We start from the raw sequence: 143,793 nt of genomic DNA, 5'->3' as shown, positions 1-143,793 counted from the left end.
CATTGCACTCCAGCCTGGGCAACTAGAGTGAAACTCCGTCTCAAAAAAAAAAAAAAGAAAGAAAGAAAGAAAAAGAAAAGAAGAAAAAAAGAGAAAATATTACTTCCATAATCGCAGGGGGTGTTCACCCCTGACGATACTGTTTTCTAATATCCAGGGAAGGATTGTATGATATTACTCCCAATGTCGCAGGGGTTGTACACCTTTTTGTGATATTGTGTCTAATATCCAAGCAAACAGAGGATGACATTAGTTCCAATATCGCACAGGGTGGACACCCCCCGGGATACTGTTCTGAATATCCCAACGGGGAGAGGATGATATTACTCCCCATATCGGAGGAAATGCACACCACCCCTGGGATTTAACGCCTGATATCCAGAGAGGAAAAGAATGATATGACTCCCAACACGGTAGGAAATATATACCCGCGCTGTGATAGTTTTCCAATATCTGGGGGCAGAGGACGATATTACTTCCAACATCGAAGAGTGTGTACACCCTCTCTGTGATCTTGTTGCTAACATCCAGGTTTGGGGAGGACGATATTACTCCCAATATCACAGGGGGAGTACACCCCCCGTGACCTTGTTCGTAATTTCCTGAGTGGAGAGGATGATATTACTCCCAATATCGCAGGGGTGTACACCCCACTGTGATGGATTTCTAAATACTCAGGGCGGGATAGGATAATATTACTCCCAATATCGCAGAAGGTGTACATCTCTGCTGTGATATTTTTCATAGTATCCAGGGAAAAAGAGGATGATACTTTCCAAATAGCCGGGGTTTTCCACGACGCCCGCGCCGTGATGTTTTTCCTAATATCCAGGTGGGCAAAGAATCATATGACTGCGAATATCGCAGGTGGTGTACAGCCCCCTTGTAATGTTGTTCCCAATATCCAGGGAAGGAGGGAACGATATAACTACCAATATCACATCAGCTGTACCACTGTGATTTCTTTTCTAAAACCCACTGTGATTTCTTTTCTAAAACCCGTGGCACAGAGGATGATAGTACTTTCAATATCACACAGGTGTACACACTTCACCCCGTGATATTGTTCCTAATAGCCAGAGGTCGAGTGTAGGGAAAAGAAAGAGAGATCAGACTGTCACTGTGTCTATGTAGAAAGGGAAGACATAAGAGACTCCATTTTGAAAAAGACCTGTACTTTAAACAATTGCTTTGCTGAGATGTTGTTAAATTGTAGCTTTGCCCCAGCCGCTTTGACCCAGCCACTTCGACCCAAGTTGGAGCTCACAAAAACATGTGTTGTATAAAATCAAGGTTTAAGGGATCTAGGGCTGTGCAGGACCTGCCTTGTTAACAAAATGTTTACAGGCAGTATACTTGGTAAAAGTCATCGCCATTCTCTAGTCTCAATAAACCAGGGGCACAATGCACTGTGGAAAGCTGCAGTGATCTCTGCCCTTGAAAGCGGGGTATTGTCCAAGGTTTCTCCCCATATGATAGTCTGAAATATTTCCTCAAGGGATGAGAAAGACCTGACTGTCCCTCAGCCTGACACCCGTAAAGGGTCTGTGCTGAGGTGGATTAGTGAAAGAGGAAAGTCTCTTGCAACTGAGATGGAGGAAGGCCACTGTCTCCTGCTTGCCCCTGGGAACTGAATGTCTCGGTGTAAAACCCGACTGTACATTTGTTCAACTCTGACATAGGAGAAAAGCTGCCCTGTGGTGAGAGGTGAGACATGTTGGCAGTAATGCTGCCTTGTTATTCTTTACTCCGCTGAGATGTTCAGTTGGAGAGAAACATAAATCTGGCCTACGTGCACGTCCAGGCATAGTACCTTCCCTTGAACTTAATCATGATATAGATTCTATTGCTCCCATGTCTTTTGCTGACCTTCTCTTTGTCATCACCCTGCTCTCCTACTACATTCCTTCTTGCAGAAATAATGAAAATAATAATCAATAAAAACTGAGGGAACTCAGAGGCTGGTGCCGGTGCAGGTCCTTGGTGTGCTGAGTGCCAGTCCCCTGGACCCACTGTTGTTTCTTTCTACTTTGTCTCTGTGTCTTATTTCTTTTCTCCGTCTCTCATGCCACCCGACTAGAAATACCCACAGGTGTGAAGGGGCAGGCCACCCCTTCATCTGCCACCCGACGCAGGTGCCTTTCTCTAGGGTGAAGGTACGCTAACAACGTGAGCATTGAGGACAGCCGATGAGAGATTCCTGAGTACGTCCACAGTCAGCCTTGCGGTAAGCTTGTGCCCTTGGAGGAATCCAGGGTAACAATGGGGCAAACTGAAAGTAAATATGCCTCTTATCTCAGCTTCATTAAAATTCTCTTAAGAAGAGGGGGAGTTAAAGCTTCTACAGAAAATCGAGTCAGGCTATTTCAAACAATAGAACAATTCTGCCCATGGTTTCCAGAATAGGGAACTTTAGATTTAAAAGATTGGGAAGAAATTGGCAAAGAACTAAAACAAGCAACTAGGGAAGGTCAAATCATCCCACTTACAGTATGGAATGATTGGGCCATTACTAAAGCAACTTTAGAACCATTTCAAAGAGAAGAAGACAGCATTTCAGTCTTTGATGCCCCTGAAAGCTGAGTAATAGATTGTGAAGAAGAGGCAGGAACAGAGTTAAAAAAGGAATGGAAAGTTCACGTTGTAAAAATGCAGTAGAGCCTGGAATGGCTCGGTCAACCCAAAATGTTGACTATAATCAATTACAGGAGGTAATATATCCTGAATCATCAAAACTGGGGGAAGGAGGTCCAGAATTATTTGGGCCATCAGAGTTTAAACCACGATGGCCACCAACTCCTTCTCCTGCGGTTCAGATGCCTGTGACATCACAATCTCAAAAGCCAATCCAGGCACAGTATCCGCAATAGCAGCCAGTAGAAAATAAAACCCAACCATCGGTAGTTTGTCAACACCAGCCGCCAGCCGAATGTCAGTATCCGCCATCTCCAGAGGTTCCGTATGGATCTCAGGCTGTGCGTCCTGTGCCAAATAGCAAGGCACTATAGCAACAACCCAGGGCGATGGCGTTTGATCCTACATTACCACCTAGTGGACAAGATAGTGCACTGCATGGGACCGTTGCTACAGCCAGAAAACGGGGAGATCTTGAGGCATGGCAGTATCCGGTAATGTTACAACCGATGCCGGTCGGGAAAGGGAGTCAAGCAGGAGCGTCTGTCCGAACTGAGGCTAGATATGAATCTTTCACCATGAAAATGTTAAAAGATATGAAAGAAGCAGAAAGAAAATGTTAAAAGATACGAAAGAACCACGTCTCCTTATATGAGAACATTATTAGATTCCATTGCTCGTGGAAATAGACTTAGTCCTTATGATTGGGAAATTTTGGCTAAATCTTCCCTTTCACCCTCTCAGTATCTACAGTTTAAAACCTGGTGGATTGATGGGGTACAAGAACAGGTACATAAAAATCATGCTATTAACCCTGTTGTTTATATAGATGCAGACCAATTGCTAGGAAGAGGTCCAAATTGGGGCACTATTAACCAACAATCAGTAATGGAAAATGAAGCTATTGAACAACTAAGGGCTATTTGCCTCAGGGCCTGGGAAAAGATTCAGGACCCAGGAATCTCCTGCCCTTCTTTTAGTTCAATCAGACAAAGCTCTAAGGAGCCATATCCAGACTTTGTGGCAAGGTTGCAAGATGCAGCTCCAAAATCCATTGCAGTTAATAACGTCCGAAAAGTTATTGTAGAAATAATGGCTTCTCAAAATGCAAATCCAGAATGTCAATCGGCCATAAAGCCATTAAGAGGAAAGGTTTCAGCAGGAATTGATGTAATTACAGAATAGGTGAAGGCCTGTGATGGGATTGGAGGAGCTATGCATAAAGCAATGCTATTGGCTCAAGCAATTACAGGGGCTGCTTTAGGAGGACAAGTTGAAACATTTGGGGGAAAATGTTATAATTGTGGTCAAATCGGTCATCTAAAAAAGAATTGCCCAGGCTTAAATAAACAGAGCAATAAAAAGGAGCCTCCTGGCCTGTGTCCAAGATGTGGAAAAGGAAATCATTGGGCTAAGGAATGTCGTTCTACATTTGATAAAATGGACAACCATTGTCAGGAAAAAGGAACAGGGGCCAGTCCCAGGCCCTGCAAAAAAGTGGGGCATTCCTGATTCAGCCATTTTTTCTTGAGGGTTTTCAGGGACAACAACCCCCACAGTAAATACCACCATTTCAGGAAATCGGCCAACTACAACAATACAACAGTTCTCCCCCGCCACAGCAGGCAGCGCTGCAGTAGATTTATGTTCTACACAAATGATTTCTTTACTCCTTGGAGAGCCCCCGCAAAAGATTCCTACAGGGGTATACGGCCCGCTGCCAGAAGGGACGGTAGGCCTTATTTTAGGACGATCAAGTCTAAATCCGAAGGGAGTTCAAATTCATACTGGGGTAATTGATTCAGATTATAAAGGGGAAATTCAGTTAGTGATCAGCTCTACTGTTCCCTGGAGTGCCAATCCAGGTGATAGAATTGCTTAATTACTGCTCTTGCCTTATAGTAAAATTGGGGATAGCAAAACAGAAAGAACAGGAGGGTTTGGAAGTACCAACCCTGCTGCGAAAGCTGTTTATTGGGCTAGTCAGGTCTCAGAGAATAGACTTGTGTGTGCAGTTACTATTCAGGGAAAGCAGTTTGAAGGATTAGTAGGTACTGGGGCTGATGTTTCTATCATTGCCTTAAATCAATGGCCAAAAAAAATTGGTCTAAACAAAAGCCTGTTGCAGGATTTGTTGGTGTGGGCACTGCCTCAGAAGTGTATCAAAGTGCCAAAATTTTACGTTGTCTAGGACCTGATAATCAAGAAAGTACAGTTCAGCCTATGATTACTTCTATTCCAATTAATTTATGGGGCTGAGACTTATTAGAACAGTGGTATGCAGAGATTACTATTCCAGTCTCCGTATACAGCCCCCTGAGTCAAAAAATCATGACACAAATGGGATATCTCCCTGGAAAAGGACTAGGGAAAAATGGAGAAGACATTAAAGTTCCGGTTGAGGCTAAGGGAAATCCAGAAAGAAAAGGACTAGGGTATCCTTTTTCGGGGTGGCCACTGTAGAGCCTCCAAAACTCATTCCATGAGCTTGGAAAACGGAAAAGCCTGTATATGTAAATCAGTGGCCACTACCAAAACAAAAGCTGCAGGCCTTACACTTATTGGCAAAGGAACAATTAGAAAAGGGACATATTGAGCCTTTATTTCCACCTTGGAATTCTCCTGTGTTTGCAAGTCAGAAAAAATCAGGCAGAGGGCGCATGCTAACCGATTTAAGAGCCGTTAATGCAAGAATTCAACCCATGGGGCCTCTCCAACCTGGGCTGCCCTCTCCAGCCGTGATCCCCAAAGATTGGCCTTTAATTATAATTGATCTGAAGGATTGCTTTTTTACCATTCCTCTGGCAAAACAGGATTTTGAAAAATTTGCTTTTATGATACCAGCCATAAATAATGAAGAACCAGCCACCAGATTTCAGTGGAAAGTGTTGCCTCAGGGAATGCTTAGTAGTCTAACTATGTGTCAGACTTTTGTAGCTCAAGTTCTTCAACCAGTTAGAGACAAGTTTTCAGACTCTTATATCATTCATTATCTTGATGATATTTTGTGTGCTGCAGAAACAAGAGACAAATTAATTGACTGTTACACATTTCTGCAGACACAGGTTGCAAACGCAGGCCTGACAATGGCATCTGATAAGATTCAGACCTCCACTCCTTTTCATTATTTGGGAATGCAGGTAGAGGAGAGAAAAATTAAACCACACAAAGTAGAAATAAGAAAAGACACATTAAGAACATTAAATGACTTTCAAAAATTGCTAGGAGATATTAATTGGATTCGGCCAACTCTAGGCATCCCTACTTATGCCAGATCAAATTTGTTCTCTATCTTCAGAGGGGATCCAGACTTGAATAGTAAAAGAACATTAACTCCAGAGGCAACTAAAGAAATTGAATTAGTTGAAGAAAAATTTCAGTCAGCACAAGTAAATAGAATACATCACTTAGCCCCAGTTCAACTTTTAATTTTTGCTACTGCACATTCTCCAACAGGCATTATTGTTCAAAATACAGATCTTGTGGAGTGGTCATTCCTTCCCCACAGTAAACTTCAGACTTTTACATTGTACTTAGATCAAATGGCTACATTAATTGGTCAGGCAAGACTACGAATAGTAAAATTGTGTGGAAATGACCCAGATAAAATCACTGTTCCTTTAAACAAGGAACAGGTTGGACAAGCTTTATCAATTCTGGTGCATGGCAGATTGGTCTTGCTGATTTTGTGGGAATTATTGATAATCATTACCCACAAGCAAAAATCTTCCAGTTTTTGAAATTGACTACTTGGATTTTACCTAAAATTACCAGACATAAACCTTTAGAAAATGCTCTCACAGTGTTTACTGAGGGTTCCAGCAATGGAAAAGTGGCTTACACTGGGCCAAAAGAATGAGTCATTGAAACTCAATATCACTCATCTCAAAGAGCAGAATTGATTGCTGTCATTTCAGTTTTACAAGATTTTAATCAGCCTATTAACATTGTTTCAGATTCTGCATATGTAGTACAGGCTACAAAGGATGTTGAGACAACCCTAATCAAATATAGGATGGATGATCAGTTAAATCAGCTCTTTAAATTGTTACAACAAACTGTGAGAAAAGAGAAATTTCCCATTTTATATTACTCATATTCGAGCACATACTAATTTCCCAGGGCCTTTAACTAAGGCCAATGAACAAGCTGATTTGCTAGTATCATCTGGCTTCATGGAAGCACAAGAACTTCATGCGCTGACTCATGTAAATGCAACAGCACTAAAAACAAATTTGATATCACACGGAAACAAGCAAAAAATATTGTACAACATTGTGCTCAGTGTCAAGTCTTACACCTGCCCACTCAAGAGGCAGGAGTTAATGCCAGAAGCTTATGTCCTGATGCATTATGACAAATGGATGTTACACATGCACCTTCATTTTGAAAATTGTCATTTGTCCATGTGACAGTTGATACTTATTCACATTTCATATGGGCAACCTGCCAGACAGGAGAAAGTACTTCCCATGTTAAAAGACATTTATTATCTTCTTTTGCAGTCATGGGAGTTCCAGAAAAAATTAAAACAGATAATGGGCCAGGATACTCTAGTAAAGGATTTCAAATATTCTTAAATCAGTGGAATATTACACATACCACAGGAATCCTTTCTAATTCCCAAGAACAGGCCATAATTGAAAGAACTAATAGAACACTCAAAGCTCAATTGGTTAAACAAAATAAAAAAAGGAAAAAGACAGTAATGAGTATAACACTACCCAGATGCAACTTAATCTAGCACTCTATACTTTAAATTTTTAAAATATATATAGAAATCAGACCACTACTTCTGCAGAACAACATTTGACTGGTAAAAAGAACAGCCCACATGAGGGAAAACTGACTTGGTGGAAACACAACAAACATAAAACATGGGAAATAGGTAAGGTGATAACATGGGGGAGAGGTTTTGCTTGTGTTTCAGCAGGAGAAAATCAGCTTCCTGTTTGGGTACCCGCTAGACATGTGAAGTTCTACAATGAACCCACCAGAGATGCAAAGGAAGGCGCCTCCCCAGACACAGAGAACCCGCAATCGAACATCATCAACTCGCAGGGTGAACAAAATGGTGATATCAGAAGAACAGATGAAGCTGCCATCCACCAAGAAGGCGGAGCCTCCGACCTGGCCCCAGCTAAAGAAGCTGGCACAGTTAGCTGAAAAAAGCCTGGAAAACACCAGGGTAACACAAACTCCAGAGAATATGCTGCTTGCAGCTTTCGTGATTGTATCAACGGTGGTAAGTCTCCCTATGTCTGCAGGAGCCGCTGCAGCTAACTATACTTATTGGGCCTATGTGCCTTTCCCAGCCTGAATTCGGGCAGTCACTTGGATAGATAATCCTATTGAAGTAGATGTTAATAACAGTGCATGGGTACAAGGCCCCACAGATGACCGTGGCCCTGCCCAACCTGAAGAAGAAGGAATGATGATAAACATTTCCACTGGGTACCATTATCCTCCTATTTGCCTGGGAAAAGCACCAGGATGCTTAATGCCTACAATCCAAAATTGATTGGTAGAAGTACCTACTGTCAGTGCCACCAGTAAATTTACTTATCATAGGATAAGTGGAATGTCACTTGAGTCACAAGTGAATAATTTACAGAATTCTTCCTATCAAAGATCCTTACAATTTAGGCCTAAAGGGAAACCATGTCCCAAGGAAATTCCAAAAGAATCAAAAGACCCAGAAGTCTTAGTTTGGGAAGAATGTGTGGCTGATACTGCAGTGGTACTACAAAACCATAAATTTGGAATTATTATAGACTGGGCCCCTCGAGGCCAATTATATTATGATTGTATGGGCCAGACTCACTCATGTTCACAGGCTCCATCTGTCTGGCCCACTAATCCAGCCTATGATAGTGATTTAACTAAAAAGCTAGACCAGGTTTATAGAAGGCTAGAATCACCCTATCATTGGAAAGGGGGTGAAAAGGGGATTTCATCACCCTGACCAAAGTTACTTAGTCCTGTTGTTGGTCCTGAACACCCAGAATTATGGAAGCTCACTGTGGCCTCATACCACATTAGAATTTGGTCTGGAAATCAACTTATGGGAAGAAGAAATCATAAGCCATATTATACTATTAACCTAAGTTCCAATCTGACAATTCCTTTGCAAAGTTGTGTAAAACCCCCTTCTATGCTGGTTGTAGGAAACATAGTTCTTAAACCAGATTCCCAAACTATAACCTGTGAAAATTGCAGGTTGTTTACTTGCATTGATTCAACTTTGGATTGGCAGCATCGTGTTCTGTTAGTAATGGCAAGAGAAGGCGTGTGGATCCCCGTGTCCACGGACCAACCGTGGGAGGCTTCTCCATCCGTACATATCATCACAGAAGTATTAAAAGGAGTCCTAACCAGATCTAAAAAATTCATTTTTACTTTAATTGCAGTGATTATGGGTCTTATTGCAGTCACAGCTACTGCTGCAGCTGCTGGAATTGCTTTACACTCCTCTGTTCAAACTGCAGAATATGTGAATAATTGGCAAAAGAATTCCTCAAAATTGTGGAATTCTTAGACTCAAATAGATCAAAAATTGGGAAATCCAATTAATGATCTTAGACAAACTGTTATCTGGATGGGAGATAGGCTCATGAGCTTGGAATATCTTTCTCAGTTACAGTGTGACTGGAATACATTAGATTTTTGTATTACACCTGGAGCCAAGAATGAATCTGAACATCACTGGGACATGGTTAGATGCCATCTACAAGGAAGAGAAGATAATCTAACCTTAGATGTTTCTAAATTGAAAGAACAAATTTTTGAAACATCAAAAGCCCAGTGAAATCTGGTGCCAGAATGGGAGGCAATGGTAAAATCTGTTAATAGCCTCACAAATCTTAACCCTGTCACTTGGGTTAAAACCACTGGAAATTCCACTATTGCAAATTTTGTATTAATCCTTGTATGTCTGTGTTCTCTATTGTTATTCTACCGGTGTATCCGGCAGCTCTGGAGAAACAGTGACCAGCGAGAATGGGCCATGATGACGATGGCGGTTTTGTCAAAATGAAAAGGGGGAAATGTAGGGAAAAGAAAGAGAGATCAGACTGTCACTGTGTCTGTGTAGAAACGGAGGACATAAGAGACTCCATTTTGAAAAAGACCTGAACTTTAAACAATGGCTTTGCTGAGATGTTGTTAATTTGTAGCTTTGCCCCAGCCACTTTGACCCAGCCACTTGGACCCAACCTGGAGCTCACAAAAACATGTGTTGTATAAAATCAAGGTTTACGGGATCTAGAGCTGTGCAGGATGTGCCTTGTTAACAAAATGTTTATAGGGAGTATACTTGGAAAAAGTCATTGCCATTCTCTAGTCTCAATAAACCAAGGTCACAATGCACTGTGGAAAGCCGCAGGGACCTCTGCCCTTGACAGCGGTGTGTTGTCCAAAGTTTCTCCCCATGTCATAGTCTGAAATATGGCCTCGTGGGATGAGAAAGGCCTGACTGTCCCCCAGCCTGACACCCGTAAAGGGTCTGTACTGAGGTGGATTAGTAAAAGAGGAAAGTCTCTTGCAGCTGAGATGGAGGAAGGCCACTGTCTCCTGCTTGCCCCTGGGAACTGAATGTCTCGGTGTAAAACCCGACTGTACACTTGTTCAACTCTGACATAGGAGAAAAGCTGCCCTGTGGCGGGAGGGGAGACATGCTTGCAGTAATGCTGCCTTGTTATTCTTTACTCCGCTGAGATGTTCAGGTGGAGAGAAACATAAATCAGGCCAACGTGCACGTCCAGGTGTAGTACCTTCCCTTGAACTTAATCATGATATAGATTCTTTTGCTCCCATGTCTTTTGTTGACCTTCTCCTTATTATCACCCTGCTCTCCTACTACATTCCTTTTTGCAGAAATAATGAGAATAATAATCAAAGAAAACTGAGGGAACTCAGAGGCCGGTGCCGGTGCAGGTCCTTGGTGTGCTGAGTGCCAGTCCCCTAGACCCACTGTTGTTTCTTTCTACTTTGTCTGTGTGCCTTATTTCTTTTCTCCGTCTCTCATCCCACGAGACTAGAAATACCCACAGGTGTGGAGGGGCAGGCCACCCCTTCAGCGAGAGCATGATATGACTCCTAATATCACGGGGGTTTGACACCAATATCCCAGGGGGTGGACACCCCCTGTGATGTTGTTCCTAATATCCAGGGGGAGAGAGGGTGATATTACTCCCAATATCGCAGGGGATATAAACCACCCCTGTGATATTACTCCTAATATCCAGGCGGAGAGAGGAAGATATTACTCCCAATATCGCAACAGGTGTACCAACCGCATGATTTGGTTTTGAACATCCGGGGGGCAGAGGATGATATTACTCCCCGTGTTGCAGGGAGTGTACCCACCCATGTGATACTCTTCCTGATATCCAGAGGGCGACAGGATGTTATTCCCAATATTGCAGGGGTTGCACACATCCCTGGGAAACTCTCCCTCATATCCAGAGGGAGAGAGGATGATATCACTCCCACTACCGCAGGGGGCGTACACGGCCCTGTGTTACTCTTCCTCATATCCAGAGGGAGAGAGGCTGATATCACTCCCAATATCGCAGGGGGTGTACACAACCCTGTGATATTGTTCCTCATATGCAGAGCGAAAGAGGATGATATGACTCTCAATATCGCAGAGGGTGTATGACCCTCCTGTCATATTGTTCTTAGTACCTTGGGAGGGAGAGGATAAGATTCCATTGAGTATCGCAGGGAATGTACACCCTTCCACTCTGATACCCTTCCTAATATCCAGGGGAAGAGAGGATAATTTTACTCCCAATATCGCAGAGGCAGTACACCCCCCCCCCCCGTGCTATTGTTCCTAATATGCAAGGGGGGAGAGGATGATACTTCTCCCAATATCGCAGGGCTGTTCACATCCCCAGTTACATTTTTCCTAATATCTAGGGGAGAGACAATTAGGTGACAGCAAATATCGCAGGGTGTGTCCATCCCTTCCTGATATTGTTCCTAATATCCGGGGGGAAGAGGATGATATCAAATATCAAAGGGGGTGTACAGGTCCCCCCACGATATTGTTCTTAATATTCATGAGGGGAGATGACGATACTACTCGAAATATTGTAGGGGATATTCACAGCCCCTGTGATATTGTTGCTAATATCCACGGGGGGAGAAAATAATACTACTTCTAATATCGCAGGTGGTGTACACCCCACCTGAAATATTGCGCCGAATATCCAAAGAGGGAGAGGATGGTATTCATACCAATATCAAAGTGTGTGTACACGCCCCTTGTGATATGGTTTGTAATATCCAGGGGGCGGGAGGACGATATTAGACCCAACATCACAGAGGGTGTACACTACCCCTGTGATATAGTCCCTGACTTCCAGAGGGGAGAGGATGATATCACTCCCCATATCTCAGAAGTTGTACAACCCCCGTGATATTGTTCGTCATATCCAGGGAGGCACAGGATGACATTACATCCAATTTCGCGACAGGCGTACATGCACACTGTGATAGTTTGCCTCATATCCAAGAAGGGAGAGGATGATATTACTCCCAAGAAAGCAGTGGGTGTACATTACCCCTGAGTTGTTGTCTCTAACATCCGGGGGCGGGGTGGAGAGGATAACATCCCCTCAACTTTGGCAGGTGGTTGGACGCCCCTTGTGGTATTGTTTTTAATATCCAGCGGGGAAGACAAGAATACTATTTTGGATAGTCCGATTCATCCACTCCACCTTTCCGGAACTCTGAGGCCGGTAGGCGGCATGTAGTTTCCATGTGATCCCCGATACCTGTGCCGTCTTCTGTTCCCCAAGTCAGCCACAAACGCAGGCCCGTTATCTGAGCCGATCCGTAAGGGCAGTCCAAATCTAGGAATGAGATCTCAAAGAAGCACACGGGCTAGTTCACGAGCTTTCTCAGTTCGTGTTGGAGAAGCCTCCACCCACCCAGAGTAGGTACACCCAAGAACAAGTAAATACTTGTTACCTCCACACTTTGGCATCTCTGTGAAGTCTACCTGGAGATCTTGAAAGGGGGCTGCTCCATCAGCTTGTATGCCGGACTCAATGGCTGGACCTTGCCTCGCCTTATGCTGTCGGCAGGTTACACACCACACGGCTGCGTCACCGTGTTGGCAAGGGCTGACAAATGCGCGATGTCGAAATACCGGCCTAACAACTTTTGCGGTGATTCCTGACCTAGATGGGTGGTTTCATGGAAAGCCAGTACAACTGTGGCTCCTAGCAGCTGTGGCACAGCTGCTCTCCCATCTGGTAACCCAGTCGATCCTTTCTCCATCACTTGTCCTTCCCTCTACCTGGAGAAAGTCTCTTTCTTCTTTAGAAGAAGTAGGTAGAAGATCAGGTGCCTGAGGGAGCAGAGGGGCTGTGACTGGTGCCCGGAAGGGGGCAGATGCTGCTTTTCCAGCCTCTGAGTCAGCGCGGGAATTCCCCAAACCCACCAAGGTGGAAGCTCGCAGGTGTCCTCTGCGATGCGTAACTGCCACCTTGTGGGGTTTCCATACTGCTTCTAATCATTGCAAGATTCCTTGTTGATATTTTCTGTCTTTTCCCCCAGAGTTCAATAGGCTCTTTTCTTTCTAGAATGCTCCATGCGCTTGAAGCGTTCAAAAGGCATACCGAGAATCAGTGTAAATGTTGACAGTCTTACCTTCAGGGAGTTCTGAGGCCCGAATTAAAGCAATGAGTTCAGCTTTCTGGGCTGAAGTGCCCTGGGGCAACGATCTGGCTTCAACCACAGTGTCCAGGGTTACCACTGCATACCCTGCACATCTCTCTCCTTGTGGCTTGATGAAGCTGCTCCCGTCCACTTACAGTTCCCGGTCTACTGATGCCCAAGGCTGGTCCTGGAGGTCAGGTCTGCTAGAGTCAACTGCGTCCAACACTTGTACACGATCATGCTCGACAGGGCTCTCTCTGATACCGGGAGCAAGGTGGCAGGGTTTAGGGTGTTCCAAACTTCAGTGGTGGGGATTTTCACAGAGCAAACTTTGGTACTTGGTGAGTCTAGCATTCATTAGCCAACAGTGTCCTTTAGTATTCATTAGAGTCAGCACAGCATGGGGGGCTTTTATGTGCAGGTTTTGCCCAGGAGTCAGCTTATTTGCTTCTTGTACTAGCAGGGCAGTTGCTGCCAAGGCCCTCAAACACGGGGGCCATCCTTTAGGAACCCCGTCTAGTTGTTGAGAGAGGTAGGCCACCAGCCTCGGCCAGGGCCCCACAGTTTGGGTGAAAACTCCAACTGCCATCTTTTCTCTCTCTGACGCATACAATGGAAAAGGCTTTGTCAGATCAGGTAGCCCCAGGGCTGGGGCTGCCATCAGTTTTTTCCTTTAACTCATGAAAGGCTTGCTGCTGTTGGGATCCCCATACGAGAGGTTCCTGGTCCCCCCCTTTGTGACCTCATACAAATGCTTGGCTCATACTGCAAAGCTTGGGATCCACAGTCTACAAAACCCCACAGCTCCTAAGAATTCTCTCACATGCCTTCCGCTCTTAGGCTCCGGTCGATTGCAAATCACCTGCTTTCTTTCTGCTCCCAGGCTGCGTTCCCCATGTCAGATAGTAAATCCCAAGGAACGTACCCGCTGTCGGCCGATCTGAGCCTTTTTCTTGGACACCTTATACCCACAGTCCTCCAGGTGCCGGAGCAGGGCATCTATTCCCTTGGCACACCCGACTGCCATAGGGTGTCCCAGCAAAAGGTCATCAACCTACTGGAGCAACAGGCAGCCTATGTTTCTGGTGGGAAACTTCTGGAGGTCTGGGGCCAACGCCTCCCCGAAGATGGTGGGGAAGTTCTTGAACCCTTGGGGAAGCCGGGTCCAAGTGTACTGAGTAGTGACACCTGACTCCGGATCTTCCCACTGAAAGGCAAACAGCTTCTGGCTCTCTGGGGCTAATCTGATATGAAAGAAAGCTTCTTTCAGGTCCAAGCAGGTGAACCAGCTTTCCTCAGCTGGCAGCAACCCCAACAATGTGTACGGGTTAGGTAGTGTTGGATGGAAAGTCATTGTAGCTTGATGAAGCAAGCGCAAATCCTGTACCGGCCTGTAGTCCTTGGTCCCTGGCTTGGGAACAGGCAGGAGGGGAGTGTTCCATGGGACTGAGAAGGAACTCGAATTCCAGAAGTTCTTAGGTGCTTGAGATGGACCTGGATACCTTGAAGAGCTTCTCCGGGGACCGGGTCCTGTTTTTGCCTAACCGGCTGGGCCCCAGGCTTCACTTCTATGAGTCTGGGGGCTTGGTTGATTGCCAACCCTGGAGGGTTGTCTTCCGCCCCTACTCTTGGCCACCGCTTAGCCAGAGCTGGTCTTCTCTCTTGGCCCAGCTCAGTTAAGAAAAGTCTCTATTCCTCCTCTCGGGGGACCGTAAGGGTCATAATGCTTCCCGTTCCGGGTCACTTTAGCAGCAAAGAGCCGTGCTCTGTCAAAGAGACAGTGGCTCTCAGCTGGCTAAGCAAGTCCCTTCCCAACAAGGGCAAGGGACAGTCAGGCGCGGACAAAAACTGATGAATCACTCTATGTCCTCCTACAGTGCAAGTCCGAGGCAAGCAGACAGCTTGCTTTGCTGAAACCCCCGTGGCTCCGATGATGTCAATAGTCTCTTTGGAGAAGGGGGCGACCGGGGCGGTTACTACCGAATGTTCAGCACCGGTATCTACAAGAAAATCAACGTCTCTACCCCCGACTGTCATTCTGTCCACAGGCTCTTTGGGGACCCTTGAGCCCGGTCTCCCTCAGTCCAAGAACACTTACTTCTGCCAGGTCGAGCTGGGCCCCTTCCTCCTTGTCCGGGGCCTCTTGCTCTGAGTCACCTTGTTTTCTTTTGAGCTGAAGGCATCTGTTCTTCCAATGTCCGATTTCTGTTCAATAAGCACACTGCTCACGCTGCCAACTCTGACAGCCAAGCTGAGTTTCTTTCCCAGGGCCCCCCTTCCCTTGCCTCTCTGGGGGGACCCCTCTGATTGCTGCAGCTAACAGGTCGGTGTTTCACCGGGCCTGACGTTCACTCTCTTTGTGGTTTTCCTTACAGCTTACTGCATCCCTGTTTACAAACAACTGTTTAGCTATTTCTAAGAATTGTGATGTATTCATCCCTGCAAAGCCAGCCTGTTTCTGCAGTTTTCTTCACATGTCTTCTGCGCTCTGACTGGCTCAAACGACGTGAATCGTGCGCTGATTTTCAGGGCTATGGGGATGAAAGCCAGTACACATACGGTAGGCCTCACACAGTCTCTGGTAGAATTGTGCTGGACTTTCTTCTTTTCCCTGAATAACCTCAGAGACCTTGATAACGTTTGTGGCCTTCTGAGCTCCCCTCTTGAATGCTTCCAAGAGAGCTTCCCTGTCTCGGTTTAGCCTTTGCATATCCTCTCTTTCATTTGGGTCCCACTGGGGGTCGGTTCCTGGTAACTGGGTCCTTCCGTACTCTTGGGGGTTTTGAGAATCAGCTGGTGCCTGTTCCTCTAGCCACTCAGTTGCTGCTTGGAGCACCCTCCGCCTTTCATCTCTGTGAAAGAGGAACATGAGCCACTGGTGGCGATCAGCCCAGGTGGGGTTGTGGGTCTGGAGAATAGTTTGGAGCAAATCAATTCCAGCCTGTGGCTTTTCGGGATAGGACGGGTTATTGTTTTTCCAGTGGAGAAGGTCGGCAGAGGTGAAGGGCTGGGAGAGAAAAACACGCCTGTCCACCACGTGACCATCCTCATCTCTCCCAGCATACCGCTGCCCTCTCAGGGGCATTTGGATCCCCGTTTTGGGTCATCAACCAGCTGCCACGGGAGGGGTTTCTCCCGAGTCTTCACTTCCTCTCTTGTCTACTCTGGATGGCCTAGGGATAGGCTTGTCTTGCGGAGGCGCAAGCACTGTGGGCTCAAGAGTGGGGAGCCTCTTTCCCTGGGAAGGGGAGGGCACCACTGGGATCACTGGTGCTATCTCCTGCAGTGGACCTTCTGATGTTGGGTCGAACAGAACTTGAGGAGTTGATTTCCGTGGGCGGGTGGAGCAGGATCCTTCCTTAGCTATCTGTCCCTTTGCTACTAGTATTGCTGCTGCCTGCCCTCTTAAGCCACTGTGGGGGTTCTAGCACCAGCCGTCACCAGGTGTCTATGTATGGGAACTGGTCTAGGTATCCTTTCCCAGTTCCCTTGTGCCACACCTGAGAAACAAGGGACCTGTCCAGGCTTCCTTCTGACGGCCGAGCCACTTCTAATGTCAGGCAATCTATTTCCCACAAAGCTCTAAGTTCCCCGGTGGTCTGGTGGTTAGGAATCGGCACGCTCACTGCCACGGCTCAGGTTCAATTCTCGGTCATCTTGAACCAAGAAGCGGAGCAGGACGAGCCGCGGACAAACCCCTCAGACACCAGATTCCAGGAGGACCATGTTCCTTTTAATCCTCTCCAGGAGACAGGAGACGCGTCTTAAGAGCGGAGCTCCCCCCGAAGGAAGACAGAGTTCCTGGCCCTTTTCTCAGGGCTTACAACTCTAAGAGGTTCCACCTGAAAGGGTCTTTCGTGGTGGATTCAGAGCACATGTGCTTCGAGTGGGGGTGGGGGAGGTTCATCTTTTCACCTCAGGCCGGCTCATCAGTGGCACCGGCTGGTCTTGCCACTGGCTTCATTCCTCTTGTTTTTCAACTTTTACTTCGTCCTCCTCTTCAGAGACAGGAGACGGAAAGACAAATGCCTTCTCTCCTCAGGGCGACAGGATGATATGACTCCCAATATCGCAGGGGGTGTACACCCCTCCTGTCATATTGTTCTTAATACCCTGGGAGGGAGAGGATAAGATTACATTGAATATCGCAGGGAATGTACACCCTCCCCCTCTCATAGCCTCCCTAATATCCAGGGGAAGAGACGATAATTTTCCTCCCTTTGGATATTAGGGACAATATCACCGGGGAGGTCTACACCTTCTGGATTCGTGGGATTCATACCGTCCACTCCCCGCCTGGAGATCAGCAACAGGATCACAGGAGGGATGTCCACCCAGTGCGATATTTTCCATCATGTCATCCTCTACCCCCTGACTATTAGGAGTCACATCCTAGAGGGGTGTACACTTTCTGCGATAATGGGAGTCATATCCTCTCCCCCACGGATATCGGGAACAGTTTTATTAATTATTAATATTAATAAATAATAAATATAATAGCAATTAATAGTAATCATCGATATTAATAACTACAGTGGAGACAGTAAAACTTCATGCGGATTAAAAATATTAATGATTACGATTAATAATTAATAGCAATATCAATATTAATAATAAAATAATGATATCCGTCATTAATGTTACTTAAATCCATCGTAAGTGATGTTGGTAATAAGACAATGATTAATAACATTAATAACTAAGATTATTAAAAATGACATTAATAGTAAGAATTAATTTTAATCATGCAGAATCCTATCTTTAAAATAATCATTAATGATTAATAAAGTTCTACTATTAATTAATATTACCATTGATAATTATTAATGGGGCTGATGTTTAATAATTCATAATATGATGACTCCTAATACCGCAGGGGGTGGACACCTACCTGTGATATTGTTCCTAATATCCAGGCATGGAGAGCATGACATTAGTTTTAATATCACAGTAGGTGTACAATCACCCTGGGACACTGATCCTAATATCCAGCGGGTGGAGTATGACGTGACTGCCAACACAGCAATGAATGTACAGCCACCCGGTGATATTGCTCCTAATATTCACGGGAGAAGCGTATGATATTACTCCCAATATCGCAGGGACTGTACACCTCTTCTGTGATATTGTTCCTAGTAACCCGAGGGGCAGAGGATGATAATAATTCCAGCACCGCAGGCTGTGTTCACCCACCCTGTGATATGGTTATTAATATCCTGAAAGGGAGGGGATGATATTTCTCCCGATAATAGACAGATATTACTCCCCATAATAGAGCAGGAGGTGGACACCCACCCTGTGATATTTTTCCTAATATTCAGAGACAGGGAAGTGGATATTATTCCCAATATCACAGGAAGTGTACACCCCCGTGCGAGATGGTCCTTCATGATAATCCAGGGCGGAGGGGGTGATATGACTACATATATCACAGAAAGTGTACACCCCCCAGGGATATTGTACCCATGATACTGGAGGGAAGAGGATGATATTACTTTAAATATCACAGAAGGTGGACACGCCCCACTAATATTGTTTCTAACTGCAACGCGGGAGAGGAGGATATGACACCCAATACCGCAGGGAGTAGAAACACCCCTATGATACCGTTCCTAATATTCAGAGAGCAAGAGGATGATATTCCTCCCAATAAAGACGGGTGTACACCCATCTGTGAAATAGTTCATAATTTCCAGAGGGGAGATAATATGACACACAATATGCTAAAGAGGCAGTGAGTCCACCGCGGCTCCTGGGAGCCAGGGGGGGACTAGGGGGCTGGCTCCCACTCCCCGCCTCGCGGGGGGTGCCTCACCCCCCTGCGAGGGGGCTCCTGGGAGCCAGGGGGGGACTAGGGGGCTGGCTCCCACTCCCCGCCTCGCGGGGGGTGCCTCACCCCCCTGCGAGGGGGCTCCTGGGAGCCAGGGGGGGACTAGGGGGCTGGCTCCCACTCCCCGCCTCGCGGGGGGTGCCTCACCCCCCTGCGAGGGGGCTCCTGGGAGCCAGGGGGGGACTAGGGGGCTGGCTCCCACTCCCCGCCTCGCGGGGGGTGCCTCACCCCCCTGCGAGGGGGCTCCTGGGAGCCAGGGGGGGACTAGGGGGCTGGCTCCCACTCCCCGCCTCGCGGGGGGTGCCTCACCCCCCTGCGAGGGGGCTCCTGGGAGCCAGGGGGGGACTAGGGGGCTGGCTCCCACTCCCCGCCTCGCGGGGGGTGCCTCACCCCCCTGCGAGGGGGCTCCTGGGAGCCAGGGGGGGACTAGGGGGCTGGCTCCCACTCCCCGCCTCGCGGGGGGTGCCTCACCCCCCTGCGAGGGGGCTCCTGGGAGCCAGGGGGGGACTAGGGGGCTGGCTCCCACTCCCCGCCTCGCGGGGGGTGCCTCACCCCCCTGCGAGGGGGCTCCTGGGAGCCAGGGGGGGACTAGGGGGCTGGCTCCCACTCCCCGCCTCGCGGGGGGTGCCTCACCCCCCTGCGAGGGGGCTCCTGGGAGCCAGGGGGGGACTAGGGGGCTGGCTCCCACTCCCCGCCTCGCGGGGGGTGCCTCACCCCCCTGCGAGGGGGCTCCTGGGAGCCAGGGGGGGACTAGGGGGCTGGCTCCCACTCCCCGCCTCGCGGGGGGTGCCTCACCCCCCTGCGAGGGGGCTCCTGGGAGCCAGGGGGGGACTAGGGGGCTGGCTCCCACTCCCCGCCTCGCGGGGGGTGCCTCACCCCCCTGCGAGGGGGCTCCTGGGAGCCAGGGGGGGACTAGGGGGCTGGCTCCCACTCCCCGCCTCGCGGGGGGTGCCTCACCCCCCTGCGAGGGGGCTCCTGGGAGCCAGGGGGGGACTAGGGGGCTGGCTCCCACTCCCCGCCTCGCGGGGGGTGCCTCACCCCCCTGCGAGGGGGCTCCTGGGAGCCAGGGGGGGACTAGGGGGCTGGCTCCCACTCCCCGCCTCGCGGGGGGTGCCTCACCCCCCTGCGAGGGGGCTCCTGGGAGCCAGGGGGGGACTAGGGGGCTGGCTCCCACTCCCCGCCTCGCGGGGGGTGCCTCACCCCCCTGCGAGGGGGCTCCTGGGAGCCAGGGGGGGACTAGGGGGCTGGCTCCCACTCCCCGCCTCGCGGGGGGTGCCTCACCCCCCTGCGAGGGGGCTCCTGGGAGCCAGGGGGGGACTAGGGGGCTGGCTCCCACTCCCCGCCTCGCGGGGGGTGCCTCACCCCCCTGCGAGGGGGCTCCTGGGAGCCAGGGGGGGACTAGGGGGCTGGCTCCCACTCCCCGCCTCGCGGGGGGTGCCTCACCCCCCTGCGAGGGGGCTCCTGGGAGCCAGGGGGGGACTAGGGGGCTGGCTCCCACTCCCCGCCTCGCGGGGGGTGCCTCACCCCCCTGCGAGGGGGCTCCTGGGAGCCAGGGGGGGACTAGGGGGCTGGCTCCCACTCCCCGCCTCGCGGGGGGTGCCTCACCCCCCTGCGAGGGGGCTCCTGGGAGCCAGGGGGGGACTAGGGGGCTGGCTCCCACTCCCCGCCTCGCGGGGGGTGCCTCACCCCCCTGCGAGGGGGCTCCTGGGAGCCAGGGGGGGACTAGGGGGCTGGCTCCCACTCCCCGCCTCGCGGGGGGTGCCTCACCCCCCTGCGAGGGGGCTCCTGGGAGCCAGGGGGGGACTAGGGGGCTGGCTCCCACTCCCCGCCTCGCGGGGGGTGCCTCACCCCCCTGCGAGGGGGCTCCTGGGAGCCAGGGGGGGACTAGGGGGCTGGCTCCCACTCCCCGCCTCGCGGGGGGTGCCTCACCCCCCTGCGAGGGGGCTCCTGGGAGCCAGGGGGGGACTAGGGGGCTGGCTCCCACTCCCCGCCTCGCGGGGGGTGCCTCACCCCCCTGCGAGGGGGCTCCTGGGAGCCAGGGGGGGACTAGGGGGCTGGCTCCCACTCCCCGCCTCGCGGGGGGTGCCTCACCCCCCTGCGAGGGGGCTCCTGGGAGCCAGGGGGGGACTAGGGGGCTGGCTCCCACTCCCCGCCTCGCGGGGGGTGCCTCACCCCCCTGCGAGGGGGCTCCTGGGAGCCAGGGGGGGACTAGGGGGCTGGCTCCCACTCCCCGCCTCGCGGGGGGTGCCTCACCCCCCTGCGAGGGGGCTCCTGGGAGCCAGGGGGGGACTAGGGGGCTGGCTCCCACTCCCCGCCTCGCGGGGGGTGCCTCACCCCCCTGCGAGGGGGCTCCTGGGAGCCAGGGGGGGACTAGGGGGCTGGCTCCCACTCCCCGCCTCGCGGGGGGTGCCTCACCCCCCTGCGAGGGGGCTCCTGGGAGCCAGGGGGGGACTAGGGGGCTGGCTCCCACTCCCCGCCTCGCGGGGGGTGCCTCACCCCCCTGCGAGGGGGCTCCTGGGAGCCAGGGGGGGACTAGGGGGCTGGCTCCCACTCCCCGCCTCGCGGGGGGTGCCTCACCCCCCTGCGAGGGGGCTCCTGGGAGCCAGGGGGGGACTAGGGGGCTGGCTCCCACTCCCCGCCTCGCGGGGGGTGCCTCACCCCCCTGCGAGGGGGCTCCTGGGAGCCAGGGGGGGACTAGGGGGCTGGCTCCCACTCCCCGCCTCGCGGGGGGTGCCTCACCCCCCTGCGAGGGGGCTCCTGGGAGCCAGGGGGGGACTAGGGGGCTGGCTCCCACTCCCCGCCTCGCGGGGGGTGCCTCACCCCCCTGCGAGGGGGCTCCTGGGAGCCAGGGGGGGACTAGGGGGCTGGCTCCCACTCCCCGCCTCGCGGGGGGTGCCTCACCCCCCTGCGAGGGGGCTCCTGGGAGCCAGGGGGGGACTAGGGGGCTGGCTCCCACTCCCCGCCTCGCGGGGGGTGCCTCACCCCCCTGCGAGGGGGCTCCTGGGAGCCAGGGGGGGACTAGGGGGCTGGCTCCCACTCCCCGCCTCGCGGGGGGTGCCTCACCCCCCTGCGAGGGGGCTCCTGGGAGCCAGGGGGGGACTAGGGGGCTGGCTCCCACTCCCCGCCTCGCGGGGGGTGCCTCACCCCCCTGCGAGGGGGCTCCTGGGAGCCAGGGGGGGACTAGGGGGCTGGCTCCCACTCCCCGCCTCGCGGGGGGTGCCTCACCCCCCTGCGAGGGGGCTCCTGGGAGCCAGGGGGGGACTAGGGGGCTGGCTCCCACTCCCCGCCTCGCGGGGGGTGCCTCACCCCCCTGCGAGGGGGCTCCTGGGAGCCAGGGGGGGACTAGGGGGCTGGCTCCCACTCCCCGCCTCGCGGGGGGTGCCTCACCCCCCTGCGAGGGGGCTCCTGGGAGCCAGGGGGGGACTAGGGGGCTGGCTCCCACTCCCCGCCTCGCGGGGGGTGCCTCACCCCCCTGCGAGGGGGCTCCTGGGAGCCAGGGGGGGACTAGGGGGCTGGCTCCCACTCCCCGCCTCGCGGGGGGTGCCTCACCCCCCTGCGAGGGGGCTCCTGGGAGCCAGGGGGGGACTAGGGGGCTGGCTCCCACTCCCCGCCTCGCGGGGGGTGCCTCACCCCCCTGCGAGGGGGCTCCTGGGAGCCAGGGGGGACTAGGGGGCTGGCTCCCACTCCCCGCCTCGCGGGGGGTGCCTCACCCCCCTGCGAGGGGGCTCCTGGGAGCCAGGGGGGGACTAGGGGGCTGGCTCCCACTCCCCGCCTCGCGGGGGGTGCCTCACCCCCCTGCGAGGGGGCTCCTGGGAGCCAGGGGGGGACTAGGGGGCTGGCTCCCACTCCCCGCCTCGCGGGGGGTGCCTCACCCCCCTGCGAGGGGGCTCCTGGGAGCCAGGGGGGGACTAGGGGGCTGGCTCCCACTCCCCGCCTCGCGGGGGGTGCCTCACCCCCCTGCGAGGGGGCTCCTGGGAGCCAGGGGGGGACTAGGGGGCTGGCTCCCACTCCCCGCCTCGCGGGGGGTGCCTCACCCCCCTGCGAGGGGGCTCCTGGGAGCCAGGGGGGGACTAGGGGGCTGGCTCCCACTCCCCGCCTCGCGGGGGGTGCCTCACCCCCCTGCGAGGGGGCTCCTGGGAGCCAGGGGGGGACTAGGGGGCTGGCTCCCACTCCCCGCCTCGCGGGGGGTGCCTCACCCCCCTGCGAGGGGGCTCCTGGGAGCCAGGGGGGGACTAGGGGGCTGGCTCCCACTCCCCGCCTCGCGGGGGGTGCCTCACCCCCCTGCGAGGGGGCTCCTGGGAGCCAGGGGGGGACTAGGGGGCTGGCTCCCACTCCCCGCCTCGCGGGGGGTGCCTCACCCCCCTGCGAGGGGGCTCCTGGGAGCCAGGGGGGGACTAGGGGGCTGGCTCCCACTCCCCGCCTCGCGGGGGGTGCCTCACCCCCCTGCGAGGGGGCTCCTGGGAGCCAGGGGGGGACTAGGGGGCTGGCTCCCACTCCCCGCCTCGCGGGGGGTGCCTCACCCCCCTGCGAGGGGGCTCCTGGGAGCCAGGGGGGGACTAGGGGGCTGGCTCCCACTCCCCGCCTCGCGGGGGGTGCCTCACCCCCCTGCGAGGGGGCTCCTGGGAGCCAGGGGGGGACTAGGGGGCTGGCTCCCACTCCCCGCCTCGCGGGGGGTGCCTCACCCCCCTGCGAGGGGGCTCCTGGGAGCCAGGGGGGGACTAGGGGGCTGGCTCCCACTCCCCGCCTCGCGGGGGGTGCCTCACCCCCCTGCGAGGGGGCTCCTGGGAGCCAGGGGGGGACTAGGGGGCTGGCTCCCACTCCCCGCCTCGCGGGGGGTGCCTCACCCCCCTGCGAGGGGGCTCCTGGGAGCCAGGGGGGGACTAGGGGGCTGGCTCCCACTCCCCGCCTCGCGGGGGGTGCCTCACCCCCCTGCGAGGGGGCTCCTGGGAGCCAGGGGGGGACTAGGGGGCTGGCTCCCACTCCCCGCCTCGCGGGGGGTGCCTCACCCCCCTGCGAGGGGGCTCCTGGGAGCCAGGGGGGGACTAGGGGGCTGGCTCCCACTCCCCGCCTCGCGGGGGGTGCCTCACCCCCCTGCGAGGGGGCTCCTGGGAGCCAGGGGGGGACTAGGGGGCTGGCTCCCACTCCCCGCCTCGCGGGGGGTGCCTCACCCCCCTGCGAGGGGGCTCCTGGGAGCCAGGGGGGGACTAGGGGGCTGGCTCCCACTCCCCGCCTCGCGGGGGGTGCCTCACCCCCCTGCGAGGGGGCTCCTGGGAGCCAGGGGGGGACTAGGGGGCTGGCTCCCACTCCCCGCCTCGCGGGGGGTGCCTCACCCCCCTGCGAGGGGGCTCCTGGGAGCCAGGGGGGGACTAGGGGGCTGGCTCCCACTCCCCGCCTCGCGGGGGGTGCCTCACCCCCCTGCGAGGGGGCTCCTGGGAGCCAGGGGGGGACTAGGGGGCTGGCTCCCACTCCCCGCCTCGCGGGGGGTGCCTCACCCCCCTGCGAGGGGGCTCCTGGGAGCCAGGGGGGGACTAGGGGGCTGGCTCCCACTCCCCGCCTCGCGGGGGGTGCCTCACCCCCCTGCGAGGGGGCTCCTGGGAGCCAGGGGGGGACTAGGGGGCTGGCTCCCACTCCCCGCCTCGCGGGGGGTGCCTCACCCCCCTGCGAGGGGGCTCCTGGGAGCCAGGGGGGGACTAGGGGGCTGGCTCCCACTCCCCGCCTCGCGGGGGGTGCCTCACCCCCCTGCGAGGGGGCTCCTGGGAGCCAGGGGGGGACTAGGGGGCTGGCTCCCACTCCCCGCCTCGCGGGGGGTGCCTCACCCCCCTGCGAGGGGGCTCCTGGGAGCCAGGGGGGGACTAGGGGGCTGGCTCCCACTCCCCGCCTCGCGGGGGGTGCCTCACCCCCCTGCGAGGGGGCTCCTGGGAGCCAGGGGGGGACTAGGGGGCTGGCTCCCACTCCCCGCCTCGCGGGGGGTGCCTCACCCCCCTGCGAGGGGGCTCCTGGGAGCCAGGGGGGGACTAGGGGGCTGGCTCCCACTCCCCGCCTCGCGGGGGGTGCCTCACCCCCCTGCGAGGGGGCTCCTGGGAGCCAGGGGGGGACTAGGGGGCTGGCTCCCACTCCCCGCCTCGCGGGGGGTGCCTCACCCCCCTGCGAGGGGGCTCCTGGGAGCCAGGGGGGGACTAGGGGGCTGGCTCCCACTCCCCGCCTCGCGGGGGGTGCCTCACCCCCTGCGAGGGGGCTCCTGGGAGCCAGGGGGGGACTAGGGGGCTGGCTCCCACTCCCCGCCTCGCGGGGGGTGCCTCACCCCCCTGCGAGGGGGCTCCTGGGAGCCAGGGGGGGACTAGGGGGCTGGCTCCCACTCCCCGCCTCGCGGGGGGTGCCTCACCCCCCTGCGAGGGGGCTCCTGGGAGCCAGGGGGGGACTAGGGGGCTGGCTCCCACTCCCCGCCTCGCGGGGGGTGCCTCACCCCCCTGCGAGGGGGCTCCTGGGAGCCAGGGGGGGACTAGGGGGCTGGCTCCCACTCCCCGCCTCGCGGGGGGTGCCTCACCCCCCTGCGAGGGGGGCTCCTGGGAGCCAGGGGGGGACTAGGGGGCTGGCTCCCACTCCCCGCCTCGCGGGGGGTGCCTCACCCCCCTGCGAGGGGGCTCCTGGGAGCCAGGGGGGGACTAGGGGGCTGGCTCCCACTCCCCGCCTCGCGGGGGGTGCCTCACCCCCCTGCGAGGGGGCTCCTGGGAGCCAGGGGGGGACTAGGGGGCTGGCTCCCACTCCCCGCCTCGCGGGGGGTGCCTCACCCCCCTGCGAGGGGGCTCCTGGGAGCCAGGGGGGGACTAGGGGGCTGGCTCCCACTCCCCGCCTCGCGGGGGGTGCCTCACCCCCCTGCGAGGGGGCTCCTGGGAGCCAGGGGGGGACTAGGGGGCTGGCTCCCACTCCCCGCCTCGCGGGGGGTGCCTCACCCCCCTGCGAGGGGGCTCCTGGGAGCCAGGGGGGGACTAGGGGGCTGGCTCCCACTCCCCGCCTCGCGGGGGTGCCTCACCCCCCTGCGAGGGGGCTCCTGGGAGCCAGGGGGGGACTAGGGGGCTGGCTCCCACTCCCCGCCTCGCGGGGGGTGCCTCACCCCCCTGCGAGGGGGCTCCTGGGAGCCAGGGGGGGACTAGGGGGCTGGCTCCCACTCCCCGCCTCGCGGGGGGTGCCTCACCCCCCTGCGAGGGGGCTCCTGGGAGCCAGGGGGGGACTAGGGGGCTGGCTCCCACTCCCCGCCTCGCGGGGGGTGCCTCACCCCCCTGCGAGGGGGCTCCTGGGAGCCAGGGGGGGACTAGGGGGCTGGCTCCCACTCCCCGCCTCGCGGGGGGTGCCTCACCCCCCTGCGAGGGGGCTCCTGGGAGCCAGGGGGGGACTAGGGGGCTGGCTCCCACTCCCCGCCTCGCGGGGGGTGCCTCACCCCCCTGCGAGGGGGCTCCTGGGAGCCAGGGGGGGACTAGGGGGCTGGCTCCCACTCCCCGCCTCGCGGGGGGTGCCTCACCCCCCTGCGAGGGGGCTCCTGGGAGCCAGGGGGGGACTAGGGGGCTGGCTCCCACTCCCCGCCTCGCGGGGGGTGCCTCACCCCCCTGCGAGGGGGCTCCTGGGAGCCAGGGGGGGACTAGGGGGCTGGCTCCCACTCCCCGCCTCGCGGGGGGTGCCTCACCCCCCTGCGAGGGGGCTCCTGGGAGCCAGGGGGGGACTAGGGGGCTGGCTCCCACTCCCCGCCTCGCGGGGGGTGCCTCACCCCCCTGCGAGGGGGCTCCTGGGAGCCAGGGGGGGACTAGGGGGCTGGCTCCCACTCCCCGCCTCGCGGGGGGTGCCTCACCCCCCTGCGAGGGGGCTCCTGGGAGCCAGGGGGGGACTAGGGGGCTGGCTCCCACTCCCCGCCTCGCGGGGGGTGCCTCACCCCCCTGCGAGGGGGCTCCTGGGAGCCAGGGGGGGACTAGGGGGCTGGCTCCCACTCCCCGCCTCGCGGGGGGTGCCTCACCCCCCTGCGAGGGGGCTCCTGGGAGCCAGGGGGGGACTAGGGGGCTGGCTCCCACTCCCCGCCTCGCGGGGGGTGCCTCACCCCCCTGCGAGGGGGCTCCTGGGAGCCAGGGGGGGACTAGGGGGCTGGCTCCCACTCCCCGCCTCGCGGGGGGTGCCTCACCCCCCTGCGAGGGGGCTCCTGGGAGCCAGGGGGGGACTAGGGGGCTGGCTCCCACTCCCCGCCTCGCGGGGGGTGCCTCACCCCCCTGCGAGGGGGCTCCTGGGAGCCAGGGGGGGACTAGGGGGCTGGCTCCCACTCCCCGCCTCGCGGGGGGTGCCTCACCCCCCTGCGAGGGGGCTCCTGGGAGCCAGGGGGGGACTAGGGGGCTGGCTCCCACTCCCCGCCTCGCGGGGGGTGCCTCACCCCCCTGCGAGGGGGCTCCTGGGAGCCAGGGGGGGACTAGGGGGCTGGCTCCCACTCCCCGCCTCGCGGGGGGTGCCTCACCCCCCTGCGAGGGGGCTCCTGGGAGCCAGGGGGGGACTAGGGGGCTGGCTCCCACTCCCCGCCTCGCGGGGGGTGCCTCACCCCCCTGCGAGGGGGCTCCTGGGAGCCAGGGGGGGACTAGGGGGCTGGCTCCCACTCCCCGCCTCGCGGGGGGTGCCTCACCCCCCTGCGAGGGGGCTCCTGGGAGCCAGGGGGGGACTAGGGGGCTGGCTCCCACTCCCCGCCTCGCGGGGGGTGCCTCACCCCCCTGCGAGGGGGCTCCTGGGAGCCAGGGGGGGACTAGGGGGCTGGCTCCCACTCCCCGCCTCGCGGGGGGTGCCTCACCCCCCTGCGAGGGGGCTCCTGGGAGCCAGGGGGGGACTAGGGGGCTGGCTCCCACTCCCCGCCTCGCGGGGGGTGCCTCACCCCCCTGCGAGGGGGCTCCTGGGAGCCAGGGGGGGACTAGGGGGCTGGCTCCCACTCCCCGCCTCGCGGGGGGTGCCTCACCCCCCTGCGAGGGGGCTCCTGGGAGCCAGGGGGGGACTAGGGGGCTGGCTCCCACTCCCCGCCTCGCGGGGGGTGCCTCACCCCCCTGCGAGGGGGCTCCTGGGAGCCAGGGGGGGACTAGGGGGCTGGCTCCCACTCCCCGCCTCGCGGGGGGTGCCTCACCCCCCTGCGAGGGGGCTCCTGGGAGCCAGGGGGGGACTAGGGGGCTGGCTCCCACTCCCCGCCTCGCGGGGGGTGCCTCACCCCCCTGCGAGGGGGCTCCTGGGAGCCAGGGGGGGACTAGGGGGCTGGCTCCCACTCCCCGCCTCGCGGGGGGTGCCTCACCCCCCTGCGAGGGGGCTCCTGGGAGCCAGGGGGGGACTAGGGGGCTGGCTCCCACTCCCCGCCTCGCGGGGGGTGCCTCACCCCCCTGCGAGGGGGCTCCTGGGAGCCAGGGGGGGACTAGGGGGCTGGCTCCCACTCCCCGCCTCGCGGGGGGTGCCTCACCCCCCTGCGAGGGGGCTCCTGGGAGCCAGGGGGGGACTAGGGGGCTGGCTCCCACTCCCCGCCTCGCGGGGGGTGCCTCACCCCCCTGCGAGGGGGCTCCTGGGAGCCAGGGGGGGACTAGGGGGCTGGCTCCCACTCCCCGCCTCGCGGGGGGTGCCTCACCCCCCTGCGAGGGGGCTCCTGGGAGCCAGGGGGGGACTAGGGGGCTGGCTCCCACTCCCCAATCGGGGTGTTATTGCTCCACGCTTCGCAGGGTGTTCCCTCTCCCCCCTACGATGTGAATCGTAGTATCCGGGGGGGGAGATCGTTGATATTACTCCTCTCATCGCCGGCGTGTATTAATCCATTACTCTTAAACGGTGTTCTCTTCTGCCACTCTTGTTTGACCCCCTGGCACATTATTTTCCGGATTGTGGAAGATGCCACTATTAAAGTCACTGTTGGTATACACCTTGCGATGTTCCTAATATTGTAGAGGAATGTTAATCCTGATGTCACAGGACTCTGTACACTCTTGTTTTATTCCCAATATCCTAGCGGGCCTAAAGAAGGATGTCAAAATGTGTGTACACCTTGGGTTGTTTTTGTTAGTCTCCTAATGAGAAGTTACTTTTATTGTCACATGAGGTATGTTCCCTTTGATATGATTCGTAATATGCTAGTGGGATCTCACTCCTTGTGTCACACCGTTTCTCCACCTTGTCAATTTCCTCGTATTATCCTTAGAAGATGTCACTCCTCATATCACAGGGAATGTACACTCTGTGATAATATCGTCATATTCCAGGGAAGTGTTGATTTTAATGTCACAGAGGGTGTACACCTTGTCAAATTTTTCGTTATAGTTTTGTGGGATGTTATTGCTAATGTCACACAGGGTGTACCCACAGTGGTGTTACGTTTAATATTCTCTAGAAATATTACTCGTAAGTCACAGGTCCTGTGCACCCTTTTATATTCTTCGTAATATTCTAGGAAAACGTGACTACTAATGTCACAGGGCATGTAGACCCTGTCATAAAATTCGTAATATCCTTGCGGGAAGTCACTACTAATTTCACAATGAGTGTACACCCTTTGATATTACTCGTATTGTCCTTAGGAGATGTTACTCCTCATGTCCCCGTGCAGTTAGACTCTCTGATATTCTTCATTATATCCTCGGGGGATGTTACTTCTAATGTCACATGGGGTGTACACCGTGTGCGTCAACTGCCTTTGATATTATTCCTAATATACTAGGGGGCTGTGACTTTGAATGTCACAAAGAGTGTACAAAATGTCACAGGTTGTGTATGCCTTATTATTCCCGATATCCAGAAGGATGTTACTCCTAAGGTCACAGGGGGTGCACAAACTTCGATAATATTTGTAGTCCTATAGGGAGATATCACTGTAAATCTCAGTGGGTGTACACTATGTGTAGACTCGCTGTGATATTATTTGTAGTATCTCAGAGATATTACAGTTATAGCTTTTTGTGTTATAGTAGAGTTATATCTAAGACAGTACAAATAATACCACAGTGGGTGTACCTCACGTGGGTACACTCTGTGATATTATTTGTAATATCCATGGTAAACATTACATCTAATATCACAGAGAGTGTTCTCCCTTTGATATTTCTCATACTCTCATAGGGAGATACTGCTTTTAATGTCGCAGTGGGGGTACACCCTGCGTGTACATCCTGTGATGTACCTTACATCACAGGGAGATCTCTCTCCGACTATCACAGTGTGTGTACACCTTGTGATATTCTTCATAATATCCTAGAAGGATGTTACTCCTAACAAGACAGAGGGTGTACACCCAGTGATATTCTTCCTACTATCCTAGGGAGATGTTACTCCTAATGTCACACGGGGTGTACGCCCTTGATATTAGTCCTAATATTCTAGGGGGATGTTACTTTTAAAGTCACAGGGGGCGTTTGTAATATCCTAAGGTTGTTCGTAATATCCTAAGAAGATGTTAATGTCACATGGGTTGTACACCCTGTGATATTACTCGGAATATCTTATGGGGATGCTACTCCTAACGTCACAGGCTGTGTACACCCTGTGATATTATTCGGAATATCCACAGAGATGTTACTTTTCATGTCACAGATAGGGTTCACCCTTTGATATTTTTGATCATATCTTAGGGAGATATGACTTCAAATATCACACTGGGTGTACACCCACTGTGATGTTATTCGCAGTACCCTAGGGAGATATCTTTTAATATCACCGTACACGTACATACTATTTGTGTATGCCTACTGGGATATTATTCCCAATATCCTAAAAATAAATAGGACTCCTAATATCACAGTTGGTGTACACACTCTGATATGATTCCTAATCTTCCAGTGGGATGTTACTCTTCAGGTCCCAGGGGGTTAATACCTTGGGACAGTATTCCTCATATTCCAGAGCAGTGATACTCCTAAAGTCACAGGGTGTGTACCCTCTGTGATATTATTCCTCCTATTCAAGGGGACGTTACTCCTAATGTCACAGGGGTGTGTATCCTCTTTGATATTATTCCTCCTATTCAAGGGGACATTACTCCTAATGTCACAGGGATGTACACCCTGTGATATTATTCATAGTATACCACAGGGATGTTAGTACTGTCACAATGCGTGTACACCTCGGGATATTATTCGTAATATCCTAATGTCACAGGAGGTGTGTCCCCTGTGATATCATTCCTAATATCCTAGACAGATATTGCTCCTAACATCACAGGGTGTATACACCCTGTCATATCATTCATAATGTCCTAAAACTACATTATTCCTCTTCTCACAGGGGGTGTTCACCCTGTGATATTATTCGTAATAGTTTTGTGGGCTGTTACTCCTGATGTCACACGGGGTGTACAGAGTCACACAGTGATACGACCTGTAATATTCTATAGAAATGTTACTCGTAAATCACAGGGGCTGCACCTCCTGTGATATTATTCGTCATATTCTAGGGGAATGTCACTACTGTTGTCACAGGGGGTGTACACCTTGTGATATTACTCATCATATCCTAGCGGGATGTTACTACCTATGTCACAATGCGTGTACACCCTGTGATATGATTTACAATATCCTAAAGAGATGTTACTACTAAGGTCACAATGCATCTACACCCTCTGATATTATTCGTTCTATCCTCGGGGGATGTTACTCCTGTCACACGGGGTGTACTCCCTGTGATATTCTTCATAATATCCTAGGGGGATGTTACTTTTAATGTCACCGGGGGTGTAGATCATGCATGTTCAACGACTTTGATACTATTCCTAATATCCTAGGGGCATGTCCCGCCTAATGTCACATGGGATGTTCACCATGTGTGTACACCTGCTGTGATATTATTCGTAATATCCTAGGGGAATGTTACTCCTGATGGCACAGGCAGTGTACACCATGTGTGTACACTGTGCCATTACTTGTAATATCCTAGGAGGATGTTTCTTTTAATGTCACAGAAGGTGTACAAAATGTCACACGAGGTGTTCACCTTGTGACATTATCTGTAATAGCCTGGAAGGATGTTACTCCTAATAGGTCACAGGGGTGCATACACTTTGATATTATTTGTAATCTCATAGAGAGATATGACTTCAAATATCACAGTGGATGTACACACGTAGTATATACCCTGTGATATGATTCATAACACCCTAGGGAGATACAACTCCTGATATCACAGTGCGCGTACCCCATGTGTGTACACCCTTGATATTAGTCGTAATATCCAGGGTAAAGATTACTCGTAAGATTACACAGTGTGCACACCCTGTGATATTTTTCATATTATAGGGAGATATTCCTTCTAAGATCACAGTGGGTGTACCCCATGTGTGTATATCCCGTGACAGTATTTTTTGTATCCTAGGGAGGTATTACTCCTAATATCACAGTGGGTGTTCACCCTGTGATATCATTCTTATTTGAACTTGCTGCCTTTTTTAACCCACACTACAAAAGAATAGAACAGATAAGATATTGAGATTAGACCGTGCTGCCGTACGGCCGCCGCAGGACACCTTTAATATCCGTTTCTCAGGCTGTAGATGAAAGGGTTCAGCATGGCGGTGACCACCGTGCACATCACTGAGGCCACTGCACCCTTTCTGGGGGAAGATGACACATCTGATCTGAGGTACCCCCCAACGCCTGTTCCATAAACTCAGCAAACAGCTGACAGGTGAGACCCACAGGTGGAGAGGGCTTTATACTTTCCCACCTGACGACGAAACCCTCAGAATTGAGGAAACAATTTTAGAGTAAGAGAAAATGGTCCCCGAGATGGGAAGAAAAGCAAACATGGCGGCAGGGAAATACATGATGATGTTATTGGTGAAGGCATCACAACATGCAAGATGGGGGAGTTGAGAAGGATCACAGAAGAAATTCGGAATTTCCACATCCTTGAAGTAGGTCATTAGCAAGGCAATCAAGTGGTGCAGCTGGGAGTCTAAAAGACTGAGAAGAAAAAAAAAGACAACAAAACTAGGAAGCCACAGAAACACGGGCTCATGATGACTGAACGATATAGAGGGTGACAGATGGCTACAAACCGGTCATAGGCCATCACACTCAGGAGCATGTCTCTCTTCCGTGCCTCCAAAAATGGCAAAGAGACATCTGAGTCAGGCAAGCCTGCAGAGGAGATGACTCTGCTGTGAGATTGGATGTCCACAATCATCTTCGGGGCCGTGGTGGAGGTGAAACCGATGTCAGGCAAGGACAGGTTGGAGAGAAAGAAGTACATGGGGGTGTGGAGGTGGGAGTCAGCACTGATGGCCAGGATGATGAGCAGGTTCCCCAGCACTGTGACCAGGCACGTGAACAGAAACAGCCCAGTGAGGACCAGCTGCAGTTCGGGATCCCCTGAGAGTTCTAGGAGGAGGAATAGAGAGACATCTGTTAGATTCTGTGGGTCTGCATAGTTTGGACATCTTTTGCCTAGAAAAGGGGGTTGAAAAATCACAAACAAGTAAACCAACACCCGGCATTGTGTCTGCATTTTGAATAGAAGCAATTCACAAGTCATGTTTTCAGATTTCAGAGCAATCCACACTCAGCAATATTTTGCAGTTCTGACAGACTTCATTGTCCTCTAATGCTTTCATCTTTGATTTCTGTGTTATTCATTTCTTCCTGTACACACCTGCCTTAGAGATACTAGATTCAAGAATTTCCAAGAACAAGATCATCATACATAACAAATTCATAACTGCTAGAAAATACAGCCTATCTTTTCCGAAGAAAACTATGTAATAATACCATTCTCTTCACTTGAAGAAAAAGGTTATCCTAATTAAAGGAAATTAAGAACTCAAATATTTTATTCTACTAGATGGATACAAATTCCCTTGATTTAGAACATTTATAAACACTGTATAACAGCTGAGACCATGTCATCTGGAAATGAAAGTTGATAGTGATTTCATCGTTATGTTTTCTGACTTTTCTCCTTCAAGAGAGTAATTGCTTCCTCAAATCGGTGGGTCTGGTTTTAAAATTCATGTAAGCTAGTACTCCTGTCCTTAGCTTAGGTGGACTTAGAGTTTTCATCAGAAAGATTGGCCGGACGCAGTGGCTCACACCTGTAATCCCAGCACTTTGGGAGGCCGAGGAGGGCGGATCACGGGGTCAGGAGATGAAGACCATCCTGGCCAACATGGTGAAACCCCGCCTCTACTAAAAATACAAAAACTTCACCTGGTATGGTGGTGCGTGCCTGTAGTCCCAGCTGCTCAGGAGGCTGAGGCAGGAGAATGGCTTGAACCTGGGAGGCAGAGACTATGGTGGGCCGAGATCACACCACTGCACTCCAGCCTGGGGAACAGGAGCAAAACTGTCTCAAAAAACAAAAAACAAGAGGAATCAAGTAAGTCAAAGTCACACTTATGACAGCCAATTTTTGTGAACCAAGGAAGTGTCAATTCAAGAATTAACATAGATTTTTACTTTTGCTCTCTCCTCTATGCCAGGCAAGATATAGGCTCTGGGAAATTATTAATTCAGCTTATTAAATCTCCCAGTTCTTTTCAATACAGAGAATATTTACATGAGAAAAGTTAAAAATATAAGTTACAAAAAATACCGTTAAGTGATGCTGTCTCATTTATGAAACCACCTAATTGCTCTAGGTATCTTTCAAAAATTTCAATTTACCCTGAAGTTTCCATTTACATACAGAATATCACCCACATTTTTGTTATTTTTCAGTTTTCTCTCAATGAATGGAATCACCAAAATTTTTATTTTATTTTTTTGAGATGGAATCTCACTCTGTCACCCAGGGTAGAGTGCAGTGGCACAATCACAGTTCACTGCAACCTCCACCTCCAAGGCTCAAGCGATTCTCCCACCTCAGCCTCCCAGGTAGCTGGCACTACAGGCATGCACCATGATACCTGGCTTTTATAAAAATTTTTTGTAGAGATGGGGTCTTGCTATATTGCACAGACTGGTCCTGAACTCCTGGGCTCAAGCAATCCTCCCACCTTAGCCTCCCAGAATGCTGAAATTACAGGTGTGATCCACTGTGCCCTGCCTCACTATAATTTTTAAATCATAAAATTATCTGAATTCTGTACGTTCCTTGAGCACATGGACACTTTTTCATCAATGGGGACACATTCCTACTATAAGGCTGAGAAAAGAGAAGGGAGTTCAATACTTACTGAATAAATGTAGGCATAAACCTCACTACCTGTTTCAAAGGCCTCATTATTTTCTTCTCTAAGACAAATACAGAGTCACTTTGCAGTCATTTACAGATTTCTCTTTAAACAACCATGGAGCCTAGAAACAGGGGTAACTGGTTGGACTCTCAGTTCTAAAAGAATGCCGTGCTTACCTTGTACATGCTGTAGCACTGCTGCAGCACTGAACTATAAACCTTGTCCTGCAAACACGAAAACACAGCACACATCTCAATTCAAGGGAAAAACAATGTCTATTGGACAGATGGCAAAGGTACACTGACTCTTGGCCAAACAGTATAATGTTTATAAACTTGGTCCCACCATAGTTGTGTGCTGAAAAAAGTGTTTACTTTTTTTTTTTTTTTTTTTTTTTTTTTTGAGAGGGGAGTCTTGCTCTGTTGTCCAGGCTGGAGTGCAGTGGTGGAATCTTGGCTCACTGCAACATTTGCTTCCCTGGTTCAAGAGATTCTCCTGCATCAGCCTCCCGAGTAGCTGGGATGACAGGTGTGCGCCACCATCCCTGGCCAGTTGTTATAGTTTTAGTAGAGACAGGGTTCCGCCATATTGGCCAGGCTGGTCTTGAACCCCTGACCTCAAGTGATCTGCCCACCTCAGCGTCCCAAAGTACTAGGATTACAGGTATGAGCCACTGTTCCCAGCCAGAAGTGTTTAAATTCCAATTTGTGAATCAGTAAGCCTTAGTATGGGAGGGCTTTCAATATAGATGAAGAGTAGAAGCTATTAGTGAGATAGGGTGCATATACATTTTTATAAGATTGTGCTAATGTAAATGATAAACATAAACCTTCGCTATATACCCCGAGAAACTTCCACAAAAGCCACCTAGTTTAAATCTGACCAAGGCATTCAACATACTCATCAATACATTTTAAAAACTAAATAAACAAACAATGACACATTACCAACAACTCCTCCTCTTGATATTCAATAACTGGTTTCCATCTTTACTCTGTTTTTCAATTATAGGATTCCGAACTACCTACAACGTTTGATAAACTCAAATTATACAATGAATTCATTAGACCATGTTTTTTATTTTGCCTTAGTTTAAAAACTTTGAACATGTTACAGCACCAGAAACACAGCTTCTTAAAGCAGCCCCAAGAACGAATAAAGCAAATAGGAAGAACTTGATTTTAAAATTGCAACCAATTTTATTTTAATTTTACTTGGATGCAACAGCCAGAGAACTTTCCTAAATTCTGAATAGCAAAGATCACCCGTAACTTCACCATACAATTTCAGAAAGATACACTGTGTATGTAAATACCATGACCGTCCAGAAATTTCCTTCTGGTTCATTAAAGAACTGTCTGTTCTTCTGTGTATGTAAAGATTTTGCAGGTTTTGATGGGCTAAAGGTCCTACGAAGGTTAAAAAAATATCTTTGGGACAATTCTCCAGTAGAAGTTTTAAGAATTCACTGAACTCTAAAAGGCACACTTAGAGGTATTACCTTGTAAACTGTACATATAGCTTCACACAATCCGACATTTCTAATCTTTTTTTTTTTTTTTGGAGACGGAGTCTCACTCTGTTGCCCAGGCTGGAGTACAGTGGTGCGATCTCTGCTCACTGCAACCTCCGCGTCCCGGGTTCACGCCATTCTCCTGCCTCAGCCTCCCGAGTAGCTGGGACTACAGGCACCCACCACCACGCCCGGCTACTTTGTTTGTATTTTTAATAGAGACCGGATTTTACTGTGTTAGCCAGGATGGTCTCGATCTCCTGACCTCGTGATCCGCCCACCTCAGCCTCCCAAAGTGCTGGGATTACAGGCTTAAGCCACCGCGCCCGGCCTCTTCTTCTTTTCTACCTCATTTGGATGATAAAATAAAATCTTATTTTCCTCCTGAAACATGAGGAAACAGAAGCACATCATGAATAGAAACATTTCATCTTAGCTATTGAAAACGCTAAGTTCAGTGTCGACCTCTTGTGGCGCACATGCTAATGACAAAACAAAAGAAAAATCGGTTTTAGAAAAACAGGAATTGTAATCCTGGCACTCTGAGAGGCCGAGAAGGGAGGATCACCTGAGCTCAGGAGTTCAAGACCAGCCTGGGCAACACCGTGAGACCTCGTCTCTATTTAAAAGAAGAAGAAGAACAGGAATTATCTCATCATTGTGCAAATACTGCCCACCAGTCAGAAAGGCAACTTCGATAGTCAATAAGTCACATCTGAAGTAGCACCAAGTAATTTTTATGAAAACTCAAGTCTCCAGATTTCTTTCCTAGTGCTAATTTGTAATACACTAATGCTTGTAAGAAATAAAGGTGTGCACATCTGCAGACACATAGCTCCCTGAAAATTAAATCCAGCGAGTTCCCAGGCATTTGAACTGGCAAGGTTTTTTTCTTTTTCTGGAGATGGGGGGTCTCTGTCGCCCAGGCTGTAGTGCAGCGGCCCAATTACAGCTCACCTGCAACCTCAATCACAAGCGATCCTCTGGCCTCAGCCTCCTGAGTAGATGGAAATACAGGTGCGTGCCACCACGCCTGGCTCATTTTTCGATTTTTTTTTTTTTTTTTTTTTTTTGGTAGAGTTGGGTGTCTTGCTATGTTGCCCAGGCTGGTCTGGAACTCCTGGCCCCAAGTAATCCTCCCATCTCCGCCTCCTAAAGTGCTGGGATTACAGGCGCGAGTCAGGGCGCCCAGCCTGGACAGTCTTTAAAAGAACTCTGACTTGCTGATAACGAAACACAGCTCCAGACATCCTTTGAGAAAGTCGCCGTCTCCACCTCAGAAAAACAACACACACACACCCTTCCCGGAATTAATTTATTTCCTCATTTGGGTGAAAACTTTTACAGGGTCCTCCAGGCTTGCATCATTTGAAGGCTAGCGTCTGCCACTCTGCTTCCACGCTTCTAGTTGGGGACTACCCACTTAACAAAGGCAAGTTCAATTTTAATTTCCCAGAACTGACACAAAGCAAAGCGCAAAGAGCCTGAACCTGGGGTGTGGAGTGATATAGACGCGACGGGGCTTTATTCCATAGACAGGCATCGACCCATGACCTGAAGCGGTCCCCGCCGCAGCCCCCGGCCCGGGCTCGCACCTGGCACAACGCAGGCTAGGTCAGTGCCGCTCGAGGTGGGCAGAACCACAGGGCCGCCTCCCCGGGGGGCACCGACACCGCCCGCCCGCCGCCCCCTCCGCATACCTCTCCTTCCCGCGGCCCGAAGCGCGGGCTCTAGATGAAGAAACTCAGCAGCGCCCGCGGGAACTTCTTTTCCTGGGCCGCCCAGGGCCCGCTCCCGGCCCCGGCCGCCGCTGCAGCCATCCCGGCCCGGTCCCCACCTCGGGAGCCTCCCACGACCTACCCAGAGACAACAGCCACCTGCTACAACACCGCCCTTCCGCCTCCGTCGCCACCGCCCCGGAAGCGCTCGCCGTCGACCAGGAAGAAGAACCCGCCTCACAGCGTCCTCTTCTGGCACCCCCGGGTGACCTTGTTGTCTGTTTCCTGGCCGAGTTTGTTTTGCTGGCTCGCGGAGTTCTCTCCTAGCTACAGTCGAGAGTTGCGCGTTTCAGGAAAAACTGAGCGGGGCACTGTTTTGTTTTTGTTTGTTTTTTTTTGATAGGGTCTCAATTTGTCATCCAGGCTGGAGTGTAGCGGCGGGATCTCAGCTCACTGCAGCCTCAACCTCTGGGACTCAAGCGATCCCCCTGCCTCAGCCTCCCAAGTAGCTAGGATTACAGGCGCGCGCCAAGGCCAGTTTTATTTTTTGTAGAGATTGGGTCTGTGTTGCCCAGGCTGCTCTCGAACTCCTGGCTTCACATGGTCTCCCACTTCGACCTCCCTAAGTGCTCCGATTACAGGCGTGAGACACCACCGCCCAACCTGTTTTTTTGGTGATATTGTTTTTAATTTAGAGACAGGATCTCGCTTTGTTACCCAGGTTGGAGTGCAGTGGTGCCATCATAGCTCACTGCAGCCTCAAATCCCGGGCTCAAGGGATCTTCCCACCTCAGCCTTAGGAGTAGCTGAGACCACAGGCATGCACCACCATGCCCAGATAATTAAAAAATAGATAGATAGATAGATAGATAGATAGATAGATAGATAGATAGGAGAGACAGGGTCTCACTTTGTTACCGTCTGGTCTCGAACTCTTGTCATCAAGGGATCCTTCTGCCTCTGTTACTGGATGGAAGGTCTTGACCGTGGATTGCCCAGGTTCTTGGCGTGTTGAACAAAGAATTGAACAAAATGCACAAAGTAACAAAAGATCAAAGCAATGAAAACAAACAAAAGAAAAAACCGGAATAAGGAAGAGACGGATTTATTGAAGCGAAAGTACAATTCACACAGCAGGAGCGGGATAGAGCAAACGGCTCAATAGCCCCCATTACGATTTTCATTAAGCTGGAAGAATTAGGTAACGCCCCTAGGTGCCCTTAGAGGCCTCTGATTGGTTACACCCTCTGAAGGATTGGCCTGTGACCAATCAGAGGCTGAAGTGGAGACGCGCACCCCACCCCCCCCACCCCCGCCGTCAATCAGAGGCTGTCACCCTCCCCTCCCCCCGCGCCCCCTGCCGTCAATCAGCCTCTGACTGACAAAATGAACACGAGGCCTCTATGCTGCCTAATCTTGCCTAGAAGTGGCTGCACCTGCTGTTCTTTTGTTTATGCCTTAACCCTTGGTTCCCCTCATTCCCTATTCTGCCTCACCTGGCCTCCCTAAGTGCTGGGATTACGGATTTGAGCCACCCACACCTGGCCCATTGTTTTGTTTTTAGTTTATTTAAAAAGTATTTTATTCTAAGACAGCACTTTGCTCTGTTGCCCAGACCAGAGTGCAGTGGCCAGATCATACCTCACTGCAGCCTGGAACTCCTGGGCTCAAGTGATCCTCCCACCTCAGCCTCGCGAATAGCTGGGACCACAGGTGCATGCCACCATGGCTGGCTAATTTTTAAATTTTTCATAGAGCTGGGGTCTCACTAAGTTAACCCAGGCTGGTCTCGAACTCCTGGGCTCAAGTGATCCACTTGCCTTGGGCTCTCCAATTGCTGGGATTATAGGCATAAGCCCCTGTGCCATGGCAGTTTTTTTTGTAGAAGGAACTGTAAAGACACAAAGGAAGCCTCATTTAGAAAGAAACAAGGCTGGGCACGGTGGCTCATGCCTGTAGTCCCAGCACTTTGGGAGGCCAAGGTGGGTGAATCACTTGAGGCCCGGAGTTCGAGACCAGAGTTGGAGACCAGCGCCGTCTCTACTAAAATACAAAAAACTAGCCAGGTGTGGTGGCACATGCCTGTGGTTCCAGCTACTTGGGAGGCTTGAGGCAGGAGAATTACTTGAACCCAGTAGGTGGAGGTTGCAGTGAGCCAAGATTGCACCACTACACTCCAGCCTGGGCAACAGAGCAAGACCCTGTCTCGAAAAAAAAAAAAGAAAGAAAGAAAGAAAGAAAAGAAACACATTTCTGTTTGGCCCATGAACATCATCTACAGAGTCCTTGTTTGAGAGACCTCAAGTGACCATTGGATCACCCACACCTACAAAGCTTGCCCCTTCCCCCCGTTCCTTCAGCACAGGTCTGGAGGCAGATGGGGCACTGTGTGTGCCACGGGAGCAATATCAGAGGTGGCAGACTCCCCAGAGTGGCTGTTCCTGGACCTTGTCGCCTGGGATTCCCTTGCCTTTGAGTTGTGTGGGTTGTGGCATAGTTGGGATGGCTCATTACAGTTATTTCTTATTTGTATTCACGCCTTGGCAGCATATGGTTTGATCAAACTCAAGAAGACTTTGGTTTAGATTGCTTCATCTGTCACATATTAAGTTTGGAAGCAGAACCACTTCCCTTATCCAGCCTGGCAGAATAGACCACATTTAGGGAAGTGATGAGTTGGAATGTGGACTTGAGACAGATCTGGGTACATATCCACTTTTGCCATTCACCGACTGCACCAATCTCCTTGCATCAAAGAAGAGATAGAGACTCGCTTGTCTCTATCTTTTATTTGGAAAACAGCTAATAGTAAATTCCTGAAGTGAGAATTTCACTTGAAGAATTAAATGGGACTATGACTGTGCATCAAGTGTTAGCACCTAATCATTATTTCATAAACGATTGCTACTGTTCCTTGCTATGGACTTTCCCAATTAGCTTGCTCTAGTGCATGAAATTATTCCATGAGAAATACATGTTTTGGCTGGGTGTGGTGGCTCATGCCTGTAATCCCAGCATTTTGGGAGGCCGAGGCTAGCAGATCACTTGAGGTCAGGAGTTTGAGGCCCAACATGGTGAAACACGTCTCCACTAAAAAATAAAAATAAAAAAATAGCCGTGCGTGGTGGTAGGTGCCTGTAGTCCCAGCTACTCAGGAGGCCGAGGCAGGATAATTGCTTGAACCAGGGAGGTGGAGGTTGCAGTGAGCTGAGATTGCACCACTGCACTCCCACAGGGGGACAGAGTGAGACTCTGCCTCAAAAAATAAATAAATAAATAAAAATAAAGTAAAAGGTGCTATATAAGTGAGTGAGATTAATATTTTATAGTATGAGTCACAGTTTCTCCCAGGATACCTCTGTGTCCTTGTACATGTTTGCCTCTCCCTTCCTCCCACATACAATTCATTGCAGGAGGCATCGAAAGAGGGAGATGACAAAAAGCAAAATGAAACATCCAGAGATCAAAGAAAAGAACATACTTTTACGGTTTCAAAGTTAAGGATGCAAGAATGCTTAGACATCAATGCATCTGCCTCTCCAAACACAGTCCTTGGGTGTGCACGGGTACGAGGCAGGAGTGGTAGTGATGACAGACACCCACATAGGTTTGGAGGCCTCAGAGGAGAGGGTGTGTGTGTCTTTCTCCCTGGGGAAGCTGGGGGAGGTGGTGAGCTTTGCAGAGTTCCCCTCTGGGTCCACCATGGTTCAGTAACAGTAGAGTAACCACGTAACAGGAGTATCTGGACGAGAAATCCTTATTGGTTCAGGAAGAAGCTGAATGATTTACTTGTGCACAGAAGGAATTCAGAGAAAGCCAGTGCTGAGAAGCCTCAAGGTCAAGACCAGGAGGAGGTAGCAGTGGCCCCTCAAGACCACCAGAGTAGAGAGGATTGAGGATGACTCTGTGTTCACTATTCGGACTGAGAATACTCCAGTCCCATGTGGGGCCTTGACTCTCTCCCCCAGCCTATGGTAAGAAGGGAGACGAGGCTGCTTAATTACCTGACATAATTAAGATTCTGACTCCCAGCACAATGGGAATTCAAATCAAGTTCAGTTACAGAAATAGAAGTTAGATGTTTTGCACAAAGATCTTTTGTAGAAAGTCACAGTTCTGGCCAGGCACAGTGGCTCACGTCTGTAATCCCAGCCTTTTTGAGGCCAAGGCGGGCACATCACTTGAGGTCAGGAGATTGAGACCAGCCTGGCAACATGGTGAAACCCCGTCTCTACTAAAAATACAAAACTTATCTGGGCATGGTGGCACGCACCTGTAGTCCAAGCTACTCAGGAGGCTGAGGTGGGAGGATCACCTGAGCCTGGGGAGGTCAAGGCTGCAGTGAGCCATGATCGCTCCCCTGTATGCCAGCCTGGACAACAGAGCAAGACCCTGTCTCAAAAACAAAATAATTTAAGGTGAATAGATTTATATTCATTGTAGAGCCCCTAGGAAAACAATGTCAAAATCTATCCCCACCCCCGCCAAAAAAAGGTGACTTTTTGAAACCCGTGAAAACATATGCAAATGAAGAGTCTTTCCAGTGAATAAATTAACAGGCCAGGTGGAAACCATCCTGGTGATTCCAATTTCATCTGTCTTCTTAAGTGTTTGCAAAGTAACCGCATACCTTCACATGAGCAGAAGAGACAGAAGATAGGTTTTTGCTTGCAATTGGATTCCAGAGTGCTCATTATATAAAATTAAACTGTAGTCCTGGCACAGAATTAACTACGTAGCTTGTAAACCTGTACAAATAGACAAGTATTTCCTATCTTCACTGTTTTGCTATGTTTTGCTTATGAGCTAGAAAGAACTACTTTGTAAATACTGCTACTAAGTCTTTACTAAGTACTACTACTTAGTAATAGCTACTTACAAAATACTAAAGCATTTACTGAGTATCAGTACTTAGCAAATGACTACATACAGAATACTAAAACATTTACTGAATAGCCGTACTTAGCAAATGACTACTTACAAAATATGCAAGTATTTACTGTGTAGCAGTACTTAGCAAATGACTACCTACAGAATACTAAAACATTTACTGAATAGCCGTACTTAGCAAATGACTACTTACAAAATATGAAAGTATTTACTGTGTAGCAGTACTTAGCAAATGACTACTTACAAAATACTAATGTATTTACTGAGTTGCAGTACTTAGCAAATAACTATTACAAAATACTAATTAATTAGATTTTGTGCAATGATATAGTAGTGCTAAATATTAAAATACTTAGTATTTACAAATTACTAAAGTATTTACTAATTAGTGGTACTTACAAGATAGTATTTACAAAATCTTATAAATACTTCATAATGTACAGATGCTGAAGCAAAATACTAGATAATGTTTGAAGTATTTTAATAAATCTTATTAGTCTCAACAACTAAACATTCACAAAGCTGGTTTTTAAATTTTTGTTTTTTTATGCTAATCTCTGTATTGTTCCAATTTTAGTATACGTGCTGCCAAAGCAAACACACAAAGCTGGTTTTAAGATCATGTTCTGGCCAGGCGCGGTGGCTCACGCCTGTAATCCCAGCACTTTGGGAGGCCGAGGTGGGTGGATCACCTGAGGTCAGGGGTTCAAGACCAGTCTGGCCAACATGGTGAAAACCCCGTCTCTACTAAAAATACAAAAATTACCCAGGTATGGTGGCAGGCACCTGTAATCCTAGCTATTTGGAAGGCTGAGGCAGCAGAATTGCCAACCCGGGAGGCGGAGGTTGCAGTGAGCCGAGATCGTGCCACCACGCTCCAGCCTGGTGACAGAGTGAGACTCTGTCTCAATAAATAAATACATAAATAAATCATGTTCTACCAAAATATGAACTACTCTCCCAAACTATAAGCCAAAATTACAATTAAGTAAAAATAGCCAAAATGAAAGCCCACACTTCCAGTCCTGTTTTATAAGCAATTAGGGAAAATAACAGGATGCCTGGTTTTTCAACTCTGTAACCTACATTGCAATCTATACCTTCATTTCTTTCTTTCTTTCTTTTTTTTTTGAAATAGGGTCTTGGTCTATCATCCAGACTGGAGTGCAGTGTTGTAATCACAGCTCACTGCAGCCTCCAATTCCGTGGGTCAAGGCATCCTCCCGAATAGCTGGGACAATAGCCACACCACCACACCCAGCTAACTTTTAAATTTTGAGACGGGATCTTGCTATGTTGCCCCAGCTAGTCTCAAACTCCTGGGCTCAAGTGATCTTTGAAACTTGGCCTTCTGAAGTGTTGGGATTACAGGTGTGAGGCACCGCACCTGGCCATAGACTTTCATTTAAAAGTCAATATATGGCCGGGCATGGTGGCTCATACCTGTAATCCCAGCACTTTGGGAGGCCAAGGTGGGCAGATCACCTGAGGTCGGGAGTTCGAGACCAGCCTAACCAACATGGTGAAACCCTGTCTCTACTAAAAATACAAAATTAGCCAGGCGTAGTGGCGCATGCCTGTAATCCCAGCTACTCGGGAGGCTGAGGCAGGAGAATCGCTTGAACTGGGGAGGCGGCGGTTGCGGTGAGCCGAGATTGCACCATTGCACTCTGGCCTGGGCAACAAGAGCAAAACTCTGTCTCAACAATAACAAAGTCAACATACATCATTTTGGTGCTGAGAACAAGCTCTCTTGAGGTAGACCTGTGGTCATCTACAAATTAGGTAAAAATTGAGAAGGCAAGCATGAAGATAAAGTTGGTTATATGTTTGTCAATCCCTTTTCTGGATTGTTCTAATTTTCTCTAGAGTTTTGATTTCATTTTGGGTATGTTATATTTAATATTTTCCTTCAGTACATGAAAATATATACAAATGAGTCAAACAATGAATAGAAATTTGGGGAACAGAATAGCATGCCAAGCTTTCATTAATTTGAGTGTGGGACACACTCTAGGCATGAAAGATTTTTTTGAAATCAGAATTTATTACTACTTTGGGCCAGGTGCGGTGGCTCATGCCTGTAATCCCAGCACTTTGGGAGGCTGAGGCGGGTGGATCACCTGAGGTTGGGAGTTTGAGACCAGCCCGGCCAACATGGTGAAACCCCATCTCAAGTAACAATACAAAAATTACCTGGGCATGGTGGTGGGCATTTATAATCCCAGCTACTTGGGAAACTGAGGTGGGAAGATCACTTGAACCCGGGAGGTAGAGGTTGCAGTGAGCCAAGATCACACCACTGCACTCCAGCCTGGGGGCAACAGAGTGAGACTTTGCCTCAAAAAAAAAAAAAAAAAAAGAATTTATTACTACTTCAGTTTAGTGATAATAATTGGGCAAACTCTGCATCTCTTTTCATTTTATTTATTTTATTTTATTAATTTATTTTTGAGACAGGGTCTCGCTCTGTCACCCAGATTGGAGTGTAGTGGCATGATCATGGCTCACTGTGGCCCCAAATTCCAGGCTCAAGGGATCCTCCCACCTCAGCTTCCTGAGTAGCTGAGACCACAGGTGCATGCTACCACACCCAGCTGATTTTTAAGTTTTTTTGTAGAGACACGGTCTCCCTATGTTGTCCAGACTGGTCTTTTTAAAATTTTGATTTTAATTTTTTTTTTTCATTTTCTCTATTTACCATGCTGCACTTTATTTTATTTCTTTTTATTTATTTATTTTTTTTTTTTTAGATGGAATCTCTCTCTCTCACCCAGGCTGGAGTGCAGTGTTGTGATCTCGGCTCGCTGCAACCACCACCTCCTGGGTTCAAGTGATTCTCCTGCCTCAGCCTCCCAAGTAACTGGAATTACAGGAGTCTGCCACCACGCCTGGCTAATTTTTGTACTTTCAGTAGAGATGGGGTTTCACCATGTTGGCCACGGTGGTCTCGAGCTCCTGACCTCAGGTGATCTGCTCGCCTCGGCCTCCCAAAGTGCTGGGATTGCAGGCGTGAGCCCCCGCACCTGGCCCAGCTGCATGTTTATAAAGGCTCCAGTCTTCTCTCACTGTTCTGTAATCCTCCCAGCTGGCGATAACTAGTATTAAAATTTTACTGCATCTCCTTTCATTCTTTTTATTGTGAGATACATGTTGAATAGGAAATTTGTATGAAATTTATGTAATGACTAAACTCAGGTAACTTAGAAAAATTATTTTCAAATTATACTTCCCATCAAAGACTTGGAAACGCTATTTTTTTTTTTTTTTTTTTTTTACAAAATGTAAACTTAGAAAAATAACAACTAAATCAAAAAGTGCTAATTAATGAATATGCTCAAATGTGCAAAGAGGCCAGCCATGGTGGTTCATGCCTGTGATCCCTGCACTTTGGGAGGCTCATGTGGGAGGATCACTTGAGGCTAGGAGTTCCAGACCACCCCTGGCAACATAACAAGACCCTGTCTCTACAAAACATACAAAAATTAGCTGGGTGCAGTGGTGACCACCTTTAGTCCCAGCTACTTGAGAGGCTAAGGCAGGAGAATCACTTGAGCTCAGGAGTTGGAGGCTGCAGTGAGCTGTGATTGCATCACCACACTCCAGCCTGGGCAACATAGCAAGACCCCATCTCTAAAAAAATTTTTTTCTAATCCCCAGAGAGTTTTACTTGTATGCACAGGTGGAATAAATCCCCCCCAACCCCACCAGAGCATACCCAGAATCCAAATAACATAATTAAACTTCGGTATGAGTAAAGACAAGATTATTAGGTTTCATGCAAGTGTACCACCTGGCACTTCTTGGGTGGTAAATAGAGCTAGTGCTTCATTATTGCTGCTTATTGTCTGTTGACAGAGACTCTGAAATGATGTCCCTAAGATCGGGTTGGAAGAATGAAAAAGTAGTGTACTGTTATTTGAAATGGACAAAAATAATTGTCCATTTGAATTGTAGTTTTCAAACAGTAGAATGAACATAATTTATGAATAACCAACTAAAATTCTACCTATAGAAAATCCAGCCAGGTGCAGTGTTCGTGCCTGTAATCCCAGCACTTTGGGAGGCCAAGGCGGGTGGATCACTTGAGGCCAGGAGTTTGAGACCAACCTGGCCAAGATGGCAAAACCCCATGTCTACAAAAAATACAAAAATTATGGGCATGGTGGTGCACACCTGTAATCTCGGCTCTCAGGAAGCTGAGGCAAAAGATTCCTTGAACCTGGGAGGTGGAGGTTGCATGAGCTGAGATTGCACCACTGCACTCTAGTCTGGGCAACAGAGCGAGACTCTGACTCAAAAAAAGAAAAAAAAAAAAAAGAATAAAATTTCTGGCTATTTATCCCTTTGTATACATCTAAGCATTTTCCCTAAGACAGTCAGACCTAATAGTCTTGACCTAATCCAATCCTAATAGTCTTGTCTTTACTCACACCAGTTTTTAATTGTGTTGTTTGGATTTGGGGAATGCTCTTGGGATGTTTAATTCCACCTATAAATATGAGTAAACCTCTTTGGGGATGAATTTATTTTTGTAGAGAAGGGGTCTTGCTATGTAAGACTTAATGACACAATGTCCTCTGGTGGCTCCATATAACCCCTTTAGTCATTTTTCCTATTCAGGTGCCCTCCTGATTGACAGAAAAGAAATAAGAGAAATTAGGCTGGGCATATGGCTCATGCCTGTAATCCCAGCACTTTCAGAGGCCGAGGTGGGAGGAGTGCTTGAGGCCAGGAGTTCAAGACCATCCTGGCCAACATAGTGAGACCCCCCTCCACCATCTCTATTAAAAAAAAAAGAGAGAGAGAGAGAAATCCATGCTCTTAACCTAGATTAGGGTGAGGTTGTCTTGGTAGCTCCAGTGGGTAATGGAGTTCTTGGTCCATGAAAAACTCACAACTGTGATTTAAAAAGCGTTATCATCCACGTTGTTTCTTTGAGGTGTCTACGGTGGTCAGAAGCCCCATGGAACAACAGAATCACCCGTTTAGAACTGTTGATGAGAATCCTTAGCTGGTGACAGTCAGTGGAGTGAAAAGAAAATAGCAGATCAGAATACCAGTGTATGGTGTGGCGGTGAAGGCAAAATGTGGATTGTTTTAAGAATCAAGGCTCAGCCAGGTGTGGTGGCTCACACCTGTAATCCCAGCACTTTGGAAGGCCTAGGTGGGCGAATCACCAGAGGTCAGGAGTTCGAGACCAGCCTGGCCAACATGGTGAAACCCCGTCTCTACTGAAAATACAAAACTTAGCTAGGTGTGGTGGTGCATACCTGTAATCCTAGCTACTCAGGAGTCTGAGGCAGCAGAATTGCTTGAACCTGGGAGGCAGAGGTTGCAGCGAGCTGCTGCACTCCAGCCTGGGTGACAGAATGAGACTCCGTCTCAAAAAACAAAAACAAAAAAAGTCACTATGCTGAGAGTGATACTGTTGAAAAAAAAAAAAAGTTTGTGCCTGTCCCCCTAAGTCATCTTTAGGCCCCCTACTAGTATGCGCCCCATACTTTGAGGAACTGTGTTTAACATGACCCTCCAGAAAACAGAGGCTCAAAAGCCACTAAGCTGGGTAGTGTGCCAGAAGCAATCTGGAAGAGCCCCAACGCCTCTTGTGAGCTGGAGGGTTTAGTAAAAAGTGTGAGCTTTTACACAAGCTCTCCAGAAAATGCCTCAATTGTTCCCAGGAGTCCTCAACTCACAGGGTTAGCCCCAAAGAAGAGCTTTAATGTGCCACCTGGAAATCAGCCTGGTGAGAATTTCCTGGCTTAAGACTGCCCAGCCCTAATGACAGCCCTGTAACAGAACCCCGGAGGCTAATAGCCTCAAACCGAAGGCAAGTCTAGGTGTACTGGGTTCAGGTGAATTGCCTTAGAGCCAGGAAACCAGTGGCTGAGAAAGAGAAGGGGTAGTTGTCAGAGGATTGGGTGAGAGCAGGTGAGCCTGTCTGAGAGCTTGTTTCTCTCTCTCTCTTTTTTTTTTTTTTTTTTTTTTTTTGAGAGCTTGTTTCTCAAAGAAGAAGATGGCCGGGTATAGTTGCTAAGATTGGGTTGGAATCCTTTAGGAGGCCTAGGCGGGTGGATCACCTGAGATCAGGAGTTCGAGACCAGGCTGGCCAACATGGTGAAACCCTGTCTTTAAAAATACAAAATTAGCTGCACGTGATGGCGGGCACCTGCAATCCCAGCTACTCAGGAGGCTGAGGCAAGAGAATCACTTGAACCCAGAAGGCAGAGGTTGCAGTGAGCTGAGATCAGGCCACTGCACTCCAGCCTGGGTGACAGAGTGAGACTGTCTCCAGAAAAAGAAGAAGAAAAAGGACTTGAAAATGGATCTGTGGTGGCTCACACCTGCAATCCCAGCACTTCGGGAGGCTGAAGAGGGAGGATGGCTTGAGACCAGCAGTTCCAAACCAGCCTGGGCAATAGAGCGAGACCCTCCCCCACCATCTCTAATAAATAAACAATAAAAAGTAAGGCCTGGTGCGGTGGCTCACGCCTGTTATCCCAACACTTTAGGAGGCTGAGGTGGGAGGATCGCTTGTGCCCAGGAGTTCAGATCAGCCTAAACAACATAGGGAAACCTCACCTCCACCAAAAATACAAAAGTTAGCCGGGTGTGGTGGTACATGCCTATAGTCCCAGCTACTCAGGAAGCTGAGGAGGGAGGATGGTTTGAGTCCAGGAGGCAGAGGTTGCAGTGAGCTGAGATCGTGCCACTGCACTCCAGCCTGGGCGACAGAGCCAGAGCTTGTCTCAAAATAAATAAATAATAAAGAGGAAATGGGTCCGTTTGTACTAACCTGGAATCGCAGGTCTCTCCTGAGCTTTACAGACCGCTACAGACACATATTCTGTTTTGTCTTGTACCTTTTGCTTTTAATTAAATGCAAAGTGGCTTTCTAACACATGGCAGAAAACACACCGGTAAGAGTGATTGGTTGGGCGCAGTGGCTCACGCCTGTAATCCCAGCACTTTGGGAGGCCAAGGTGGGCGGATCACTTGAGGTCAGGGGTTTGAGACCAGCCTGGCCAACATGGTGAAACCCCATCTCTACTAAAAATACAAAATTAGCTGGGCGTGGTGGTGTGCACCTGTAATCCCAGCTACTTGGGAGGCTGAGGTGGGACAATAGCTTGAACTCGGAAGGCAGAGGTTGCAGTGAGCCAAGACTGAGCCACTGCACTCCAGCCTGGGTGACAGAGTGAGACTCTGTCTCAAAAAAAAAAAAAAAAAAAGAGTGATTTTATGCTGGCTAAAATCCCTTCCTATTAATTTCAGTGTCAGAAGATTTGCTGAGAAAATCCTAGCTTGACAATGGCATTTATTTGTGACTTTAAAGAAACAACCAAAAACACCCTCCAAAACCTGATTTCCTTGTTGGCTCGAGCATAACATCAGTGTGGCCCGCTCCAAGCTTGATGGGACCAGAAATCCTACAAAAAGCCCTTGGTCCCAGCTTGCTTGAGTGTCGTGCTGAGGAAAAAACACGCCCACACATGAGCAGATGATGAGAAGCCTGTCTTTATTGGGTGATTTTTAGAGGCATTGCGTGTTGGGGGAAGGGGGGCTTACAGAAGTTGTCAGGGCATATTCCCACCACCAAGAAAGTCATGAGTGACTCTCTCGTGACCTCGCTAAAACAATGAGCAAACTGCAGAAGGTTTTCAGGGAAAATTTACAAATTAGATAGGGGTAGGATGTGGGGTTCCCCATTCCCAGGGCTTTGGAATCCTTCCAGGTGATTATCCCTTTCTCTTTTCTCCAGAGACTCGAGCTTTTAAGAATGCACCATTTCCTGGAATTCTAGAACAGAAGAGGTGAGAACAGGGTCAGTGGAGGTGGCTTGGTTCTTTACAGACATGCCGTGGCCAATGAGAATCCCAAAGCAGGAAGGAAGTGAAGAAAATTGTCAGATGATGGGCATGGCCCCCTTGGAGGGCACAAAAGAAAGAAAAATCTGCCAGGCACAGTGGTTCACACCTGTAATCCCAGCACTTTGGGAGGCCGAGGCGGGTGGATCATGAAGTCATGAGATCGAAACCATCCTGGCCAAAATGGTGAAACCCTGTCTGTACCAAAACTACAAAACTTAGCTGGGCGTGGTGGTGTGCACCTGTAGTCCCAGCTACTTGGGAGGCTGAGGCAGGAGAATCACTTAAACCTGGGAGGCGGAGGTTGCAGTGAGCCGAAATCACGCCATTGCACTCCAGCCTGGGCGAGAGAGCCAGACTCCATCTCAAAAAAAAAAAAAGAAAGAAAGAAAAACCTGGGTATCAATGACTATATCTCGAGGGAGTCCACAGGGTTCCATTTCTCTGAATAATCTTATTTAACAAACATCTTCAGCTTTGCAATAGAGGAATTAGAACTTTGAATTAGAACTTGTCAAGCCCATCATTTCTCCCTGACAATGCATGAATTCAGTGTAATTACCTGTGACCATCTGTGAACATTTAACTTTTTGTCTGGTCAATTTCAGACAGGAAGGGGAGGTTTTCTTTCTCTATTCCGTAGCTGGGTATTGCATTTTTAGGATATATTTGATAGGGTGGGACTTTGAACTGACTTTCCTCCATTGAACCAAACTCCAAAAGTTTCTGTTACTAAAAGAAGGATAATAGTAATAATAACAAGGTATGGATGTTACAGATTGATATAAAAAACTGGGGACTTGCTTTATATTTATTGGTAAGCTTTGTTTATTTGGAAATCTTTCGTGGTTATGTTTATCTTTTTTTTTTCTTTTGAGATACAGTTTCACTCTTGTTGCCCAGGCTGGAGTGCAATGGTGCCATCTTGGCTCACTACAACCTCTGCCTCCCAGGTTCAAGCGATTCTCCTGCCTCAGCTTCCCGAGTAGCTGGGATTACAGGTGCCCACCACCATGCCCAGCTAATTTTTTATATTTTCAATAGAGATGGGGTTTCACCATGTTGGTCAGTCTAGTCTTGAACTCCTGACTCCAGGGGATCTGCCCACCTTGGCCTCCGAAAGTGCTGGGATTATAGGCCTGAGCCACCACACCCAGCCTGTGGTTATGTTTAAATAAGGCAATCCCCCCTTACCTAGTCTGTTTTTATGAGCTATCTATCTGCATTAACTCCCATGTAGTAAGCAATAGTGGTATAACTTTGAACAGGTGTTTTTTTTTTTTTAATAAGCATCTAATGTAGCAGTTTTAAATTTCAAATTAGCACCACCAGAAGGACCACCATACGTTCTGCTGAGTTGGCAGGCACAAAGTAGCTAAAAAGCACGCTAGCAACATGACAAAATCAAGTGAAAGTAGTCCTACAGCTGTGCTAGTGTATTCTAAAGCTCAAACTTAGGATTCTGCCTATGGAAGACTCAATAAATGAGGCTGGCTTATTTGTTCTCTGTTTAATATTATCCCCTTGGTGGGCTAATGTCCAATAAAATATATTTGTCTAAACCCTTGAAGACGAAGAGGCCTTCCTACGCATGCCAATGGACCCTGGTCTGAGGATGTAAATCTTTCCCTTATTCTGAGGGGTTCAAACCCCACTGGTGGAAATTCCTTGTGCTATATGCAGGTGCATTACAGTATCTTGCAAATAATTGGCTAGGTGGCTAGCTAGTCCCCTAGTCAGGTGAAGGATATTTTGCAGCTCATAGACAATGACCAGTGTGACCAGCTTCTATAGTACCTACCGAGCATTATGCCAGGGTTTTTACACACATTATTTGCATCCTTACTTTAGTCCCATTTTACAGATGAGAAGATTGAGGCTCGGTAAGTTTAAGAAAGGGAGATTTTAAGTCACATTGGTTTGATCTCACAGCCTAAGCCCTTACGGATGCTCCCTGAGCTAGAGTGTTTTATGCTACGTACACGTGTGGACATACCCTCTGCTCCAATTTTTCCATCTCCATCATTATCCGCCGCAGCCATCAGGGACTTGGTTTCTGACTCGGTCAGTTCTCTGGCACCACTCTCAAACTTCTGGAGGAAAAACCTACAGGATAATAAAGATCCATGGGGATTTTCTGAAAGATCATGCATCTCTGTGTTTATACTTTTGTTTTTCCTTTAAGCAAATCATCTGTTTCCAGCACCTGCAATAATTAGCCAAGGTCTTAGCAAGCAGAGGTTTCCTTAAGCTGTAGAAACCAATGGTGGGAACTTCATTTTTAAGGTTTTGTTTATTTGTTTATTTTTGAGACAGGGTCTTGCTCTGTCACCCAGGCTGGAATGCAGTGATACCAACATGGCTCACTGCAGCCTCAACTTCCTGGGCTCAATCAATCCTCCTGCCTCAACCTCCCCAGTAGCTGGGACTACAGGTGCACCCCAACATGCCCCACTAACATTTGCATTTTTTTTTTTTGTAGAGACAAGGTTTTGTCATGTTGCCCAGACTGGTCTTGAACTCCTGGGCTCGCTCAAGCAATCCACCCACTTCAGCCTCCCAAAGAGCTGGGATTGTAGGTGTGAGCCACAGTGCCTGGCCCATTTTTAAGTTTTTAGTGTTTTCAATTTTTATTTATTTATTTATTTATTTGAGACAGAGTCTCTCTCTCTCACCCAGGCTGGAATGCAGCTGCACAATCTGGGCGCACTGCAACCTCTGCCTCCTGATTTCAAGCAATTCTTGTGCTTCAGTCTTCTGAGTAGCTGGAATTACAGGCGTGAGCCACCACGCTTAGCCAAGTTTTTATTTTTTAAAGTCCATTTGCCAAAGGAAATCCCTTACACAAAAGAATCTTTGCAGCTGGGCGCGGTGGCTCACACCTGTAATCCCAGCACTTTTGGAGGCCAAGGCAGGAGGATCACTTGAAGCCAGGAGTTTGAGACCAGCCTGGGCAACATGGTGAAACCCCATCTCTACTCAAAATATGAAAATTAGCTGGATGTGGTGGCATGCACCTGTAATCCCAGCAACTTGGGAGACTGAGGCATGAGAATCACTTGAACTTGGAAGGCGGAGGCTGCAGGGAGCTGAGATCACCTCACTGCACTCCAGCCTGGGTGACAGAGTGAGACCCTGTCTCAAAAAAAAAAAATTTTTGCACCTGCAGTCTTCACTGCCCACGTTGAGGGCTTTGCATGGGTAGATGTGTCAACTGACTCATGTCCTTTGCTTTAATGATGCTTGGCCGAATGACCAACACCAAAGCTGGCCATTGAAGAAATACTGAGCAACCTGGCCCGCACTGCACCCCAGGCCCACCCAGCAGTGCCAGGTACCAGACAGACTCAGGACAAAGCTTACTTAAGCTCTTCTTCATCCAGGTACCCGCTCTGGTCATTGTCTATGAACCGGAAAACATCCTTCACCTGACTGGCTGACATCTTGGAGAGGCCTGACGTCTGGAAGAATTTTTGGGGTTCAAAAGTGTCTGGGTCTGAAGAACAGAGAATGGGTTATTCTGACACTCATTGGATCACATTCTATGTTGGGGCCAAGGTACTGAAAACACAGATGATTAAAAACACTTCAACAATATCCCTGAGCTGAGGGGATGCTCAACTGGTCCGAGATTTTGGGACAGCCAAGACTTGATGGCTCTGTGATGGCATCCCATGTCCCCTCTGCCCCGGTCTTCCCTCCTCCACTTGGTTTTGTCCATTTTCCTTTTCCCTCCCCCTCCCCCTGGCCCACTTTACAGGCTGTGTAGCCGAGCCCCCAACATCCCTGGTCTAATTGGTAGGGGGACATGCAATCACTGGATTTCAACAGGCTAAATGGCCTTTGGCGATTTCTTTCTTTTTCTTTTTTTTGAGACAGAGTCTCACTCTGTCGCCAGGCTGGAGTGCAGTGTGTGATCTTGGCTCACTGCAACCTCTGCCTCCCGGGTTCAACTGATTATCCTGCCTCAGCCTCCCGAGTAGCTGGTATTACAGGCATGCACCCCCATGCCCAGCTCATTTTTGTATTTTTAATAGAGACAGGGTTTTGCCATGCTGGCCAGGTTGGTCTTGAACTCCTGACCTCAAGTGATGCACCGGCCTCGGCCTCCCAAAATGCCGGGATTACAGGCGTGAGCACCACACCTGGCCCTTCAGTGATTTCTTGCTTTCATGTTTAGTAGGTTTCTTTTGTCTTACAGAAGTGTAATCATGTGCTCAGATCCCAGATCTCTATAATTTTAGTTATCTAATAAATAGTAGTTTTCTTCTCTGATTCCATGAATTTTCCAGCCAAGCTCTTATTTATTTATTTATGTATTAATTTATTTAGAGACAGAGTCTCACTGTGTCATCCAGGCTGGAGTGCAGTGTAGCAATCATAGCTCACACCACAGCCTCAACCTCCTGGGCTTGAGTGATCCTCCTACCTCAGTCTCCCGAGTAGCTAGGACCACAGGCACATGCCACCATGCCCCGCTATTTTTTATTTTTATTGTTGTGTTGTAGAGATGGAGTCTTGCTATGTTGCCCAGGCTGGTCTCAAACTCCTGGGCTCAAACAGGCCTCTCACCTTGGCCTCCAAAAAGTGTTGGGATTACAGATGTGATCCACCATGCCTGGTCTACATTTTTTTTTTTTTTTTTTTTTTTTTGTAGACAGAGTCTTGCTCTGTTGCCCAGGCTGGAGTGCAGTGGTGTGATCTCAGCTCACTGCAACCTCTGCCTCCCAGGTTCAAGCAATTCTCTGCCTCAGCCTCCCGAGTAGCTGGGATTACAGGCACCCACCACCATGCCCGACTAATTTTTTTGTATTTTTAGTAGAGATGGGGTTTCACCATCTTGGCCAGGCTGGTCTCGAACTCCTGACCTCGTGATCCACCCGCCTCGGCCTCCCAAAGTGCTGGGATTACAGGTGTGAGCCACTGCGTCTGGCCGCCTGTCCTACATTTTGATTTTGTGTTGCCTCGCTGGAGGTGCAAAGCTGTGAGGAAATCCCATCCCCGCCCCACGTCCCCTCTACCTCGGCATTCCTGGAGCGCTGCTGCAATGTCGTCAGCACTGAGCACGTCCGTGATGCTCATTTTCTACCTACTCACACAGAATAAACAAGAGGCGATAAGCCACAAACAGGAATGCACACATCCAGGGGAAACACATCTTCCCAGGCCCACTGAAACTGTATGTGTGTCTAGATTTTTTTTTTTTTAATTAAGATGGAGTCTCACTCTGTTGCCCAGGCTGGAGTGCAATGGCGTGATCTTGGCTCACCGCAATCCCCACCTCCTGGGCTCAAGTGATTCTCCTGCCTCAGCCTTCCGAGTAGCTGGGATTACAGGTGCACACTACCACACCTGGCTAATTTTTGTGTTTTTAATAGAGACGGGGTTTTGCCATGTTGGCCAGGCTGGTCTCGAGCTCCTGACCTCAGGTGAGCTGCCTGCCTTGGCCTCACAAAGTGCTGGGATGACAGACGCAAGCCACTGAGCCAGGCCTGTCTAGAATTTTTAAAATGTGATAAGCATGGTTTTGTATTAAGTGACGGGACAGAATATCCAAATTAAAACCAGATACTGAAAAGACCCCAGCCCTTTTTGTCTCAGAGCCTTCTTTTGAATATATGCCAAAAATGAAAAAAAAATGACCCAAAGAAGGATTCAATTGTTTTCTTACAAAAATTATACTGACATAATCAGTCATTTGCATAGGCAGCCATAAACCATGTTAGAAATGCACTGGCATTTTCCTACAGCAGCTCGAGAGATGCAATGTTGCAAATTCCATGTGGGAAAGGATACAGTTTGGGCTGCTTGCAGACATTCTGTGGAAGAAGGCATGCTACCTGTCCTGAAAGGTGGGAAGCAGATGGATGAAAAGCCCATCTCCCAGAGATGAAAATCCTTCCAGGTGTCAGAGCCACGGCAAAAGAGGAGTCTAAGCACCTGAGCCTAATGTGAATGCATGCAGTGAAGAAGAGTCTGGGGTCTGATGGGTCCACCAGTTACTCACCGTTTTAGGTTTCCCCCCAGGAAGAATCAGGAAAAAGAGTTGAAGGAGCAAAACAACAGATGTGCTTTTGCTACCTTACTGACCTACCTTATATAGGCTAGAAAAAGTGATAGTTACAACCTCTTAGATTTCCTTTTCAAGGATCAAGTGGATGTAGCTCAAATGTCTTGTCTTACTCATGAAACCTCTTTTTTTTTTCTATTTATATCTCAAGGGAATGTGGGTGGGAATAGCCAATTGTTAAAAAAAAAAAAAAAAAAAAAAAAAAAAAAAAAAAAAAAAAACCTCAACAAACCTTAACTAAGGTTTCAATTCTGCAAACGAACCCTGTTGGCAAAGTGTGGAGAAGGTTCTAGATGCCTGGTAAGGTGGAGATGGTGGCCTGAACTAAGAAAAACACATACAGGGTGCTCTGTAAGCTGAAAAGGCTCCCCAGATGTTAGCAGGTACCGCTGGAGGCAGGCCTGTTTTCAGCTTTGGGAACTATGGGTGTGTAAGGCTGACCTCAATCTGGAGTTGACAGACTCAAAGCCATTGTCACCAAGTGCACACACAGGACTCGTCCGGCACAGGAGACAGGGCTAAGTGACGTGATTTGCCTACAAAACTCTTGACTTTGACATTTCCCAGCTATACTGTAAATTGTACACACTCAAAGGGCAAAAAGGAGGAAATCAAACCAGCATTCCCAACCCCCAAAACTAACATGTTCAGAAACAAATATTCTGAGGCTGAGGCCAGGACTAGACAACTCAAGGTTTTGTTTCTGTTGTGACAGGGTCTTGCTCTGTTGCCCCGGCTGGAGTGCAGTGGCACCATCTCAGCTCACTGTAGCCTTGACCTCCCAGGCTCAAGTGATCCTCCCACTTCAGTCTCCCGAGTAGCTGGTACTACAGGCACACACCACCATGCCTGGCTAATTTTTTAAATATACATAGTTTTTGGAGAGACAGGGTTTTGCCATGTTGCCTAGGCTGGTCTCAAACTCCTGGGCTCAAGTAATTCTCCCACCTCAGCCTCCCAAAGTGCTGGGATTACAGGAGTGAACCACCGCGCCCAGCCTTTTTTTGTTTGTTTGTTTGTTTTAATTTTCAGCAAACATTTATTGAGCCTTTATATGGTCAGCACTGTGTTTCTTTTTAATTATTGTGGTAAAACCACATTCCATAAAATATATAATCTTAACCATTTTTTTTGGTTTGTTTTTTTGTTTTTTTTTGTTGTTGTTTTTTGAGATGGAGTCTCAATTCTGTCGCCCAGGCTGGAGATCAGTGACACCATCTTGGCTCACTGCAAGCTCCACCACCTGGGTTCACGCCGTTCTCTTGCCTCAGCCTCCTGAGTAGCTGGGACTACAGGCACCTGCCACCATGCCTGGCTAATTTTTTGTATTTTTTAGTACAGACAGGGTTTCACCGTGTTAGCCAGGATGGTCTCGATCTCCTGACCTCATGATCCGCCCACCTAGGCCTCGCAAAGTGCTGGGATTACAGGCGTGAGCCACCCTGCCTGGCCAATCTTAACCATTTTTAAGTGTATGTATAGTACAATAGTGTTAACTCTTGGCGCATTATTGAACGAGAGACCTCTATAATTTATTCAGCTGGAAAAACGGAAACTCTGTATCCATTGAGCTGCCACAACTGCCCTGTTCCCCAACTTACTCCCGAGTAAGATAACACATTCAGTGAACATGTTTTCTGAATCAATGAGGCGCTTAAGATGATAACTTGAATTCCATTATGTGCAATCTGAGCATCAAATATTGATTCAGGCCGGGCGCTGTGGCTTACGCCTGTAATCCCAGCACTTTGGGAGGCTGAGGTGGGCAGATCACCTTAGGTCAGGAGTTCGAGACCAGTCTGGCCAACACGGTGAAATGCTGTCTCTACTAAAAATACAAAAAAATTATCCGGGCATGGTGGTGGGTGTCTGTAATCCCAGCTACTTGGGAGGCTGGGGCAGGAGAATCGCTTGAACCCGGGAGGTGGAGGTTGCAGTGAGCCGAGATTGTGCCACTACATTCCAGCCTGGGTGACAGAGCGAGACTCCGTCTCAAAAAAATATATATATATATATGTATATATATATATATTCACACAGAGATATTTTATATTTGTGTGTGTATATTGTATATTGTGTATATTGTATCACACAGAGATATTGTATAATTCCACTAATATGAGGTACCTAGAATATTCAAATTGACAGAGACAGACAGAATGGTGGTTAGCAGGGCTGGGGGGAGGGTTAATGGGAGTGAGAGTTTAATGGGGACAGAGTTTCAGATTGGGAAGATGAGAAAGTTCTGGAGATGGATGGTGGTGATGGTTGCACAATGTGAATGTATTTAATGCCACTGAACTTCAAAAGGGTTAAGATGGGTCAGGTGCGGTGGCGCACGTCTGCAATCCCAGTGCTTTGGAAGGCTGAGGCGGGAGAATTGCTTGAAGCCAGGAGTTTGAGACCAGCCTGGGTTACAAAGAACTACCCCTCTCTACAAAAAATTTAAAAAATTAGCCAGACATGGTTGCGTGCACCTATGGTTCCAGCTACTTGGGAGGCTGAGGTGGGAGGATCACTTAAGCCCAGGAGTTTGAGGCTGCAGTGAGCTGTGATCACACCACTGCACTCCAGCCTGGTTAACAGAGTGAGACCCTGTCTCTCCAAGAAAAAAAAAAGAAAATGATTAAGATGGTAAATTTCATATTATGTATTTTATGTTGCATATCATGTTATGCATCTGACATATGTTGCATATGCATAATGATATGTTGTTTATATTTACATATTTATGTAACGTAATGCTTATGTATATCATGTATATGTATATATTACCAATTTTTAAACGTTGAATCAGTCGTCTTCATTATTTTGGCCATCAATTCCTAATTGCTCCCAGGAAAGAAAAGGAGGAAGATGTGGAAGTAGATCTTTTTTTTTATTTGAGACAAAGTCTCGCTCTGTCACCCAGGCTGGAATGTAGTGGTGCGATCTCGGCTCACTGCAACCTCCACCTCCCAGGTTCAAGAGATTCTTCTGCCTCAGCCTCCCGAGTAGCTGGGATTACAAGTGCCCGCCACCATGCCCAGCTAATTTTTTTTTATTATTTTTAGTAGAGACCGGGTTCCACTATGTTGGCCAGGCTGGCCTCCAACTCCTGACCTCAAGTAATCTGCCCCCCTCAGCCTCCCAAAGTGCTGTGATTACAGGCGTGAGCCGCTGCGCCCAGCCTGGCTGCCACTGTGGGGACAAAACTCTTGAATGTATGGGAGACCCTCCTTCCATCATGTATGATGGGCTAGTTAAGAGCACCGTGGACCCACTTCCATGTTCTCTCAACAGACATCACTTCCTAAACATCTCTCAACTTCATCTTCTCTTCACGGACTACCGTCACTACCCCAGCCCAAGCCACCAGCATCTCTTTTGGGAATGGAAACAACTATGGTGGCCTCTTAACCTTTCTCTACTCGGGGTCACCTCCAACCTAGCCAGGTGGGTTTTGAAAAAACCCAAGCATGGCTGGACTGGGTGGCTCATGCCTGTAATCCCAACATTCTGGGAGGCCGAGGCAGGAGCATTGCTTGAGCCCAGAAGTTTGAGACCAGCCTGGGTCACGTAGCAAGACCCCATCTCTACAAAAATGAAAATAACTAAATAATTATCCAAGCTCCTGGGCTTGAGCGGTCCTCCTGCCTCAATCTCCTGAGTAGCTGGGACTACAGGCATGTGCCACCACCCCAGGCTAATTTTTAAATTAAATTAAATTAAAAAAAATTTTTTTTGAGACAGAGTTTTGCTCTTGTTGCCCAGTCTGGAGTGCAATGGCAAGATCTAGGCTCACTGCGACCTCTACCTCCCAGATTCAAGCGATTCTACTGCTTCATCCTCCCAAGTAGCTGGGATTACAGGTGTGCGCCACCACGTCCTGCAAATTTTTTGTAGTTTTAGTAGAGACAGGGTTTTACCATGTTGGCCAAGCTGGTCTTGAACTCCTGACCTCAAGTGGTTCACCCGCCTCAGCCTCCCAAAATACTGGAATTACAGGTATGAGCCACTGCGCCGGGGCTTAATTTTTTAATTTAAGTTTTGTAGATTCCGGGTCTGGCTCTGTCATGCAGGCTGGAGTGCAATGATGTGATTGTGATTCACTGCAGCCTTGACCTCCTGGGCTCAAGCCATCCTCCCTTCTTGGCCTCCCAAAGTGCTGGTATTACAGGTGTGAGCCACCGCGCCCAGCCCCATCGTCCATTTTTATCTTCGGTCTTTCATTGGCACATTCCTTGTCACAGTGTAACTATTCAATGAACATATTTGTGCATTGAATGAACTGGCTCTCTGAATCTGAGTTTCTGCATCCAACTGTCTCCGTGTGGTGACGTGGGGGATGGGGTGGGATCCAGAGTTACCGGAGTGTTTATTTATAAATGAGATACTTCTCTAGGAGTGGATTTCCTTTTCCACTCAGAGACTGAGCAATAATTGGTTAAATAAGTTTACACATGGGGGTTTGGGACAAGCTCCTTCGTAAGAGGAAGTGACTGCTGTTTACAAAGACCATAAAGTGTCTTAGGGCTGCGTGAAAAGGACAGCTTGTGTGTTTCCCAATGGAATGAATGAATAACAAGGATGGGGGATCCCCAGGAGCACACAGCCCCCATCTACAAGAGCTGACCTCTCCTGGGTTTACAGTTTTGATTACCCATGGGGCAGGGCAAAATGCATCACTTGTGACCTACGATGGGTGTGGAAATGGCACAAGTCCCCTAATTACCGCTGGCCCCGTAATCTGTGGGCTCCAGTACACAGTGAAAATGCAAGTCCTGCTGGGCGCAGTGGCTAGTGTCTGTAGTTCCGGCTACTCGGGAGGCTGAGGCAGGAGGATTACTTGAGCCTGGGAGCTCTGGGCTGCAGTGCGCTCTGCCGATTGGGTGTCTCCACTAAGTTTGACATCAGTATGGTGACCTCCTGGGTGCAGGGGACCATCAGGTTGCCTAAGGAGGGGTGAACCAGCCCAGGTTGGAAACGGAGCAAGTCAAAACTCCTGTGCTGATCAGTAGTGGGATTTTGCCTGTGAATAGCCACTGCACTCCAGCTGGGCAACATAGTAAGACCCCATCCCTAAAAAAAAAAAAAAAAAAGAAAAAGAAAGAAAAAAGGAAATGCAAGTCCTCTTGTTCAAAGAATTTCGATATGGGGGCCTCAGCGGATTAAATCAAGTGTGCAGGCTTTCTAAGTGCAGGACCCTGAAGACTATAGGTCTCACACCCTTGAAGCCTGCCCTGCTCACAAGAGGTTTGTACAACATTGCCCAGTTCACCAATATGATGTCGTGTCATTTAACCATGGCAACAACTCTGTGAAATATTATTATCCCCATGACGAAAAAGGGAGAGATATCCCAGGTCAGGCAGGGTGCAGTGGCTCAAGCCTATAATCTCAGCACTTTGGGAGGTTTGCCTGAAGCCAGGAGTTTAAGGCCAGCCTAGGCAACAGAGTGAGACCCCTATCTCTTTAATTTTTTTTTTTTTGAGACAAGGTCTCACTCTGTCACCCAGGCTTGAGTGCAGTGGTTCAATCATGGCTCACTGCAGCCTCTGCCTCCTGGGCTCAAGTGATCCTCCTACCTCAGCCTCCCAAGTAGCTGTGACTATAGGCACACGCCACCACACCCAGCTAATTTATTTTATTTTTTGTAGAGATTGGGGGGGGGGGGGTCTCACTATGTTGCCCAGGCTGGTCTCAAATGCCTGGGCTCAAGCCATCCTCCCGCTTTGGCCTCCCAAACTGCTGGGATTACAAGCGTGAGCCACTGCGCCCGGCTTTCTGGGCATTTTAATTTGTGGATCACCATGCCTGTTATCCCAGCTACTGGAGAGGATGCTGAGGTGGGAGAATCGCTTGAACCCAGAAGGTGGAGGTTGCGGTGAGCTGAGATTGTGCCATTGCACTCCAGCCTGGGCAACAAGAGCGAAATTCGGTCTTTAAAAAAAAAAAGATACTCACCAATTAGCGTGATATTTACAAGAATTTCATGTGGTAGTTGTGATAGTTAATTTTATATGTCAATTTGAGTGGGCCATGGGGTCCCCAGATTAAACATTGGCTAAGACTGCCTACTTACGTTAACATGTGTTAAGCCTCTGTGCTGATATATCAAGCACTTCTGTACCCAGCAAAGCAGCAAACATTTTCCACAGGATACCTCACTGCTCAGAACTTTAAGGCAGGTATTGATGCTCCCATTTTACAGATGAAGATAAACTAAATTTCAGAGATTAGATGGCCAGAATGTACCAGCCCTCAGATGCGTGCTGAAATCTCTGGTTCCCTGCTTTTCCTACACGGCCTGGACTAATGAATTATTTTGTAAGACACAGAGCACAGAACCCCAGTGAGAAGAAATTATTATTAATAAGGGCTTGTTCTGGCCCCAGACAATGGACAGGCTGCTATGAGAATGCATAAAGAATTCTGCAAAGGCTGAGGGCAGTGGCTCATGCCTGTAATCCTGGCACTTTGGGAGGCTGAGGCAGGGAGGCTCGCTTGAGCCCAGGGGTTCGAGACCAGCTTGGGCAACATAGTGGGACTCTGTCTCTACAAAAAATTTAAAAATTAGCCAGGCGGGGTGGTACGAGCCTGTGGTCCCAGCTATTCAGGAGCCTGAGGTGGGAGGATGGATGGCTTGAGCCCGGGAGATCAAGGCTGCAGTGAGCCGTGATCATGCCACTGCACCCCAGCCTGGGTGACAGAGCGAGACCCTGTCTCCAAAAATAAAATATAAAATAAAATAAAATAAAATAAAAAAGGATTCTGCAAATGTCAGCCTACTCCTCTGCCCAAAATATATAATAACAAAGAAAACAAAGCAAAGATGTCACAGCTATGGTTTTGTTGCTATGAGAATACTCTCATCAAGGCTGGAGGATGGCGCAAACGTGCTGTACTTAACCGCTTGTCAGTCTCACTTGCAATTGACACACGTGGCGCGTGGGCCTCTGTGCTCTGGTTCCAGGCCAGCCAATGTCAGGGGCGGGAGCGAGGGTACGAATGCGTCGAGAAGGAAGGATGGACCCGGCAAGTTGAGTGCTTCCGAGAGGTTAGGATGAGGCCGCCAGGGCGAGCACATGCGGATGATGGGTGGGGCGGTGAGTTGCTGCTGGGTAGTGCGGAAGAAGCTGTTCTGGGGTAATGCAGGTGGGAGGGGACTGGAGAAGGGTGCAGGTGGGAATGACATCATAGGGGAGGATACAGTGCTGCAGGAAATATATTTTTAAATTTTTAAAGTTTCTTTCTTTCTTAGATGGAATCTGTGTTGCCCAGGCTGGAGTGCAGTGGTGCCATCTCGGCTCGCTGCAACCTCCACCTCCCAGGTTCAAGTGATTCTTCTGTCTCCCCCTCCTGAGTAGCTGGGACTACAGGTGCACATCACCATGCCCAGGTAATTTTTGTATTTTCAGTAGGGACAGGGTTTCACCATGTTGGTCAGGCTGGTTTCGAACTCCTGACCTCAAGTGATCCACCTGCCTCGGCTTCCCAAAGTGCTGGGATTACAGCCATGAGCCACCATGCCCAGCCAGAGCTGCAGGAAGTATTTTAAGACTCCAGCTGCCAATGGCTTTGGGGAAGGGGTAGGTTCACAGGTGGGTCTAGGAGGGCCTGTTCCCTCGTGGGGAACATTCATGCTTCCTGAGTTCCTTTCTTTTCTCTTTTCTTCCTGCAGCTTTCTGTCAGTACCGTATTCAGAATGCCAACGGTATGAAGTCAGCCCAGCTATTTAGAACTTTGGACTCAGTTGTTTTTGTTTTGTTTTGTTTGTTTGTTTTTGAGACAGAGTCTCACTCTGTTGCCCAGGCTGCAATACAATGGCGTGATCTCGTCTCACTGCAACCTCTGCCTCCCGGGTACAAGCAATTCTCCAGTCTCAGCCTCCCAAGTTGCTGGGATTACAGGTGCACACCACTATGCCTGGCTAATTTTTGTATTTTTAGTAGAGACAGGGTTTCACCGTGCTAGCCAGGCTGGTTTCGAACTCCTGACCTCAGGTGATCCACCTGACTTGGCCTCCCAAAGTGCTGGGATTATAGAAGTCAGCCACTGTGCCCGGCCTGGACTCAGTAGCTCTTGGCATGAGTATTGGTCTAACTGTCTGGGTAGCCCAGAACCCTTATGGGTGTCAGACTTCACATTCCCAGTGCCTTCTGACCCTCAAAGGAAGACAGAAGCTACATCATTTCTTATCCAAATGCTGCAGGAGAGGACAATTCCTTAAAATTATCTGAGAGACTATTGGCTATGTCTTTTTTCCCCCTCACTCTAAGACACTTGCTCTAAATTACTCAGTGAAATTGATGGCAAAAGCCCTTTAGACCTTTGGCTGGCTGTGTCTTCCTGAGCTTACTAGAGCATAGTTGGGGGAAGAAAAGGCTGAAATAAAGATGGGAGTGGCCGGGCGTGGTGGCTCACACCTGTAATCCCAGCACTTTGGGAGGCCGAGGTGGGAGACCATTTGAGGCCAGGAGTTCAAGACCAGCCTGAGCAACATAGTGAGACCCCATCTCTACAAAAATTAAAAAGTTCGCCTGGGTGTGGTGGTGCATGCCTGTGACTCCAGCTACTCAAGAGGTTGAGGGAGGAGGATTGCTTGAGCCCAGGTGGTTGAGGTTGTAGTGAGCTGTGATCTTGCCACTACATTCCAGCCTGAGTAGGCCCTGTCTCCAAAAAAACAAAACAAAACCACAACAATAACAAAACAAGGTGAAGCGAGAGATGAAAAATACACTGGATGGGATTGGCAAATTAGACGCTGAGGAAAAAAAGAGTAATGAGTTTGAAAACATAGCAATGGAAAAGAGGCTGGGTGCAGTGGCTCACTCCTGTAATCCCAGGACTTGGGGAGGCTGAGGCGGGTGGATCACTTGAGCTCAGGAGTTTGAGACCAGCCTGGACAACATAGTGGAACCCCATCTCTACAAAAAAATTTTTAAAAGTAGCCAGGTGTGGTGGTCCCAGCTACCAGGGAGGATCATCTGGGCCCAGGAGGTCAAGGCTGCAGTGAGCCAAGATTGTGCCACTGCACTCCAGCCTGGGCAACATAGCAAGACTCCGTCTTAATAAAAACCCCCTAAAACAGAACCAAGCCCCTCCCAAACACCCCCACATCGCAATAGAAAAGATACAAGCTGAAACACAGAGAGAAACAATTCTGGAAGAAATAAAACCAGACATCAGTGAGCTATTGGACAACTTCAAGTGGCCTAATATACATGTAATTGGAGTCTCAGAGCAAAGGAGAAAGAGGAGGGAACAGAAAAATATTTGAAGAAATAATGGCAGAAAATTTTCCACATTGGATAAAAGTAGGCTCAAGAAGCTCAATAAACCTCCAGAAAAAATAAGAGGAGGAAAAAGGAGGAGAAGGAGGAAGAGCCAACACATATAAAGGGCGTGTTATTATAAAATTGTTTAAAACCAGTGATAAAGAGAAGATGAAGTTCACAAAGGCAGCCAGAAAAAAGAGACACAATATGTTCAGAGGAACAAAGATAAGATTGAAATCAGACTTCTCTCCTATTTTTTTTGAGATGGGGTCTTGCTATGTTGCCCAGGCTTGTCTTGAACTCTTGAGCCCTGAGTAGCTGGGATTACAGGTGCACACCACTGTGCCCAGTGACATCAGACTTCTGATCAGAAACAATACAGGCCAGAAGGCAGAGGAGAAATTTTTTTAAAGAACTGCAAGAAAAACGAACAAACAAACAATTGTGGATGGACACAAAGATTTTGTTTCTCTTCGCAATTGGAAATCACCTCAATGTCCAATGTGTGGGGATTTGTTAATTGATGGGTCATAAAAAATAAAAGGATAGTCTACAAGTGTATTTAATGATATGGAAAAATATCCACCACATATTGTAAAGTGAAACAAGTACTATGCTAAATGTATTTTGTAAATTGGAAAATATATATTTATAGACACAGGATGGCGGTTATAGGGACTGGACCTTACACAATTGTGGGAGCGGGTTACATGGTAACCAGTGCCAACCTCCACCCTCTACAGATATGTCTTCTTGCTCACAATAAACTGGAACTAGGCAGGGAGGGGAATTTTAGGAAATGCAGTCCCCATTTTGCTAAATTGACACAATACAAATCCACCACATATCAGTAAAAGGCTACAGAGAAATTCACCCAAATGGTTTTAGCAGTTATTACTGGGAGTTGAGTGAGTTTAAATTCTCAGTACACAGGTCACGTGTGAGAGGAACAAACACCACATTTGGTTTTTTAATATAATAAGTCAACCTAATTTACACTCCAATCCCTCCCATCCTATCAAGGAGGTAGGAAATTCACCTTCCTTCCTTCCCTCCCTCCCTCTCTTCCTTCCTTCCTTCTCTCCTTCCTTTTCTTCCCTCCCTCCCTCCCTTCCTTCTTCCCTCCCTCCCTTCCTTCTTCCCTCCCTCCCTTCCTTCTTCCCTTCCTTCCTTCCTCCCTCCCTTTCTTCCTCCTTCCTTCCTTCCTCCCTCCCTCCCCCCCTCCTTCCTTCTGTCCTTCATCTCACTCTGTTGCCCAGGCTGGAGTGCAGTGGCACAATCATAGCTCACTGTCACCTTGAACTCCTGGGCTCAAGGCTCCTTCTCACCTCACCCTCTCAAGTACCTGGGACTACAGGCACACACCACCACACCCAGCTAATTAAATTTTTTTTTGTAGAGATGGGGGTCTTGCTATGTTGCCCAGGCTGGTGTTCAGCTCCTAGCCTCAAATAATCCTCCTTCTACAGCCTCCCCAAACACTAGGATTGCAGGCACGAGCCACTGCACCTGGCAGAAAAATACTGGACTTTTGTACAAATACCTATGCTATTCACGAATAGCCTTTAAACTGCCCTGAAATTATGGGACTGAAATGATTAAAATCTTTATCCAAATGAAGACAACTCTATTATTATCAAGAGTGTGGCATATTTGACCTACATCTAGATGTGTATATGCATTTTCTTTTCCAGAAATGAATAAAAGAACAAAAGATTTCAGTATTGTTGTTACCTATGTATTAAACACATAGTTAAACTCACTGTCTCTAAATGCATAGGGTATGTGTTGCCCAAGCCCAGAACAGTTCTCTGGGACTTCTAGGTCGCAGCTGAGCATGTTTTATTTCCTGAATTTAGTGTTCTCCCATCACTAGAGGTGATTCATGTTTATTAATTAGGTTGGTGCAAAAGTTATTGTGGTTTTTGCATTATTGCAACTATAATATAATTTTGCAATTATAACTTTTGCACCAGCCTAATAAAAAAACACCTTGGCTGACAAGCTATGGGAATGGTATGGCCACCATAAATGACCTTCACGGTGTTCTACAAAGCAGTGGCTTCCAGTTCAGAAGGGGTTTGCTGCCCTCTGTCTAATGAGTTGGGGTTCTCTTTTCTCCTCCACGTTCTAGGGTTTTGATGCCTCTTAGCATCACCATCTCTCATTTGGGGAGCAATTACGAATCGTTAGTAAAAGCTCAACCTTTTTAAGAAGCAAAACCAGCAAGAAAATTCAGCATGTCCCGGTTTTCTAGACGGCATCCTCAAAGACCACACCCAGGCGCTTAATAATTTAGCCTTTTGGGCAAAGTTCTCATTAGAATAGATCAAAAACATGAATAATGCAGGTATTTGCAAATCACACTACTCGTCGGCCCTGACACTGGCCAGGAAACACCTGAAGCAGTTGCAGAGGGGCTCAGGGTGACTAGATCGGGTGACTGGGTCATGATGACACCAAATTTGGTTAATGGGAATCCCAGGTCATATCCGATGGTATCAAACTACAGCCGCTGCCCGCTGTCTTCTGCAGGTCTTTTAAGTCAAATGTCTCATGCCAGTCAAAATTCCTGCCAGGAAATCAGACTCTATTTCCCTAGTTCTTTTTTTTTTTCTTTTTTTTTTTTTGAGAGGGAGTTTCGCTCTTGTTGCCCAGGCCAGAATGCAATGGCACGATGTCGGCTCACTGCAACCTACGCCTCCCAGGTTCAAGTGATTCTCCTACCTCAGCCTCTCAAGTAGCTGGGATTACAGGTATGCGCTACCACGCCCAGCTAATTTTGTATTTTTAGTAGAGACGGGGTTTCTCCATGTTGGTCAGGCATGAGCCACCATGCCCAGCCTATTTCCCTAGTTCATTTTTCCTTTTTTTTTTTTTTTTTTTTTGAGACAAGTTCTCCCCCTGTCACCCAGGCTGGAGTGCAGTGGTGCGATCACAGCTCACTGAAGCCTCAACCTCCTGGGCTCAAATGATCCCTCCACCCTAGCATCCCTGCCAGCAGCTGGGACCACAGGCACGCACCACCATGCCTGGCTAATGCTTTATTTTTTGTAGAGACGGGATCTCATCATGTTGCCCAGGCTTGTCTCTAACTCATGGGCTCAAGTGACCCTCCTGCCTCGGCCTCCCAAAGTGCCTGGATTTCAGGCATGAGCCACAGCACCTGGCCCCCTCTTTTCCCCCTTGTTCTCCAGGTCATTCTTGCATTCCTGATCTCCTTCTCAAACCCCAACATGTCTTCATCCTCAGCAGATGACCTTGCCTTCTCCTTAACTGAGAAAATAGTAATGACTGGAGGAGAGTGTCCCCAGGTTCCCTAGACATCGGCCTTCTCCCAGCCTCTGCATCCACTCACTCTGCCTTCCTGCCTTAGCTATAAAATGAACCACCAGGCTGGGTGCGGTGGCTCACGCCTGTAATTCCAGCACTTTGGGAGGCCGAGGCAGGCGGATCATGAGGTCAGGAGTTTGAGACCAGCCTGGCCAACATGGTGAAACCCCGCCTCTACTAAAAATACAAAAAATTAGCTGGGTGTGGTGGTGAGCACCTGTAATCCCAGCTACTCGGAAGGCTGATGCAGGAGAATCGCTTGAACCCAAGAGGTTGCAGTGAGCTGAGATCATGCCATTGCACTCCAGCCTGGGTGACAGTGCGAGACCCCGTCTCGAGAAAAAAAAAAAAAAAATGAACCATCCACATCCTATCTAAAGCCAGCCTCTCCACCATCTAAACTGGATTCCATTCCTGCCACCCTCTCAAGCACATCACTCCACATACTCCCCCTTCCCTCTCCTGTGCCATCAGTTTCTCTCTCCCTAATAGATCTTTCCCATTAACATAATATTAACCGAAAAAGGGACTGAGGCATGAGTCCCCATTGACTGAGGTTGATGCAGCAGTTTGAGGACACGCCCGGGAGGAACATCAGCCACAGTAGCATCTGTGACCTGTGAGTTTCCAAAGAGGGTTTGGGAACTTCACTATTTAAAGGGGAAAGAGCAAGCAGGAGGGATAAAGGAAGGGAGGGTAGGCAGAGAGGCAAGTGGTCCCATTCTCTCAAGGCTCTGATTAGCGATCAATAAATCTACATTTTACATGTCAATGAGGCATTCGTCTCCAGCTCAGGAAATCTACATTTTACATAAGGTAAAGTAAACGTGAAAAAAGGAGTAAAAAGTCAATGATGCATTCATCTTGAGCTCAGTAAATCTACATTTTACATAAGATAAACGTGAAGAGTAGAGGAGTCCATGATGCATTCATCTTGGGCTCGGTAAATCTACATTTTACATAGGATAAATATGTGAAGAGTAGAGGAGTCCATGGTACATTCATCTGAAGCCCAGAAAATCTATATTTTACATAAGATAAAGTAAAGGTGAAAAGGAGTAGAGTCCATGATGCGTTCATCTCAAACCCAGTGAATCTACATTTTACATAAGATTAACATGTGAAAAGGAGTAGAGTCCATGATGCATTCATCTTGAGCTCGGTAAATCTACATTTTACATAGGATAAACATGGGAAAAGAGGAGTCCATGATGCATTCATCTTGAGCTCAGTAAATCTACATTTTACACAAAATAAACTTGAAAGGAAGGAGTAAAGAGTCTGTGATGCATTCATCTCAAACCCAGTGAATCTACATTTTACATAAGATTAACGTGTGAAAAAGAGTAAAGAGTACATGATGCATTCATCTTGAGCTCGGTAAATCTACATTTTACATAAGATAAAGTAAACATGTGCAAAGAGGTAGTAGGGGAAAGGGGCCATGCTGCATTTATCTCAGGGTAGGTGGAAGGATGATTTATGGTCTTGTCCTTGTCCTATCCACGTGAAAATAAGCTGGTAATCGACATTGTCAGGGTGAGATTTAACACAACTTGCTTTTAGGGCTAGGTTATAGAGGGAGATGTATCCTGAAAGAATTAGGGGCTCACTTTGTGAGCAACTTGTGAGGGAGCCATCTGGGGAGATATGCAACTTTCTATCATGGTGGGTACCTGGCTTATGCATGAGGCTAGAACATGGGGTTATGAAAATATAGCTCTCTGTGGCCAGGTGCAGTGGCTCACACCTATAATCCCAGCACTTTGGGAGGCTGAGGTGGGTGGATCATGAGGTCAGGAGATCGAGACCATCCTGGCTAACATGGTGAAACCCCATCTCTACTAAAAATACAAAAAATTAGCCGGGCGTGGTGGCGGGTGCCTGCAGTCCCAGCTACTCGGGGGGCTGAGGCAGGAGAATGGCATGAACCCGGGAGGCAGAGCTTGCAGTGAGCTGAGATTGTGCCACTGCACTCCAGCCTGGGCGACAGAGCATGACTCCGTCTCAAAAACAACAACAAAAAAAAAAAAAAAGAAAGAAAGAAAGAAAATATTGCTCTCCATTTGGGAACAAAAGGGAAGGCAGTATTGCATGACTCAGTTTCCAAGCTTGACTTTCTCTTTGGCATAGTGAGTCTGGGGTCCTGAGACTTTATCTTCTTTCACAATACAAACATGCTGGTGTATGGATCCTATCTTTAAAATGAACTTTCAATATGGATGGCAAACGAGCACATGAAAAGATGCTTAACATTATTCATCATTAGAGAATGCAGATTAAAGCCACCGTGAGGGCCCAGTGGCACACGCCTGTAGTTCCACCCACTCAGGAGGCTGAGGCAGGAGGATCACTTGAGCTCAGGAGTTTGAGGCTGTAGTGTGCAATGTTCCTGCCTGTGAATAGCCACTGTACTCTAGCCTGGGCAACATAGCAAGACCCTGTCTCTAAAAATTTTTTTTTAATTAAAAAAACAGGCCGAGTATGGTGGCTGATGCTTGCAATTTCAATGCTTTGGGAGGCCAAGGCGGGAGGATCACTTGAGCCCAGGGGTTTGAGACCAGCCTGGGCAACATAGCGAGACCCTGTCTCTAACAAAAACAACAAATTATAAATAAATAAATAAATAAAACCACAATGAGATGCCAATACACATTAATGAAAATGTCCAAAATGAGGAGGGCTGACCCATGCCAAGCACTGGTGAGGGAGGAACTGGAACCCTCCTTCCCTGCTAAACTCACTTTCCTCTGAATAAGAAATGCATTACCCAAGTACTGAGCAACTCTCTTGGCTCTCCTTCCACTCTTCAACATGTTTTCCTTCCTGAATGTAAATTTCTTTTGGAAAACACAGTGGAAGTGTCTATCACATGACCCAGCTGGTTCTGTTCCAACTTCCTCCCCAAGAACTGGGATTCTTTTTTTTTTTTAAGACAGAGTTTCGTTCTTGTTGCCCAGGCTGGAGTGCAATGGTGCGATCTCAGCTCACCACAACCTCCGCCTCCTGGGTTCAAGCCATTCTCCTGCCTCAGCCTCCCGAGTAGCTGGGATTACAGGCACGCGGCACCAAGCCCAGCTAATCTTGTATTTTCAGTAGAGATGGGGTTTTACCCTGTTGGTCAGGCTGGTCTCGAACTCCTGACCTCAGGTGATCCGCCCACCTCGGCCTCCCAAAGTGCTGGGATTACAGGTGTGAGCCACCGCGCTAGGCCAGAACTGGGATTCTTAAAGCACACCTCCCTCCCATCCTGCTAAAAACCAGCAACAACTATAACCACCACCGCCTGTGGCACCCACATTTGGTATCAGTTTTAGTGAGCCACCTCCAGGCTACCACATTTGAGGACTTCTTGCCAAGAAGTTGTCCAGCAGTTTTCACCCAAAACCTGTTCTTGCTGCTTTTGCTCTCTGGCCAACTCTGTGGTCACTAAATCAATGTTTCAGTTTTTGAGCAGGAACAACAACAACAACAAATACACACACACACACACACACACACACACACACATATATATATATAGAGAGAGAGCCCCAAACTGCTTAGGCACGTGTGAAATGCTATAGCAGAAAAGAAATAAAATGCTATAGGATGCTGATTTTTTCATGAACAAGAAATGTGAGCGGCTCCGTCTCAACTTACGGATGAGCTGGAGGCAACATTTAATGAAGACTTAAGTGAGTTAATTAAGGAGAAATTGCAACTAAACCCCACATAATGAAAGAGCCGGCATCTCTCGCTCCAGGGTCCTGAATTTTTATCTGTCTGCACTTGTCCATGATGTGGGTTCTCTTTGTGGGGGGGTCTCCTTGTATTGGGCAGACATCCCCATGAGATTCAGAACCCAGGAAAAACCATCCCATAAAAAAACACTGGCCGGGCCCGGTGGCTCACGCCTGTAATCCCAGCACTTTGAGAGACCAAGGCAGGTGGATCACTAAGGTCAGGAGTTCAAGACCAGCCTGGCCAACATGGTAAAACCCCGTATCTAGTAAAAATACAAAAATTATAGGCAGGCACCTGTAATCCCAGCTACTCGCGAGGCTGAGGCAGGAGAATTGCTTGAACTTGGGAGATGGAGGTTGCAGTGAGCTGAGATCACGCCGTTGCACTCCAGCCTGGACAAGAATGAAACTGTCTCAAACAAAACAAAACAAAACAAAAAAACAAAACAAACAACAAAAAAAAACAAAAAGAAAACCATCAAGGAAGAGATGTTGTTGCCCAAAAGCTTCAATGAGCCGGGCGCGGTGGCTCACGCCTGTAATCCCAGCACTTTGGGAGGCCGAGGTGGGCAGATCACGAGGTCAGGAGATTGAGAACATCCTGGCTAACAAGGTGAAACCCTGTCTCTACTAAAAATACAAACAACAACAAAAAAAAATTAGCCGGTGTGGTGGCGAGCTCTTGTAGTCCCAGCTGCTGGGGAGGCTGAGGCAGGAGAATGGCGTGAACCCAGGAGGCAGAGCTTGCAGTGAGCCGAGATCATGCCACTGCTCTCCAGCCTGGGTGACAGAGCAAGACTCTGTCTCAAAAAAAAAAAAAAAAAAAAAGAAAAGCTTCAATGACCCAGGACAGATGTCAGAGTTGAATTCAGAGGATTGTTCCAAACCCTCAAGAACTCTCATGTTGGCCAGGTGCAGTGGCTCACGATTGGAATCCCAGCACTTTGGGAGGCTGAGGCAGGAGGATTGCTGCAGGCCAGGAGTTTGAGACCAGCCTGAGCAGCAGAGGAGACCCCACGTCTACAAAAATGTAAAAAGTTAGCTAGGCATGGTAGCGCATGCCTGCAGTTTCAGCTACTTGGGAGGCCGAGGTGGGAGGATTGCTTGAGCCCAGGAATTCATGACTGCAGTGAGATAAAATTGTGCCACTGCACTCCAGCCTGGGTGACAGAGCGAGAACCTGTCTCTAAAAAATAATAATTTAAAAAACCCTCATGTTCTTATCTAGATATGACCTCGAATGGATAGAAAGAAGCTCAGGAGACAGGAGATCCCATTCTATCTTGGGCTTTTCTAGCTGTCTGCCCTTGGGAAATTAACTTAATCTCTCAGAACATCAGTTTTCTTATTTTTATTTTATTTATTTTTTGAGAGACAGAGAGTCTCTCTCTCTGCCCCAGGCTGAAGTGCAGTGGTGCAATCTTGGCTCACTGCAACCTCCACCTTCTGGGTTCAAGCAATTCTCATGCCTCAGACACCCGAGTAGGTGGGATTACAGGTGCATACCACCATGCCCAGCTAATTTTTGTATTTTTAGTAGTGATGGGGTTACACCATCACTACATTTCACCTGGCCATCGTTGGCCAGGCTGGTCTTGAACTGCTGACCTCAAGTGATCCACCCACCTTGGCCTCTCCAAGTGCTGGGATTACAGATGTGCGCCACCATGCCCAGCCTGATGAGAGCAAATTCTTTTTACCAACCCTCCAATCGACCACTTCCCGGTGCTGGGGCTCTGACACCTTGCTCACCTCGAGTGATCCACCTGCCTCAGACTCAGGAAGTGCTGAGATTACAGGTGTGAGCCACCATGCCTAGCGAGTTTTCTTTTTTTTCTCTTTTGAGATGTAGTTTCGCTATTGTTGCCCAGGCTGGAGTGCAGTGGTGCAATCTCAGCTCACTGCAACCTCCGCCCCCCGGGTTCAAGCGATTCTCCTACCTCAGCCTCCTGAGTAGCTGGGATTACAGGCATGTACCACCCCGTCCAGCTAATTTTTGTATTCTTAGTAGAGACAGGGTTTCACCATGTTGGTCAGGCTGGTCTCAAACTCCTGACCTGGTGATTCGCCCACCTCAGCCTCCCAAAGTGCTGGGATTAGAGGTGTGAGCCATCATACTTACCCTTAACATGCTCATATTTTCATTTACCTTCTTGAACATATCAAATAGTTGTAGTAGCTGTTTTAATCTCTTTATTAATTCTATCTTTGTCATTTCATTGGTTTTCCTCCTCTTCCTGGGGTATAATCCTTGCTTCCTGGCATATATGGTGATTGTTATTTTTTAGAGACAGGATCTTCCTGTGTTGCCCAGGCTGGAGCGCAGTGGTGCCACCATAGCTCACTGCAGCCTCAACCTCCTGGGCTTCAGCGATCCTCCCACCTCAGCCTCTCAACTGGCTGGGCTTACAGGTGTGCACCACCACACCTGGCTAATTTTTTGGTTTTACTTTTGTAGAGATGAGGTCTCGCTATGTTGCCCAGTCTGGTCTTGAATTCCCGGCCTCAAGCAATTCTCCTGCCTCAGCCTCACAAAGTGCTGGGATTATAAGTGTGAGCCAACATTTCCTGCCATGCCTGGTAATTTTTTACTGGACACCAGGTATTGTGAATTTTACCTGGCTGGGTGCTGAATATTCTTGTTTAAAAAATATATTCTTGAGACATGGTTAAGTGACTTGGAAATAGCGTAATCTTTTTTTTTTTTTTTTTTTGAGAGGGAGTCTCAATCTGTCACCCAGGCTGGACTGCAGTGACACAATCTCGACTCACTGCAACCTCTGTCTCCTGGGTTCAAGCAATGCACCCACCTCAGCCTCCCAAGTAGCTGGGACTACAGGTGCACACAACCACACCCGGATAATTTTTCTATTTTTAGTAGAGACGGGGGTTTCACCATGTTGGCCAGGCTGGTCTTGAACTCCTGACCTCAGGTGATCCACCCACCTCGCCCTCCCAAAGTGCTGGGATTCCAGGCGTGAGCCTCCGTGCCCAGATGCGTGGTCCTTTTGAGACTTGCAGAACTAGAGCAACCCTTAGTCTAGGGCCAATTCTGCTGCACCACGAAGGCAATGCCGCTCTGAACACTCGACTCAATGCCCCATGTATTATGAGGTTTTTCACTTTGCCTGCTGGGAACATGAACGGTTCCCAGCTTTTTGTGGACTTTGGAATTATTCTGCCTGTTTCTATTGTGTGATTCCTTCCCCTGGTCTTGCTCGGGTAATTTCCTCCATGCGTGAGCTGATCCCACTCAGCTTCAGAGTCAAGAGGTTTCCTTTGCAAAGCTGCAGAGTTTTTTTTTTTTTTTTTTTTTCCATATCTCTTCCGTGGGATTCCATCCTGCAAATTCCAGCTGCTTTGGCCTGCTCAAACTTTTTTTTTTTTTTTTTAAGATGGAGTCTCGCTTTATGGCCCAGGCTGGAGGGCAGTGGCACGATCTCGGCTCACTGCAACCTCCACCTTCCAGGTTCAAGTGATTCTCGTGCTTCAGCTGCCCGAGTAGCTGGGATCACAAGCATGCACCATCACGCCCAGCTAAATTTTTTGTATTTTTAGTAGAGACAGGGTTTCACCATGTTGGCCAGGCTGGTCTCGAACTCCTGACCTCAGGTGATCCACCCACCTCGGCCTCCCAAAGTGCTGGGATTACAGGTGTGACCCACCACACCTGGCCAGGCCTGCTCATACTTTCAGCTCTGTCTCCTGCACTCAGGGAGACCGCTGGGCTCTGACCGGCTGCCCTCCTCCCACGGCAGCTGGAAACACTTTGCCTCATTGGTTTCTCCCCTAACAGAGATCACGGTCTTTAGTGCCGCCTATTGACCGGTGTCTAAAAACTGCCTTTGCGTATGTATTGTATGGTTTTGTAGGTATTTAAGGCAAGAGGGTTAATCCATCTTGGCCTTAAGTTGGGGAAGTCTCCACAATTTTTACAACATTTTGGGAGGCTGAGGGGGGAAGACTGCTTGAGGCCAGGAGTTCAAGACTAGCTTGGGCAACACAGCAAGACCCCCATCTCTACAAGAAAATAAAAATACTGAAAGTAGCCGAGCATGACAATGTGCGCCTATAGTCTCAGCTACTCCGGAGGCTGAGGTGGGAGGATTGCTTGAGCCCAGGAGATCAAGGCTGCAGTGAGCCATGTTCGCACCGCTGCACTCCAGCCTGGGTGACAGAGTGAGACCTTGTCTCAAGAAAAAAATAAAACATTTTAAGTTCCTGGAAGGGTGAGTTAAAGGCTATATAAAGAATTAAAGCTTTTTTAAAATCACATTCCCAAATTATTGGTCAAAAGAGAGCAGTTGGCCAGGTGTGGTAGCTCATACCTGTTATCCCAGCACTTTGGGAGGCTGAAGCGGGCAGATCACCTGAAGTCAGGAGTTTGAGACCAGCCTGGCCGACGTGGCAAAACCCCATCTCTACTAAAAATACAAAAATTAGCCAGGCTTTGTGGTGAGCACCTGTAATCCCAGCGACTCGGGAGGCTGAAGCAGGAGAATCACGTGAACTGGGGAGGCAGAGGTTGCAGTGAGCCGAGATGGTGCCTCTGCACTCCAGCCTGGGTGACAGAGCAAGACTCCATCTCAAAAAAAAAAAAAAAAAAAAAGAATTAAAGCTTTTAGTGGCTCACACCTATAATCCCAGTACTTTGGGAGGCTGAGGTGGGCAGATGGCTTGAGCTCAGTTCAAGACCAGCCTGGGCAATGTGGTAAAACCCCATCTCTACAAAAATTATAAAAATTAGCCAGCCATGCTGGCTCACACCTGTAGTCCCAGCTACTCAGCAGGCCGAGGTGGGAGGATCGCTTGAGCCTGGAAGGTTGAGGCTGCATTGAGCCCTGATTTTGCCACTGTATTCCAGCCTATACAACAGAGCAAGACCCTTCTCAAAAATGAAAACAAGCTGCTGTTTCCTGTGTTTTTACAGTTGTAGGAATTTAAGGCAAGAAGGGTTATCCATCTCGGCCATGAGAAGGGGAGATCTCCACAATTTCTGTAAATATTTTAAGTTCCTGGAAGGGGAATTGTGGGTTAGAGCCTATATAAAGTATTAGGGTTTTTGATAATAAGAAAATATGGGCTAAGCATCGTGGCTGTAATCCCAGCACTTTGGGAGGCCAAGGTGGGTGCATCACTTGAGGTCAGGAGTTCGAGACCAGCCTGGCCAACGTGGTGAAACCCCATCTCTACTAAAAATACAAAAAAAATTAGCCAGGCATGGTGGCGGGTGCCTGTAATCCCAGCTACTCAGGAGACTGAGGCAGGAGAATCGCTTGAACCCAGGAGGAGGAGGTTACAATGAGCCGAGATCATGCCATTGCACTCCAGCCTGGACAGCAAGAGCAAAACTCCATCTCAAAAAAAAAAAAAAGTGCATATATGTGTGCACACAACAGAATACAGAATATTTATTTCCAGAGGAACCCTGACTTCTCCAGGCTCCTCGGTCTGTCCTTCTTTGTGGGCATGAATTACGCAGCTGCCTATAGATGTCACCAAAGGAAGGCAAGTCAGAGGGAATAAAAATCCCAGAGTGAGAACCGCAGCACCGCAGCAGAGGCCAGAGCATGAGTGGAAAGGCCCCGTGTCAAACACAGAAGAGGGTTTTGTTTTAAATCACGACATCTAATGGTTCACACCTGCAATCCCAGCATTTTGGGAGTCTGAGGTGGGAAGATGGCTTGAGCCCAGGTGTTAGAGACCAGCCGAGGCAACATAGCGAGACCCTGTCTCTACCAAAAATAAAAAACAAAAAAAAATAGTTGGGCGTGGTGGCATGCATCTGTGGTTCAGCTACTCGGGAGGCTGAGGCAGGAGGATCGCTTGATCCCAGGAGTTTGAGGCTGCAGTGAGCTGTGATCACACCACTGCACTCCAGCCTGGGTAACAGAGTGAGACCTTGTCTCAAGTAAAACATAAAATAACATAAATAAAATTAAATTAAAATAAAATTAAAATAAATAAAATGAAATAACAAAATAATATCAGTCCACAGAACCCAAATCTTCATCCAAGATAGAGTGACACCCTTACTAAAACAAATATGATCATCAGCAACCAAATTAAACATGGTCCAAGGGAAGAGTGAATGAGGAAAGATTTTGGTTATGCTCAGGCATTTGAACCAGTTTAACCGAGGTCAAATTTTTTCAGATTTTTCTTTTCAAAAGCTGGTTCTGGAGCGGAGTTCAGGAGTATGTTCTTCATAAAGAGGCTCTTTGTGGGTCAGCCCTGGTGTGTGGGATTTCATTAATCTCACCAACCTCATTATCCAACATGCTGAATATGCAGCATCGATCAACGAATGAGATCCTCGGTCTCATGAAGTCAGCTTTCTGGGGAAGGAGAAAAGAAACACAAATAAACAAGGAAATAAACGCCCGAGGTGGAAACAAGATGGCGTGAGGGTCAGGTTCCTTGAACTCACGTTCTTTTTTTCTTTTTTCTTTTCTTTTTCTGACACGGAATTTCACTCTGTCGCCCAGGCTGGAGTGCAATGGCACGACGTCGGCTCACTGCAACCTCCGCCCCCCAGGTTCAAGTGATTCTCCTGCCTCAGCTTCCTGGGATTACAGGCACCTGCCACCATGCCTGGCTAATTTTTGTATTTTTACTAGAGATGGAGTTTTACCATGTTGGCCAGGCTGGCCTCAAACTCCTGACCTCAAGTGACCCAACCGCCTTGGCCTCCCAAAGTGCTGAGATTACAGGCGTGAGCCACCACACTCAGCCGAGCTCACATTCTTGAGTCACCCTTTGTCCTTTATAGAGAAGCAGTTTGGAGATTTCGTCCTATGTGTCTGAGGCCAGGTGCTATGGCTCATGCTTGTAATCCCAGTAATCCCAGCACTTTGGGAGGCTGAGACGGGAGCATTGCTTGAGCCCAAGAGTTCGAGACCAGCCTGGACAACATAGTGAGGCTCTATCTCTTCAAAAAATAAAAAATTAGCCAGGTGTGGTGGTGCATGCCTGTGATCCCAGCTACTCAGGAGGCTGAGGCAGGAGGATCACTTGAGCCCAGGAGGTCGAGGCTGCAGTGAGCCATGATTGCATCACTGCACTCAGCCTGGGCAACAGAGCAAGACATTGTCTCAAAAAAAAAAAGTGTGTGAATCTCTTTTTGGCAAAGCAATCTGACATGTTTCTTGTTTCAGAGACTCAGCTTATTTTCAACCTAAAAGCCAACTAACTCTCACAGGGGAATACTGTACGTCGTGATTACTGCAGTGTGTGTTTGTGTGTTAAAGACTGCTTTGTCATGCAGACTACAGCTCCAGCCTCACCTCACTGTAATTTACTGTGGATATTTTGCATTATGTAGGCAGCACCTTGTACCTGACAGAAGAGTTGTAGGGGGAGGGGGGCATCCAGTCCCAACTCAGGTGTGCTATAAATGGGCTGACCTCAGATGAACCTTGTTATATTGCTGAGCCCAGGTTTTCTCAACTATAACCATAATAATAAGACTTTGCCTCTAAGTTTAACATGGGGAATAATGACCGTATGAAAATATAGACTCAGCCTGGGCAACATCGTGTGACACCTGTCTCTGCCACAAATTTAAAAATTAGCCAGGCGCAGTAGCTCGCGCCTGTAATCCCACTGCTTTGGGAGGTAGAGGCAGGAGGAATGCTTGAGGCAAGGGGTTTAAGACCAGCCTGGGTAACATAGCGAGACCCCATCGCTACGAAAAAGTTAAAAAATTAGTGAGGCATGATAGCGTGCGCCCGTAGTCCCAGCTACTTGGGAGGCTAAGGCAGGAGGATAGCTGGAGCCCCGGAAGTTCAAGGCTGCAGTGAGCTATAATCGCACCACTGCACTCCAGCCTGGGTGACAGAGCAAGACTGTTGCCTCTGCCGGTGTCGAGACACCCTTGTAGTCTGCTGTCTACTCCATGTAGGATATAGTTACATTGATAATCTTCATTGTTTTACAGATGGGGAAACTGAGGCTTGAATGAGTTACCCAAAGTTAGCAAATGGTAGAGCTGAGACTTGAAGCAAGCTGACTCTAGCATGTTTATCTTAACTCCCTGGAGACAAGGAGCTCAGAACCCAGTGGCCTGGCTGCCTGCAGGAGCGAGGAATGGGAAAAAAAGTTATAACCTGGCTCACTGTCTCCAGTGGCAAGAAAGAGACAGAAATGGATATTTCAAGATGTTGTTGTTATTATTATTATTGAGGCAGCGTCTCACTCTGTCTCCCAGGCTGGAGTGCCGTGGCGCAATCTTGGCTCACCACAACCTCCACTTCCCAGGCTCAATCGATCCTCCCACCTCAGCCTCCCAAGTTGCTGGGACTGCAGGCACGTGCCACCACATCCGGCTAATTTTTTTGTAGAGACAGGGTTTCACCATGTTGCCCAGGCTGGTCTCGAACTCCTGAGCTCAAGTGATCTGCCTGTCGGCCTCCCAGAGTGCTGGGATTACAGGCATGAACCACCGCGCCCAGCCAAGACATTATTCCTTTGTAAAGTGAACACAGTTGCTCTTAGCACATGGTTCTCAATTGGGGTGTGTGTGTGTGTGTGTGTGTGTGTGTGTGTGTGTGAAGTTCTCTCTGGAAAAGTTTTCTCTGGGAGAAAATTCTAGATTTCACTGTTTTACATTTCACAGTTGCCAGTTTGTTAAAAAATCAGGCTGAGAAGGAACACGTTAGGACAAAAATGTGAAAGACTGTCATTAAAGCAAGAAGACCAAGGATGGAATTTTACAGACTTTGCAGAGAATTCTTGGATCAACCCATGGACGTGGTGGCTGATTTTAACAGGAGCTGCAAAGAGTCTAATCCCTTTCATCACAAATGCATCTGGGGCCAGAGCCCGATTTCCTGCTGCCCTTGGGGGACTTTTTAACCATTTTTTTCTCCAAGCTTAGAGTATACATCAAATCCCAGGTCCACACGGACCCCCACTCTGGGCTGGAAGGGCCTGACCTCTCCCAGGAGAGTGGGGGTGGAAGAGAAGCTGGGAAATACAAGGTCATTTGATGGATGTGACACTGGGCACAGGTTGACCATCAAGCCAGGGAGGAGGCCTTTATGCCCAAAAGCCCCTGAGCCTGTTCCAGGGATGGGGTGAACCACTCCTGTACCCACCCAGGCTTGCCTAGGTGTCTTGTGTGCCAAGGAAGCTTCAGGGAAGAGAGAGAGAGGACAGAGAGAGGTTGGATGTCTAAGAGTTGTTCAGTAAAGTGAACAAAAAGCAAATGTTCCAGTCTGGGAAAGTAAAATCACATGAAAGAGGAAAGCGGATTGTCACAGGTCAAGGCCCGGGCTAGGGAAGGGAAAAACTACACGCTCAAAATCCTGGTCAATGCGTGTCCACCTTAATCGGAGAGAAGCACCTTCCTCCACCATGGGGCCAGGGCAGGGCCAGAGCCCCAACTGGGAGTGGATCCTACACTTGCTTTTTTTTTTTTTAATTGTGGTAAAATATGCATAACATAAAATTTGCCATTTTCGCTATTTTTGAGGGTACAGTTCAGTGGCATTTATTACATCAAAAATATTGTGCAACCCGGCTGGGCATGGTGGCTCACGCCTGTAACACCAGCACTTTGGGAGGCCAAGGCGGGCAGGAGGTCAGGAGTTCAAGATCAGCCTGGCCAACGTGGCAAAACCCTGTCTCTACTAAAAATACAAAAATTAGCTGGACATGGTGGTGTGCACCTATAATCCCAGCTACTCAGGAGGCTGAAGCAGGAGAATTTCTTGAACCCGGGAGGCGGAGGTTGCAGTGAGCTGAGATTGCACCACTGCACTCCACTTTGGGCGACAGAGCGAGACTCCATCGCAAAAAAACAAAAAAACAAAAAAAAAAGAGAGAAACAAAATATTGTGCAACCATCACCAGCATACACCTCCAGCACTTTTCCATCTTCCCAAACTGAAACTGTCCCCATTAACCCTCACTCTCCATCCCCCTTACCCCCAGGCTCTGATAACCAACATTTTACTTTTTTTCTGTCTCAGTTTGACTATTCTAGGTACCTTATATAAGTGGAATCATGCTGTTTGCTTTTTTTTTTAAACGGAGTTTGCTCTTGTTGCCCAAGCCAGAGTGCAGTGGTGCAATCTCGGCTCACTGCGACCTCTGCCTCCCAGGTTCAAGCGACTCTCCTGCCTCAGCCTCCCGAGTAGCTGGGACTACAGGCGCCTGCTACCACGCCCAGCTTTTTGTATTTGTAGTAGAGATGGGGTTTCACATGCTGGGCAGGCTAGTCTCGAACTCTTGACCTCAGGTGATTCACCCTCCTCAGCCTCCCAGAGTGCTGGGATTACAGCCACTGCACCCAGCCTGATTGTTCAGTTTCTCAACTGGAACATGAGTAGGGTAAGTTCAAATTCTAACTCAGATGAGATGCAGGCCAGTGCATATGGACTCCTCCAGGTAAACTCTTGCCCTACCCAGAGCCCAAAGAGACAGACAAGCTTTCTGTCTCCAGTCTGCCGTCTCCCTGGATGTATAGCCTGTGGAAAGTTCTGCGCTTCTGAGTTATTTCAGGGCCAGTTCTGTCTTGCACAGCCCCCAAGTTCTTGTTTCTTACCCTTCTATACCATTTAACATTCAAGATTCCAAGTAAACAAAAACCCATAGAACAGCTACAGCATCAACTCACAGACTTTATTTCTATTTTTCAGTACCTTCTACATAGCTGGCACCTGGAAACTTATTTTTCTGAGAGCTGAATTATGTATCTAAAAGGATATCGGCAGTTGTGGTCCATCATGTCCAGTTGTTTTCAGTGGAAGGGTTTTCACTTCATTTTTATTGAGACAGGGTCTCACTCTGTCGCCCAGGCTGGTGCACAGTGGCATGACCATGGCTCATTGCAGCCTCAAACTCCTGGGCTCAAGGGATTCTCCCACCTCAGCCTCCCAAGTACCTGCTCCTACAGGCACATGCCACCACGCCTAGCTAATATATATATATATATATATATTTGGTACAGACAGGGTCGCACCATGTTGCCCAGGCTGGTCTTGAACTCCTGGGCTTAAGTGACCTGTCCACCTTGACTTTCCCAAGTGCTGAGACCACAGGAATGAGCCACTGCCCCGGTGATTTTCACTTTAGACAGTCCACCGTATTGCCAGAAAATGGAGTCCTAATATAGAAATATAACTTGTTTTGAGACAGATTCTTGCTCTGTCGTCCAGGCTGGAATGCAGTGGCACGATCTCAGTTCACTGCAACCTCTGCCTCCCGGGCTCAAGCAATTCTCTTGCCTGAGCCTCCCAAGTAGCTGGGATTACTGGGATTACAGGCATGCACCAGCACACTCGGCTAATTTTTGTATTTTTCATAGTGATGGGGTTTCACCATGTTGGCCAGGCTGGTCTCAAACTCCTGACCTAAGGTGATCCGCCCACCTCAGCCTCCCAAAGTGTTGGGTTTACAGGTGTGAGCGACCAAGCCCAGCCAGAAATATAAACTAGTTGATTGTGAGTTATCAGATGTCATGAAATTGTTAGCTTCCAGGTTCAGGGGCTCTGTAATACGTGATGACAAACAGAAGAAATGGTATGTGGTGCTGCAGTGGGCCTCTCTGGTTTAATAATATTCATCTTATTCCAGTTCTATATCACAAATACAGAAGGGTATAATTTAGCATAGAAAGTCTCCATAGATCTTCTATATATTATGGTATGTATGTCTACAGATTCACAGTCATGTTTTCACCAGTGCAACTCAAAAATAAAAATCACCTGCCTGTAGCACACTCGGAATACACCCCTGCGTCCCTCTGGGATGTTCTCATGCTTTTTAGATCTGTTTGTTGTAATGATTTCATTTCTTCCCATAGCCTGGGCAACAAGAGTGAAACTCCATCTCAAAAGAAAAAAACACTTCATATCCACAGTTGTCTTTGTAATTAAGTACATCCTGGCTGAAGTGGCTCACGCCTGTAATCCCAGCACTTTGGGAGGCCGAGGTGGGCAGATCATGAGATCAGGAGTTCGAGATCAGCCTGACCAACATGGTGAAACTCCATCTCTACTAAAAACACAAAAAATTGGCCAGGCACGCTGGCGGGCACCTGTAATCCCACCCACTCGGGAGGCTGAGGCAGGAGAATCGCATGAACCTGGGAGGCGGAGGTTGCAGTGAGTCGAGATTGCGCCACTGCACTCCAGCCTGGGTGACAGAACAAGGACTCTGTCTCAAAAAAAAAAAAAAAAAAAAGTATACCTATGAAAATAGATCACTCTAGCATACCATTACCCTTCCATCGTTAGTTTTAACAGACCATGCTTTTTTGTTGTTTTTGAGACTGCGTCTCACTCTGTCACCCAGGCTGGAGTGCAGTGGTGCGATCTCCACTCACTGCAATCTCCGCCTCCCGGGTTCAAGCGATTCTCCTGCCTCAGCCTCCCGAGTAGCTGGAATTAAAGGCGCCTGCCACAATGCCCGGTTAATTTTCTACTTTTAGTAGAGTCGAGCTTTCACCGTGTTGGCCAGGCTGGTCTTGAACTCCTGACCTCAGGTGATCCACCCGCCTCGGCGTCCCAAAGCGGTGGGATTACAGGCGTGAGCCACCGCGCCCAGCTGACCATGCCTTCCTTAAGCCACAAAAGTGGCCGAATTTCATCCCGATACGGGACCTCTGTCTAGGGTGGCGTGGTAGTTTTGGTTGAGGGCTGTTTCCCTGGCGATGTCCCTCCTCGAGGTTCGGCGACCTCGTGATGTGACTTTGTGATGATCCTACGGTCTCTTCACCCGTGCAGCTTCTCCCTCGTGTGGACCCGGTGGTGGCGGATGAGGTTCGCCTTCTGGGTGAAGGTCTTCCCACAGTCGGAGAGCTCCTACGGTTTCTTTCCCACGTGAGTCCGCCTGTGCGTCAGGAGGCAGCAGTTCTGGGAGCAGCTTTCCCGCACTCCGCGCATCCGTAGGGCTTCTCCCCCGTGTGAGTCCTCTGATGCAGGATGAGGTGTGACTTCTGGAAAAAGGCCTTTCTACAGTCGCTGCAGCCGTGCGGCTTCTCCCCGGTGTGGATCCTGGAGTGGATGAGGCGGCAGGATTTCCGGGAAAAGGACCACCCGCATTCCCTGCAGCCGTGCGGCCTCTCCCCGGTGTGGAGCCTGGAGTGGATGATGAGGCAGGATTTCCGGGAGAAAGACCACCCGCATTCCCTGCAGCCGTGCGGCTTCTCCCCCGTGTGGATCCTGGAGTGGATGATGAGGCAGGATTTCCGGGAGAAGGACCACCCGCACTCCCTGCAGCCGTAGGGCTTCTCCCCCGTGTGGGAGCGAAGGTGCTCGATGAGGCGCGACTTGTGGGAGAAGGTTTTCTCACACTCCCAACACTTGTAAGGCTTCGCTCCGGCGTGAACTGTGCCCGGGACATAGAGGCGTGTCTTCCGCAAGATCGTTTTACCGCTTCTGCTGTCTCTAGCGGGTTTCTCCTTTGTGTGAGTTCCCTGTTTGTCCGGGCAAGCCTTCTCCCTGAAACTCCCCCGTTCACTGCACGCAGAGGATTTCTCCCCCGCGTGGACCCCGTGATGTACCGAGGTCCGATCTGCAAGACAAGGCTTTCCCACACTTCGTGCATTCGTGGGGTTTCTCACTACTGGCTCCCTGAGCTGCAGGAAATCCCTCGTCACAGCTTAGAGCACGTCTACACTGGTGACGTCCGCGCGGATTTGCTCCTGAAGGTGGAGTTTCAAGTTTCCAATAGAGGAACAAGTTTCCATGGCAGTCGCACTCAAATCTCCTCCTCACCAGGTAAGCGTTAGGAGTGAAGTCCAGGTTACACATCAAACTCTTTCTGCACAAGTCACATGTGTGGACCTGCTGTTTTGATGGAACCAGGTTTGGGCTCTGATGGAGACTTTTTCCTAGTTCATTACATTCATGAAGCTCATTTCGGGTCCAGTCTTTCTTGTCTAGGACCGTATTGCTCAAACGTTGGTCTTGGTGTTGCTGTTGGCTATCGGGCTGGGTAACAACTTGCCAAACTTCTTCTAGAAAAAATAACAAACTTGTGGGGTTTGTTTTTTGTTTTGTTTTGTTTTGTTTAAGACGGAGTCTCACACTGTTGCCCAAGCTGGAGTGTACTGGTGTGATCTTGGCTCACTCCAACTTCTGCCTCCCAGGTTCAAGTGATTCTCCTGCCTCAGCTTCCTGAGTAGCTGGGATTACAGGTGCCAGCCACCGTGCCCAGCTAATTTTTATATTTTTAGTAGAGACAAGGTTTCACCATGTGGGCCAGGCTGGTCTTGAACTCCTGACCTCAGGTGATCTGCTGGCCTCGGCCTCCCAAAGTGCAGGGATTACAGGCGTAAGCCACTGCGCCTAGCCATAAATTTGTTAATCTTGGAGTACCGTATCACAAAACTATTGCGGAAAAGCTCGAAGAGAGGATTCATTTTGTGGTTTTAAGCCTAATTGCCTGTAATCCCAGCTACTCAGGAGGCTGAGGTGGGAAGGTCGCTTGAGCCTGGGAGGTTGAAGCTGTACTGAGCCATGATCACACCACTGCACTCCAGCCTGGGTGATGGAGTGAAACTCTGTCCCAAAAAGTAGTAAAACCAAGTGCCCGGTCCCTTTCTTGAGGCCTAGGTTACACAGACGCCTTCACTATCCACCCTTCCTATGTTCTCCTGGACCTATGCTCCCTTTCATTCTGTATACCAACTGGATTTTCTCAAAGCATGAGGTCCTTTTTGTTGTTGAGATGGAGTCTCACTCTTTCACCAGGCTGGAGTGCAGTGGCACAATCTCGGCTCACTGCAACCTCAGCCTCCTGGGTTCAAGCAATTCTCCTGCCTCAGCCTCTCGAGTAGCTGGGATTACAGGCACCCACCACCATGCCCGGCTAATTTTTTGTATTTTTAGTAGAGACAGGGTTTCACCATGTTGGTCAGGCTGGTCTCGAACTCCTGGCCTCAGGTGATCCGCCTGCCTCGACATTCCGAAGTGCTGGGATTACAGGTGTGAGCCACTGCACCCAGCCATGAGGTCTTTATTGTTAAAGGAATTATCTTAGAGCTAGCGGCATTTTCTGCAGTGACTTTATTCTCACATGGACCTATGGATCTTTATGATGTCCAACAGAAGAATACTAGAGTACACACAAGCCATCCTGGCCTCAGATTCCCTGCTGTCTCCTGATGCCTGTATTACCACTTTGTTGTTTTTGTTTTGGTGACAGGGTCTCTGTCACCTAGGCTGGAGCATGGTAGTGCAATCATGGCTCACTGCGGCCTCAAATTCCCCGGCTCCAGTGATCCTCCCACCTCAGCCTCCCAAGTAGCTGGGACTACAGGTGCATGCCACCATGTCCAGCTAGTTTTTAAAATTGTTTTTGTAGATATGGGGGTCTCACTATGTTGCCCAGGCTTGTCTTGAGGTTCTGGCCTCAGGCGATCCTCCTGCCTTGGCCTCCCAATCAGCTGGGATTATAAAAATTAGCCAGACATGGTGGCTCATGCCTAGTTTCTTTTTTTGTAGAGATGGAGTTTTGCTATGTTGCCCAGGCTAGTCCCGAACTCCTGGCCTCAAGCAATTCTTTTGCCTCAGCCTCTCCAAATGCTAAGATTACAGGCATGAGCCACCACACCTGGTGTATCTTTATTTACATTTTAAACCAAAGACGCTACCTGCTGCCTCACCTCTGAGGCTCATGTCCGACTCAAGGGTGTCAGTCCTCTGTTTAGAAGTTCCTGGCTGGGCGTGGTGTCTCACGCCTGTAATCCCAGCACTTCTGGGAGGCCGAGGCAGGCGGATCACCTGAGGTCGGGAGTTTGAGACCAGCCTGACCAACATGGAGAAACCCTGTCTCTACTAAAAGTACAAAATTAGCTAAGCGTGGTGGCACATGCCTATAATTCCAGCTACTTGGGAGGCAGAGACAGGAGAATCACTTGAACCCAGGAGGCAGAGGTTGCAGTGAGCCAAGATCATGCCATTGTGTACTCCAGCCTGGGCAACAAGAGCGAAACTCTGTCTCAAAATAATAAAAGGAAAAAAGAAAAAAAAAAAAGTTCCTGGCTGGGTGCAGTGGCTCACACCTGTAATCCCAGCACCTTGGGAGGCCAAGGTGGGCAGATCACCCGGGGTCAGGAGTCTGAGACCAGCCTGGTCAACATGGTGAAACCCTGACTCTACTAAAAATAGAAAAATTAGCCAGGCACAATGGCGCGTGCCTGTAATCCCAGCTACTTGGGACACTAAGGCAGGAGGACTGTTTGATCCTAAGAGGCAGAGGTTGCAGTGAGCCAAGACTGTGCCACTGCACTCCAGCCTGGGCGACAGAGAAAGGCTCGCTCTCAAAAAAAAAAAAAAAAAAAAAAGTTCCTGGCCAGGTGCAGTGACTCACACCTGTAATCCCAGCACTTTGGGAGGCCAAGGCAGGTGGATCACCTGAGGTCAGGAGTTCAAGACCAGCCTGACCAACATGGAGAAACCCCATCTCTACTAAAAATACAAAAAATTAGCCAGGCGTGGTGGCACATGCCTGTAATCCCAGCTACTAGGGAGGCTGAGGCAGGAGAATCGCTTGAACCTGCAAGGCAGAGGTTGCGGTGAGCCGAGATCGTGCCATTGCACTCCAGCCTGGGCAACAAGAGTGAAACTCTGTCTCAAAAAAAAAAGAAAAAAGTTCCTGAGCTGAACTGCTGAATTTCTGAGAGGTAAAGACCACCTGTTCATCTCCCCCGTCAGATTTCTAAGGTGAGATCCAGCCAGGGGTATTTTTAAAGTTCCCCACGTGATTTTGGTGTGAATCATCAATTAATTAGCAGCGTCCTGAACAAATGCATGACAAAGAATCCTTGTCCTGATCCAAAGAGGCATTCAAGGAGTGTCCCCGCCCCAGGCTTCTCAAAGCAACACAGACAAATGAAATAACAGCTCTTCTCCCCATGGGGTTATACTGAGTACAGCCCATTTGGCAGAATGGAGCCATATTACATGGTTTGGAAAGAAGAATTTAAAAGTCATATAAAAGGTAATATACTAGGCTGGATAGTAGAGTAACCAGATGCATGAAGTAGACAAAATTGACATTAACCTCTAAGATCGGCCAGGCACAGTGACTCACACTTGTAATCCCAGCACTTTAAGAGGCCGGGATGGGAGGATCGCTTGAGCCCAGGAGTTCAACACACTCCTGGGCAACATCGTGAGACATCTCTACAAAAAAACCTTGAAGATGAGCCAAGTTGCTTTATTTATTTATTTTTTTAAGAGACAGGGTCTCGCCCAGGCTGGAGTGCAGTGGTGTGATCATAGCTCACTGCAACCTCAACCTCCTGGACTCAAGCGATCCTCCAGCCTCAGTCTCCCAAAGTGCTGGGACTACAGGTGACAGCTGCCATGCCTGGAGGATTTAATTACTTCTGATTCCATTACTGGTGCGAGCTGATCTTCGATTTTTGTTTTTTTGAGATGGGGTCAAGCTCTGTTGCCCAGGCTGGAGGAACCACAGCTCACTGTAGCCTCAACCTCCTGGGCTCAAGTGATCCTCCTGGTTAGATGAGACTACAGGCGCGTGCCACCACACCCGGCTAATTTTCATATTTTTAGTAGAAGTGGGGTTTCACCCTGTTGGCTAGACTGGTCTCAAACTCCTAAACCTCATGTGATCTGCCTGCCTCAGCCTCTCAAAGTGCTGGGATTACAGGCATGAGTCACCATGCCTGGCCCCTGAATGAGCATTTAATAGAAAAGATGGTGCCAGCTCCAAATAACCCAGCTCCTTTGTTTTCTACAGCAGAAACTTGGTGATCAGCATGAATCAATGCCACACAAAGGTGAGCTGGGAGGGAGACAGCAGTGATTTAAAGTCATCAAGTTGGCCAGGTGCAGTGGCTCACGCCTGTAATCACAGCACTTTAGGAGGCTGAGGTGGGCAGATCAAGAGGTCAGGAGATCGAGACCATCCTGGCCAACATGGTGAAATTACATCTCTACTAAAAATACAAAAATTAGCCAGGTGTGGTGGTGCGCGCCTGTAGTCCCAGCTACTCAGGAGGCGGAGGTTGCAGTGAGCCGAGATCACGCCACTACACTCCAGTGTGGGCGACACTGGATTATTTATTCAACAATAAATAAATAAGTCATTAAGTACACTAAAGGACAGGAATGGCTTTCACCAGTTTGTGGGTGTGAAGAAGAGGAAGGGGACTAAATTATACGTGTAGAAAATATGTTTTTGAGGCATTTCACAGTGAAAGAAAATGATGAAAAGAAGAACAAATGGCACAAAATAACAGCTACTTTAACATAGGGCAGATCAATGAATCTCTGGACACAGGAGAAAGCCTGTTTTATAACCACAGGGAAAATACTGAAGATTCTACAGGAAGACTTAGCAATCGAGGTTTTAGTGGGGACAGCAGAGCAGAATCAAAGGACAAATGAAAATAGACGGTCAGGCAAATGGCAAATGGCTCATGCCTGTAGTCCCAGCTACTTGGGAGGCTAAGGCAGGAGGATCGCTTGAGCCCAGGAGTTCGAGACCATCCTGGACAACATAGGGAGACCCCATCTCTACAAAAATGAAAAAAAAATGAGCTCAGTGTGATGGCATGTGCCTGAAGTAGCAGCTACTCAGGAGGCTGAAGTAAGAGGATTGCTTGAGCCCAGGAGTTGGAGGCTGCAGTGAGCTATGATCACTCCATTGCACTCCAGTCTGGGTGAAAAAGCAAGACCCTCTCTCAAAACAAGAAAAAAGAGGGCCAAGCGTGGTGGCTTACACCTGTAATCCCAGCACCTTGGGAGGCAGAGGTGGGAGGGTAATCTGAGGTCAGAGGTTCAAGACCAGCCTGGCCAGCCAACATAGCAAAACCCCATCTCTACTAAAAAAAAAAAAAAAAAAAAAAAATTTAGCCAAGCATGGTGGTGGTATGTGCTTGTAATCCCAGCTACTCAGGAGGCTAAAGCAGGAGAATCGCTTGAACCCGGGAGGCGGAGGTTGCAGTGAGCCAAGATCGTACCACTGTACTCCAGCCTGGGCAACAGCCAGACTGTCAAGAAAAAAAATAGACTATGCCTTTCTCTAAAATCCAGGGACAGGAAAGGAATCGTGTAGTGATGTGTGCAGGTGGCAGGATCACTGAGGCATCTCAAGGTTTAAGGCCAAATGTCCACAGCTGCTTGCAAAGATCCCAGGCTTTTTTTTTTTTTTTTTTTGAGATGAGTCTCGCTCTGTCACCAGGCTGGAGCACAGTGGTGCAATCTCGGCTCACTGCAACCTCTGCTTCCCGGGTTCAAGCGATTCTCCTGCCTCAGCCTCCCAAGTAGCTGGAACTACAGGTGCGTGCCACCACACTCGGCTAATTTTTAGTAGAGACGGGGTTTCACTGTGTTAGCCAGGATGGTCTTGATCTCCTGACCTCATGATCCGCCCACCTTGGCCTCCCAAAGTGCTGGGATTACAGGCATGAGCAACCGCACCCAGCCAAGATCCCAGGCTTTTAAGAACGGTTGCCTGAAACAAGAGGACATCCGGCCAGGCACCATGGCTCATGCCTGTAATCCCAGCACTTTGGGAGGCCAAGGCGGGTGGATCACCTGAGGTCAGGAGTTTGAAACCAGCCTGACCAACATGGTGAATGAAACCCGATCTCCACCAAAAATACAAAATTAGCCAGGCATGGTGGCAGGCGCCTGTAATCCCTGCTACTCAGGAGGCTGAGGCAGGAGAATGGCTTGAACCTGGGAGGCAGAGGTTGCAGTGAGCTGAGATTGCGCCACTGCACTCCAGCCTGGGCGACTAAGACTCCATCTCAAAAAACAAAACAAGAGAACATCCATGGGTTCTGCTTTGCAGACTTCCAGGAGCCTCATCCCCCGGCCCCCTGCAGGCCACCCGCTCACCTGGAAGCTCCACATCCTTATCTCTTCCTCCTCCATCCACGGCTCCTTCCCCTGCTCCAAACTGGAGATCACAGCTGGTTTGCTGACTTGTCACCCTGTCCGGGAGAAACAGTTAAAGGATTTGTGTTGAGCCAGCTGGGCCTTCCAAGCAAGCAGACAGTTCAGCCTGCAAAACCAAAGGTGGACGTCTCAGCCACAGAGAGCTGTTTCTCTTGGCAGGTAACTTCACAAGGACTCCAAGTGGGATTGAGACTATTTGACCACTGAAACCCAAGGCCAAGCACTTTTATTTTTGACACAGGGTCTTGCTCTGTTGCCCAGGCTGGAGTGCAATGGCACAAGCACAGCTCACTGCAGCCTCAACCTCCTGCACTCAAGTGATCCTCCTGTCTCAGCCTCCCAAGTACTTGGGACTACAGGCATGCATAACCACCCTCAATTAATTTTTAAATTTTTTTGTAGAGATGGGATTTTGCTATGTTACCCAGGCTAGTCTTGAACTCGGGTCTCAAGTGATCCTTCCATTTGAGACTCACAAGTAGCTGGGACTGCAGGCACATGCCACCATACCTGGCTAATTTTTTATTTTTAATTTGTATAGATCGGGTCTTGCACCTGTGGCTCAAGCAATCCTCCCACCTCAGCCTCCTGAAGTGCTGGGATCACAGGCATGAGCCACCATGCCCAGCCTAGCACTTTTAGTGTGTGAGCAGTTTCCCAGTTTTATACAACTAAGAAAGAGTTCATGTAACCCGAGGACCACAGGGAAGTCTTCCTTACCCACAGAGAGCAGGTGGCTGTACTTCTCCAGCATCACATCCTGGTACATGGTCCTCTGCTCCAGGTCCAGCTGCTGCCACTCTTTCCAGGTGAAGCCCACAGCCACGTCCCTGGAACAGCACATGGCTGATTGACGTGGAGTGGTTGGCACTGGGTACCATGGCAAAGGTGTAGAGATTGATCTTACCCGCTTCCAAGGTCAGCTTTCCCCATGTTAGGTTATACAGGAAGCTGAGCACGCCCCTAACTTTGTACTACACTTTGTGGAAGAGAAAAAAAAAATCATTAGAAAAAAAATCTCGGCCGGGTGCAGTGGCTCATGCCTGTAATCCCAGCACTTTGGGAGGCTGAGACGGGTGGATCGCTTGAGGTTAGGAGTTTGAGACCAGCCTGGCCAACATGGTGAAACCCCGTCTCTATAAAAAATATATTAGCTGGGCATGGTGGTGGGTGCCTATAATCCCAGCTACTAGGGAGGCTCAGGAAGGAGAATCGCTTTAACACAGGACGCGGCGGTTGCAGTGAGCCAAGATCCCGCCCTTGCACTCCAGGCTGTACAACAGAGCGAGACTCCATCTCAAAAATAAATAAATAAATCTCACTACTGGATCTCCATTCATTCTTTCAATGATCAAGCATCTTTCAAGGACCTGGCACGCTGCTGGTGTTCTACCAGGTGCTTGGGGTCGAGGGCTGAACACAAAATTGTTCCTGTTCTAAAGGTACTTAGAAGTGTTGCCACCAGATGAACACATGAAGACAGCTGTACCGTAAGATTACACTGTAGGCGGTGGTAGACATGTAGTTATATACAGAATGGGCATGAGGAAGGTAGCAGCCAGATCCAATGTACTGTCAAGTGAAGCTTCCTAGGAGGTCACAGGCGAGCAGAATCACCAAAGATAAACAGAGTGATCTGATGTCTGAAGAATATTCCTAGCAAGAGGCCTGGCATGGGCAAAGGAGGCACAGAAAAGCCTCGTAGGAACTACAAAGAGAATGAAAATGCAGGGTGTAAGGTGTGTGCGGGAGAGGGAGACAGCATACCAGCCATGGGTAGAAGTGACTTTTTTTTTCCCTGTAGGAAATGCAGACTCCCACCTCACAGTATTTAAGGAGGGGAACTACAGATGATCTGATGTGGAAAAAAGGTGGGAGCCGCCGGAAGGGAGGATAGCAAGAGCTAAATTAACGCACAATTCTAATCCTCAATGTAAGCTAGTGCTCAAAATTAAAACAGCAAGAGAAATGTAGAGAAGGGGTTCCAGAGATGCAGAACAGGGCTTGGCCTCCTTCACCCCTCCCATCCCCTCTCTCCGTGAATGAAAGACTCCCATTTAAACATCTTCAATTTATACCTATTAGAAGAAAATATGAGGGGGTGTGTATATATATAATATATATAACATATAGATATTATCTATTATATTTATATATTATATATAGATATATATATAGAAAGAGACAGAGATTTTCTATTTTGGAGAGGGTATTCCACTCTTGTCACCAAGGCTGGAGTGCAATGGTGCGATCTTGGCTCACCGCAACCTCTGCCTCCTGGGTTCAAGCGATTCTCTTGCCTCAGCCTCCTGAGTAGCTGGGATTACAGGCATGTGCCACCACATCTGGCTAATTTTGTATTTTTAGTAGAGACAGGGTTTCTCCATGTTGGTCAGGCTGGTCTCGAACTCCTGACCTCAGGTGATCCACCTGTCTCAGCCTCCCAAAGTGCTGGGATTACAGGTGTGAGCCACTGCCCCTGGCCTTAGATCTTCTCTTTTTGAGACAGGGTCTCTCTCTGTCCAGGCTGGAGTGCAGTGGTGTGATCATGGCTCGCTGCAGCCTCTACCTCCTGGGTTTAAGTGATCCTCTCGCCTCAGCCTCCTGAGTAGCTGGGATTACAGGCATATGCCAGCTAATTTTATTTAAATTTTTTGTAGAGTTGGGGTCTCACTATGTTGTTTAATGAAAGTTTAAATAATTTGAAGGAGATCAGACAGGGTGGCTCACATCTGTAATCCCAGCACTTTGGGAAGCCGAGGCAGGTGGATCACTTCAGGGCAAGAGTTCAAGACCAGCCTGGCCAACATGGTAAAACCCCATCTCTACTAAAAATACAAAAAAAAAAAATTAGCTGGGCATGGTGCCAGGCACCTGTAATCCCAGCTACTCGGGAGGCAGGAGGAACACTTGAACCCAGGAGGCGGAGCTTCCAGTGAGCCGAGATCGCACCACTGCACTCCAGCCTGGGTGACAGAGCGAGAGTCTGTCTCAAAAAAAAAAAAAAAAAAAAAAGCATGTGAGGGTTGGGGGGCTTTCATCACTGTGGCAGAGGTCAAGGAGGGATGCTAGGTAGAAAGGGCTGCAGTGGGCCCCCCGGACACAGGCTGCTGGGGTGGTGAGGGATGTTCATAGGCAAATGGGTGACCCAAAGTGTCTCCGATGGTGAGAGAAGCGCGTGCAGAGGAGAGGCAGGAAGCAGGGCACAGCCCAGGGGCAGCAGCAGGGACCGGGAGCTATGTGGGAGTGGGGAGAGGCAATCCACAAAGAAGCCCAGAACCCCGATCACCCTACGGAGCCTGGGTTCTCTTCCAGACCACACTCTGATCTCTAGAAAACTTATGACCAAGGGCTAAAGGCTGCTGAAGCCAGTGACTTTTGTTTTTGAGATAGGGTCTCACTGCGTTGCCCAGGCTGGAGTGCGGTGTGCAATATCAGCTGACTGCAACCTCCGCCTCCTGAGTTCAAGTGATTCTCCTGCCTCAGCCACCCGAGTAGCTGGGATTGCAGGCACACACCCAGCTAATTTATGTATTTTTAGTAGAGACGGGGTTTCACCATGAGGCCAGGCTGGTCTCGAACTCCTGACCTCAGGTGTTGCACCTACCTCAGCCTCCCAAAGTGCTGGGATTACAGGCGTGAGCTATCACGCCTGGAGTCTATGTAGTGTACGTATATGTATATACATTTTATATATATATATAGTCAATGTAGTTTACATACATGTCTAGTATATATATAGACAATGTCTATGTAGTTTTTATACATACACAATGTCTACATGGTTAATACATATGTCTTTATAATTTCTATGTAATTTATTCATATCTAATTTCTATATAAACATATAATTTCCATATAAATATATAATTTCTATGGATATGCCTCTCATGGGTTTATTCATGATATAACATATGAAAAGCACAGAGACCACAGAAGTGCTGGACAGACAGCGTTTAACCTGGTCATTGTCATCTTTAGTACACAGACTGCCCTAACAGGGAGTCATTCCCAGTGGGACTCGGCTTCCTGCAAAACAGTGGCTTCTGGCCGGGTGCAGTGGCTCACGCCTGTAATCCCAGCACTTTGGGAGGCCGAGGCGGGTGGATCACGAGGTCAGGAGATTGAGACCATCCTGGCTAACACGGTGAAACCCCATCTCTACTAAAAATACAAAAAAGTTAGCCGGGCGTGGTGGCGGGCGCCTGTACTCCCAGGTTTTCAGGAGGCTGAGGCAGGAGCATGGCGTGAACCCGGGAGGTAGAGGCTGCAGTGAGTTGAGATCGCGCCACTGCACTCCAGCCTGAGTGACAGAGCAAGACTCAGGCTCAAAAAAAAAAAAAAAACCAACAGTGGCTTCCAAGAAAGACAACAAGCGAAACCTCCAGCTTCACAGACAGGGCGGGTGTGGCTCGCCACCTTGTTCTAGCCTCTCCTACTGCTCTGAGACATTTCTGGTGTGAAACACCCAGACATCCCTGGCTTCACAAAGCACAAAGAAACCCAGGCTCTGTGAACGTTTTCCTTCCTGGAGTGGACAGTGGTAATGTTCACGAGGCCTCATCTTCCTCTGGGACCAGCCCCTTCCTGCCCCTGTGCACAGCTGCCTGGACAGAGGGCCTAATACACCTGAGCTAGGCTGGACCCATGGAATCCTCCCTGAAGAGCTTTCAAAATTGGATCAGTGAAGGGAGATTCAGTCCCTCACTGCGGCAGAACTTGCAGCTGTGAGGAGAGGAGCTGGGGCTACGCTATTTCTGGCCACACAGACAAGGTCAGCGTGAGAAGAAAGTCACAGAAGCGCCGGGTGCAGTGGCTCATGCCTGTTAATCCCAGCACTTTGGGAGGCTGAGGCAGGCAGATCACAAGGTCAGGAGATCGAGACCATCCTGGCTAACACGGTGAAACCCTGTCTCTACTAAATACAAAAAATTAGCCGGGTGCGGTGGCGGGCGCCTGTAGTCCCAGCTACTCGGGAGGCTGAGGGAGGAAAATGGCGTGAACCCGGGAGGCGGAGCTTGCGGTGAGCTGAGATCGCGCCACTGTACTCCAGCCTGCGCGACAGAGCGAGACTCCGTCTCAAAAAAAGAAAAAAAAAAAAGTCACAGAAGCAGAGACCAGGGAACAAAGATTCCTGGCGATACCTGGTTTGCCGGATGCCTCTGGAACCCGACTGCACACCTGCTCTTCCCAGGGCTCGCATGCTGCCTTATAGATTTTTTTTTTTTTTTGAGACAGGCTCTCCCTCTGTTGCCCAGGCTGGAGTCCAAAGGCACGATCACAGCTCATTGCAGCCTCGACCTCTTAGGCTCAAGTGATCCTCCCACCTTAGCCTCCCCTGCAGCTGGGAGTACAGGCATGTGCCACCACGCCTGGCTAATTTTTGTATTTTTTGTAGAGACGGGGTCTTGCCACATTACCCAGGCTGGTCTTGAACTCCTGGCCTCAAGCAATCCTCCTGCCTCAGCTTCCCAAAGTTCTAGAATTACTTTTTTTTTTTAATCCTAACCTACTTCTAGTTGGATTTCTGGCTCTTCCAACTTCAAGGATTAGAACTTCTAACCAGTGCACTCCACACTCACACATTCCTAGAACCTGGAGTGAAGAGCGGAAGAAGGAGAATGCTTCCAGGCTGATGGAGAACACTGATGTCACTCACTTGCAGAGAGAGCTAACAGCCAAGTGGGTGGATCACCTGAGGTCAGGAGTTCGAGACCAGCCTGGCTAATATGATGAAACTCCATTCTAAAAATACAAAAATTAGTCAGGCGTGGTGGTGCATGCCTATATTCCCAGCTACTCGGGAGGCTGAGGCAGGGGAATCACTTGAACCCGGAAGGTGGAAGTTGCAGTGAGCCAAGATCGTGCCACTGCACTCCAGCCTGCACGAAAGAGTCAGGCTCCATCTCAAAAAAAATTGTTTTTAATTGAAAAATAAAAACCATTATGGCAAGCAATTTCAGACGAGATCAGGCACGTTCAGGGTGGTGTGGCGGTAGACATGGCAGGCCGTTTCAAGAACACGCAGTTCATTCATTCGTTCCTCTAGATAATGCAGTGTTACATCCAGGTCACTTGGCGCCACACAAGGCTGTCTCTGTAGACCTGAGTGTTCTGCATCCCCAAATAACCAGAATCACAGATGGCTGCTTTGGCATAATATCTGTTGTTGGTACAGAGAGGAAGAAAAGTCACAAGAGATTTCCTGTTGTGTTTCTTTCCAGGTGGTTGTTATTGAGGAACGGGCCTGCTACATCTTGCATACAAAGATCAAATATATCTTTAAATGCCCGAAAGAGTTGTATTTCCCCTGAGAAGTAAACACGGTTGTCCAAAACAGACAACACAAGTCATATATTAGATGGAATCTGCCTGCCTTTTTTAAGTGATGGGAATGTCAGATATAAATTTACAAGGCATTGGGCTGGGCGCAGTGGCTCACACCTGTAATCCCAGCACTTTGGGAGGCTGAGGTGGGCGGATCACTTGCAGCCAGGAGTTTGAGACCAGCCTGGCCAACATGGTGAAACCTCATCTTTACTAAAAATACAAAAATTAGCTGGGTGTGGTAGCAGGTGCCTGTAAGGAGGCTGAGGCAGAAGAATTGCTTGAACCCAGGAGGCAGAGGTTGCAGTGAGCCAAGATTATGCCACTATACTCCAGCCTGGATGATGGAGCCAGACTCCATCTCAAAAAAAAATTTACAAGGCATCTCACAACTGCAGCAGCCTCTACAGTCTCTCCACCCTGTCCTTCCCACAGCCGTGATCTTCCGTTCTCTTCCTGTTTTCACTGATTCTGACTTCTGTTTGCATTTTATCAGATTTTTTTTTTTTTTTTTGAGACAGAGTCTCACTCTGTCACCCAGGCTGAAGTGCAGTGGTGTGATCTCAGCTCACTGCAATCTGTACCTCCCAGGTTCAAGCGGTTCTCCTGCCTCAGCCTCCCAAGTAGCTGGGATTACAGGCACCCACCACCACACCCATCTAATTTTGAATGTTTAGGAGACAAGGTTTCACCACGTTGGCCAGGCTGGACTCGAACTCCTGACGTCAGGTGATCCGCCCGCTTTGGCTTCCCACAGTGCTGGGATTACCAGTGTGAGCCAACATGCCCAGCCTTTATTAGACAGCACGTTCTTATGAGCATCTGAAATCCCTGCTGAAAAAGTGCAGTAGAAAGAAATGCCACACTCACCTGGGCCATGGTTCTTCCTTGCTGTTGTGGGAAAGCAGGTATCTGTGAAGGCAGACATCGGGGTGGGGAGAGAGGATGTGAGAGGCCACACTTGCCCGTGGGCTCCCAATCAACTGCTGAGATCACCCCCCACCCCACCCTTCTCGGGCACAGGTGGGAGAAAACCTTCTCTGAAGGATCCCCATTATCAGAGCAAAGCCCTCACCTTGGAAATGTCATAGGGACTCAATCTTGTGAGGCCTGACTTGGATTTTTGTTTTGTTTTTTGAGATGGGGTTTCACTCTGTCGCCCAGGCTGGAATGCAGCAATGCAATCACAACTCAATGCAGCCTTGGACTCCCAGGTTCCAATGATCCTCCAACCTCAGCCGCCCGAGAAGCTGGGACTATAGGTGTGTCACAGGCCCAGCTAATTTTTAAATTTTTTGGTAGAGACAGGGGTCTCACTGTATTGCACAGGCTGGTCTCGAACTCCTGGGTTCAAGCAATCTGCCCACCTCAGCATCCCAAAACCTTGGGATTACAGGGGTGAACCACCACAACTGACTGGAGTTTTTCTTAATGAGTATGGGTATCTGTGTCTCAGTAATCAATGTGCAATTTACTACAACCCCCACCCATTACCCAAAAATGTAATTATTAGAAATCTATTCTGAAGAAACAGGCCAGATGCAGAGGCTCACGCCTGTCATCACCACACTTTGGGAGGCCAAGGCAGGTACATCACTTGCGGTCAGGAGTTCAAGACCAGATTGGCCAATATGGTGAAACCCCATCTCTACTAAAATACAAAAATCAGCCAGGTGTGGTGGCACGTGCCTGTAATCCCAGCTACTCAAGAGGCTGAGGCAGGAGAATCTCTTGAACTTGGGAGGCAGAGGTTGCCGGGAGCCAAGATTGTGCCATACCACTGCACTCCAGCCTGGGCAACAAAGCGAGCTTGCATCCCCTCCAAAAAATTATAAGAAAACTTTTTTTGGGGGATGGGGTCTTGCTCTGTTGCCCAGGCTGGAGTGCAGTGGTACGGCACAATCTCGGCTTCCTGCGACCTGTCCCTGTAATCCCAGCTACTTGGGAGGCTGAGGCAGGAGAATCGCTTGAGCCTCTGAGGTGGAGGTGGCAGTGAGCTGAGATTGCGCCACTATACTCCAGCCTGGGCAACAAAGTGAGACTCCGTCTAAAAACCCAAAACATATATATATATATATATATATATATATATATACACACAGATGCTTTTTGTAGAGTCAGGGTCCCGCTATGTTGCTCAGGCTGGTCTCGAACTCCTGGCCTCAAGTGATCCTCCCGCCTTGGCCTTCCAAAGTGCTGGGATTACAAGCATGCATCACTGTGCCCGGCCTGTTTCTTGTTTGTACACATCGACTACAAACTACAGCACATGTAATACGTTTGTAAACATACATCTATAAAGAAAAAATTCTGGGCCAGGCACAGTGGCTCAAGCCTGTAATCCCAGCACTTTGGGAGGCCACGGCGAGTGGATCACTTGAGGTCAGGAGTTCAAGACCAGCCTGGCTAACATGGCAAAACCGTCTCTACTAAAAATACAAAAATTAGCCGGGTGTGGTGTTGCATGCCTGTAATCCCAGCTACACAGGAGACTGAAGCAGGATAATTGCTTGAACTCAGCGGGTGGAGGCTGCAGTGAGCCCAGATCACACCACTGCACTCCAGCCTGGGTAACAGAGCAAGATTCCATCTCAAAAAAAACAAACATAAAAATAAATTGATTAATACAAATGCTCCCTGGGTGCTCACGAGAAAGATCGGGGCTGGGCAGAAGACCAGAGAGACTTCCTTGGGAGTGAAGGTCTGGAGGAGGGATGTGGCTGCCATGGAGGGAAACATGCGAAGCCCCCTCCAGAATTTTCTCTTCTGAGGAACAAAAACCTCAAGCTGCCAGGGGAATGGCAGTCAACCCTGTTGCCCCCAGAAAACAGGCAAGACCTTGTGCCTTCCTCCTTGAACCAGGGACAGGAATATGTCCTGGGCTCAGGCTTAAAGATCTCCTGACACAAGGGGAGGGACAGGATCACTGTGACTCAGAGACCCAGGACCCACCCTGGACTGAGAAGACAAAGAGAACCCCTCCACCCACAGGCCTGGAGATACAAGCAGCAGCTGTCAACATGAGGAGGGGATCAAGAGCGGAAGGCCCCATTCGCAGCACAAAGCGATGCTACAGAATTGTAAAGCTAGTGGCCCGCTGCAGTAACCATGGTGACAAGCCCACCGCCCACTCAACTCCTGGCTGGACACGGCTCAACCACCCTCCAGCGCTCCCTGCTCCTTACACAGTAACAGCTCAGCAGAACTGGCTCATGTCCTTGTCTCTGCTGTCCTATGCAAGTCTAGCCTTCAAGACTAGCCAGAGATGGAAACGGAAAAAACAACCCACTGAAAAGCAGCAAAGCAACCAACAGATGTTAACTCCATTTCAGGTCAGCATCAGCAAGTGTATGTCACGGAGATGCGCTGCAAACGAATACAAAATCCAAAACCAAAAAGACAAAAGGAAGAGAAACCAATACATCCTCCATCAAAGATTTTTTTCTTTTTTTGAGACAGTGTCACCCAGGCTGCAGTGCAGTGGCGTGATCTCAGCTCACTGCAACCTCCACCTCCTGGGTTCAAGTGATTCTCCTGCCTCAGCCTCCCAAGTAGCTGGGATTACAGGCACGTGCCACCACGCCCAGCTAATTTTTGTATTTTCAGTAGAGATGGGGTTTCGCCATGTTGGCCAGGCTGGTCTTGAACTCCTGACCTCAGGTGATCTTGCTGCCTCGGCCTCCCAAAGTGCTGGGATTGCAGGCGTGAGCCCCCATGCCTGGCCATGTTCCTCCCTTCTTTTTAAATTTCTGCTCATTCTCTTTTACCTTTGGGGGTTTGCGCTTTTTTTCTTTTTTAAATATCTTTTTCGAGAAGACACAGACTGGACAATGGGGGTGGATGCTCCCTATTCTTTTTTCTATGGAAGCCACCTGAGCTAAATGTCATTAAGTTTCACTCCTTGTATTTTAACATATGTATTAGGACTAGCCGGGTGCAGTGGCTCACTTCTGTAATCCCAGCACTTTGGGAATCTGAGGTGGGCAGATCATGAGGTCAGGAGATCGAGACCATCCTAACATGGTGAAACCTCGTCTGTACTAAAAATACAAAAAAAAAAAAAAAAATTAGCCGGGCTTGGTGGCGGGCACCTGCAATCCCAGCCACGCGGGAGGCTGAGGCAGGAGAATGGCGAGAACTCGGGAGGCGGAGCTTGCAGTGAGCTGAGATCGCGCCACTGCACTCCAGCCTGGGCGACACAGCGAGACTCCGTCTCAAAAAAAAAAAAAAAAAAAAAAAGTATTAGGACTTTAATAATACGTTAAAAAGAAAAAACTAAAATCAATTCTTGGAAAGGTTTGATTAAATCTAATAAAATAATTGGTTTGTATTTAAGATTAATAAAATTGACCAGAAGCCAGGCACAATTGAGTAAGAGAAGGCAAAGATAAACCATTTGTGCACATGGAAAAGACAATTTCAGATACGGTCGAGGTTTATAATTGTAAGGTTACTATAAATAATTTCTATAAATTCAAAATTAAATGGGATACTTTTCTAGAAAATATAAATTACTAAAATTGACTGACAAACAGAAAACCAGAATAAACCACTCAACATTAAATGAAATGGATTCATCCTAAAAAATACAGCCATTGGGGAAACACCAGGAATTTTACCACATTCCACTCAAGATTTTTGCAGTGTTCATAAGACAAAGTGAATTTATATATAAAATATATGAAAAAAATGCTAAAAATAAATGAGAAAGACAACCCCAAAAGAAATATGGGCAAAGGTGATAAACATACAAAGCAATCTTATACACTGTTTATGGCTACACTCCTGTCTAGTAAATAAACAAAAACATAGATATACAGCAATTTTGGCCAGACACAGTGGCTCATGCCTGTAATCCCTGCACTTTGGGAGGCCAGGGTGGGTGGATCACTTGAGGCCAGGAATTCGAGATCAGCATGGCCAACATGGGGAAACCCTGTCTCTACTAAAAATACAAAAATTAGCCAGGTGTGGTGCTGGGCACTTGTAATACCAGCTACTTGGAACGCTGAGGCGTGAGAATCACTTGAATCCAGGAGGCAGAAGTTGCAGTGAGCCGGGATTGCACTGCTGCACTCCAGCCTGGGTGACAGAGTGAAACTCCATCTCAAAAAAATAAAAAATAAAAAAGTCAAGCATCAAAACCAATCCTGAATACTAAAAGAAAAATACATACATTCCATAGATCCCACTGACTCAAAAAATAAAATTAGAAAAAGAATGCAAAAAAATATTTAAACCACTAAATATGAAATGAATCCATACTCAAAATTATTCCCAAAGAAATACCAAGCCTATATGTTTTTTAGGAATTTTATCAAACTCTCTTCAAGACTTTTGCAATGTGTATAAGTGGTTTATTTGGGTTTTGTATATGTCAGTCAATTTTAGCAATTTACAATTTTCTACAAATGTGTCTTAATTTCAGATTTATGCCATTAAATGATTTATAGTAACATCTCACTTTTTATAAACATCTACTGGCCAGGTGCGGTGGCTCACGCCTGTAATCCCAGCACTTTGGGAGGCCAAGGCGGGTAGATCACCTCAGGTCAAGAGTTCAAAACCAGCCTGGTCAACATGGTAAAACCTTGTCTCTACTAAAACTACAAAAAAATAAAAAAAATTAGCTGGACATGGTGGCACGTGCCTGTAGTCCCAGCTACTCGGGGATGCTGAGGCAGGAGAATCGCTTCAACCCAGGAGGTGGAGATTGCAGTGAGCCAAGATCATGCCACTGCACTCCAGCCTGGGCGACAGAGGGAGACTCCATCTCAAAAAAAAAAAAAAAAAAAAAGAGGCCAGTCACAGTGGCTCACGCCTGTAATCCCAGCACTTTGGAAGGCTGAGGCGGGCGGATTGCCTGAGGTCAGGAGTTCGAGACCAGACTGGCCAACATAGTGAAACCCCATCTCTACTAAAAATACAAAAAAATTAGCCGGGCATGGTGGCGTGCGCCTGCAATCCCAGCTACTCCAGAGGCTGAGGCAGGGGAATTGCTTGAACCAGGGAGATGGAGGTTGCGGTGGAGCCAAGATCGCGCCACTGCACTCCAGCCTGGGCAACAGAGCAAGACCCCGTCTCAAAAAAAAAAAAAAAAAAAAACTACTGTATCTGAAATCATCTCTTCCATTCTAAAATAGCCGATTTCTATTCTCCCTCGATCAGTGCAGACTGAAGTTTGTCTAAATTTATTAGTTTTAAATATAAACCAAATTTTTGTTTGTTTTTAACAAATCCTTTCCAATAAGTGATTTTAGCTTTTTAACTTTTTACTTGAGTGACTTGAGACTCAAAGGAAAGTCTCAAGAATAGTACAAAGAATTTCCAAATACCCTTCTCATCTAGATCTCCCAAACATTAACATTTTACCACGTTTGTGCAGGCGGCTGGAGGGACTTCAGGGCTGATGAAAAAGGTCCCACCACAAGGTGGCAGGGTACACACGACAGCACCTGGGCGAGGCTTCGTGCAGGCAGGAAGCCCCTCACACTAGAGGCCAGCCCAGGGCTGGGGCATGGGGGCCATTACCCAGAAGGAGAGGGGGCAGGGACAGCTCCTGGGTATCTCTGAGAGCCTTAGGGTCTTTTTTTTTTTTTTTTTTTTTTTTTTTGATATGGAATCTCGCTCTGTCACCCAGTCTGGAATGCAGTGGCACGATCTCCAACCTCCGCCTCCCGGGTTCAAGCGATTCACCTGCCTCAGTCTCCCGAGTACCTGGGATTACAGGCCCCTGCCATCATGCCTAGCTAATTTTTGAATTTTTGTAGAGACAGGGTTTCCCCATGTTGGCCAGGCTGGTCTTGAACTCCTGACCTCAGGTGATCCGCCTGCCTCAGCCTCCCAATATGCTGGGGTTAAAGGCATGAGCCACCGCGCCCAGCTAGCCTTGGGGTCTTGATAGCCACATGGTCTTATACATGGCCGGCAGATGTTGGGTGCAGTTTCCCAGGTATGCACAGCAAGAGATCTCTAAATGACTACAAATCTGCATGCACTTGGGCTATGATTCAAACAACTGGGGCCAGGCATGGTGGCTCACACCTGTAATCCCAGCACTCAGGGAGACCAAAGCGAGAGGATCCCTTGAGCCCAGGAGTTCAAGGCCAGCCTGAGCAACATAGCGAGACTCCTGTCTCTATTAGAAAATAAAACAGGCCAGGCGTGGTGGCTCACGCCTGTAATCCCAGCACTTTGGGAGGCCAAGGTGGATGGATCACCTGAGATTAGGAGTTCAAGACCACCCTGGCCAACATAGTGAAACCCTGTCTCTACTGAAACTACAAAAATTAGCCAGGTGTGGTGGTGGGTGCCTGTAATACCAGCTACTGGGGAGGCTGAGGCAGGAGAATCACTTGAACCTGGGAGGCAGAGGTCGCAGTGAGCCAAGATCACACCACTGCACTCCAGCCTGGGCAACAGAGCAAGACTGTCTCAAAAAAAAAAAAAAAAATTATTCAATTTAGGTTTAATGTCTCATTATTAGATTCAGATGATACACTTGTGGCAGAAATTTTTTTGTTTTAACCTGCTCTATTATTTTAAGTGGGGAAACACTTTATTCCATAAAACAGAGTAAATGTTCCTCTCTTCTTTTTAATTTCTCCTCATATGCTTTTACCTTTGGGGGTTTGTGCTTGTTTTTTCTTTTTTCGAGACAGAGTCTTGCTCTGTTGCCCAGGCTGGAGTGCAGTGGCACAATCTCGGCTCACTGCCAGCTCCGCCTCCCGGGTTCACGTCATTCTCCTGCCTCAGCCGCCCGAGTAGCTGAGACTACAGGTGCCCGCCACCACACCCAGCTAATTTTTTGTATTTTTAGTAGAGACAGGGTCTCACCATGTTAGCCAGGATGGTCCGATCTCCTGACCTCGTGATCCACCTGCCTCAGCCTCCCAAATTGCTGGGATTATAGGCGTGAGCCACCACGCCCAGCCCCTATTCTTTTTTATATGCTAACCACCTGAGCTGAATGTCATTAAGTTTCATTCTTTTTATTTAATACATATATTAGGACTACAATAAGTTAAAAACAAAAAAAAACTTAAATCAATTCTTGGAAAGGTTTTATTAAAACTAATAAAATAATTGGTTTGTATTTAAGATTAATAAAATTGACCATATTCCAGGCACAATTGAGCAAGAGAAGGCATGAAAAAGACAATTTCAGATACGGTCGAGGTTCGATTTTTTTTTTTTTTTTTTTTTTTTTTTTTTGAGATAGGGTCTCAACTCTGTCGCCCAGACAAGAGTGCAGCGGCGTGATCTCGGCTCACTGCAACCTCCACCTCCCAGGCTCAAGCGATCCTCTTGCCTCAGCCTCTTGAGTAGCTGGGATTACAGACATGCGCCACTACTGCCCAGCTAATTTTTTTTTGTTATTTTTAGTAGACACGGGGTTTCACCATGTTGGCCAGGCTGGTATCCAACTCCTGACCTCAAATGATCCACCTGCCTTGGCCTCCCAAAGTGCTGGGATTACAGGCGTGAGCCACAGCGCCTGGCCATGGTCGAGGTTTGTAAGATTACTCTAAATAATGGCCATAAATTCAAAATTAAATGGGACACTTTCCTAGAAAATATAAATTACTAAAATTGACTGGCAAACAGAAAACCAGAATAAACCACTCAACATTAAGTGGACCCATCCTAAAAAATACAGCCATTGGGGAAACACCAGGAATTCATCCCATTCTACTCAAGATTTTTGCAATATCCTTAACTCAAAGTGAATTTATATCTAAAATATATGAAAAAAATGCTAAAAATAAGAAAAAGACAACCCCGAAGGAAATACAGGCAAAGGTGATGAACATACAAAGCAATCTTACACTGTTTATGGCTATACTCCTGTCTAGTAAGTAAACAAAAACGTAGATATATATCAACTTTGGCCAGGTGCGGTGGCTCACGCCTGTGATCCCAGCACTCTAGGAAGCCAAGGTGGGTGGATCACTTGAGGTCAGGTGTTTAACACCAGCCTTCCCAACATGGGGAAACCCGTCTCTACCAAAAATACAAAAATTAGCCAGGTGTAGTGGTGGGCGCCTGTGATCCCACCTACTCGGGAGACAGAGGTTGCAGTGAGCCCAGATCGGGCCACTGCACTCCAGCCTGGGCGACAAGAGACTCAACCCCCCAAAATAAAAGATATGTAGCAATTTTAAGTTTAATCTCAGTGAGGGAGAGTACTAAGGGTCGTCAACAGTATTTAGGAGGTTTTAGTTCTGTAGAAAATCGGAACCCAGCATACTTTTTTTTTTCCACATCCATTCGGCTCAGAATGAAGTAAACTTTTGACATCTGCTCAATTTGGATCATGAGTACAAAGGCTCCATTTTCTTTTACTTTGCTATGTATTTAGATCTCTTCCAATATTAGTAATCAAAAATAGCAAAAAAGAATTATGGACATGTCATAGGAAAAACTCCTTCAGTCCAGGCAAGGTGGCTCATGCTTGTAATCCGAGCACTTTGGGAGGCCGAGGCGGGCGGATCACGAGGTCAGGAATTCGAGACCAGCCTGACCAACAAGGTGAAACCGTCTCTACTAAAAGTACAAAAATCAGCCGGGCATGGTGGCGCCCGCCTGTAATCCCAGCTACTTAGGAGGCTGAGGCAGGAGAATCGCTTGAACCGGGGAGTTGGAGGTTGCAGTGCACTGAGATCGTGCCACTGCACTCCAGCCTGGGCAACAGAGTGAGACTCAGTCTCAAAAAAAAAAAAAAAAGAAAAGAAAAACGTCTTTCAGTAAGACCCAAGCGCAAGTCGTGATAGAAAAACCACCACCACCACAAAAACATTTGGTCTTAACAAGATTTAAAACCATAGTACCAGTTTCATTCTTTCCCCAACTCTTGAGTTTCATCTTAAAAAAAAAAAAAAAAGAAAAAGAAAACATCAAAGACAGACATCCTCCGCTAACTCCATCACATCACACCACCCCAAGTGTTGCTTACCTTTCTTCACCAAGGGCTGGAAAAGAACAGTCTACACGCAAATGGCGCAGTCGCCTCCTTCTCCGCCACCCGTCTGCAAAAGAGGTGCTCGCACTGTACTGCCTTCATCTGGCGTCTCCCGTCTGCCTACTCAATTTTCTCACACCCTCAGTCCAACCCTCATGACTCTACTTCCTGCAGGGATACTTTGACCAACACCCAAATATGATCATGCCTCTGCCTTGAAGTACTGCATTTGCAGCTGGAGCAAGAGGGAGACCCCAGCCTTGGACCCTGCCGGTCAGCTCCCCACCCCGCCCCCAGCCTCACGGCCCCGGGCACCTCCCCTGTGCCGAGTCCTCAGTACCACCCATCATTACCCCTTAGGGATGCTCCTCCCTGGTCCTCAAAGACCCTATTGCCCTTTCATCTGCAACATCATATTTTTCTTTAAGTCTGACCTGAAGTCACTCCTTCCCCAGTTGAAACTGATCCTCCCTCCCCTGGGTGTCCATGCATTCTGATAGTTGGGGTAACTAACAGGGCGCCTACCCCTGCATCGCCCCCACGTTAACGTGACCAACACCTCTGTAGGACTGCATCCAACGAGGGACCCCAGCTCTGTGCTCCCCCAAATCGGACTCAGGCACTCAGTAGATGTTTTGAATGAGCCCAGACGCCTGAAATAACCCCTCCACATCCTGCCTTCGTTTCCCTCCTAGCTCAGTGCCCACCACTGGCTGCGATCTGGGGTCTGCATGAGCCAGGTAGAAGAGGAAGAAGAGGTTTACCCTCTGCAAGAGACGGGAACTTTCCCCAACAGCCCCCCTCCTCCTTCTAGAGACCCAAGCACCGCAGTGCAGTGGAGTTCAGGGGCCTGGATGGGCAGAGAAGCTCCAGGGGAAGGGACGGCAACAAACCCACTCGTGGGGAAGAGCGGGATCCCCTGGGCAGAGAACAAGCCCCCGGCTCACCTGCGTCCAGGTGGTCACAGCGGCAGGTGCCCTGCGGGAGCTTCCAGAGGACGGTGGGGTCCGAGGAGGCAGAGCTGCGGGGAGGGGCAGTGAGATAAGGGGCCAGCCGCTGCTCGGGACCCACTACCTGCAGCGTCCCCTAGCCCAACTCGGCAGCACCAGACAACCCGCGGAGACGTCTGGAGGAGCCGCCCCCAGGACCCCAGTGCAGTGCCGGCTCTGCAGCAAGTGAGTGCCGGCCACGCTCGTGCTCAGCACACCCCCGGAGCCAGTGCGCCGCCCCTCCAACGCGTGTCTGAGGTATCAGTCGCCGTGGGAACAGTCTGGGGTCCGGAAGTGCCCGCATTGCAGTCCTGCACCTCAAAACACTGCGTAAATGAAGCCCCCCGGGACTACAACTCCCAGAACCCCCCACGACGCCATGCTTCCGGTTAGGCCACCCTGCACTTCCAGCCACAGCCGCGGCTGCAGTCACGTGGGAGGTGGCCATGGGCTGGCAGGGTGTGGCGCCGTGCCTCTGGTTGACACAGAGCTGGGGGTGAATGACACCATGCCCAGCCGGCTTTTCCTTTTGTTTCTACAAAAAGATTTTCTCTCTTTGTAAAAGGTTTTGTTCCTGGTTTCCTGGATCAGGTTTGGACATCAGGAATTGGAGTCCTTTGCACATTCAACTACATAGATTTCTAGCTTGTCGTAGACTCTACCTGTGGTTTCTACCGTGTGGTTCTGGAGAGAATTATGAACAGTAGGCCAGGCGCGGTGGCTCATGCCTCTAATCCCAGCATTTTGGGAGGCTGAGGCGGGCAGATCATGAGGTCAGGAGTTCGAGACCATCCTGGCTAACACGGTGAAGCCCTAGCTCTACTAAAAATACAAAAAATTAGCTCGGTGTGGTGGTGTACGCCTGTAATCCCAGCTACTCAGGAGGCTGAGGCAGGAGAATGGCGTGAACCCAGCAGGCGAAGGTTGCAGTGAGCCGAGATCGCACCATTGCACTCCAGCCCTGAGCGAGTGTGTGACTCCATCTCAAAAAAACAAAACAAAACCAAAACAAACAGTAGAAATCATCTCTATAAAAATGATACATTTACAAATCTTGTGGGTGTAGACTCTTTTTAGAATAATCCTTTTGGGGACGGGTACGGTGGCTCATGCCTGTAAACCCAGCACTTTGGGAGGCCGAGGCAGGCGGATCACCTGAGGTCAGGAGTTCAAGACCACCCTGGCCAACATGATGAAACCTCGTCTCTACTAAAAATACAAAAATTAGCCAGGCATGGCGGTACATGCCTGTAATCCGAGCTATTTGGGGGGCTGAGGCAGAAGAACTCCTTGAAGCCGGGAGGCAAAGGTTGCAACGAGATGAGATTGCACCACTGCACTCCAGCCTGGGTGACAAAGCAAGACTCTGTCTCAGAAAAAAAAAAAGAAAATTATAATCCCCAGTGTTGGAGGTGGGTCTGGTGGGAGGCGATTGGATCATGGCGGTAGGTTTCCCCTTTCGTGCTGTACTCATGATAGTGACTTATCATGAGAGCTGGTTGTTTAAAAGTGTGTAGCACTTCCCGTCTTTCTCTCTCTTCCTCCTGCCGTGGCCATGTAAGACATTCCTGTTTCCCCTTTGCCTTCTGCCATGATTGTCAGTTTCCTGAGGCCTCCCCAGCCACGCTTCCTGTACAGGCTGTGGAACTGTGAGTCAATTAGACCTCTTTTCTTTATAAATTACCCAGTCTCAGGTAGTTCTTTATAGCAGTATGAAAATGAATTAATACAAAGGGGTTGTGTCCTGGAACCAATCCCCTCCAAATATGAAGGGCTGACTTTATTTTATAGTGGTACAAAGGCTAGTACAGTGGCTCCCACCTGTAATCCCAGCACTTTGGGAGGCCAAGGTAGGAGGATCGCTTGAACCTGGGAAGTTGAGTCTGCAGTGAGCCATGATCACGCCACTGCACTCCAACCTGACCAACAGAGTGAGACCCTGTCTCAAAAAAACAGTAATAATAGGCTGGGGGAGGGGGCTCATGCCTGTAATCCCAGCACTTTGAGAGGCCAAGGCGGGCAGATCACAAGGTCAGGAGTTCAAGACCAGCCTGGCCAACATGGTGAAACCCTGTCTCTACTAAAATACAAAAATTAGCTGGGTGTGGTGGCAGGCATCTGTAATCCCAGCTACTAGGGAAGCTGAGGCAGGAGAATTGCTTGAACCCAGGAGGCAGAGGTTGCAGTGAGCATAGACGGCGCCACTGCCCTCTAGCATGGGCAACAAATCGAGACTCCCTCTCAAAAAAAAAAAAAAAAAAAGAAAGAAAGAAAAGAAAAAGTAATACTAAATGGTTGAAAATGTTTTTCTTCCCAATAAATTCATGGTTGCTATGAAACAGTAACAAAAGAAATTAAATTCCTAGATCTATTTTTAGAGAGTTTTCCAACAATTTGTTTCTTTTATATTGATTAGTGTCACTAGAGATTTGTCTATCACTTGTTCATTTTTCCAAACATAAAATTTTTGTTTATTAATTTTATTTTTTCCTCTCTTCCCTAGTGAGAAAATAAAACTCTTACAGCTATCATCTTCTAATATTAAGATAACATGAAAACTCCTATAAAATGAATGGGAAGGGGAACATTCCAATTCTAATTACAAAATGAGAGCTAAAAATATATGCAACTATATTATTTAGGACACGGATAAAACTGCTGTAATAGAGTTCCCAAAATAAAAGTGCTCTAAAAATTACTGACAAAGCCGAACGTGGTGGCTCATATCTGTAATCCCAGCATTTTGGAAGGCTGAGGTGGGTGGATCACTTGAGGCCAGGAGTTCGAGACCAGCCTGGGCAACATGGTGAAACCCTGTCTCTACTAAAAAATACAAAAATGGCCTGTAGTGGTGGCTCATGACTGTAATCCCAGCACTTTGGGAGGCCAAGGCAAGGCAGGTGGATCCTGAGGTCAAGAGATCAAGACCATCCTGGCCAACATGGTGAAATCCCGTCTCTACTAAAAATGCAAAAATTAGCTGGGTGTGGTGGTGGGCACCTGTAGTCTCAGCTACTCAGGAGGCTGAGGCAGGAGAATCGCTTGAACCCAGGAGGCAGAGGTTGCAGTGAGCCAAGATCATGTCACTGCACTCCAGACTGGCAACAGAGCAAGATTCTGTCTCAAAAAAAAAAAAAAAAAAAAAAATTTTGCCAGGTGTGGTAGTGCACACCTGTAGTCCTAGCTACTTGGGAGGCTACAGCAGGAGGATTGCTTGAACCCAGAAGGTAGAAGTTGCAGAGAGCCAAGATCATGCCACTAATCCCCAGCCTGGGCAACAGAGTGAGACTATCTCAAAAAAATAAAAAAGAAATCACCAATGATGATTTCTCATCAAAAAAATCCATGTGGCTCCAAAGGAGTCAGAAAACTAGACTCCTAAATGAGTGCTCTAGCTGGGCTTGGTGGTTCACACCTGTAATCCCAGCACTTTGGGAGGCTACGGTGGGAGGATCGATTGAGCACAGTTCAAGACCAGCCTGGGCAACATGGCAAGACATCATCTCTAAACAACTTTTTCTTTCTCATGCCTGTAATCCCAGCACTTTGGGAGGCCGAGACAGGCAGCTCACGAGGTCACGAGATTGAGACCATCCTGGCTAACATGGTGAAACCGCGTCTCTAATAAAAATACAAAAACTTAGCCGGGCTTGGTGGCGGGCGCCTGTAGTCCCAGCTACTCGGGAGGCTGAGACAGAAGAATGGCGTAAACCTGGGAGGCAGAGCTTGCAGTGAGCCGAGATCGTGCCCCTGCACTCCAGCCTGGGCGACAGAGTGAGATTCCCTATCAAAAATTTTTTTAAATTAGCCGGGCATGCTGGCATGCACCTGTATTCCCAGCTCCTCGGGAGGCTGAGATGGGAGGATTGCTTGAGCCTAGGAGGTCAAAGCACTACAATAAACCATGATCGTGTCACTGAGCTCCAGTCTGGGCAACAGAGCAAGACAGTGTCTCAAAAAAAAAAAACAAAACTGCTCTACCATCCCTAGAGCAGGTATGGCTCAAGATGGCCAGGTCTGTATTTCAGCCAGCAGTAAGAGGGGAAAAGGAAGGGGATAGAATGCCCCCCACCCCAACTTTTTTTTTTTTTTTCGAGATGGAGTCTCGCTCTGTTGCCCAGTCTAGACTGCAGTGGTGGGATCTCGACTCACTGCAACCTCTGCCTCCTGGGTTCAAGCAATTCTCCTGTCTCAGCCTCCCGAGCAGCTGGGATTACAAGCACCCGCCACGATGCCTGGCTGATTTTTGTATTTTTAGCAGAAACAGGGTTTCACCATGTTGGCCAGGCTGGACTCGAACTCCTGACCTCAAGTGATCTGCCCCCCCTTAGCTTTACAAAGTGCTAGGATTACAGACATGAGCCACCATACCCAGCCCGAATGCCCTTTAAGAGCTTGATTCAGAAAAGGCACAAGTCACTTCTGCTTATATCCCATTGAACAGATCTCAGTTATGTGGCCACCTCCATCTACAAAGAAGGCTGGAAAATGGAGTCTCCATTCTGGGAGGGCAACGTTCCCTAGCTAAAAATTGAAGGCTCTATTGCATTAGAAGGAGAGAACAGACACTGAGAAATAACCAGCGGTCTCCACCACAGGGAGAAGATAGGATGCAGGGAACGCTGGGGGAACAAGTGAAACAGATGAGTGATATTAACCAGGAGTTCCCTCCCACCTGAGTTAAACTATGCATAGTGTTGAAGTTAATGTTTTCATTTTCTCCATTTCACCAGAGGATAAACCTTTGCTGTTCTAGGGATGGGAAAAGAAATAATAAGCAGCAATAGCTGCCTGGATATGCTGCATAGGGCTGGAGACAAGGGACTCTAATTGCCCTGCTTATTGGCTGGGCACAGTGGCTCATACCTATAATCCCAACACTTTGGGAGGCCGAGGCGGACCTCACTTGAGGTCAAGAGTTCAAAAACCAGCCTGGCCAACATGGTGAAACCCTGTCTCTACCAAAAACAAAGAAAAATAAGCCAAGTGTGGTGGCGGACACCTGTAGCCCCACCTACTCGGGAGGCCAAAACAGGAGAATTGCTTGAACCTGGGAGGCAGAAGTTGCGCAGTGAGCCAAGATTGTGCCACTGCACTGCAGCCTGGGTGACAGAGCAAGACTCCACCTCAAAAAAAATAAATAATAAATAAATAAATAATAAAAATACAAAAGTTAGCTGGGCGTGGTGGTACATGCCTGTTGTCCCAGCTACTGGGGAGGCTGAGGCAGGAGAATTGCTTGAACCCAGTAGGCAGAGATTGGAGTGAGTAAAGATCGCACCACTGCAGTCCACAGAGTGAGACTCTGTCTCAAAAAAAAAAAAAAATATATATATATATACACACACACATATATATATATATAACCCTGCTTATAGATGTTCATTTTTTCCATTTACTTGAAAAGCAGAATAAACATATATTGTAACAAATCAATGTAAACATAAAGTATCATCCTGCTACTATCAATCATATAAAATCATACTAAGACATCCACATGTAACATGATTATTAATATCATTGTTCCCACCTACTGGGGAGGCTGAGGCAGGAGAATCACTTGAACCTGGGAGGCGGAGGCTGCAGTAAGCTGAGATTGTGCCACTGCACTCCAGCCTGAGTGACAGAGCGAGACTCCGTCTCAAAAACAAACAAAAACACCCTGAGGTAATGATCACCAATGACTTCTGACATCTTTTTGAAAAAAAAAAAAAAAAAAAAAAAGAAAACCAGACATCTCGTCCATCTACATGGCTATACACGACATCACCCATGAGTAATCCTGGAAAAAAAAAAGAATTTGAGTCTAAGCCTCTTGATCTAATTAACAAATTACAGGACATACAAGGCAGCAGAAAAATGTGTCAAATCATACCACAATGAGACAATCTGCAAAATCCAGGCTGTAAGAAATTCTACACTTTTTTCTACAAATAAAATGCAAAGAGAGAGAGGGAGGGAAGAAAGGAAAAGAGGGAGAAGGAATCTATGGATCACAAGAGAATGAAGGAAAATATCACTAGTGATGTATGGATCCTATTAGCTAAACAAGAGCTCACTGAACTTTCCAATTCATGTGCTTCCTCTTGTTAACCGCACTGGCTCATTCTGGGTCTTCTGTGCCATCCTGTTTCCAGGTCTCCGCTGGGAAAAAACAGCAACAGGAAAAATGGCATTTTATCAGGGGCATGTACTGGGAAGATGCTTAACATTGTCTCCATGGTTTGATATTTTATATATATTATATATAATGAATATATATATTTATAATATAAAATATATATTTCTATGCAAAATATAAAAATATGGATATATAAAATATAAATATAAAATAGGCCAGGCGTAGTGTCTCACGCCTGTAATCTCAGCACTTTGGGAGGCCAAGGTGGGTGGATCACCTGACATCAGGAGTTCGAGACAAGCCTGGCCAACATGGTGAAACCCCATCTCTACTAAAAATACAAAAATTACCTGGGTGTGGTGGCAGGTGCCTATAATCCCAGCTACTCTGGAGGCTGAGGCAGGAGAATCACTTGACCCGGGAGGCGGAGGCTGCAGCAAGCTGAGATCATGCCATTGCACTCTAGCCTGGGTAACAGAGTAAGACTTTGTCTCAAAAAAAAAAAAAAGTATTATATAAAATATAAAATGTTATTTATATGTAATATATTGCATAAATATATTTTATATGTAATATAAATGTTTATATATATTAGCTCATTGCAACCTCTGCCTCCCAGGTTGTAGCGATTCTCCTGCCTCAGCCTCCCAAGTAGCTGGGACTACAGGCGCACACCACCACACCCAGCAGATTTTTGTATTTATATAAAAATATATAAATACAAAACTATTTATATATAAACTACAAAATATATTTTATATATCGTTTGTATATTTTATCTAATATGGTTTGTATTATATACTATGTATAATACTGTGTATTATATAAAATGTTTTATATTATAAAGATCTTTATATCATATAGTTCATATTATATATAGTTTATATCATATATAATGTGTAACAGATAATATCTTTTTTTTTGAGACAGAGTCTCTCTCTGTTGCCCAGGCTGGAGTACAGTGGCGCGATCTCAGCTCACTGCAAGCTCCGCCTCCCGGGTTCACGCCATTCTCCTGCCTCAGCCTCCCGAGTAGCTGGGACTACAGGCACCCGCCACCAAGCCCGGCTAATTTTTTGTATTTTTAGTAGACAGGGTTTCACCGTGTTAGCCAGGATGGTCTCGAGCTGACCTCCTGATCCACCTGCCTCAGCCTCCCAAAGTGCTGGGATTACAGGCATAAGCCACTGTGCCCGGCCACCCTTTTTTTTTTTTTTTTGAGAGAGTCTTGCTCTGTCACCCAGACTGGAGTAAAGTGGGGCAATCTGGGCTCACTGCAGCCTCTGCCTCCCACATTCAAGTGATCTCCCCACCTCAGCCTCCCAAGTAGCTAGGATTACAGACATGTGTCACCATGCCCGGCTAATTTTGTTTTTTTTTTTTTTTGAAACAAAGTTTCGCTCTGTCGCCCAGGCTGGAGTGCAGTGGCGCAATCTTGGCTCATTGCAACCTCTGCCTCCCAGGTTCTAGCGATTCTCCTGCCTCAGCCTCCCAAGTAGCTGGGACTACAGGTGCACATCACCACGCCTAGCTAATTTTTGTATTTTTAGTAGAGATGAGGTTTCACCATGTTGGCCAGGATGGTCTCGATCTCTTGACCTGGTGATCTGCCTGCCTTAGCCTCCCAAAGTGCTGGGATTACAGGGGTGAGCCACCATGCCTGGCCATTTTTTTGTATTTTTAGTAGAGACGGGGTTTCACCATATTGGCCACGCTGGTCTTGAACTGCTGACCTCGAGTGATCTGTGTACCTCAGCCTCCCAAAGTGCTGGGATTACAGGCGTGAGCTGTCACACTGGGCCTATAACACATTTTATATATTACATATAAATAATACATTTTTATATTCCAATGTTTTCCTTTTCACTTTTCAGAGGCAGGGTCTCACTGTTGCTCAGGCTGGAGTGCAGTGGCGCAGTTAAAGCTCACTGCAGCCTCAACTTTCTGGACTCAAGAGATCCTCCCACCTCAGCCTACCAAGTATCTGGGAGTACTGGCACACACCACCATGCCTGGCTAATTTTTGTATCTTTTGTAGAGACAAGGTTTCACTCTGTTGCCCAGGCTGGTGTTGCACTCTAGGCTTCAAGCGATCCTCCTGCCTCAGACTCCCAAAGTGCTAGGACTGCAGGTGTAAGCCACCAAGATGAATTTCTTCATTCCTCCAAAACTAGAAGCCATGGAGGCTCCTGACTGCCTGGTGGCTGCCAATGTTTTTTCAACAACCCCCTGCCTTTTTTTTTTTTTTTTTTTTTAAGGCAGCCTCCTGTCTCCTCTGCCGAGCACCTGTTTCACCTTTGTATACATGACACCTCCAGTGAGCTTTGTCCCCTCATGGTAGCCCTGAGAGCAACTAACCTTGTTCTGCACCTGGGGAAACTGTAGCCCAGATTGTTTAGCCAATGTTCAGTAAGTTAGTGGCCAGGTAGTGTATTCGTCCGTTCTCGCACTGCTATAAAGAAATACCCATAGGCAAGGCATGGTGGCTCAGGCCTGTAATCCCAGCACTTTGGGAGGCCGAGGCAGATGGATCACGAGGTCAGGAGATAGAATCCATCCTGGCTAACACGGTGAAACCCCGTCTGTACTAAAAATACAAAAAATTAGCCGGGTGTGGTGGTGGGCGCCTGTAGTCCCAGCTACTCAGGAGGCTGAGGCAGGAGAATGGCATGAACCCGGGAGGCGGAGCTTGCAGCCAGCTGAGATTGAGCCACTGCCCTCCAGCCTGGGTGACAGAGCGAGACTCCGTCTCAAAAAAGAAAGAAAAGAAATACACAGTGGCTCACGGCTATAATCCCAGCACTTTGGGAGGGCAAGTCAGGCAGATCACTTGAGGTAAGGAATTCAAGACCAGCCTGGCTAACATGGTGAAACCCCATCTCTACTACAAATACAAAAATTAGCCAGGCATGGTGGCGGGTACCTGTAATCCCAGCTACTCTGGAGGCTGAGGCAGGAGAATCACTTGAACCCAGGAGGCAGAGGTTGCAGTGAACTGAGATCACACCACTGCATTCCAGCCTGGGCGACAGTGAGACTTGGACTCAAAAAAAAAAAAAAGAATAAATAAACAAACCCAAGACTTGGTAATTTATGAAGGAAAGAGGTTTAATTGACTCACAGCTCCACATTGCTGGGAAGGCCTCAGGAAAATTACTGTCATGGCAAAAGGCAAAGGAGAAGCAGACACCTTCTCAGGAGGCAGGATGGAGTGAGTGCAAGCAGGGGAAATGCCAGTGCTTATAAAACTATCAGACACCTCAAGACTCATTCACTATCAGGAGAGCAGAATGGGGGAAACTGCCCCCATGATCCGATTACCTCCACCTGTCCCGCTCTTCACACGTGGGGATTATGGGATTACAATTCAAGATGAGATTCTGGGCTGGGACCCAAACCCTAACCATACCAGGTAGGGACTAGAAATCTGCTTCCCAACCTCCTACTCCAATGCTATGCTCTCTGGACACTGTGTCCCAGTCCTGGAAGGAAAGAGGACAAGAAACTCAGATGGCCTGGACTGAGGGCAAAGGAGGGTGAGGCTGGCACTGACATCCTCAGAGGCTCCTGCAGGGTCGTGTATATGAAACCCAAGCCCAAGCTTCATGCCCTGCCCCCAAAAAGCAGGGAACGCACATTGTAGCAAATGCTAAGCCAGCTCTCTAGCATGTGAAACAGTCTTGTCCAGAGACAGGAGAGGGCTGCTCTCCTGCAGTTCTTCAAGGCTTTCTCCCTGCCTAGTCTGAAGGATTGCTTTCTCTTTTCTCCATTTAGGATTTTTGGACTGCGGTTGACCTCGGGTAACTGAAACTGTTAATAAGAGGGGAGACTACTGTAATTCAAAACTCCACTCTTGGTGGGGCGCTGTGGCTCAGGCCTGCAATCCCAGCACTTTGGGAGGCTGAGGTGGGAGGATCATTTGAGGCCAGGAGTTCCAGACCAGCCTGTGCAACATAGCGACATCCCATCTCTACAAAAAATTTAAAGATTAGCCAGGCATGGTGATGTATGCCTGTTGTCCCAGCTACTTGGGAGGCTGAGGTGGGAGGATTGCTTGAACAAACCTCCTCCAAACCATGAGTTCAAGACTGCAGTCAGCTGTGATTGCACCACTGCACTCCAGCCTGTGTAACAGAGCAAGACTCTATCTTAAAATAATAAGTAAATAGGCCGGGCATGGTGGCTCACGCCTGTAATCCTAGCACTTTGGGAGGCTGAGGCGGGAGGATCATCACACTCCCACTTCTATCCTCATCTTCCCTCCCTCACCTCCCTTCTCATCCTAAAAGAGCTGGAGGATTGCTTTTATTGATGAAATGCACATTGTATGCGAACACACAGAACCTAAGTGTGCAGTTTGATGGGTTTAGAAACCCATGTAACTGAAACCCAATCAGGATACGGCAGTGCCCATGCTCTCAGAAAGTTCCTTCATGTCCCTTTTCACTCAATCCCCTTCCCCTTGGACTGCAAATAGGAAAGGTTCTGATACTTCCCAGAGCACTCAAACTTTCTGGGTCTCTCTGCCAGCCAGCGGTTCTGGGCAAGCCATCTACGCATCAGACCATCGGGCTCCTGCGAAACAGCAGTCACTGGCCACTTCCTTGAAGACACAAGTAATCATGGTGTCCACTCTGCTGGCTGTCACCATGCGGTCACCCACGTCCAGCAGCAAGTATATTTTTTTAAAAACTTCCTCTGGCCGGGCACGATGGCTCACACCCATAATCCCAGCACTTTGGGAGGCTGAGGCAGGTGGATCACCTGAGGTAAGGAGTGCGAGCACTGGAGCACTGGCCAACATGGTGAAAATAAAAAAAAAAAATTAGCTGGGCATGGTGGCACATGCCTGTAATCCCAGCTACTTGGGAGACTGAGGCAGGAGAATCGCTTGAACCCGGGAGCCAGAGGTTGCAGTGAGCTGAGATGGCGCCAATGTACTCCAGTCTGGACAACAGAGTGAGACTCCATCTCAGGAAAAAAAAAGAAAGAAAGAAAAGAAATGGCAAACTTCCTCTAAAACTTTCCACACAAGGCTTATTTTTCCTTGTCTGTCTGCACCCAAGACCTCATGCTCAGTTTATCCATGGCTAAAATCTGCGGCAAAGCCAGCCCTGATCAAGAGGGTGAGGATGCCTGTAATTACCTTAGCAACAGAACATGCTGTGCATTTGAATCACATCATCTCATCCCCATAGCAACACAGAACCGCAGAATCACAGTGCTCTGGAGCCAAGTGGCAACAGCACTGAGTCCAACCTCTCGGATTAAACAAAACCCAACAGAAACAAACAAAGTCGTTGACCATTCAGATTGATTTCATAGCCTTGTACCTATTTTTTTGTCATTTGGAAATACAATGGAACTTTGATACCAATAAGATAGCAGGGAACATCCACTTGGGCTGCTGGGTTTTTGGCTGATTTAATCAGAGGCTTTGTCCTACGTTATTAGGAACAAAAAAGAATATTTTGATTGATGCAGGAAGAGCAAGTCAGCCAGGGATGAATGTAGAGATGGTGATATCAGATACCACAGAGCTGTGGCAAGAATTCCTCATTTATTAAACACGTCTTCATGGGATTACATCCTTCTCTGCCTCTGAGGGCGGCGTGCAAAGAACCACCTTCTCTTTTATCAGCTGGGGACTGTAAAAGGGAAATATTTGCCGGGCGCGGTGGCTCACGCCTGTAATCCCAACACTTTTGAGAGGCCGAGATGAGTGGATCACGAGGTCAGGAGATCGAGACAATCCTGACTAATGCAGTGAAACCCCGTCTCCACTAAAAATACAAAAAAATAGCCGGGCTGCTGTAGTCCCAGCTACTCAGGAGGCTGAGGCAGAAGAATGGCGTGACCCCGGGAGGTGGAGCTTGCAGTGAGCTGAGATCATGCCACTGCCACTGCACTCCAGCCTGGGCGACAGAGCAAGACTCTGTCTCAAAAAAAAAAAAAGAAAGGGAAATAAATATTCTCTCTGCAGTCTCCTGACACCAACTCCTGGCCTCAAGGAAGTTCTCCAGGGCAGAGGGTAACAATATGAAATGTAAACATGGGATGTAGGGAGGTTCGATACCTCATCCTGATATCGGCGCTACCTTTTGGCTATGTCTTGGTCTAACTCAAAACCATGAACTCTGGAGCAGAGGATATCTCAGTAGCCTCCTTAGGAACATGCTACAAGCTGAGATCAACAGAGCAGGGAGCATTGGAGGTTGCACTTCAAAGATGAATGGGGGCCAGGAGCGGAGGCTGATACGTGTAATCTCAGCACTTTGGGAGACCGAGGTAGGCGGATCACTTGAGGCCAGGAGTTCAAGGCCAACATGGTGAAACCCTGTCTCTACTAAAAATACAAAAAAATTAGGTGAGTGTGGTGGCACACACCTGTGGTCTTAGCTACTCAGGAGGCTGAGGCACGAGAATCGCTTGAACCTGGGAGGTGGAAGTTGCAGTAAGCCGAGATAGTGCCACTGAACTCCAGCCTGGGCAACAAAGCAAGACTCCATCTCAAAAAAATAAAAAAGATGAATGAATCCTCTCCAAGCAAGAAATGTCCTGGGGGCAGAAAAGTATCCATTTCTGCATCCTCAGCATCTAGCACAGTTTCCAGCATATAGCAGGTACTGAAAAAACTTTTTAAAAGGCCAGACACAGTGGCTCATGCTTGTAATCCCAGCACTTTGGGAGGCCGAGGCAGGAGGATCGCTTGAGCCCAGAAGTTTGAGACCCACCTGGGGCAACATGGTGAAACCCTGTCTCTACAAAAAATTAGCCAGGCATGGTGGCACATGCCTGTACTCCCAGATACCCAGGAGGCTGAGATGGGAGGATAACCTGAGCCTGGGAGGTCGAGGCTATAGTGAGTCATAATTGAGCCACTGCACTCCAGCCTTGGCGAGTGAGACCTTGTCTCAAAAACAAAACAAAACAAAAATCTTCAAAAAATAGACTGGGGGCCAGGTGTGGTAGTTCATGCCTGTAATCGCAGCACTTTGGGAGATCGGGGCCAGCGGATCACCTGAGGTCAGGAGTTCAAGACCAGCCTGGCCAACGTGGTGAAACCTTGTCTCTACTAAGAATACAAAAAAATTAGCTGGGCATGGTGGCACGCGCCTGAAGTCCCGGCTCCTCAGGAGGCCGAGGCACAAGAATTGCTTGAACCCGGGTGGTGGAGGTTGCAGTGAGCTGAGATCTGGCCACTACACTCCAGCTTGGGTAACAGAGTGAGACTCTACCTCAATTTAAAAAAAAAAAAAAAATATATATATATATATATATATATATATACATGCACACACACACACACACACATACACACACACGTACACAAATTAGCTGGGCATGGTGGCAGGCGCCTGTAATCCCAGCTACTTCGGAGCCTGAGACAGGAGAACAGCTTCAACTCGGGAGGCGGAGGTTGCAGTGAGCCGAAATTGCGCCAGCGCACTCCAGCCTGAGCAACAGAGCAAGACTCCATCTCAAAAAAAAAAAAAAAAAAGACTGGGTTTGCCATGTTGCCCAGGCTGGTCTCAAGCTCCTGGCCTCAAGTGATCCTCCTGCCTCAGCCTTCCAAAGTTCTGGATTACAGGCTGGAGCCACCATTTCTGGGCCTAAAAAAACTATGTCTTCATGTTACAGGAGCGTATTTGACAGGCTCATTTAAATATCCCCACTTCCATCAAGAACTGACCAAAGCTACCAAGGCTCATGGGGGAGAAATCCACCAGCCTTATCAAACCCCCACAACCCTACGGTTTCACACATGGGTGGACCAAGTGCCTAAAAACAGCCAGATAGGACTTGCAGGTTGGCACAGAAGGATCTTGGAAGTCACCACACTGAGCTCACAAGTAAAAAGCTGAACAAACTGAAAAGTCAACAACTCCTCTGAGATCCGTCCGCGGAGGGAGGTCACAGGGCAAACTCCCGGCCGCAAAACTGGAGAGACAAGAGGATACAGAGAATTAAAACTTACCCGAGTAGAAACCCACAGACAGAACACCACACGGGACCCAGTGAAGAGGGGTGGGAAGAGCAGAAGGCTGCAGAGCTGAATTGCTGTGCCCCGCTGAGAAAGTCTGAGACATAAAGTAACTCCCAGCAGGGCCGGGCGCGGTGGCTCACGCCTGTAAACCCAGCACTTTGGGAGGCCAAGACAGGCGGATCATGAGGTCAGGAGTTCGAGACCATCCTGGCTAACACGGTGAAACCCCGTCTCTACTAAAAATACAAAGAATTAGCCGGGCGTGGTGGCACACACTTGTAGTCCCAGCTACTGGGGAGGCTGAGGCAGGACAATCGCTTGAACCCGGGAGGCGGAGCCTGCAGTGAGCAGAGATCATGCCATTGCACTCCAGCCTAAGCGCCAAGAGCAAAACTCCGTCACAAAAACAAGAAAACTAACTACGAGCAGACCCAGACAGGGCACCCTGTGCTCTTATGTTTTACCTACAGGGGCTCAACCAGGTTCTCAGAGTGAATATTAGAGAAAAATCCTCTTGTGCCTCCAGCAGGGAGGGGGGAAAAGAGACAAGCCCAGGTTTTCTGTTCTTAACAAGGTCAACCCTCAGGAGAACCTACTTAACCACAGCTGAACCTGCTGGGGCTTCATCAGTGCCTACCTGACCTGGGGGGAAGAAAAATACCCAACTGCAGCTGGCCCTAGCCTTCCACCTGGAGAAAAGGAAAAACGCAACCCCAGCCCCCGGGAGCCATCCTGTCCCGCCTCAGCGGGTGACTTGGGTGTTAATAAGCGCTTATGAAGTCCAGTCCAGAGGCACAGGCTCACTAAAGGATTAAGATCCGGCCGGGCACAGCCGGGCACGGTGGCCCACGCCTGTAATCCCAGCACTTTGGGAGGCCGAGGCGGGCAGATCACGAGGTCAGGAGATCGAGACCATCCTGGCTAACACGGTGAAACCCCGTCTCTACTAAAAATACAAAAAATTAGCTGGGCGTGGTGGCGGGCGCCTGTAGTCCCAGCTACTCAGGAGGCTGAGGCAGGAGAATGGCATGAACCCGGGAGGAGCAGCTTGCAGTGAGCTGAGATCGCAACACTGCACTCCAGCCTGGGCGACAAAGTGAGACTCCGTCTCAAAAAAAAAAAGAAAAAAAAATCTGGCCGTGCACAATGGCTCATGCCCAGAATCCCAGTACTTTGGGAGGTTGAGGTGGGAGGATTGCTTGAGCTCAAGAGTTTAAGACCAGCCTGAGCAATATAGTGAGACCTCGTCTCTTTTAAAAAATAATAATTTAAAACAAAGATTAAGACCTGCTCAGAGGACTATTATAGAAGGCTTCTCCTCCCACACCTTACCACCACTTTCCCCCAGGTCTATTTATAGCAGCTCCTTTTACCCAATAAATTATGTCCAGTTATCAGGAAAAAAAATTACAAGGCATAATAAAATGCAAAAAAAATCCAGAAGCTTTGTAGAAGGTGTTTTTTTAAAAAGTCAGCCGGGCATGGTGGCTCACGCCTCTAATCTCAGCACTTTGGGAGGCCGAGGCAGGCGGATCACCTGAGGTCGGGAGTTCGAGACCAGCCTGGCCAACATGGTGAAACCCCCGTCTCTACTAAAAAAAATACAAAAATTAGTCGGGCATGGCGGTGTGCACCTGTGGTCCCAGCTACTCGGGAGGCTGAGGCAGGAGAATCGTTTGAACCCGGGAGGCAGAGATTGCAATGAGCCAAAATGGCACCAGTGCACTCCAGCCTGGGTGGCAGAGCGAGATGCCCTCTCTAAATAAATAAATGAGGTGGAGAAAGCTATACCATGATAATACTAAACAAAGCAGACTTCAAAGAAAGTTGTCAGAGCTTAAGAGGCATTATAGCCAGGTGTTGCCATTCACATCGATAATCCCAGCACTTTAGGAGACCAAGGTGGGTGGGGGGATTGCTTGAGCCCAGGAGTTTGTGATCAACCTGGGCAACATAGCAAGACCCTGTCTCTACAATAAATAGTAATTTTAAAAAATCAGCTGGTCATGGTGGTGCATACCTGTAGTCCCAGCTACTTAGGAGACCAAAACTGGAGGGCTCCAGACTTCAGTGAGTCATAGTCACACCACTGTACTCCAGCCTGGGTGACAGAATGAGACCCTGTTTAAAAAAAAAAAAAAAAAAAAACAAGGCGGGGGCACTACAGAATGATAAAGGAGTCAATTCTCCAAAAACACATAATTAATCCTTAATGTGTACGCACCTACCAGAAGCATCAAAATACTTGAGGTTAGAAGTGGTGGAACTAGGCCGGGTGCGCTGGCTCACGCCTGGAATCCCAGCACTTTGGGAGGCCGAGAAGGGTGGATCACCTGAGGGCAGGAGTTCAAGACCAGCCTGGCCAACATGGTGAAACCCCATCTCTACTAAAAATACAAAAAATTAGCCGGGCGTAGTGGCAGGAGCCTGTAATCCCAGCTACTTGGGAGGCCGAGGCAAGACAATCGCTTGAACCAGGGAGGTGGAGGTTGCAGTGAGCTGAGATTGCGCCATTGCACTCCAGCCTAGGCGACAAGAGCGAAATTCTGTCTCAAAAAAAAAAAAAAAAAAGTGGTGGAATGGCACAGAGAAATTGATAAAGTGTGATGGTACTTCAAGACTTACTGTAAAGCTACGGTAATCAGGACAGTGTGATATTAGTGAAAAAACAGATCAATGGGCCAGGTACGGTGTCTCACACCTGTAATCCCAGCACTTTGGGAGGCCAAGGCAGGTAGTTCACTTAAGGTCAAGAGAATGAGACCACCCTGGACAACATGGCAAAACACTGTCTCTTTAAAAAAAAAAAAAAAAAAAAAAATAGATCAATTGAATAGAACAGAGATCTCAAAAACAGACCCACATAAGTTAAGAGTCAAATGACCTTTGACGAAAGAGCAAAGGCAATACTATGAGCAAAGACAAAGATGGTCTTTAACAAATGTTGCTGAACAATTGGATGGACATCCACGTGCAAAAAACTGAGTCCAGACTCTGACCTTACACACTTCACAGAATTAATTCAGATGGATCAGAGACCTAAATGTAAAGTTCCAAACCATAAAACTTTTAGAAGATAACACAGGAGAAAATCTAGATAACTTCAGGTTTGGCAATAACGTTCTAGATACAACGCCAAAGGTAGGATTCATGAAAGAAAGAATTGGACTGCGCGCAGTGGCTCACGCTTGTAATCCCAGCACTTTGGGAGGCTGAGACGTGCAGATAACCGGAGGTCGGGGGTTCAAGACCAGCCTGACCAACAAGGAGAAACCCCATCTCTACTAAAAATACAAAATTAGCCGGGTGTGCTGGCACATGCCTGTAATCCCAGCAATTCGGGAGGCTGAGACAGAAGAATCACTTGAACCTGGGAGCGGAGGTTGCAGTGAGCCGAGATCGTGCCATTACACTCCAGCCTGGGCAACAAGAGTGAAACTCCATCTCAAAAAAAAAAAAAAAAGAATTGGTAAGTTGGACTTCATTGAATTAAAAAATTTCTTCTCTCTGAAAGATGCTGTCAAGAGAATGAAAAGACAAGCCACAGACTGGGAGAAAATATTTGCTAAAGATATAGCTGATAAAGGACTGTTAACCAAAATATACAAAGAACTCTTAAAACTCAACAGGAAAACAACCTGATTTTTAAATGGGCCAAAAAACCTTAAGAAACATCTTTCCAAAGATACACAGGTGGCAAACATGCACATGAGAAGATGCTTAATTTCGTATGTCATTGGGAAAATGCAAATTAAAACAATGAGATACCACTACAAACCTATTAGGATGACAAAAATCCAGAACACAGCAGGGCGCGGTGGCTCACGCCTGTAATCCCAGCACTTTGGGAGGCCGAGGCAGACGGATCACCTGGGTCAGGAGTTCGAGACCAGCCTGGCCAACATGGTGAAACCCCATCTCTACTAAACATACAAAAATTAGCTGGGCATGGTGGCAGGCGCCTGTAATCCCACTATTTGGGAGGCTGAGGCAGGAGAACTGCTTGAATCCGGAAGGCGGAGGTTGCAGTGAGCCGAGATCGCGCCATTGCACTCCAGCCTGGGGGACAAGAGTGAGACTTCGTCTCAAAAACAAAAAAAAAAAAATCCAGAACACTTGGCTGGGCGTGGTGACGCATACCCATAGTCCCAGCTACTCAGAAGGCTAAGGCGGGAGGATCAATTGAGCCCAGGACGTTAGCGCTGCAGTGAGCTATGATGGCGCCACTGCTCTCCAGCCTGGGTGACAGAGCAAGACTCTGTCTCAAGGGAAAAAAAAAAAATGAAAAGCCTGTATGCAGTATGATTCCAACTATATTACATTCAGAAAAGGCCACACTATGGAGACAGTAAAAGGATCTGTTGCCAGGGTCTGGAAACAAAAGGTTGCCAGGGACAACCTTTTGTCCCTGGGACGGCTACATGAAGGGAGGGACGCATGAAGAGGCAGAGCACAGAGGATTTTTCAGGCAGGGAAACTCCTGAGAGAGCTGTAACAGTGGATGCATGTTCTAGACACCTTTATCCAAAACCCACGACATGCACAACACCAAGACGGACCCTAATGCAAACTGTGGACTTTGGGTGAAAATGATGTGTCAGTATGAGTTCCCTGATTGTAACAAATGTACCACTTTGGTGGAAAATGATAATGGGAGACGCTATTAGCATGGGCAGGGAACATATAAGAAATTCTCTACCTTTTGCTCAATGTTGCTATGAATCTAAAACTGGCCTAAAAAAGTGAAGTCTATTAATAAAAAATAAAAAAAAAGACATAGTGAGCATTGGGAAGAAAGGGACAGGGCACATGCCTTCCTCATGGAAATGATGCTAACATATCTTCTGAAGAAGACCCCACTTTTTTTTTTGAGATGGAGTTTTGCTCTTTCACCCAGACTGGAGTGCAGTGGCATAATCTTGACTCACTGTAACCTCCAACTCCCAGGTTCAAGCTATTCTCCTGCCTCAGCCTCCCGAGTAGATGGGATTATAGGCGCCCACCACCACGCCTGGCTAATTTTGGTAGTTTTTAGTAGAGACCAGGTTTCGCCACATTGGTCAGGCTGTTCTTGAACTCCTGACTTCAGGTGATCCACTTGCCTCAGCCTCCCAAAGTGCTGGGATTACAGGCATGAGCCACCGCAGCCGGCCAGACCCTACTTTTGAGTGGGGTCTTCTGCAGATGAGCCTGAGGCGGCCAGCAGGATTAGGTGACAAGGAAGGAGAGAGATCTTTGCATCTTCAGATGTAGGGGAGCACCGCTCATGGCAAATCTGAACTTGAGCAGCTCCGGGCACCATAAAGCAGGCACAGGAAGATCAAGAGAGACTGAAGAATCTTTTTTTTTTTTTGAGATGGAGTCTAGTTCTGTCACCCAGGCTGGAATAGAGTGGCATGCTCTCAGCTCACTGCAACCTCCACCTCCCAAGTTCAAGCAATTCTCCTGTCTCAGCCTCGTGAATAGCTGGGATTACAGGCATGCATCACCACACCAGCTAATTTTTCTATTTTTAGTATTTTTAGTAGAGATGGGGTTTCACAATGTTGGCCAGGCGGGTCTCAAACTCCTGGCCTCAAGTGATCAGCCTGCTGCAGCCTCCCAAAGTGCTGGGATTATAAGCATGAGCGACCATGTCCGGCCCAAAAGAGGCTGAAGAATCTTAACTTTTAAATTTATCAATTACTGTTAGAGTCAGGGTCTCGCTCTGTCTCCCAGGCTAGAGTGCAGTGGTGCAATCATAGCTCACTGTAGCCTCCAACTCCTGACCTCAACCAATCCTCCTGCCTTAGCCTCCCGAAGTGCTGCACTTACGGATGTGAACCACTGTGCCCAGCCCTTAATTTTTTAAAAAAGCTTATAAATCTCAGAAAATATTTCTTTCCAGCCGGGCATGGTGGCTCACATCTGTAAGCCCAGTACTTTGGTAGGTGGAGGCAGGCAGATCACCAGAGGTCAGGAGTTCAAGACCGGCCTGGCCAACATGGCGAAACCCTGTCTCTACTAAAAACACACAAAAAAAAAAATTAGCCAGGCATGGTGGTGGGCACCTGTAATCCCAGCTACCTGGGAGGCTGAGGCACAAGAATCGCTTGAACCCGGGAGGCGGAGGTTGCAGTGAGCCAAGATCGCACCATTGCACTCCAGCCTGGGCAACAAGAGCGAAACTCCATCTCAAAAAAAAAAAAAAAAAAAAAAAAAAAAGGAAATTATTTCTTTTCAACAGGAGAGAGCCTAGCACTTATAGGAAAGGGTTGAGCATGGATTCGATTAAATAGCATTGGATCATGGCGGGTAACTGCAAGAGAAGCAACTACAGGGTTGTGAGGGGATGAAGGAGCCAGAAGGAACAGATCTCAAGATGCATATAAGAGCCTTAATTCACCAGGCACGGTGGCTCATGGCTGTAATCCCAGTACTTTGGGTGGCTGAGGCAGGCAGATCACCTGAGGTCAGGAGTTCAAGATCAGCATGGCCAACATGATGAAACCCTATCTCTACTAAAAACTACATTGGGAGGCCAAGGCAGGCGGATCACAAGGTCAGGAAATCAAGATTATCCTGGCCAACATGGTGAAACCCCGTCTCTACTAAAAATACAAAAATTAGCTGGGCATGGTAGCACACGCTGTAGTCCCGGCTACTCAGGAGGCTGAGGAGGGAGAATCACTTGAACCCGGGAGGTGGAGGTTGCAGTGAGCCAAGATTGCACCACTGCACTCCAGCCTGGCAACAGAACAAGACTCTGTCTCAAAAACAAAACAAAACAAAACAACAAAAATTAGCTGGGCGTGGTGGCATGCGCCTGTAATCCCAGCTACTCAGGAGGCTGAGGCAGGAGAATTGCTTGACCCCGGGAGGCGGAGGTTGCGGTGAGCTGAGATCACGCCACTACACTCCAGCCTGGGCAACAAGAGCGAAACTCCGTCTCAAAAAAAAAAAAAAAAAGTAGCTTAAACCAATAGCCAAGGGAGTTAGAGTCACCAGATATTTGGTTCTCTACAGACATTAAAGATAACATCTCGGGCCCGGTACGGTGGCACACACTTATATTTCCAGCACTTTAGGAGGCTGAGGCGGGCGGACCGCTTGAGCTCAGGGGTTTGAGACCAGCCTGGACAACATAGAAAGACCCCTGCCTGCACTAAAAATACAAAAAATTTGCCAGATGTGGTGGCACATGCATGTGGTCTCAGCTACTCAGGAGGCTGAAGTGGGAGAATCACCTGAGTCCAGGAAGTGGAGGCTGCAGTGAGCAATGACTGTACCACTGCACTCCAGCAGCTGGGAGAAGGGAGTGACACCCCGTGCCAAAAAAAAAAAAAATCAAGGAGAGGAAGCAAGGACTGACCTTCACGGGGTCCAGATGCCCGGCACAGTAAGGCCAACCATCCACACCAACGTTTGCAGCGAGAAAAAAAGAGGGCATTTATTTGCACGGCGCCAAGCAAGGAGAGTCGAGCAGCTGATGTTTACATCCAGAACTCCCTGCTGGCTTGCAAGTAGGTGTCTTTAAAGGTAAGGAGGCAGAGGCTGGGCGCAGTGGCTCATGCCTATAATCCCAGCACTTGAGGTGAGTGGATCACAAGGTCAGGAGATTGAGACCACAGTGAAACCCCGTCTCCGCTAAAAAAAAAAAAAAAAAAAAAAAAATTAGCCGAGCATGGTGGCAGGCGCCTGTAGTCCCAGCTAGTCAGGAGGCTGAGGCAGGAGAATAGCGTGAACCCAGAAGGCAGAGCTTGCAGTGAGCTGAAATCGCACCTCTGCACTCCAGTCTGGGGGACAGAGCAAAACTATCTCCCAAAAAAAAAAAAAAAACCAAAAGGTAAGGAGGCAGAGGTTACGGCAAAGTCATAAATCAGTATATGGAGGCTATACGTTGGTTGAGCCCTAAAAGGTGGGATATCTTAAAGTAGGGGCTTACAGGTCATAGGTAGATTCAAAGATTTTTATTTTTTTCTAATTGGTTAAGGAAGAGAAGCTTTGTTTAAAAACGTGGAGTCCGCTGGCACGATGGCTCACACCTGTAATCCCAGCACTTTAGGAATCCAAGGGGGGGCAGATCACCTGAGGTCAGGAGTTCAGGACCAGCCTTGCAATATGATAAAACCTCATCTCTACTACAAGTACAAAAATTAGGTAGGGTGTGGTAGGGGCACCTGTAATCTCAGCTACTTGGGAGGCTGAGGCAGGAGAAAAGCTAGAAACTGGGAGGCAGAGGTTGCAGTGGGCCAAGATCACACCACTGCACTCCAGCCTGGGCGACAGTGAGAGACTCTGTCTCAGAAAAAATAACATAAAGTAACATAAAATAAAAGTACAAAAATTTGCCAGGAGTGGTGGCTCACGCCTGTAATCCCAATACTTTGGGAGGCAAAGGTGGATGAATCACCTAAGGTCAGGAGCTTGAGACCAGCCTGGCCAAGATGGTGAAACCCCATCTCTACTAAAAATACAAAAATTAGCCGTGCGTGGTGGTGTGCACCTGTAATCCCAGCTACTTGGGAGGCTGAGGCAGGAGAATCACTTGAACCCAGGAGGCGGAGGTTGCAGGGAGCAGAGATTGCACTACTGCACTCCAGCCTAGGCAACACAGCAAGACTCCATCTTGAAAAAAAAAATAATAATAATGATAAATAAACAAATTCCAAGAGGTAGCACTTAGCCATCAGAGGTGAAAGAAATACACTGATCATACGGGTGGCAACGCTGGAATGAGAACCATGGCGTCCTAACCCCAAGCAATCAGTGGCAATGGGAAATAGACCTAGTGATGTTTCTAATGGATTGACAGCTACCCAGTGATGTCATAGCTTGATCTGCACAACAAAAGAGGTCAAGAGCAGGCTGGGTGTGCTGGCTTAAACCTGTAATCCCAGCACTTTGGGAGGCCAAGGCGGGCGGATCACCCAACATCAAGAGTTGGAGACCAGCTTGGCCAACATGGTGAAACGCCATTTCTACTAAATTACAAAACCACAAAAATTAGCCAGGTGCAGTGGCACACGCCTGTAGTCCCCACAGCTACTTGGGAGGCTGAGGCAGAAGAATCACTTGAATGCTTGAACCTGGGAGGCAGAGGTTGTAGATCACGCCACTGCACTCCAGCCTGCGGGACAGAGAGTGACTCTGTCTCCAAAAAAAAAAAAAGGAAACACAATACCCACATTTGTGTCAGGTTATGGCATACAGAACCTGAAATGACACTGATACCAAATAGTCTAACTCCCCCCACCCGTTTTTTTGAGACAGGGTCTCACTCTGTTGTCCAGGCTAGAGTGCAGTGGCATAATCATGGCTTACTGCAGCCTCGAACTCCTGGTCTCGAGCAATCCTCCTACCTCAGCCTACCAAGTAGCTGGGATCACAGATGCACACCATGACACACTGCTAATCTTTTAATTTTTTGTAGAGACAAGATCTCACTATGTTGCCCAGGCTGGTTCCAAACTCCTGGGCTCAAGCAATTCTCCCTCCTCAGCCTCCCAAAGTGCTGGGGTTGTAGACATGAGCCACCCCGCCCAGCCTTGACTCCCTTTTTGATGTTTAACTGCTGTGACATTGATATAATAAGAAATATATATTTGGTTCCTGCCCTTGGTTCCTGAGGCAGAGCTTCTAAAACCTTTGCAGACAGGGAAACTAGGAAAATCTTTAGTTGTAAAATTTGATCTTTGACTGTTTCCTGACACAGAGCTCCTAAGATCTTCATAACGTCCTGATAGGAGCATCTTTTGTTCTAATGAGGTGACTCCTGGGGGGCTCCTGGGTAGCCTCAGGATGTGGGGGCTAGTTGCCAGGCGAACCAACCACATGACTAGAGAGTTAGAACATTTACTCCTCCCCCTGACTTCCGGAGAGGGGAGAGGGACTGACGGGTGAGTTCATCACCAATGGCCAATGATTAAGTACATCATGCCTATGAAATGAAGCCTCCAAAAAACCCAAAAAGGGCCAGGTACGGTGGCTCAGGCCTGTAATCCCGGCACTTTGGGAGGCCAAGGCGGGCGGATCACCTGAGGTCAAGAGTTTGAGACCAGCCTGGCCAACATGGTGAAACCCCGTCTCTACTAAAAATAAATAAAAATTAGCCAGGCATTGTGGGGCGTGCCTGTGGTCCCAGTTAGTTGAGAGGCTGAGGCAGGAGAATTGCTTGAACTCAGGAGGCGAAGGTACAGTGAGGTGAAATCGCGCCACTACACTCCAGCCTGGGTGACAGAGCAAGACTCTGTCTCCAAAAAAAAAAAAAAAAAAGACAGTACTCAGAGAGCTTCGATGCTGAACATGTGGAGGTGCTGGGAGGGTGGTGTGCCCAGAGAAGGTATGCAAGCTCCACCCCTTCCCACGAAACTTGCCCCTTCGACCTTGGCATCTGGCCATTCCTCTGCATTTTTCGTAATGCCCTTTATAGTAAACTGGTAAACAGGCCGGCCATGGTGGCTCACGCCTATAATCCCAGCATGTTGGGAGGCTGAGGCAGGCGGATCACTTGAGGCCAGGAGTTCAAGACAAACCTGGCCAACATAGCAAAACCCTGTCTTTACTAAAAATACAAAAATTAGCCGGGCATGGTGGTGGGTGCCTGTAATCCCAGCTACTTGGGAGGCTGAGGCAGGAGAATCGCTTGAGCCCAGGAGGAGGTTGGTTGCAGTGAACCGAGATCACACCTCTGCACTCCAGCCTGGGCAACAGAGCAAGACTCCGTCTCAAAAAAAAAACAAAACAAACAACAAAAGTGCTTTAAGTATTGAGTGGTATGAGAGTAGGAAACACACTTTGGTCTTATTTTTATTTCAGAGACAGGGTCTGGCTCTGCCACCTGTTATGATCATAGCTCACTACAGCCCTGAACTCCTGGGTACAAACCATCCTCCCACCTCAGCCTCCCTAGTAGCTGGGACTACAAGTGCACACCATCACGCCCGGCTATTTTTTTTTTTTTTTGTAGAGAATGAGGGTCTGTGTTGCCCAGGCTGGTCTCAAACTCCTGGCCTCAAGTGATCCTCTTGCCTCAGCCTCCCAAAGTACTGGGATTACAGCCATGAGGTACCACACGCTGCCTATTTATTATAAAAAATTTTTTTGGCCAGACATGGTGGTTTACACCTGTAATCCCAGCACTTTGGGAGGCTGAGGCGGGTGAATCACTTGAGGCCAGGAGTTCAAGACCAGCCTGGCCAACATGGCAAAACCCCGTCTCTACTAAAAATACAAAAACTAGCTTTGTGTGGCGGCACATGCCTGTAATCCCAGCTACTCGAGAGGCTGAGGCATGAGAATCACTTCAGACTGGGTGGCAGAGACTGCAGTGAGCTGAAATCATGCTGCTGCACTCCAGCCTGGGCAACACAGAGAGACTCTGTCTCCAAGACAAAAGTATTTTTTTTTTTTATAGAGAATGAGGTCTCACTTTGTTGCCCAGGCTGGTCTCAAACTCCTGGTCTCAAGTGATCCTCTCACCTCAGCCTCCCACTGGGATTACAGTCATGCCACTGTACCCGGCCTATTATTTTTTTTAATTTTTAATTTTTTTGTAGAGACAGGTTCTTGCGATGTTGTCCAGGCTGGTCTCAAACTCCTAGTCTCAAGCAATCCTCCCATCTCAGCCTCTCAAAGCACTGGGATCATAGGTGTAGGCCACCGTGCTTGGCCTTGCTTTATTTTTAAATCTTTTTTTTTTTTTTTTTTTTTTTTTGGAGACAGTGTCTTGCTCTGTTGCCAGGCTGGAGTGTAGCGATCTCAGCTCACTGCAACCTCCGCCTCCAGGGTTCAAGTGATTCTCCTGCCTCAGCCTCCCCGGTAGCTGGGATTACAGGTACGCCACCACGCCCAGCTAATTTTTATATTTTTAGTAGAGACAGGGTTTCACCATGTTGGCCAGAATGGTCTTGAACTCCTGACCTCAAGTGATCCACCCACCTTGGCCTCCCAAAGTGTGGGATTCCAGGCATGAGCCACCATGCCCGGCCAAATCTTATATAGTGCTGAAGGCTTTTAAGTATCATTTTCCCTCTTTCCCTGTGAGTGACACCTGGGGAAGTTGGTAAGAAGCCTCAGTGCTCCTTCCTTTGCCGCCAATGGGAGGTTTAAACCACACAAGTTCCTGAGTGCACAAACCCTCACACAGTCACACCCACCAACCACCATACAAACCCTGAGCCAGTCTCCTTTCCCTGTTCTCACAAGACATTTTATTATTTTTTTGAGATGGAGCCTCGCTCTGCCACCAGGCTGGAGTGCAGTGGTGTGATCTTGGCTCACTGCAACCTCCGCCTCCTGGATTCAAGCGATTCTCTTGCCTCGGCTTCCAGAGTAGCTGGGATTACAGGTGCCCACCACCACGCCCGGGTAATTTTTGTATTTTTAGTAGAGATGGGGTTTTGCCATGTTGGCCAAGTCTCAACCTCAAATGATCTGCCCACATTGGCCTCCCAAAGTGCTGGGATTACAAGCATAAGCCACCACACTAGGCCGGTTTTATTTATCTATTTATTATTAGACTTCTAGTTCAGCAGAAAGTTTTAAAACATAGAGATACGGTCTCACTATATTGGCTGGGCTGGCTTTGAACTCCTGGCCTCAAGTAATCCATCAGCCTTGACCTTCCAAAGTACAGGGATTAGAGGTGTAAACCACCATGCCCGGCCCCAGATGGCATTTTTGTTTTTTGTTTGAGACAGAGTCTTGCACTGTCACCCAGACTGGAGTACAGTGGCTCAATCTTGGCTCACTGCAACCTCTGCCTCCCAGGTTCAAGCGATTCTCCTGCCTCAGACTCCCAAGTAGCTGGAATTACAGGTGCGCACCGCCACACCCGGCTAATTTTTATATTTTTAGTAGAGACAGGGGTTTTACCATATTGGCCAGGATGGTCTCGAACTCCTGACTTCAGGTGATCCACCCGCCTCGGCCTCCCAAAGTGCTGGGATTAGAGGCGTGAGCCACCATGCCCAGCCTAGGATGGCATTTTTTGGTGTTCCCTTGATTGAGAGACAGCTCTACAGCAGGTTCTGGTGTGCTCCAGATGGCCCTGCTGCCTAAAGCCACATTATGTGGTATATCTCACGGTGCCACATATACCAATGGAAGATGCCAGGGTGCTAGAGATAACAATGGTATGTGGAGTCTCTGGCGAGCACTAACAGAAAAGGTGCAGCTCTGGGTGTGGTGGCTCACGCCTGTAATCCAGCACTTTGGGAGGCTGAGATGAGAGGACAGCTTGAGCCCAGGAGTTCAAGATCTGCCCGGGCAACATAGGAAAATCCTTTCTCTACAAAAAATACAAAAAATTCGCTGGGTGTGGTGGCACATGCCTGCAGTCCCAGCTACTCAGGAGGCTGAGGTGGGAGGATCACCTAAACCAAGGAAGTGGAGGCTGCAGTGAGCCGTGATTTTACCACTGCACTCCAGCCTGGGGGTTGGAGTGAGGCCCTGTCTCAAAATAGAGAGAGAAAACAGGAAGGAAGGAAGGAAGGGAGGAATTAGGGAAGGCAGGAAGGCAGGGAGGGAGGGAGGCAAGGGGACAGAAGGAAGGGAGGACCGGAGGAAGGGAGGGAGGGAGGATGGAAGGAAGGAAGGGAGGAGGAGGGTAGGAGAGGGGAAGAAAGGGAAGGGAAAGAAAGAAAAGAAAGGCTGTTGCCACAGTGGAGATGCCGAGTATTATAGAACAAAGCCCCATTCTTTAGCACATTTGTGATTCAAAATGCAGCTCTTTGGCCGGGCGTGGTGGCTCACGCCTATAATCCCAGCACTTTGGGAGGCTGAGGTGGGCAGATCACGAGGTCAGGAGATGGAGACCATCCTGGCTAACAAGGTGAAACCCCATCTCTACTAAAAATACAAAAAATTAGCCGGGCGTGGTGGCGGGCGCCTGTAGTCCCAGCTACTCGGGAGGCTGAGGCAGGAGAATGGCGTGAATCCAGGAGGCAGAGCTTGCAGTGAGCTGAGATCACGCACTGCACTCCAGCCTGGGCAACAGAGAGACTCTGTCTCAAAAAAAAAAAAAAAAAAAAAAAAAGCAGCTCTTTACACGCCACAGCGTCCTGGTAGAGACTAAGCACTTGACCACGGGGCATCAAGAGACAACCAGACTGCAGTTGTGCGCTACCAGAACCACCAAATTGTAATGTTGAATGAGCAAAACAGCAATCCGTTATGCAATGGAGATAGCATATTCTACATAAGGCCTCTGCCCAGAGAGCAAAATAAGTTACATAAATAGGGAACCTGGAGCTCCATGTCATTTACCTTCATTGAAACAATGCTTCTCCAGGCTGCGCGTGGTGGCTCACACCTGGAATCCCAGCACTTTGGGAGGCCGAAATGGGTGGGTCACTTGACATCAGGAGTTCAAGACCAGCCTGGCCAACATGGTGAAACCCATCTCTACTAAAAATACAAAAATTAGCTGGGCATGGTAGCATGCACCTGCAGTCCCAGCTACTCAGGAGGTTGAGGCAGAAGAATTGCTTGAACCCGGGAGGTGGAGGTTGCAGTGAGCCGAGATTGCGCCACTGCACTTCAGCCTGGCAACAGAGCAAGATTCCGTCTCAAAAAACAAAACAAAACAAAACTTAGCCAGGTGTGGTGACAGGCGTCTGTAGTTCCAGCTACTCAGGAGACTGAGACAGAAGAATCACTTGAACCCGGGAGGCAGAGGCTACAAAAACCAAAAGGGAAGGAGAGGGGAGAGAAGGAGAGGAGAGGGGAGGGAAGGAGAGGAGAGGGGAGGGAAGGAGAGGAGAGGGGAGGGAAGGAGAGGAGAGGGGAGGGAAGGAGAGGGGAGGGAAAGAGAGGAGAGGGAAGAAGAGGAGAGGAAGGAAGAGTGCCTCTGCAACTCGAATCTTTTGAGACAGGGTCTCACTCTGCCTTCCATGTTGGAGTGCAGTAGAGTGATCTCAGCTCACCGCAACCTCCGCCTCTCAGGTTTAAGCAATTCTCGTGCCTCAGCCTCCTGATTAGCTGAGATTACAGGTGTGAGCCACCGCGCCCAACCAGCAATTTGATTTTTAAAGGTCAAACCTCCCCAGACTCCAAAGAACACTAGGGCCAAACAGCACCACAGAGGATCACCTGGAACCAACTAATCAGGCCCAACCCTGCTTAGAAAAACAACGTAGAAGCCAGAATACATGGAACTCCTTCCCGCTTTCTCATTCAGTAGCAAACTTCAAATTCCAAATATTGGTGCCAAACACTATTACAAAACATTATCAGTTTCTCTGGCTGGGCGTGGTGGCTCATGCCTCTAATTCCAGCACTTTGGGAGGCCAAGATGGGCGGATCACTTGAGGTCGGTAGTTTGAGACCAGCCTGGCCAACACGATGAAACCCTGTCTTTACTAAAAACACAAAATTAGCTGGGGGTGGTGGCAGGTGCCTGTAATCCCAGCTACTTGAGGGGCTGAGGCAGGAGAGTCACTTGAACCCGGGAGGCGTATGTTGCAGAGAGCCAAGACTGCACCACTGCACTCTAGCCTGGGTGACAGAGTGAGACTCCATCTCAAAAAAAAAAAAAAAGAAAATATCAGTTTCTCGAATTCTAATTTCCCACGACTATACTGATATGCACACAAACAAATGATCAACAAAACACAATCCAACTACTTTGACAAGAAATAAGCCTCCAAGAGCATCCAAATGCAAACAGGTGCTTTCCTCTCCCCATTTTTTTTTTTTTTTTTTTTTTTTTTTTTTGAGACAAAGTCTCTTTCTGTCGCCCAGGCTGGAGTGCAATGGCACAATCTTGGCTCACTGCAATCTCTGCCTCCTAGGTTCAAGCAATTCTCCTGCCTCAGGACTACAGGTGTCTGCCACCACGCCTGGCTAATTTTTGTTATTTTATTTTTTTGAGACAGAGTCTCGCTTTGTCGCCCAGGCTGCAGTACACTGGTATGATCTCGGCTCACTGCAAGCTCCACCTCCCGGGTTCACGCCATTCTCCTGCCTCAGCCTCCCGATTAGCTGGTACTACAGGTGCCGGCCACCACGCCCAGCTACTTTTTTGTATTTTTAGTAGAGACAGGGTTTCACCTTGTTAGCCAGGATAGTCTCGATCTCCTGACCTCATGATCCGCCCACCTCGGCCTCCCAAAGTGCTGGGATTACAGGCGTGAGCCACTGCGCCCAGCCAATTTTTGTATTTTTAGTAGAGACGGACTTTCACCATGCTGACCGGGCTGGTCTCGAACGCCTGACCTCATGATCTGCCCTCCTCAGCCTCCCAAATTGGTGGGATTACAGGCGTGAACCACCTTGCCAGACCCCTTGGCTATTGTTTTAGGCTACTATTATCATCATGCTTATCAAGATAGTGCTCAGGGCTTCCTAGATGCCTGGAATTTTCCTTGAAAGAACTCAGGATTTTTATTTCCATGCTTGCAGGGGGGATTCAACAACCCTTTAAGGGGAAGCCTGTTTGGTCTCAGCTTCTCATTGGCCAAACCCAACCAGAATCCACAGGGCCCCGAAGCCAGATGATAGGGTAATGTTCACATGCTGGCCTCCAGTAGACGACAAGGTAGAAAAAAGTTGAGTGTGGATCTGGAGGGACAAATGGTAGCTATGGAGGACATTCAACCCAGAAAGATTCAAGTGTATACTCATAAGGTGCATTAGATGAAATGCACACAGGTGGTCAGGCGTAGTGGCTCACACCTGTAATCCCAGCACTTTGAGAGGCCGAGGTGGGTGGATTGCCTGAGCTTGGGAAATATAGTAAGACCCTCTTCTCTACAGAAGTTTTTAAAAATAGCTGAAGCCGGGCAGGGTGGCTCACCTCTGTAATCCCAGCACTTTGGGATGCCGAGGCAGGCAGATCACCTGAGGTCGGAAGTTCCAGACCAGCCTGGTCAACATGGTGAAACCCTGTCTCTACCAAAAATATAAAAAATTAGCTGGGAGTGGTGGCACACGCCTGCAATCCCAGTTACTCGGGAGGCCAAGGCAAGAGAATCACTTGAACCCGGGAATCGGAGGTTGCAGTGAGTCAAGATCGCGAAACTGCACTCCAGCCCGGGTGACAGAATGAGACTTCGTCTCAAAAGAAAAAAAAAATGAAATAATAAAATCAGAAACAGCTGGGAGTGGTGGCACAAGCATGTAGTCCCAGTTACTTGGGAGGCTAAGGTGAGAGGATCACTTGAGCCCAGGAAGTCAAGGCTGCAGTGAGCCAAGACAACCCCACTGCACTGCAGCCTTGGCGACAAAGTGAGACCCTGCCTCAACAAAACAAAACGAAACAAAACAGAACCCTAGCCCAGGAAGTAGCTCAGCATTCCTTCTGCTGCATTCCAATGGTAAGTCAATGGCAAGTCCAGATTCAATGGCAGGGAAGATATAGACCCCACCCCCTTTGGGAGGCATGCCAAAGTCACATTGTAAATTGCATAGATACAGTGAAGGCATGATGGGGGAGGGAGGCGGTCCTTATTGTAACAACCTACTGCTATTGTCTCCGTTTGCACAGCTGAGTCCACTCTAGGAACCCGGCAGAAGACTCTTACCATCCTCATGGTCCAGGCCGCTGCGCAGTTCTGAACTTCTGCTCTAACTAGTGCTGATACGTGTCAGCTGGATCCAGAGTATTTTTTCCCTTACAGACAGGGTCTCGCTCTGTGGCTGGAGTGCAGTGGTGCCATCTCGGCTCATTGCAACCTCTGCCTCCCAGGTTCAAGTGATCCTCCTGCCCCAGCCTCCCCGATAGCTCGGATTACAGGCGCCCACGACCATGCCCTTTTATATATATATATATTTTTTTTTTTTTTGAGAGGGAGTCTCACTGTCGCCCAAGCTGGAATACAATGGAGCAACCTTGGCCCACTACAACTTCTGCCTCCCAGGATTCAAGCGATTCTCCTGCCTCAGTTTCCTAAGTGGATGGGACTACAGACATGCAGCGCCACACCCAGCTAATTTGTATTTTCAGTAGAAATGACATTTCCCCAATTGGCCAGGATAGTCTCAGTCTCCTGACCTCGTGATCCACCCACGTTGGCCTCCCAAAGTGCTGGTATTACAGACATGAGCCACCGAGCCTGGCCTTTTTTATTTTAAATTGAGACGAGGATTCACCATGGTGACCAGGTTGGTCTCCAACTCCTGGCTTCAGGTGATTCACCCACCTCACCCTCCCAAAGTGCTAGGATTACAGTAGTGTGCCACTGTGCCTAATCTATTTCATGTTTTATTTTAAATTTTATTTATTTATATTAATAGAGATGAGGGGGTTCTTACTGTGCCCGGAATTCGTGGGTTCTTGGTCTGACTTCAAGAATGAAGCCACGGGCCCTTGCGGTGAATGTTACACTTCTTAAAAGCAGCATGCCCAGAGTTTGCTCCTTTTGATATTCAGATATGTTCGGAGTTTCTTCCTTCTGGTGGGTTCCTGACCTCGCCAGCTCAGGAGTAAAGCTACAGACCCTCGCAGGGAGTGTTACTGCTCTTACGGCGGCGCGTATGAAGGCGTTCGTTCTTCTCAGCGAGTTCGTGGTCTCCATAGCTTCACGAGCAAAGCTACAGACCTTTGCTGTGAAGGCAGTGTATACCCAAAGACCGAAAATACAAAAAAAAAAAAAAAAACAAAACAAAACCCTACAATGTGAAACAAAGCCCCATCACATCCTTATCGCGTCCCCGGCAGCCTGCTTTTATTCTCTTATCTGGCCCCACCCACATCCTGCTGATTGGTCCATTTTACAGAGAGCTGATTGGTCTGTTTTACAGGGAGCTGATTGGTTCGTTTTGACAGGGTGCTGATTGGTGCATTTACAATCCCTGAGCTAGACAAAAGTTCTCCACGTCCCCACTGGATTAGCTAGATACAGAGTGCTGATTGGTCTATTTACAAACCCTGAGCTAGACGC

The 143,793-nt window shown here is 48.9% G+C and overlaps 2 protein-coding genes across 9 annotated transcripts; both read right to left on the bottom strand.

The window, feature by feature from the left end:
* Window positions 1–32,918: 32,918 nt before the first annotated feature.
* Window positions 32,919–39,612, bottom strand: LOC129040826 (uncharacterized; the record flags this gene model as incomplete). Its single annotated transcript, XM_063668068.1, has 3 exons — window positions 32,919–33,489; window positions 38,496–38,840; window positions 39,432–39,612. Coding segments are annotated over 3 exons (951 nt in total), but the record flags the coding sequence as incomplete, so codon positions are not given.
* An 11,293-nt stretch (window positions 39,613–50,905) lies between these two features.
* On the bottom strand, window positions 50,906–143,553 carry OCM (oncomodulin). 8 transcript variants are annotated; one of them, XM_063668081.1, is made up of 8 exons: window positions 111,041–111,186; window positions 110,781–110,854; window positions 109,828–109,900; window positions 100,743–100,784; window positions 93,486–93,580; window positions 54,635–54,767; window positions 53,268–53,377; window positions 50,906–51,203 (listed from the first exon to the last, which is right to left on the bottom strand). In XM_063668081.1, the coding sequence occupies exons 1-8, from the start codon at window positions 111,124–111,126 to the stop codon at window positions 51,178–51,180; spliced, it is 639 nt and encodes a 212-aa protein (XP_063524151.1). In that variant the 5' UTR covers window positions 111,127–111,186; the 3' UTR covers window positions 50,906–51,177. The 8 variants fall into 8 exon arrangements, with proteins under 8 accessions (XP_063524151.1, XP_054352074.1, XP_054352075.1 ...); XM_054496099.2 differs by lacking the exons at window positions 100,743–100,784; window positions 111,041–111,186 and adding exons at window positions 79,926–79,997; window positions 94,266–94,375 and having other exon boundaries at window positions 54,635–54,732; window positions 110,781–110,805; XM_054496100.2 differs by lacking the exons at window positions 109,828–109,900; window positions 110,781–110,854; window positions 111,041–111,186 and adding an exon at window positions 79,926–79,997 and having other exon boundaries at window positions 54,635–54,732; window positions 100,743–100,769.
* Window positions 143,554–143,793: the final 240 nt, after the last annotated feature.

This window comes from Pongo pygmaeus, chromosome 6 (genome assembly GCF_028885625.2).
Source record: "Pongo pygmaeus isolate AG05252 chromosome 6, NHGRI_mPonPyg2-v2.0_pri, whole genome shotgun sequence".
Taxonomy (NCBI): domain Eukaryota; kingdom Metazoa; phylum Chordata; class Mammalia; order Primates; family Hominidae; genus Pongo; species Pongo pygmaeus.
This window is presented reverse-complemented; position numbering and strand designations above follow the sequence as displayed.

Excerpts from the sequence above, each read along its gene's own strand:
- OCM (XM_063668081.1), bottom strand. The coding sequence starts at position 111,126 with ATGCGGGCACTTCCGGACCCCAGACTGTTCCCACGGCGACTGATACCT. Across the intron at positions 54,768-93,485 it reads TAAGGATGTGGAGCTTCCAG|ACCCAGACACTTTTGAACCC; the intron begins GTGAGCGGGTGG and ends TCTGTTCTTCAG. Across the intron at positions 51,204-53,267 it reads TGGAAAAATTGGAGCAGAGG|AATTCCAGGAAATGGTGCAT; the intron begins GTATGTCCACAC and ends CTTCTGTTCTAG.